The 144,179-nt window shown below is 42.8% G+C and overlaps 1 protein-coding gene across 1 annotated transcript; it reads left to right on the top strand.

Annotated features, from left to right (window-relative positions):
- Positions 1–31,847: 31,847 nt before the first annotated feature.
- Positions 31,848–126,591, top strand: nox5 (NADPH oxidase, EF-hand calcium binding domain 5). Its single transcript, XM_059639193.1, has 19 exons — positions 31,848–32,056; positions 32,722–32,789; positions 45,113–45,180; positions 46,312–46,435; positions 50,759–50,909; positions 55,729–55,939; positions 63,166–63,403; positions 64,394–64,547; positions 64,974–65,149; positions 70,009–70,191; positions 74,735–74,867; positions 78,999–79,141; positions 84,189–84,347; positions 98,198–98,242; positions 103,068–103,192; positions 106,666–106,750; positions 111,578–111,681; positions 118,964–119,126; positions 123,980–126,591. Exons 4-19 carry the CDS (start codon positions 46,316–46,318, stop codon positions 124,112–124,114), a joined length of 2,325 nt encoding a protein of 774 aa, XP_059495176.1. The 5' UTR covers positions 31,848–32,056; positions 32,722–32,789; positions 45,113–45,180; positions 46,312–46,315; the 3' UTR covers positions 124,115–126,591.
- Positions 126,592–144,179: the final 17,588 nt, after the last annotated feature.

Raw genomic sequence — 144,179 nt, 5'->3', positions numbered from 1 at the left:
CACAACCGCCCAAAGAGGATCCCCCTCATTCTCACACACCACCCCACCAACCTCCGGATACAACGCATCATCCTCCGACACTTCCGCCATCTACAATCCGACCCCACCACCCAAGACATTTTTCCATCCCCACCCCTGTCTGCTTTCCAGAGAGACCACTCTCTCCATGACTCCCTTGTTCGCTCCACACTGCCCTCCAACGCCACCACACCCGGCACCTTCCCCTGCAACCGCAGGAAATGCTACACTTGCCCCCACACCTCCTCCCTTACCCCTATCCCAGGCCCCAAGATGACATTCCACATTAAGCAGAGGTTCACCTGCACATCTGCCAATGTGGTATATTGCATCCACTGTACCCGGTGTGGCATCCTCTACATTGGGGAAACCAAGCGGAGGCTTGGAGACCGCTTTGCAGAACACCTCCGCTCAGTTCGCAACAAACAACTGCACCTCCCAGTCGCAAACCATTTCCACTCCCCCTCCCATTCTTTAGATGACATATCCATCATGGGCCTCCTGCAGTGCCACAATGATGCCACCCGAAGGTTGCAGGAACAGCAACTCATATTCCGCCTGGGAACCCTGCAGCCTAATGGTATCAATGTGGACTTCACCAGTTTCAAAATATCCCCTTCCCCAACTGCATCCCTAAACCAGCCCAGTTCGTCCCCTCCCCCCACTGCACCACACAACCAGCCCAGCTCTTCCCCCCCACCCACTACATCCCAAAACCATTCCAACCTGTCTCTGCCTTCCTAACCTGTTCTTCCTCTCACCCATCCCTTCCTCCCACCCCAAGCTGCACCCCCATCTACCTACTAACCTCATCCCACCTCCTTGACCTGTCCGTCTTCCCTGGACTGACCTATCCCCTCCCTACCTCCCCACCTATACTCTCTCCACCTATCTTCTTTACTCTCCATCTTCGGTCTGCCTCCCCCTCTCTCCCTATTTATTCCAGTTCCCTTTCCCCATCCCCCTCTCTGATGAAGGGTCTAGGCCCGAAATGTCAGCTTTTGTGCTCCTGAGATGCTGCTTGGCCTGCTGTGTTCATCCAGCCTCACATTTTATTATCTTGGACTTCTTGTATTGTTGTCACAATTCTGAAGCTTTTTTCCCCACCTCAAGTAATTTCATTACTTAAGGGAAAATACTAACATGCTTTTTCTATGTATGTAGAATAACAAAATGCTGCTTTGTAGCTGAGCTGCTACTGCATACACATGGAATTTAGCATTTGTACAGCTATACAGTTATTGTAGATGCCATTAGCTATCGCCAAGTTTATATCTGGCATTTGAAGGCTGTCATAATATTGACAAACAACTAAAAATATCTTGTCATGTTCCAGAATGTCACTCTGCATGCAGTTCACCCTGTTTTCGAGTCATGGCAATCTGGGTATATGAGTAGGTCATTCAACTTCTCACATTTGTACCACCATTCAGTTAGATCATGGCTTATCTGTAATTTACCTCTTTAGGTTTATATCCTCTTAGTATCCTCTTAATAAACAAAAACCCATCAGTCACACAAGACGAGAGACTGGATCAGTTAGGACTATATTCAAAGGATGTTAGAGTGAAGAGGGGTCTCACACAAACCTATAAAATGAGCCAGACTTTATAAAAGACCTTAAAGTAAGGGAACACTTAGGAGGCAGCGATCATAATATGGTAGAGTTCAGTCTGCAGTTTGAAAGAGATAAGGCAAAATCAGATGTAATAGTGTTACAGTTAAATAAAGGTAATTACAGGGGCATGAGAGAGGAATTGACGAAAATCGACTGGGAGCAGAGCCTAGCGGGGAAGACAGTAGAGCAACAATGGCAGGGGTTTCTGGGTGTAATTGAGGACACAGTACAGAGGTTCATCCCAAAGAAAAGAAGGATTATCCGGGTGGGATTAGACAGCCATGGCTGACAAAGGAAATCAGGAAATATATCAAAGAAAAAGAGGCAGCCTATAAAGTGGCCAAGAGCACTGGGAAATCAGAAGATTGGGAAGGCTACAAAAACAAACAGAGGATAACAAAGAGACCAATAAGGAAGGAGAGGATCAAATATGAAGGTAGGCTAGCTAGTAATATTAGAAATGATAGTAAAAGCTTTTTTCAATACATAAGAAACAAACGAGAAGCAAAAGTAGATATTGGGCCACTCCAAATTGATGCTGGAAGGCTAGTGATGGGAGATAAGGAAATAGCTGAAGAACTTAATAAGTACTTTGCGTCAGTCTTCACAGTAGAAGACATGAGTAATGTGCCAACAATTAGGGAGAGCCAGGGGGCAGAGTTGAGTACAGTAGGCATTACAAAAGAGAAAGTGCTAGAAAAGCTAAAGGGTCTAAAAATTGATAAATCTCCTGGCCCCGATGGGCTATATCCTAGAGTTCTGAGGGAGGTGGCTGAGGAAATAGCAGAGGCTTTGGTCGTGCTCTTTCAAAAGTCACTGGAGTCAGGGCAAGTCCCAGTTTATTGGAAAATTGCTGTTGTAACTCCCTTGTTTAAGAAAGGATCAAGGCAAAAGATGGAAAATTATAGGCCGATTAGCCTAACCTCGGTAGTTGGTAAAATTCTAGAATCCATTGTCAAGGATGAGATTTCTAAATTCCTGGAAGTGCAGGGTCAGATTAGAACAAGTCAGCACGGTTTTAGTAAGGGGAGGTCGTGCCTGACAAACCTGTTAGAATTCTTTGAAGAGGTAACAAGTATGTTAGACCAGGGAAACCCAATAGATGTTATCTATCTAGACTTCCAAAAGGCCTTTGATATAGTGCCTCACGGGAGGCTGCTGAGCAAGGTGAGGGCCCATGGTGTTCGAGGTGAGCTACTGGCTTGGATTGAGGATTGGCTGTCTGACAGAAGGCAGAGAGTTGGGATAAAAGGCTCTTTCTCGGAATGGCAACCGGTGACGAGTGGTGTCCCGCAGGGTTCAGTGTTGAGGCCACAGCTGTTCACCTTATATATTAATGATCTGGATGAAGGGACTGGGGGCATTCTGGCGAAGTTTGCCGATGATACGAAGATAGGTGGACAGGCAGGTAGTACTGAGGAGGTGGGGAAGCTGCAGAAAGATTCAGACAGTTTAGGAGAGTGGTCCAGGAAATGGCTGCTAAAATTCAATGTGAGTAAATGTGAGGTTTTGCACTTTGGAAAAAAGAATACAGGCATGGACTATTTTCTAAACAGTGAGAAAATTTGCAAATCAGAAGTGCAAAGGGATCTGGGAGTGTTGGTCCAGGATTCTCTAAAGGTTAACTTGCAGGTAGAGTCTGTAATTAAGAAAGCGAATGTAATGTTGTCGTTTATCTCAAGAGGGTTGGAATATAAAAGCAGCGATGTGTTTCTGAGGCTTTATAAGGCTCTAGTTAGGCCCCATTTAGAATACTGTGTCCAATTTTGGGCCCCACACCTCAGGAAGGACATACTAGCCCTGGAGCATGTCCAGCGGAGATTCACACAGATGATCCCTGGAATGGTAGGTTTGGCATATGACGAACGGCTAAGGATCCTGGGATTGTACTCATTAGAGTTTAGAAGGTTGAGGGGAGATCTAATAGAAACTTACAAGATAATGTATGGTTTAGAAGGGGTGGACGCTAGGAAGTTGTTTCCGTTAGGCGGGGAGACTAGGACCCATGAGCACAGGCTTGAAATTAGAGGGGGTAAATTTAAAACTGAAATGAGATGACATTCCTTCAGCCAAAGAGTGGTGGGCTTGTGGAATTCATTGCCGCAGAGTGCAGTGGAGGCCGGGACGTTGGATGCCTTCAAGGCAGAGATCGACAAATTCTTGATCTCAAAAGGAATCAAGGGCTACGGGGAGAGTACAGGGAAGTGGTGTTGAAATGCCCATCAGCCATGATTTAAATGGTGGAGTGGACTTGATGGGCCGAATGGCCTTACTTCCACTCCTATGTCTTATGATCTTAAACTTCCAACAGGACTAGACAGGGTAAACACAGGAAGGATGCTTTTGATGAGCAGACAGTCCAGAACCGATGTTCACAGCTGGAGGCTATGAGATAAGCCTTTTATGACTGAGATAAGGAGAAATGCTTTCACCCAGAGAGTGATGAGCCTGTTGAATTCTCTGTCATAGAAAGTGGTTGAGACCAACTGTTTTCAAGAAGGGGTTGTACACAGTTCTTAGGGCCAAAGAGATCAGTGATTATGGGGCGAAAGCAGAAAAGGGATGCTGAGTTGATCATGTTGAATGATGGAACTGGCTCGCAGAATGGTCTACTTCTGCTCCTAATTTCTATGTTTCTATGTTTTTCTGAGAAAGACCATTTGAGGGATCAGAATGTTATTCAGTTTGTGGACTAGGAGCTGAACGTTGATTAATCAAAGTAGAAATCAGAGTTGCACAATTAAAATTATTGCCCGTTCCCTCCGATCTTAACTTTCACCCACACAGACAAGTTTACCTATTCCAGGAGACCATTGGTAGAAGAACGTAGAGGTCTTTTGATGACTTCAGCCAGTGTCATAAAACTAAAATGTTAACGAGATATCCAGCTCAATGTGCAAAATGACTACAGTGTTTGCCTATGTAATATTGCAGTCCAAAAGGCTATTAAATTGTTTGTCATGCATTTTGCCTATGCAACAACAAAAGGCTCACTTCAAAAAATAGTTTACTGGCTATAAAGCATTTTGGAATATTCTGAGATTGTGAACGGTGCTGTATAAATGTGGGTTTGACCAATCAGAGTCCAGTTGCCTGCAAATCAGCAGCCTGTTCACCATGTTGTACAAATTGTTTTTCCCTTTCAAATTTAGTAATCTTGCATCTGTCCTGATGACTGCAAGATGAATAGCTTTATATCTCTGTTATTCAGCAATAAATTACTTAAAATGGGGTCACTAGTTCCATTCTTTAGTTGTATTAATATAAATATTTATCATAATGAAAGTGCTTGGACTAAATACTTGGGACAAACCCAATAGTGGCTACCCCAGATCTATGCTAAATATTTCCTGAAGTGAAATGGATCAAAATTACAGCACGAGTAAACCAAGGGTAATTGGATTTATCCGAGCTAGCAGCACATAGCAATCTCCTCTTTACTCCACCTGATTCTGTTATCTGATAAAGTTTACTGAACAGTAGTTCAAATGCTTTTTGGAAACACATTTTCTAGACTCACTGGGCTGAATTCTTTTGGCCCCTAACGGGAGAATGTATGGAGGTATGAAATTCTCTGAGGGTGGCTGGTGTGCTAGTTCCTCAGCTCCATCCTGTCCCAGTCTGTTTTCCAAGCAGGCACTCAGTTCATTCGGTTACAGGCCTATTGTTAGAAGCTGTCTGGAATTCTGCATGCGTCAGGTGCTGCTTCTGCAGCCACAAATCCAGCCCTGAAGGACTTTCCAGCTTCAACAGCCCTCTTAATGGCACATTTCCCCTTCAGGCACATCATCAGCCAATCAATGGAAAATCAAACGTCCACTGATCATTCCACACATTATTCATTTGAACATGCAAATTAGGAGAGGTAGTCAATTTAGCCCTTCAAATCTGTCATTCAATATGATCTGTTTATGTTCTGAACTCAACGTTCTTAACTAACCCGAACACTTTTGTTTCTCTTGCCTAATAGGAATCTATCTACCGCTGCCTTAATGTATGCAATGGACATCCCAATCCCACTCCATCACCCTCTGAAGCAGAGAAATCCAAAATTTCACAACTCTCTGAGAGCATAGAAAATCTCCTCATCTCTGTCCTGAAAGGGCTACCCCTAATTTTCAAACAGTGTCCCCTAGCTCTCGATTCACTTACAAGAGGAAACATAATTTCAATGTCCACCTTGTCAAGACTTTATAAGCTTAAACTAAATTGCCCCTCACTCTTCTAAATTCCAGTGAAAACAAGCCCAGCCTATTCAATCTTTCCTGCTCATTCAAGGTACCAAAGTGCACTTCCTCTGAAGTACCTCCAATGTGTTTACGTCATTCCTCAATAAGGAGACTAGGGCTGCACACAGTATTCAAAGATGTGGCCTCCCCAATGCCTTGTTTAACTGAAGCATAACATTTTTACTTTTATGTTCAATTCCTCTCGTAATAAAGGTTAACATTCCATTCATCTTTGTAATCACATTTTATATCCTAATGTTAATCTTTAGTAATTCATTAGCTTTAGCTTAGTTCACCTCATAAAAGGCTTACTGTTGGAACTTGAAATTCTGCAGTCATTCTCCATTTAAATAATATTTTGCTGCTTCTCCTTTTTGCCAAGTATGTAACTTCATATTTTCCCAAATTGTACTATTCCCAGCAGATTTTTGCACACTCAGTATATCTATATTGTTTTGTATCCTTGTAACCATTTTATCACAATATACTTTCCTACCTACGTTTGTGTCAATGCAAGTTTAGCCATCTTGCGTTCATTCCCCTCAACTAAGTTATTGATGGAAATTGTACAAAGCTGAGAGCTCAGCATGGCCGGTCTCCACTCATTGCATCCTGCCAATCTGTAAAAAGACCCATTTTGCATTTTCTCTGATCTTTTATCCATACTAGCATGTCACTCCCTACTCTATGAGCTCCTATGTTTTGCAATAACCTTGCATGTGGCATTTTGTCAAATATCTTCTGGAAATCCAAATGTAGTAAGTCAATGGACTCCCCTTCATCAATGTTGTTACTTGTTACTTCTTTAAAGAATTCCAATAAATAGGTTGAACATGATTTCCCTTTTATAAAGCCACGCTGACTATTCCTGATTACCTTGAGTTTTTCCAAATGCCCAGTTATAACATCTTAGTGACTGATTCTGACACCTTCCCCCATGTCAGACATCAAGCTAGCTGGTCTGTAGTTTACTGATTTCTGCTCCTTCTTTTTGAAATAAAGGCATTACGTTTACTCAGAAGTCATTAATTAATCCTGTCACACTACTAAATCAAGCATAGATTGCTCTCTGATTCCAGAATGTATTGCTCAAAGAAATTACCTCAAAAGTATTCAACAAACTCCACATTAAGCCTTCTAATTCCAATATATTTTTGCCCAGTTTCCATACAGATTAAAATAATCCATGATCATTGCTGTCCCTTTATCACAAGCACCAAATATTTCTTCCTCTGTACTTCTTCCTACATTGTGGTCAACATGGAGTGGTTTGTGGATGATGCCCATTAGTGACCTTTTTCTCCTATTATACATCATCGTCACCCAATTAGTTCACCCACTTTGCAGCTCTGACTCTTATTCAAACCAACAAAGACAAACCTCAAACCTGTTGGACATTTGTAAAAACAGAAATTCCTGCCTATCTGCCCTCTGGGTCCTCTAATCTGCCACACATGCAGTCACACTCTCCTGCCCTGACCACTGACCACATTAGAAGACCCTATCTTCAGGGGTTTTCTGCTCCAGGACAAAAATGTCCAAGTAACGTAGCCCCTCCCTGATGTGCCTCAGTGTCTCATCTGAAGACTATATTTTTTTTGGACTATGGACTAAAAATGGGAAAAGAAACAGTGCTTTAAACCAAGATAACGATGGATCAGTGTGCTGCAAAACAAGGAGGCTACTTTGAGTCTGTGTGTGTTTGTGTGTGTGTGTGTGTGTGTGTGTTGTGTAATTGGCTGCAGACACTGGAGCAGAAGCATCTAACCTGGGAAGAAGGAAGCACCTAAATTTCTTTCCCCCTCACCTAAGTTGAGAACTAACGGGAAACCCTGTTCTCACTGACCATTTTCCTGTATGTTCTTTTATGTAAATTCCCTTGCTGAAAGGCAAAGGGGAAAACTACCATTGGTGAACCTCAGTGACTGAGGAAGACTGGGGGTCAGACAGCATCCATGGAGACAGAGCAAGCTGACGTTTTGAGTCCAGATGACACTTCATCAGAGCATTGAAACCTTAGCTTGCTCTCTCTCCATGAATGCTGCTTGACCTGCTGTAACTCCAGCAAATTTATTTTCAGTACTGATTCCATGCATCTGCAGTAATTTGCTCCTACAATGAAAGACTGAGAATTGGTGCATCCATAATGTTGTATCCTCATCAAGGATTTGGAAGGAATACCACTTGTGTCTAAACTTGTCTTCTTCCTTTCTGTGTTTGAGTATGTGTATGGGAATTTTAAGGAAGGGGTGAAGTTTAAGTAATGGAGTTATAAGTTAGCAATTATTTTTATTTTGCCTTTGGTTAAAATCAGTTTGCTCACAATAATAATTTCTTGTTAATGAAAAATCTGAAAGAATAAAGTTAGAGATATGCAGTTCTAGTACTGGTCTAGAAGAACAAATGCCGATGAGATATTTTATTTCAGTTTACCTTATTTATAGCACCTCCTTCCCAGGTGAGCTAAATTTCTTCGCACACCAAATTTCCAAATATATTCACTTGGCCTCGGTTTCACCCACCCTCATTTGGTCATGATAACACAATGCTGAAACCCCTGAGGAAATCCAGCCCTCTGCTGATTTTCTTCAGTTTGCAATTAAAACTTGTGTAAAGGTTTCCCACATATAACAAAATAAAAAATGAGCAGAGTGTTAAATTGATGTCTGATTTGCTGTTAGTCTGTTTTGTGCTTCTGGTTTAAAATGTAGTTTCTCCACCTCCCCCACCCCTACTTTCCTCTTTTGCAAAGAGATATTGATCATGTCACATGGAATATTGTGGTACATTCTGTCGTTTTGTTAAATAGGTTTTCTGTAGATCAAGGTCGTTCGACGAAATTGGATACCCACTCAGAAACTTCAAAAGATAGAAATTTGACAAGACATTATAAAATGCTCAGTAAGAGCAGGTATATCACAGAGAAAAGGCAGGATGAGACTGTCACTGTCATTGTACGTCTTTCATCAGAAGATGCTATAACAATCCAAAACTGCACTCAGTTCTTGTTATCCACTGAATTGCTACCCATGTACTCATGTGTCTGGAAATGGACCCCATTTTCTTTTCCCATTGTATCACCCAGTCTACCTCAGTAAACCAATCATAGTGAGGTTGTCAACTTGCTCACCGAGCTGGCTTGTTTTTGTTCAGACGTTTTGTCACCATGCTAGGTGACATCATCAGTGGAGCCTCTGATAAAGCAATGTTATTCTACTCCGCTTGGAATTTATACTGTCTGTTCTGTTATGGTGAGTACTGTCATTTCTGTTTTGTTCTGTATGATGTATACACTCAGACGATGAAGGCCATCAGATTAACTGGGATGACGTAACCATAGTAGCCCAAGCCAAACATAGACACACACAGGAATTCCTAGAGGCCTGGTTCTCCACCCATCAACAAACATATAGAATTGGACCCCATACATAAACCCGTACAGATCAAAACTGGAAATGACAGTACTCACCATAAGGGACTAGACTGTATAAATTCCAAGCGGAGTAGACTAACATCACTTCATTGGAGGCTCTGCTGATGAAGCCACCTAGCATGGTGATGAAAAGTCTGAACAAAAACAAGCCAGCTCGGTGAGCAAGTCAACAACCTCCCCCACAACCGGAGCTACAAATCTTTACTAAAACCTTAAACCAGTCATAGTCCTTCATACTATATGATAATGGCGTCCACATTTTTTGGTTATCTGTTGGATATCCTTGCCCCCTGTCCTTCACTGGTAATGAGGACGGGGTGGAGTTTGAAAAAGCATGCATGCTCCATATTTGTTGTCTCCTTTTTATGGTCAAGAGTAAAGAAGAAACCACAATGACCAGTTAGCCAGGGGGGTTCAGGAACCTGTTCCTGTGAATGAATATCGGGATGAATATGTCAGTGATGCTGATGTAACTGTGACATTGACAGTTGTATGCTATTGAGGCTCTGCAAACAGCAAAATAGATGAATTGAAATGGAGCGTTGTAATTAATACTGTACATGTTAGAATTTAAATAAGCAGTTATGGGAACTCCTGAGAGTTCATAAGCAGTCAGTCTTAGCTAGGGTGGAGACAGAGGTGCAGCATCCTCAGAATAGGAACAGGCTGGCTAAAGAGAACAGCTTCAAGACACCCAGTAACTGGATTCATGGTAGACAGAGTTAATGAATCTAGAACAGTGCATGCTGGTGTTCTTGGAAGCAGCAGTCCAAGATGATAAAGTATTGCAAATTGCAGGTTTCAGATTTCTTTGACCATTAGATGTAGAAACAGAAGTGGGTGATCCAGCCCATCGAGTCTGCTCCGCCATTCAGTGACATCATGGCTAATTTGATATTCCTCAAATCTACTTTCATATCTTGGATAAGATTTTAAATCAGTAAGGGAATCAATCTCAGCCTTGAATGTTACCCAGCCTTGACAGCCCTCTGTGGTAAAGAATTTCAGACCCACTATCTTGTAAGAGGAGAAATTTGTTTGTACCTTTCTCCTAACTGGGTGACCCCTTACTGGAAGATTATACCTTCTGGCCCTCGACTTTTCCACAAGGGGAAACAACTTTCCACGTTCATGCTATCAAGTCGCTTAATGTTTTAATAAGCTCATCTCTCAACTAAACTCTAAATTCTGCACTAAAACTCTAAACTCAGAGTGCAGCCCCTACCTACTCAATCTTTCCTCCTTGCCTTTAGAAACTCAAGATTTATTAGACAAGGAAGATTTGATGGCTCAGAAATTGGCTTGTGCCTGAATTGTGCCATAAATCATGAATACCCGTGGTGGAGTATTTAATAATATAACAGGCAATGTGGAGAAGACATATCTATGCCAGCTACCATTTTTGTTCATTATATCTGTTGAGCAATGGGACTGTAATTGAATTTCCAGGCCGTAGCCATGGAATGAGTTTTTTCACAAAGCCGTTGAAAATCCAGTGATAAGCAAGTGGAGCAGGGACTCTGGATACATAGCAATCAATATAGAAGGATGTGGAGGGAGAGAATTTGGAAACGGTGCTAAAGAGGTTTACCAGGATGCTGTCTGGATTAAGCGTAGGAACTATAAAGAAAGGCTGGAAAAACTTGGTATCAGAGATAATGGGGACTGCAGATGCTGGAGATTCCAAGATAATAAAATGTGAGGCTGGATGAACACAGCAGGCCAAGCAGCATCTCAGGAGCACAAAAGCTGACGTTTCGGGCCTAGACCCTTCATCAGAGAGTGCCTCTCTGATGAAGGGTCTAGGCCCGAAACGTCAGCTTTTGTGCTCCTGAGATGCTGCTTGGCCTGCTGTGTTCATCCAGCCTCACATTTTATTATCCTGGAAAAACTTGGGTTGTTTTCTCTGGAGTGGGCAGAGGCTGAGGGGAGACTTGATAGAAGTAGATAAAATAGTGAGATGCATAGATAGGGTTGACGGGCAGAATCTTTTTCCCAGAGCTGAAATGTCTATTACTAGAGGACATCCATTTAAGGTGAGAGGGCAAAGTTCAAAGGAGATGTGAGAGTTTTTTTTAGTGTTAGCAGTCTGGAATATGTTACCAGGGGTGGTGGTGGAGGCAGGTACAACTGGGGCATTTTTAGTTAAGGGGATCTTTAGTTAAGCACATGAATATGCAAGAAATGGAGGGAAATGGACCAAAGTCAGGCAGAAGGAATTAGTTTAATTTGTCAGCATGTTCGGTATAACATTGTGGGCTGAATGGCCTGTTCCGGTGCTGTACTGGTGTACTGTTCTGTGTTCAATGGTTCTCTTTGACAAATGAAATTTAAGAATTGGGAAATAAGCACTGAGCAGGTGCGTGAAGTAAAAGCAGTGAGTTTAGCTTTAAACAGGAGAGTGGAATAAAGAGAGAGAAGAAGGATGTGATGAAGAAAAAGAGACAGAAAGGAAAATGAGAAACAAAATAATTGTAAAGCTCAACACTTTCAAAATTCAAAGTCTGCAGGAGGAAGATTCTATATTGACTGCCTCCAAGTGAGGTGGAAGGAGAGGTGCCGAATGATTTCAGAATTGAAATGGCACTTGAAGTGAAACAAAACTTAAAGGGTAAAAGGGGATAAAGCTAGGAATGAAAATAATTGGATTTGTCCTCAGAAAGCCACCACGTGCTCAGTGGGCCAAATGGTCTCCTTCTGTGCTGTATTTACTTTAGCACTTAAACTAGTTAATTTTCCATGCCAGAGATTAATTGGTAAAAGGCAGTGAATTTGACAAGGGCTAACTTTTACTGTTGAGTTTAATGGCTAAATTTGTGTTCCTAAACTAGAAAGGGAATGAAGGATCTAGGCCCGAAACGTCAGCTTTTGTGCTCCTGAGATGCTGCTTGGCCTGCTGTGTTCAGCCAGCTCCACACTTTGCTCTAAGGGCAATATGGCATTTAAATGAATGTAAGAATGAGCCTGACTGCAAATTTTGAATATTCTCATTTAAGTAGCTTGTAATTTCTGTACCATTTATCTATTATTAATAGCAAGTGCTTTTGGCCTTGCCATTGTTTTTACAGCAAATTCTGATTCAATTCTTTTATTCAGGCTTTTTTTTTAACATCTCTATTATTGCTCCACAGTTGGTGGCTATGTCTTCTGCCTAGCTCCTTTAGAATTCTTTCACTAAATCTCTTGTCCATGCTACCCCTTTGTTCTGCTTATAATTGTAGTGATTGGAACCACGGCAAGGTTGATTTAATTGACTATGAGATGGCTCCTCAGTCTAGGGACTGACTTTGAGCTGACTGGTCACAGGCCATGTGCAGTGAAAATGTAAATAAAGGGTGACTTTGTGACAGGATACTGGCCTCTGCAGTTATTTCACAAATGTGCTTTAAGATTGATTTTTATTATTCTACCCACTTGATTTAATGTAACTTGTAGAGCTTATATATTGTTGGATGAGTCAGGAGCAGGATTAGACCATTTAGCTCCTTGAGCCTGCTTTGCATTTTTCTCAGATCACGGCTACAATGACTGTGACCTCAGATCTATTTTTCTACCTGCTCCCAAGTCTCTTTGACAACTTGTAAGTCCAGGCTGTACCTACTGCCTTAAAAATGTTAAATGATCCTGCTCCCATCATTCTCTTAGTTTCAGATTTTGTTTCACAATCATCCTTTGAAGAATTTCTGAACATGAACCTATCCTCAAGGAGACAGATTTGTAAAATTAGTCCATTCGTATTTGGTCTGCTACAAGCTGTCTTCCACCATAGTATTTAAAGGTACATTGAGCCTTGTATTTTATTCCCCCATGGGATGTGGGCATCTCTAGCAAGGTCTATTCATTATTTGTAATTGACCTTGACCTGAATTGTTTATTAAGCCATTTCAGAGGGCAGTTAAGAGACAACCACATTGCTGTGAGTCTGGAGTCACACGTGGTCCAGACCAGGTAAGGATAAATCTGTAAAGGAGAATGATACAATTCAGAAAGAGCATATACAGCCAAGCATGCATATGCTGACAGCATTGCATTAGGACAAAAAGCTGTTTTAATTTACATTAATTAACTGTGCTTTCCTCTGATATTAAATCTCACTATGCGTGTTATTTGCTGTATAATATGATATTCACCAATCTGTCACTGGTGAAGCAACTTGCAATGGGTTTATTATTACATAACACCACGTTCCCGCTCCAGGCTACACCAGCCCACGCCGAGTCACCGCCAGAGTCCCGCTCCAGGCTACACCAGCCCACGCCGTGTCACCGCCAGAGTCCCGCTCCAGGCTACACCAGCCCACGCCGTGTCACCGCCAGAGTCCCGCTCCAGGCTACACCAGCCCACGCCGTGTCACCGCCAGAGTCCCGCTCCAGGCTACACCAGCCCACGCCGTGTCACCGCCAGAGTCCCGCTCCAGGCTACACCAGCCCACGCCGTGTCACCGCCAGAGTCCCGCTCCAGGCTACACCAGCCCACGCCGTGTCACCGCCAGAGTCCCGCTCCAGGCTACACCAGCCCACGCCATGCTGCTGCCAGGGCCCTGCACCACACGGGAGTGAGAGTCCCACTCTGGCCTTCACAAGCCCGGTGACTCTGTAGCCACACTGCCTCTGAAGATGTTGCTGCTTCTCCGGATCCCATTGAAGCTGCCTTCCTAGCTAATAGCTCTCTTTATCAGATAAAATGGAGAGAAAACGAAATAAAACTGAGGAAAAAAAGAGAATAAGGAAAAGAATAAGCGGACGAATAGGACAAGCCTGGGCACAGGAGCCCAAACATTGCCTACTCTGCTGCCACCATCTTGAAAAAAAGTTACAGATAATAGGAATTGCAGATGCTGGAGAATCTGAGATAACAAGGTGTGGAGCTGCATGAACACAGCAGGCCAAGCAGCATCAAAGGAGCAGGAAGGCTGACATTTTGGACCTAGACCCTTCTTCAGAAATGGGCGGGGGGGGAAGGGTGTTCTGAAATAAATAGGGAAAGAGGGGAAGGCGGATCGAAGATGGATAGAGGAGAAGATTGGTGGAGAGGAGACAGACCGGTCAAAGAGGTGGGGATGGAGCCAGTAAAGGCGAGTATAGATGGGGAGGTAGGGAGGAGATAGGTCAGTCCAGGGAGGACGGACGGGTCAAGGGAGCAGGATAAGGTCAGTAGGTAGGAAATGGAGGTAGGGCTTGAGGTGGGAGGAGGGGATAGGTGGGAGGAAGAACAGGTTAGGGAGGCGGGGACAAGCTGGGCTGGTTTTGGGATGTAGTGGGGTGAGGGGAGATTTTGAAGCTTGTGAAGTCCACATTGATGCCACCTCAACTTCATGAGCTTCAAAATCTCCCCTCCCCCTACCACGTCCCAGAACCAGCCCATCTCATCCCCGCCTCCCTAACCTGTCCTTCCTCCCACCTATCCCCTCCTCCCACCTCAAGCCCCACCCCCATCTCCTACCCACTAAGCTCATCCCTCCCCCATGCCCTGCCCGTCCTCCCTGGACTGACCTATCTCCTCCCTAACTCCCCACCTCCATTAACCATTACTGGCTCCATCCCCGGCTCTTTGACCGGTCTGTCTCCTCTCCATCTATCTGCCCCTCTGTCCATCTTCTATCTGCCTCCCCCCCCTCCCTATTTATTTCAGTACCCCCTTCCCTGCCCCCATTTCTGAAGAAGGGTCTAGGCCCGAAACGTGAGCTTTCCTGCTCCTATGATGGTCTGCTGTGTTCATCCAGCTCTATACCTTGTTATCGAGGAAAAAAAATTATTACATTTTTTTCTTGGTTCAAGTATTGTTGGCACCATTCAATCCTGCATTTTCCACTAATTCAGAAATCCATGACCCTTGCCACTTCAAAACAGCTTTCAACATGTCCTTCCTTATTCAGATACCTGTGATTATTCATAGGTCATATTTGTGACTTGCCATTCATAGAATCCCAACAGTGTGGAAACAGGCCGTTTGGCCCAATAAGTCCACACCAACCCTCAGAGTATCCCACCCAGACCCATCCCCCTATAACCCACCTAATCCACACATCCCTGAACATTATGGGTGAATTCAGCATGGCGAGTCCACCTAATCTTTGAGCTGTGAGAGAAAACTGGAGACTTGGAGGAAGCCCACGCAGACACAGGGATAAGGTGCAAACTCCACACAGACAGTTGCCTGACAGTGAACTTGCTGGGTCCCTGGCGCTGTGAGGCAGCAGTGCTAACCACTGAGTCACTGTGCTGCTCCTTCCTTTGTTAAGTTATGATTAACCACAGAATTTTCTGTTCTCTATATTACCACATCTGGGAAGCTAGCTGGAAAGATTGTCTCTCACCACCAAATCAAGCAAATTACAAGCACTGGGCACTGGGGGCATGTAACAATAACCAAAACCCCCAACTAATCTCCTGGAATTTTTTGAGGATATAACTATGAAGATGGACAAGGGAGAGCCAGTGGATGTAATATACCTGGACTTTCAGAAAGCCTTTGATAAAGTCCCACATAGGAGATTAGTGAGCAAAATTAGGGCACATGGTATTGGGGGCAACATACTGAGTTGGATTGAAAATTGGCTGGCTGACAGGAAGCAAAGAGTAGTGATAAACAGGTCCCTTTCAGAATGGCAGGTGGTGACCAGTGGCGTTCCACAAGGTTTGGTGCTGGGATCACAGCTTTTTACAATATACATTAATGATATAGACAAAGGCATTAAAAGTAATACTAGCAAATTTGTTGATGACACAAAGCTGGGTGGCAGGGTGAAATGTGAGGAAGCTGTTATAGCTGAATACAGGGTGACTTGGACAGTCTAGGTGAGTGGACGGATGCATGGCAGATGCAGTTTAATGTGGATAAATGTGTGGTTATATACTTTGGTGGCAAGAACAGGAAGACAGATTACTATCTAAATGGAGTCAAATTAGGTAAAGGGGAAGTACAACGAGATCTGGGTGTTCTTGTACATCAGTCAATGAAAGCAAGCATGCAGGTACAGTAGGCAGTGAAGAAAGCTAATGGCATGCTGGCCTTCATAACGAGCGGAATTGAGTTTAGGAGCCAAGAGGTCCTTCAGCAGCTGTACAGGGCCCTGGTGAGACCGCATCTGGGGTATTGTGCGCAGTTTTGGTCTCTAAATTTGAGGAAGGACATTCTGGCTATCGAGGGGGTGCAACGTAGGTCCACGAGGTCAATTCCCAGAATGGTGGGACTATCATATGTTGAAAGATTGGAACGACTGGGCTTGTATACACTTGAGTTTAGGAGGATGAGAGGGGATCTGATTGAGACGTATAAGATAATTAAAGGATTGGACACTCTGGAGACAGGAAGCATGTTTCTGTTGATGGGGGAGTCCAGAGCCAGAGGACACAGTTTAAAAATAAGGGGTAGGCCATTTAGAACAGAGTTGAGAAACTTCTTCACCCAGAGAGTGGTGGATATATGGAATGCTCTGCCCCAGAAGACAGTGGAGGCCAAGTCTCTGGTTACTTTCAAGAAAAAGCTCTAAAAGATAGTGGAATCAAGGGTTATGGGGATAAGGCAGGAACAGGATACTGATTGTGGATGATCAGCCATGATCATAATGAATGGTGGTGCTGGCTCGAAGGGCTGAATGGTCTACTCCTGCACCTATTGTCTATTGTCTAAAAAAGGTGGAAACAAGGGAGGGGATTAAATCACAATGGAGCTAGAGGGAGAGATAAGGTACTCCACCCCCTGTAAATGAACCCAGCTCCTTGTTAAAACCAGAGACAAGATGATATGGAGCTGGAGGAACACAACAGGCCAGGCAGCATCAGGAGAGCAGGAAAGTTAATGCTTCGGGTTGGGACCCTTTTTTTAAACAGAAGGGTCCTGGTCCGAAACGTCAGTTTTCCTGTTCCTCTGATGTTGCCAGGTCTGCCGTGTTCCTCCAGCTCTACACTGTGTTATCTCCGACTCTAGCATCGGCAGTTCTTACTATCTCCCTGTTAAAATACTTTTTAGTGTAGTTGGGACTTGAACCCAGGCCTCCTTGCTCAGAGGTAGGAGCTAACACTGCACCTCGCTGAACTCAGCTCTTTTTGTTAATATTCAGACACATTGTGGTTACGTGTTCCATTTTCTAACCACCTTCTGGATGACAATATTTCTAGTAGGAAGCAGTCTGCTTAGTGAAGGGGCGGCTTTGAATGGATTTTACAGTGGACTGTTTGGTGTAATGTAAAGTATTCCTGTGAATTGACTGCCACCCAGTGGATAAGGATAGTTACAGTGAACTGGTTTAATGGTCCTGTGACTTCAATTAAAGATTAATCCCAAATCAAATTCTCCTCTTAATACTAAAATAGAAAACAATTATATTTACACAGCACCTTTGAAAGTGCAGTGACTGCAGCAATTCTGCACGGAAAGATCCCATTAACAGCCCCTTCAATGACTGACCGGTTCATCTGTTTTGATGAAATTCAAGATGTAGGAAAAATGTTAGACACTGAAAAGTCTCCTTATTCTTAAATAAAGAATGGAATTCGACTATTAACATCCACATGAAAAGGTAGCTTGAAATTTGGCTTAATTGTATCATCCAGAAAGTGAAATTGCTTCATGTTACACTGCTGTTTCACCTTAGAATTTATGCTGCAAACTGTCTACTGCACAGACTCTAGGACATTTCTAAGCAACTTACAGCCAATTAAATACTTCTGAACTGTACAGCAAGGCAATGTGTCAGCCAGTTTATGTGCAGCAAGCTCTCAGAGACAGCAAGGAAAGGATGACTGGATAGCCTGATTCTAGTGATGGTGAAAGTCCCTACAAGGCCTGGAGGGAATCACCAATTGATCTCCTTATGACGCTCGATGAATATGAGTTTGTTTGGTAACAGGCAAAGTTACTCATCACTGAGCTCCTTATAAAGCAGACTCAGGGATGGTTCCACAGAAACTGCCAGTCCTGGGTATGCAATGGGTCATGGTTCCATTTTGATGTTCCCAATAAATAGTGTTGCTTTCCATTTGGGCTTCCTGAGTTATTACTGTGATTAAGGGATAAACATTGATGAGGACTGTGTTTTACAGTGACAGGACCAGGTCGGACACGCTGAGGGAAGACAGATCCTAGTCCATGCTGATTTTTGTCTGTGATTAAAGATTGGCAGACCAAGCCCTGAGAATATTGATCATCATCGCCAAGAATAGCCGATTTGCAGTATTTGAATTCTGATAGTGCCGTGCTCTGTAACCATTAAATGAATTTGGCTTTCTCAATTTGGGAAGGACCTTCCATCTGTGTTTCCTTCATGAGTTTTAATGATCTATAGATTGTGAGAAAACTGATAAATGTATGGAACTTTATAGTTTGAGGAGATGAGTGGGATTGATTTAGAGTAGCATTTGTTATAATGAAGTTCAATTTCAGTGCAGTAGGGATATGGGAAAGGTAGGGAGTATGTAGTGCAGTGTAAATGGATATTTACATTTATTTAACATTGCTCCTAGATATCCAAAACTTGAGTGTTTTTCTCTTTTTTTTTCATGATTAGAGTGACACTGCGAAGGTTCCACTGCTTGTCCGACCTGGTTTAGTTGGATATACAAGCTAAATGCGAAAGAAAAGATTCCCAAAGACAATAACAATCAGAGGAAAATACATCTTAAATAACTCATGATTTCTCAGACTGCACTTCACTAGAACAGTCAAACCTGTGATCGTGTTGATAACTTGATGCTCCTTGCTGAACCATGATTCTAACTGTCATTCATTCCAGAGTTTATGCTAAAATGGGGAGGTGATGGTATAGGTATTATTATTCCCCATTCCCACCCCAATTGGACTGTTAATCCAGAGATCTAGATAAATGTTTCAGTAGACCCAAGTTCAAATCCACCACGGCAGATGGTGGAATGTGAAGTCAAGAAAAATCGGGAATCAAGAGTCTAATGATGACCAAATCTCCAGTGTCAGAAAAACCCCATTTGGTTCACTAATGTTCTTTAGGCAAGGAAACTGTTATACTTACTCGGTCTGGCCTGTGTATAATTCCGGACCCACTGCCACGTGGTTGATTCTGAGTTGCCCTCTGGGCAATTAGGGATGGGCAATAAATGCTGCCCAGTCAATGACACCCTCGTCCCTTGAATGATTAAAATAAAAGGGAAGTATGAGATGTTGGACTAGCAATCACCTTTATAGCTGAGGGGGCCTTTAGGTCACTTCAGAGGATATGAAAGGGGTGACAAGTTCCCCCCAAAGTTACACCAGTTGTTAAGCTTGATTTTGTTGCCCCAGGTCATCAGCATGCTCCAGGTCTTTTTCCCTTTCAGGCTTTTACACTGGGAACCTTTTTAACAAATCATACTGGCTGCTGTACTCCTCTCTGAACAAAGCCCTGCCAAAAGTCTTACCGTCAGCATCTTCGGGGAACCTTTGTACAAGGTGTCCAACAGGATAGGTTGAGGTGGTAGGGTTATAGATGATTACAGCCTAACAATGTTCCTTATTGGCTGTGGGCTTGTGTCTGCACGAGGTCATCCTTCCATAAACTCCAGGGCAATTAAGCACTGCAACAAGAAAAAAATTAGCCTTTAAGTATCAAGTACTTAATATGGGTCTGAGTGAACCAGTTGATTAATTGTAGAGTTACCAGCTGAGTACTATGTTCTGAGGAAGGGCCACCGGACCTGAAACGTTATCTCTGATTTCTCTTTACAGATGCTGCCAGACCTGCTGAGCTTTTCCAGCAATTTCTGTTTTTGATTCTGAGTTACAGCAACCGCAGTTCTTTTGGGAGTTTTTGTAGCAGTTTGGTGACTTTAATGGGATTTGCTTCCTGATGAAAATCCAATAAATAAAAATGGGATAAGTAACAATTAACCCAGCCAATGGGATAACTTCCCTGTCATCCTACCATACTAAAAGTAAGAAGCTTGTAGCATAAGCCTAAGCATGATACAAATGCACAGCTCAAAGGTCAGAGGAAACAGATCAATTTGCAAAAGAATGAGAAGCTACCATTAATAAACTTCAGGACATCTGTCTTAACACAAACCTGACTCACGGTGGTATATGTTACTGACTAACATGCAGAAAATCAAAAACCTCATCATGGTTGTTGTATGTGGGCACTCTCAGCTAATTGAGCCAGCAAATTAGTGGCATTAAGTAAACTCTAAAAAGATGACAGCAGCAGTGCAGCTATGAAAAGATTTTTCTTCCTGGCAGCCATCCATCATTTTGTCTAAGCTCAGAGCTTCAAATTAACTTTAAATATAAGACCTAAGTCAGTTACAATTATTGACAGTCTAAGAGAGCCAATCTAAAGGTTTACTAGTTACAATTAGTTACAAGACCCATTCCAGCTACTACTATGTACAGATGTTTTACAGAGTTTATTAAGTTTACCGCAAGTACAAGCTATATAATACTTAATAAAACTAATTCTTTTTACATCAGTGGTGGGTAAGTTGTTGGAGGGAATCCTGAGGGACAGGATTTACTTGTATTTGGAAAGGCAAGGACTGATTAGGAATAGTCAACATGTGTGTGGGAAATTATGTCTCACTAACTTGATTGCGTTTATGAAGAAGTAGTGAAGAGAATTGATGAGGACAGACAAATGGATATGATCTATATGGAGATACTAGGAACTGCCGATGCTGGAAGACGTTTAACAAGGTTCCTCATGCTAGACTGGTTAGCAAGGTTAGAGAACACAATACAGGGATAACTAGCCATTTGGACACAGAACTGGCTCGAAAGTTGAAGAGAGAGGGTGATGGTGGAGGGTTGGTTTTCAGACTGAAGGCCTTTGAACAGCAGTGTGTCACAAGGATCGGTGCTGGGTCAACTGCTTTTTGTCATTGATTTAAATGATTTGGATGAGACCTTAAGAGGTATGGTTTGTAAGTTTTCAGATGACACCAAAATTGGAGGTGTATGAAGGTTACCTCAGATACAATGGGATCTTGTTCAGATGGGCAAATTGGCCAAGAAGTGGCAAATGGAGTTTAACTTAGATAAATGTGAGGCGCTGCATTTTGGAAAGGTAAACAGGGCAGGACTTATACACTTAACATTAAGGTCCTGGGAAGTGTTGCTGAACAAAGAGAGCTTGGAGTGCGGGTTCTTATTTCCTTGAAAGTGGAATCTCAGGTAGACAGGATAGTGAAGAAGGCATTTGATACACTTGCCTTTATTGGTCAGTGTTTTGAGTGTAGAAGTTGGGAGGTCATGGTGCAGCTGTACAGGACATTGGTTAGGCGACTTTTGGAATACTGCGTGCAATTCTGGTCTCCCTGCTAAAGGAAGGAAGTGGTGAAACTTGAAAGAGTTCAGAAAAGATTTACGAGGATGTCGCTGGAGTTGGAGGGTTTGAGCCACAGGGAGAGGCTGAACAGGCTGGGGCAATTTTCCCTGGACCATCGGAGACTGAGGGGTGTCCTTATAGAGGTTTATATAATCATGAGGAACATGGATAGGGTGAATAACCAAGGTCTTTTCCCTGGGCTGCGGCAGTCCAAAACCAGAGGAGAAAGGTTTAAGGTGAGAGGAGTAAGATTTAAAAGGGACCTAAGGGGCAAATTTTTCATGGAGAAGGTGGTGTGTGTATGGAATGAGCTGTCAGAGGAAGTGGTGGAGGCTGGTACAATTACAACCTATAAAAGACATCTGGATGGGTATATGAATGGAAAGGGTTTAAAGGGATATGGGCCAAATCCTGGCAAATGGGACTAGAATAATTTAGGATATCCAGTCACATGGATGAGTTTGACTAAAGGTTCTGTTTCCATGCTGTACAACTCTATAATTCTAGTTGTTCTGCTTTGGGATTGCAGTTTGATTGACAGAGCACTGGTTTCTTTCTTATCTTCTGTTGAGTGAAGCTCTCTTTTCACCTTCAGTCTTACTTCTTGTGCATTAAAAATAATCACTTTTAACCCTTGCTAGCCACCACCCTGAGCATAATCAGAGGCACAATGAACTATAATTTGCTTATTGGTGCATGAATAGTCCCTGAATTGGCTATATACTGTCTTCTCTGTTTCTGTCTGGTTACTTTGAAAGAGGTGGTCTTTTGGTGACCACAGCCACTTGTGCATCAACCATTCAGGTGTCAAACAAGATATCCTACCTTTAACTATCACAATCCAAAACTGATGTACAGATTCACTTTGTTGCACTTGAAATTTTACTGGACAGGACTCACTGTAGAATTGGGCACTTGCTATCACAGAGAGTGACTGATAGGAATAGCACGGGTGCATTTACTGAGAAGTTGGAAAAGTCCATGAGAGAGAAAGGAATAGAGGCTACAAGGGTGGAGTGAGACAGAATTGTAGGGCAGAACTTCCATATGGAACGTAAACACGGGGACAGGCATGTTGAACCAAATGGACTCTTTCCAAACTGTAAATTCATTAAATATATAATAATCCACAGGTTAATGCCTCTGTTCCAGTCACTGAAATGTTATAGAACGTTGAGCATATGTCGATGCATAGTATATTTTTGAAGAGATATTAATGCTGTTTTGTAACTTCCTTCTGCTAGTCTATTCTGAATTTTGAATCTGAGCCAGATTTTGGAAAGTATCTTTAATTTTTAAAACTTGTTTCATCTTTACCAGGATATTAATATGTCAGCAACGATGTTTGAGATGGCGTTGATTGATGCTATAAGTGATTTTAGCGAACAAAGAGGCAAGGCTTTTAATTTCTATACTTGTTAGAATGACACAGTATATAAAAAATACAGTACATTGTAATAAGGATGACTGATTGATGATGGTCATTGTAGTGATTGAAAGTAGGTGGAGCTTGTTAACAATGACATCCTTGATTGGGGTTGTTAACCTGGGTCAATCAGGAAGCCCTGGCTGACACAGGGGCTTTTATAGTGCAGAGCTTGAGTCCCTACTGCTGGATCAAGTGGCCCAGGTTCGAGTCCCACCAACTCCAGAGGTGTGTAACAACAGCTATGAACAGGTTGATTTGAAAACTAGATCAAATAAAACAAAAATGCAGGGGATTTAGACGCTCTTCAGTTTAGGGAACTGACTCCAAGCTGGCTGGCCACAGGCAGTGTACTATGCACAAGTAAATAAAGGGTAACTTGGTGCTGGAATACCAGCCTCTGTGCAGTTATTTCATTCATGAATGTTAACTAAATTTTTACAATGCCGCACTCTTGCAATAACCCCACATACCTCACAATTGGCAAGCCTTTCACAATCCTTAAACTTGACCTAATCCAAAACACAGCAACCTTAATCCTAAATCACACCCAGATCTTATCCACGTATCTGCCAGCTGACCCACGCTAGATTTTTAGGCCAACAATACCTGGAATTTATGATCTTTATTCATATATTACTGATCTCCATAGCCTCCATCAGCCCTGGAATCCTCCAGGTGTTCCTCCATTCCTTTCATGCAGTTTTAATTTCATGGACCTCATTGTTGCCAGTTGTGCTTTCAGGCAATCAGCTGCTATGCTTTGAATTCCCTCCCTCAACCTTTTTGTCCCTTCACTCTCTTTATATCTTCTCTTACATGATGTTCCTTTAAAAATTCCTCATTAGCCAAGCTTTTGGCTACTTGTCCTAGCATCTCCTTATAAGTCCAGCACCATATTTTTCCTGATAATACTGTGCACACAGGAACAGGAACCCATCTGAATTTCACATTCCTCCTTGTCATTAGTCTGCATAAACATATTGATTTACATCTGAAATCTCAATGATTCGGCCTCCATAGGACTCGGAGGGGTCAAGAATTCCAAAGATTTACCAGCCTTTGAGTGAAGAAGTTCCTCTTCATCTCAGTCCTAAATGGATTGCACTTTGTCCTGCGATAATGCCTTTACATTCTAGAGTTTTGTGAAAGGACTGCCTTGTGAAGTTTCACTATGTTAAAGTTGCTAATATAAATGCAATTATTTAGTGTTAATATAGTTCATAATGTTGATAGCCAAATAACGGTATTAATGAAAGTCTGCTTGTGATTTTGTTGAAAATATTAATGTAAATCTTTTTCTCAAACAAAATGTGTAATTAATAAAAAATAAATTGTTGCTGTTTCTGCTAGACCAAATGTTGAATGACAAGGATCTGCAGAATCAGAGTGAAATGATAGAACTCTCCCCAAGGATTTTCAAGACTTTGGTCAAATTATTAAGGGACCCTCCTGTGGAGAAGTCAAGCAGTACTGTTGGAAGTGCAGTTGTGGATAAAGATAGACAGGGAATCAAAACAAATTCTGCTGAACTTTCTGAAGTTAACAGTATGTTGGAGAAGATATATCGTGAAGCGGAGTTACTGAAGATAATGAATAATAAAACTTCGGTTCCTCTGCTTCTGGAAGACATTGTGACAGTCTCATCCATCAGAAAGACCCAGCCAACAAGTGGAGTTTCAAACAAGGGAAGCACAAATGCAAATAAGCCTCAGGCCGAGAGTGAAAATCTCACAAAACAAGTTGTGATGGAAAGTGTTTCTGAAAGTAATGCCTCTGTGGGAGAATCTGAAACCAAATTCTTACCTGCTCAGGTAGTGGAGGTGATTAATCACTTTTTGAAAAATGCTTCATTAGCTGAGAGAGTGGAAATGATAAATATGAACTATCTGTATGGACATGGACAGAAGTTTTCCAAACTTTTTGCAAAGCTGAATGAAGTGATAGCTGTAGCACCAAAACTGCTCACAGTGGATAAAAAGGAGGACCTTCTGATGAGTGAGAGAATCTTGTTGAAGATTTTAAACCTCAGCAACAGTGCTCTTCAGGATCTGAAGGGTCGGCTCTCAGGAGATGTGGCTGGCCATACTGAAACAGACAAATCATCTTCAATGAGAAATGAATTAAGTGAGCAAAATTCCAAATGGAAAGAATTTAACCAAATTAATCACTTTGTGCAAATGTTTTATAAGCTGGAGGAAAACCTTTCCAATCTGAAGCTGATTTTACAGTCTCTCAGTAAAACGAAGAAGCATGAATTTGAATTGGCTCATCAACTTTTAGATCAGTCGCTTAAAGTAGTTACTCAGCTGGAGCAAATCCCATGGCTGAAAGGCAAAAATGCTTTCATCGATTTTGAGTTAGAGGCTTTAAGGGACTTTGCAGGGGTATTGTCAGATACAGAATTGATTAAACAGAAGCCATCAATATGATCAAACTTAAAGTATAAACATGAAGATATTACATCAAATTAAACAATTCGGGCTATCTGAAATTAAAATCAGCTGCTGCAATATATACTTCTAAAAGGAGATAATCAGTACTTGAATTTAATGATAATTAAGTATTTTTCAAAATTGATTATATGTGCACAATTATCTGCTCACTCTGTTTGGAGGTCAGTTCAAAATATACCATGTTTAAAGATGTTTTCTGTCTAATCTGAATAACTAAACTAAAATAATCATTTCAGCTTAAGCATTAAAATTCTGATGTGAACATGACATTTGTCTTGCGCATTTATTTTTAAAAGAAATATTGTGATTAAAAAGGAGAGAGGAGGCTGGATAGGCATCTGATAGTAAAGCTTGCTATCCTTTGCAGAGGACTTACAATTATGTCCTTCTCATGGAGACATCATGGAATTGAGTTGACCCACAGTTGAGTTTTTTTGTCTTTACTGTTTGCTTGAAATTAAATGTCATAATTGTACCATCTTCCTCTTCCTCTGGCAGCTATGTTCCATTCGCACACCAGCCTCTGCATGAAAAGGTTGCCCCTTAGGTCCCTTTTAAATCTTTACCCTCTCACCTCACACCATTCTCTCTAGTTTTGGGCTCCCTTATCCTTGACTATTCACCCTCTCCACGCCCCTCATGATTTTATAAACCTCTTTAATATCACCCCTTTGCCTCCGATGCTCCACACAAAATAGCCCCAGCCTATTCAGCCTCTCCCTGTAGCTCAAACCCTCCAGTCCCGGCAACATCCTTGTGTATCTTTCCTGCGCCCTCTCAAGTTTACCAGTATTGTTCGTACAGCAGGCAGATTAACAGGCATCTAGAGAGGTACACGAATAGGAAGAGTTTATGTTTAGGTTCCAAGCATATGGGCTAATTGCTGGCAAATGAGACTAGATCAGCTTAGGATATCTATTCAGCATGGCTGAGTTTGACCAAAGGGTTTGTTTCCATGCTCGATGATACTCTGAGTTTCTGCTGACAGCACAGACTTGTTTACTTTCAGAGGAGCCTCTAAGAATGAAGATAGAACTTTTGAACACTTACTAACAATCAGATTAGGAGCAGGAATGGGCCACTTGATCCTTGGACCTGCTTCACTATTCACTAAGATCATTGTTAGTCTAATTACTATACATTCCTGCTCACTTCCAATAACCTTTCAGACACTTTGCGTATTCATAATCTATCTACCTCTGCCTTCAAATTGTTCAAGGAATCCAATGCCTCACTTCCAATGCCTTTTTGAGAAACAGGGTCCCAAACACTTCTTAAAAAGGGTCTAGGCCCGAAACGTCAGCTTTCCTGCTCCTCTGATGCTGCTTGGCCTGCTTTGTTCATCCAGCTGTACACCTTGTTATTTCAGATTCTCCAGCATCTGCAGTTCCTACTATTTCCAAACACTTTCAATCTTTTTTGAGCAATAATCTCTCCTCATCCCAGTTTTAAATGGATGACCTCTTATTTGTATACAGTCACCTCTAGTTTTTAATTATTCTTGACATATGTACCTAGGTACAGTGAACAGTTTTGTTTTGTGTTTAGTACAGGCAGATCCTACCACACAAAGTGTGTTAGGGCAATAGACTGGAGCGAGGAATACAATGTTACGACTACAGAGAAGGTGCACGAAGAGCAAGGTCAACATTAAATTTGAAATATGAGAGGTCCATTCATCAGTCTAATTGCAGTGGGGAAGAAGTTGTTCTTGAACCTGTTGGTACAAGGCAGGCTGGGAGGCAAGAGTTGATATGAGACACAACTAACCTCTGGAAGCACTTCATGATTGTGGAGGTAGTCATTGAGGCACACTGGATGATTTTTCTTTGGTACCAGGATGGCGGTCTTCTTGAAGCAGATGGGGACTTCACATCATAGTAAGGAGAGTTTAAAGATGCCAGCAAATACTCCCGCCAGCTGGTATGCCCAAGATCTGAGTGCGCAGCTGGGCATTCCATCTGGGCTGGTCTCTTTCTGTGGGTTCACTCTCAAAAAGGCCAATTTGATGTCTACAGTGGTGACTGAGGCTGTGGGAGCAGATGACACTGTTTCACTGACCTTCTGTTCGAACCTGTTCTAGATTCTTCTACAAGCGGAAACATTCCAAGGGCTCCAATGCCCAACTTAAAAAAAGATTTCAAATGCAATGTGTTTCAATTTTCTGAGAAGGAGAATTGTCCATGCTAAATTGCCCATAGTGTTCAGGGATGTGTAGATTAGGTGGGCTACAGTGGGAATGGGTCTAGCTGGTTCGGTGTGGACTAGGGCCAAAGGGCCTGTCTACACACTGTAGGGATTCTATGATCTATGATACTACAAGGCTACTGTATCTCTACGATCCCTAAATTGACGGTATATTGACTTTTGAAAGTCATTTTCTGTCATTTAAAACCATTTTAATCGCAGGTGAGGAATTGACACTGTGATTACAAGTGCTTTATTTTTGTGATAACCCATTTTCTGCTCTACTAACCAAACATTTTCTGCTTATAAACACATCAAATTATATTTTTGAATCAAGTTAAAATAAAAACTAATTATATTTTAAATCATAAAGAGCAACTTCAGCCCTGATGTAAATTTAAACTAATTTCAAAATGATGTTTGTTTGCACTGGGTCATGATAGGCTTCTGTCTAACAATATGAAGTGATTTTGAGTGGAAACTGGAGGAACAAAGTCCTTTCGTGATGGCCCAATTTTGTACTCAATTTGCACCTGAGAGGTGGCCAATTGTGTCTGTAATGAAACCCCTGTTCCTGGGTTTCAGAATCTCTACTTGTGTCATCGTTGACATCAGAGCTGATGCCGCTTCAGAACGCAATGGGCTTATTCTCTCACTGTATTCTATTCCCACTGTAGCCCACCTAATTCTCTGTCATTACACACAATGCTCTGCCACATGCAAGAGACATCAGTTATGATGCATTCTTGGGCAACCTCAGGCAACAAGGCCCAATCAACTATTGTTGTGTGGACAAGGACAAATAACTGCATTTTGATTGAGGTAATGGGGGTCTCCTGCATCTCATTTCAACCATATTTAGTTCCAATCAAGCACTTACTGGTCAGCGTTGGGCCTCCTGTCTGATTGGGCTCCCAGGAGACCCAAAATCATACATCAGAGAGCTCCTGGACAATCAGAAGCTGCCGGCTCTCCAGCTCTGGTGGTGGCACCAGGTGTGATGACCACTGCCAGCGCATTACTTCACCTGGGATGGTCCATGGATCCCAAGATCGACACGACTATGAGTTGGATGAGTTCGTGGGAAGGGAATCAGATGCAAGGGTGCGAAGGTGAATTCCCAATGCTGGGTCCCTTGGTCAGGCATGGAGTGCCATGAAAGAAGGACGTTCTTCTTACGAGCAATGAACAAGAGTAGGCCCCTCAGCATTCTCCACCATTGAACAAGATCATGACTGATCTAATTTTCAACCTCAATTCTGCATTGCTGCTTATCCCAAATAATCTTTTACCCCTTGGTCATCAAGAATCTATCTATTGCTACCTCAAAACAATTTAAAGAATCTGCATCCATTGCCTTTTGAGGAAGGGAGTTCCAAAGGCTCACAACCTTCTGAGATAAAAGTGATTTCCTCACCTCTGCCATTAATGGGCACCTCCTTATTTTTAAACACTGACTGTTTGTTCTAGATTCTCCCACAAGAGAAAACATTCTTTCCACATTCGCCGAGTCAATCCCATAAGAATCTCTGTCCAACCGAGTAGGCACTAGAAAACTTGAGAAAATGTTTGCAGTTTTGGTCCCTTACTTAAGGAAAGGTATCATTTCATCGGAGGCAGTTCAGAGAAAGTTCATGAGGATGATCCCTGGTATGGAGGGTATGCCTTATGAGCAAGAGTGAAACATTTGGGACTTACAGGAGTTTAGAAGAATGAAAGGGTATCTCATTGAGACATATAGGATTCTTGAGGGGCTTGACAGGGTAAGTGCTGAGAAGATATTTCCTCTCATGGGAGAGTTTAGGACCAAAAGACATCATCTCAGAGTAAAGTGGCACCAATTTAAGACTGAGAAGAGGAGGAATTTCTTCTGTCCAGGTGTTGTGAGTCTTCAGAACTCCTTGCCACAGAGAGCTGACAGGCTAGCTTCCTTGTGTAAATGTGAGGCTGAGCTAGATAGATTTTTGATCAGTAGGTGAATTAAGGGTTATGGGGAATGGGCAGAAAATGGAAAGGATGTGAGAAATATCAGAACAACTGTGATCATAACAAATGGCAGATAAGTCTTGAGGGGGTCAAATGAGGTACCCCTGTTCCTATTTTGTGTGGTTTGTTGGATAGTCTCCCCACAGTGCAATGGCTGGACAAGGCTGTCAAGTTGTCACAGGAGCCTCAGTTAGCTATGGACGGGAAGGCCACTGCAAGCTCTCCCTCCTTAGATTTGACCAGAAGGCAATGGAAAGGCAGCAGGATCTCCACCTGCACCTTCCCATTTGACCACCTGGCATCCCCCTGCTCCCAATCCCAACCCCAACCCCAACCCCAACCTGAATCCTTGCCCTCCCCTCCCCTCTCCTTCCCACCTTAGAACTTGCCCGAGGAGGAAGCATAAATTCTGCTGGTTTGTGTGAAGTTCGCATAAGCCTGAGTTTTGTCTGGAAATGCCTCCATTGTTAACAAGACACAGAAGGGTTCATTCATGTTGTGTGATGTACCTTTGCCTCTCTTTAGTTTGATGAATACAGTTACCCATTCAGGGTTGATTCTCTTGTTAAAATAACACATAGGCAATGTCACCGTTATGTGTTGTCACACCAGTCATTAATATAATCCAATTCTGACCTTTTGCCTGTTTCCTAATTTTAATTGTTCCATCACTGATGGCTGTGTCTCAGCTGCCTGAACCGAAAGTTCTGGAATTCCCTCCTTAAACCGTCCAGACGTTTTGGTTGTTTGTCCTGAAACCTCATTGTGTAGCTCAGTTTGTTTAGTAACTCTCCAATGAAGTGCATTTGGATGTTTTACTAATTGAACATGCTGTACAAAGGCAAGTGAGTGGCGAGGCCCTTGTGACATGAATGTTTTGGATCGGAGAGTCTTTGAAAGGTGCAAAGATGAAGCATTTCTGTCTCCTTCCTGGACCTAAACTGTTGGTGATATCAGTCCAGTTAATCCTCTGGCTTGGTGCTGAGGCTTACGATGTTGTCAGCTAAAATAATTTTATTTCACTCTTTTCTGAAACTTGAGATAGCCAGTGAAAGACATTAATATGCTACTTGTCTGTCAAATCTTGGATGTGGTCCAGGCATTGCTGGAGGCAGGCAGGATTGGCTTCAATATCTGTATAAAGAGCTGTAGAAGTGTAAACCAACATTATCTTACGACAGAGAAAATGCAGGAAGAAGCTGAAGATTGTTGGGCTGAGACCCCAGCCGAGAAGAATTCCTGTGGGTAATGCAGTGATTTACAAAATGATGCTCAGGCGTTTGTTACAGAGTTAGTAGGAACTGCAGATACTGGAGAATCCGAGATAACAAGGAGTAGAGCTAGATGAACACAGCAGGCCAAGCAGCATCAGAGGAGCAGGAAAGCTGACGTTTCAGGCGGCCTGAAACGTCAGCTTTCCTGCTCCTGAGAAGCTGCTTGGCCTGCTGTGTTCATCCAGCTCTACACCTTGTTATCTCAGGACTTTGTGTTGGATTTAACACCTCCGGCCTCCAGGCTTTGCTCAATGCTGATGAAATGTCACGGACAAAAACATTAACCCTGTTCCTCTCTCCACAACTGCTGCATGAACTGCTGAGCATTTCTAATAATTTCTGTTCTAGTTACCAATTGGTAGCATCTACAACATTTCACTTTTGCATCACTGAGCGTCCTGTGTGCAACTCAGCTGCTATGCTTCCTGTATCTTCAGCTCTACCAATCTCATAATTAGCAGCAGTTTGTTTTGAGACACCTAAATGTTCTGGAAGGCGTTATATAAATTCAGGTCCTTCAATAACCACTTGAAAGATGCAATTGTGAATAAAATGTCAGCACCATCTGTTCCTGAATGAATTTTTCTTAAGGAGAAAATTCAAGATCTGTCCTAAAGTTGAGGAAATAATTGTGTTTCCTAAATTTGTACCCTGGAAACATTTCATTGGTTATTTGTTGATACTGTTTTCCTTTCAATTAGATGTTGCATTTTGAAAATTAGGCTTTCTGGAACTGATTAATACCATAAACGTTTTCAGGAGCAGACGTATTTGATTAGACGCTTCATTAATATTCAGCCTTATGTATGGAATTAGGTATGCTTCTGAAAACTGTATCTTAGTGTCATCTGAAACTGTAACCACTTCAAGAAGTGTAACTGGGAATAGGTTGTCAACAGCACATGCTCCCTGATGAATCGTTGAAGATGCTTTAATCTACGGATGAACACACATAACCATCACAAATCGGCGTGAAGGCATCGTATGAAAACCTTGTGTTCCACCAGGAAGACACATCAGACAATTCTGTACTCCGATAGATCTATGTACACAAGAGGGAAAATAAGTCAATAGATAGAAATACTTTAAATAGATTTGCTGTAAGATGCTTTGGATGGTGACTGTAGCTCTTTTGACACGGCTGTGAGCAATGACAAGGTAAATCTTTTCTCTACTTTTTAAGGTTTATTTTTAAAGCGTCTAGCTATGTAAAGATCCAATTTAATGCACTGTTGTTTAATTCATGATGTTTGTTTTCTATATTTTTTGTAAAAAAATTGATTGGTGGGGTATTCCCAATATTCTGTCCCTTCCTCATGGAAAATGACTGCTCATCATGTTGGGCTACAGCTCCATAAAACCCTATGGTACCTCACCCAATGAGCTATCCTTCCTCGCAGAAACTGATAAAGTGACAGCCAAGGAGACTGTTGAGTCATTGAAGGGATTAGGGGTTAAACTTAATCCTGTTCTAACTGGACATCTCTGTTCCAGTGGCAGTAACTGGATAGCATTTAGGGGTGGAAAACCAAGCCGACTTCTCCTGAAAGCTAACTGTAGCATTCCGACCCTTGCTGCTTAAGATCATTTAATTAAGATAAATCATGCATTGAATGTCACATCTTTTTGTTTTTAGTATCATGCTATTTAACAAAATTAGTAATATACATTTTTGCACTAAATTTCAGTCAACCAAATCCGTTCTCATTTATTCCCATTACATGGAATTCCAAAAGACCTTTTCGCTTTCCATTCACACCATATTGAATACAAATTCAGTTGATGAACATGAAGACCAATTCCGACTTTATTTTATTACTCAGCTTCATTGGACATGTTCTGGCACACACATTCTGAAGTGGGGTTTGAACACTGACCTTTTGGTCCACAGGTAGGACAAGACCTTTTGCTCAGATACATTCTTTTGTACATAATTCCTTCAAAGGTTTTGAACAGAGATGGTAGTGTTCATTATGTATGAATCAAAATGTCTAATTATATTTAGATATTGGGCATTAATTGTGGGTTTAAGTAGGGATCTTGTAGTAGCGTTCCTAACTCTGAGTCAGGAGGCCTGTGTTCAAGTCCCAACCTGCTCCAGATCTCTGGACAGGTTGATTAAATTATCTTCTGTACTATTGCAGGTTGAAACTTTGGAAGTTGAATTGGAGGCTAATGCTAATGTGTGTCTCTGTAAACAATGCTTGGAAGTGAATAAAGATTTGGCTTCAATTCTATGTTTTACCATCTCATTATCTAAGTCGTGAGAGATGGTGCATTTCTAATCTGTCATTTGGTTGTTCTTTTAAATGTGTGACACAGTGTAGGTACGGAGGTTTTATGTAGGAAGTGTGCTTAATGATCTATTTCTTGTGCCCCCACACCACTATCACACATGTGCACACACATACATTTCCCAAACTCTTCGGTGACTTCTGGAACCAGGGCTAAAAGATAGGCCATTTAGGACTAAGGAGGAATGTCTTCACTCAAATCCATTAGAATTCTCTACCCCAGAAGGGAGATTGGTAGATTTCTAGATATTAGTAAGAGCAAATGACATGTGGGTAGGCAGGAAAATAGTGTTGAGGTAAAAGATCAGCCATGATCAGGCTGAGTGGTGGAGCAGAACTCAAGGGGCTGAATGGCCTCCTCCTACTCCTGTTTCCTATGTTCCTGTGGCATCACATCACTAGTGCTACTCCCAGCTGTTTGCTTGCATGCTGCACGTGATAATCTGATAAGACTCTGTAGTTTTTTTTACGGCCTTTCACCGGTGCTGTATCTAGAAGCTGGTTTCGAGTGACAATTTCTGTATTTTTCTCATGGAAGATTAAGTGAAGGAAACTGAATAAGTGAAACCAGCTAATAGAGTTTGGAATTCTGATTCAGGCCAGATAAATATTCAGACTTTTTTTTTTCTTCTTGCACTGGACTGTCCGAGACAGTTTGTGGCACATGCCAGGCATGTGCCTGTTTTGAACCACACAAACTGAAAGGATTTGGGGACAAGCTCTGAACTGGACTGTTTTTCACTCACTCCATGAACTGAAAATACACTCGCAATGTATAATTTCTACTTCCTTCAACCAACAGCTATGCAGAGCTTAAATCTTTGCTTGCAAGCGTTCTTGGTACGCAAATAGCAAGGAGGGGATATTTGTGGTGCAAAGCTTAAATAACTAGAGCACAGTTCTCATCTGATAATGTTATGGACCAGACCAGACCTCTTCAAAATATTTTAAGAAGAAAGCTTAAACCCTAACAATTTCTTATTTTAAAGGCAAATGTAAAGTGTTTGGCCCAGATTCAATGCAACTGGTCAAACTACTCAATGTTAAGCAAAACACAGTTTATTTAAACATTGTAGTTAAAATACAAGCAAAGAAAGAGGATTTTAGAATAACAAGTCTGTTGGAAAACATAACTGAATAATAGACATAGTGATTATTACAAATTAACTGTTCCAATATAGCAACACTGCATAAACACACCCCTTGGCAAAAAAGGAAAATTCAGAAAAATGCAGATTCTCAAATGCAGTTCTCCAATCCAAGAGGATAAAACATCAAGAGAAATTTTAGAGAGAGTAATAGCCAGGAGATACTTACTGTAGCTTCCAATTCTGTTGAGACCTGAAAAGCCTCTGGTGCTACTGAGAAACCAAAACCTAGAAATCCTAATCTGAGAGAACTGGCCACACCCATTCAGTCTGCATTAAAAATAATGCAAGGCCACCAAAGCTGTTTATTCATGTAGTCTTCAGTAGCCAGCTTATTGCCTGTCATTGAATCTGTCTCTTGAAAGAAACCAGGGCAAGTAACCTCTTACGGCTACAGCATGGTCACAATAGACTGTTCACTTGTCACATTGGTCTAAAATTTCACACATGCTGCCCTTTCACAATAGACTGGTTCATACTAAACTCTGGGTGTGGTTCATGCGTGATTTACAATATTCACACCTGTCTTTATGGGTTGAATTGCCAGAATGGGCTTGCTCTTATCATACATTGACTCTCAAGGTATTCTTGGTTTAGTTCTTAACTTCACATGACATATTGATTAATTTTAAAACAATACCTAAACAAAATGTGGCCTTTGCTGGCTATTCAGAATTCCTAATTAGATCAGCTAAACAAATCTAGTGTAAATATGTGTAAAACACATATGAAGACCACCATTGATTCCCTGTCTCTGAAAACACTGCATACAAAAATGCTGATTTTCACCCATGAGATTTCTACATCCTTGCCACCTTCCCCCACCTCACTCATACTCTGCAATTTGCTTCAGCCCTTCATGAGCTGTGCTTTTCAAACTGTCATTTGTCCCAGCCTCCACATCCCCTCCCATTCCATGTACTGGCCAGTATTCGGAATTTCAATCTCCTGACCTGACTCTCAGGAACTCTAAATGTCTTCCTGCTTCTCTCTTCTTCATTCCCCCTTCAAAATCTGCCTCCTCAACAAACTTCTATTCAGTCATTTCCCAGCATTCCTCCCGCATCTGTCCCTCATCATGTCAATGGGGCGTATCTGCTATATAAATGGTCCAAGTGATATTGGACGTGCATCGCAACATCCCCCACCGCCACCCTGGAGACTAGCTGAGAGGGCAGCCTGAGTTTGATCTCCTGGACCTTTCTGGAATGACACTGTAATCAATTTAGGCCATTAGCTTCCTCACTGATATTGCCCTTAGTGACATTACCCACCTTAGCCCCATACTCGAAACATTCCTAAACCCCTTGAGCTTGCTGCCTATCAACTCTCCTTGGACCCTGACAGCATGCCGGATCGGTAATTGTCAGATTTAGTTAGTGTAGTACCACTTTGCCAAGGCTTTTGGAATGTCTACCAGTTGTTTAAGAGACCGTCAATGAAAATATTCTTCCTTTGATGTGGTCACCTAGAAAATATATTTAATCATTTTATTATCGTGAAGTAACGCTAAAGAGCTGTCGATTAATGGTTTTTGTGTGCTTTATTTTGGTTTCTAAATGACAGCTCAATCCTGACTAACAAGTCATTTGGGAAAGAAAGCTCATTTAACCTGTTTCTTTATTCCAAAACTAAATCAGGGAGGAAACAACTCACTAAGAGCAGCATGTTGCAACTCAGAGTGACACGGATCCAGTGAGAGAACCCAGAAATAAATACAACTGGAACCAGAGAGTTAGGTAATAGCACACACGCTTGTTAAAATACCCGGGAAACACAGGTTTCATTTAAGGAAGCAAATAAATCTAACATCCTTTGTCCAGTTTCTCTCTTCCTGAAAGTATCAAGCATTGTGAGTCTAAAGTGCAACCCAGATATCAGCTTGGAGAAATATTTTAGTGCCACTGAAAGAAAAGCCAATAAAACTGGCAAATGCCATAGTGGGGTTGGATTCATTTCCTTCAATAGGGTAGGACCAGTATCAAGTGTTACTTTAAAAAAAAACTTCTTCTTCTCTCTGAGATATTTATCGATGAAAAGCAGTCAGAAATAAGAAGGCAAACTGAATTTCATCAGAAGTGCTTCAATTATATTACTCCTAATTGTTGCAGCAGTTAAAAACCAAAAATACACAATGTATTGTTGTCAGTGGTGAAGTAATGACCCTCACTGTGGATCTCAAAGAAATCTGCTCAAAAAGCACCAGTGGTCTCAGTAGCATGGGTGTCCTCTCTACCTGGCGGTCAGTTAAGTCTGGCCAAAGGGATCCCCAGGCATCTAGCAGCAGCGATGTCAGACACTGGGATAAGCAGCCAGTCACAGTGAAGCAATAAAGGAAGTTGAAACCATCGATTCCCTTTACTTTTAATTTAAGTTCACAGATAGCGAAATAACAGATTTTAATAGGATAAAGACACAAAAATATTTTTAAAATTTTTTTAAAAATCAAAATAGGTGGCAACTTTCATCACAATAGATACATCTGATATTCTATAATATGAGTTTTTCTGTGTCAGTGAAGGTTTTTTTTCCCACAATTTTGAAATCAGCATGCTGAAAACATTCAATACAGTGTAGCTTTTTCAAGATGTAACAGTATCAAATTTGAAGTTTACATCAATTCACTACATGCTGGAGATTTCATCCCAGGGAATTTCAAGAGGAATACCCACCTGAATAAGTGTAAAATTACTCATGGAAACATCTGGATTTCCCTCTGGTCCAGAACATTTGCAGACTCTCAAATTCGCTGTTAGTTTCAGCTGAGTAAAGATTGACCTGCTGAAATTTTGGCTATTGCAAAATCTGGCCTATGGTGTAGTTAAGGGATTGAGCAAGAGATGTGATTTCTCAAGGAAGCCACATTCTGTCTTAAATTATCACGTGGAGTTCCCTCTAAGTGTCTCCAAAAATTTAAACATCTGTCTCGCTTCATCAATACTGTCAATATTTGCTTCATTTGATCAATGACTAGATTGTAATGACATTCTGTGAGAGGTTAGGACTATTCATCTGTGTGAAAGTCACTAAATCAGTGAAAGCTCTCGTCAATAGATGGGGAGTGAAGGCTGACATCAGTGGCGGTGTGCCTGTGTTTGCCTGACAGTCCTGATGCAGATTCAGGGATTCCCCTGGCAGAACCCCTCCTAAATGGGGAGGCAATGGCCTAGTGGTATTATTTTTAGACTATTCATCCAGAGATCCTGGTAATATTCTGGGGACCTGTATTCGAGTCCTGCCACAGCAAATGTTGGAATTTGAATTCAATAAATATCTGGAATTAGAAGTCTAATGATGACCGTGAAACCATTGTTGATTGTCAGGAAAAGCCCGTCTGGTTCACTAATGTCCTTTAGGGCAGGAAACTGCCATCCTTACCTGGTGGCTGATATACGACTTAATCCAATTATGGGTGGGTAATGAATGCTGGCCTGGCCAGTGACACCTACATCCTGTGAATGAACAAAACAAAAATAGCAATGGTCATGGTGGAAAGGTGATCAGAATGAAGGCGGGGCGGGGGGGAATCAAAGGTTGGATTTCTTATGGATTCTGACACAAAATATCATAAAGTAAAAGTGGGCATATCAACATGGTAGGTCTCAGGCAATGTTAATGTCCCACACAAGTCTTCTCCTAATTCCTCTTTGATTCATTCTCCCTCTTGTGTTTATCTAGCTCTCCTTTAAGTATATGTACGCCATTATCTTAATCATTTACTTCACCTCTTGAGAGTGATTTCCATATTCTCACCATTTTGAGGGTAAAGATGCTTCCCCTGAATTCTTTCACAGATTTATCCATGACTGTCCTATATTTTTGGTTCCTAGCTCTGGTCTTACCCATGGTTGATAACTTCACCACTTGTGTCTACCACGTCAAACTACTTCCTAATCTTGGAGATCTCCATCTAGTCCCCCTCAGTCTAATCTAGAGGAAAGGGACCCGGCCTGTTCATTCTTTCCCAGCGCATGTAACCTCTCTGTTCTTATTGGATTGAATGGCTATTACTCATACGAATTATTTCATGGATTCCTGGAAACTTTCCATGTTTATTAACAACTAGTTTCTATGCACCAGCTGTTGTTTGCCCTCTTCAGCTCTCTATCTGAACCACTTTGCGTTTGAACTGGGTGGGTTAGCGGCTGTTATATGCTCTAAGCCTTTCTCTGCGTAGAGTAAGCTTGAGAACAACACAACTCAGTTTGGTACGGTTATTAAAGAGAGCTGCAGAATCCTGTACGACTTAACTCAGGGCTTAAAGCTTCTGGAATCAGAGGGGATTAATGTCAAATAAACAAACTGAGTCATAAAGAGGCTATAATTATGAAACATCTGCAGCCAAACAAACCAGTCATTAGTGTGAAACAAATCTAAGTTGATGTTATTTGTTTCCATGTCTGAATTTCGATTGTACCTGTCACACACATAACAAAAGGTGTGGCTGGAATATTGAAGCACTGAGAATTGTTTTGACATGGGTTATGCAACCAGGAAATATTCGATTAAATATATGACAAACAGGTACCAAAATAAGAAATAGCAAAGAAGCACACTCAACCACTGCCCTCAGAGATAGTAAGAGCTGCTGTCTGAGTCTGAGATAATACATTGTGGAGCTCGAGGAACACAGCAGGCCAGGCATCATCAGAGGAGCAGGAAAATTGATGTTCCAGGTCGGGACCTTTCTGACATGATCCCAAAATGACCTGAAACGTCAACTTTCCTGCTCCTCTGATGATGCCTGGCCTGCTGTGGCCCTCCAGCTCTACACTGTGTTATCTCAATCACTGCCATGGCCCCTGCGTCAGAGTTAGGATCTCTTTATTACCACCATCTAGAATAGTCTGCATATTTCCTTTGCGTGTTTGCATCCACAGGTATCTTATGTTAATCTGGCGAATGCCAAAGGATTATGAAAGTTAGATCACTGGAAGGATTTAAAGAGGAGGTTGATAGATTTTGATATATCAGGAAATTGAGGGCTATGCTGAACTGATACAGAAGTGGAGTTGAACTCCGTGGCTTATCATCCATGGTTTTGTTGAATGGCAGGGCAGTCTTGAAGGGCTGAATGGCCTACTCCTGCTTCTATTTCTTATGTTCGTAATAATCTGGCAAATTAGCAGGAGTGGGTCTGTCTTCAACATAGGTTTATTCACATTAGCCAGTACAGGATACACAGTGATTCCTTTTCATTTTCATTTCTGCAGATGAACACTCCCAGGTGGAAATTGTTTTTTTTACCTGTTTGGATATGTTAGGTGACACACCCAGGTCTATCCTGAGATGGGACTTGAACCGTCTGACCCAGAGGTATAGATGATATCATTACACCACCAGAGGTCATTAATATAATTTTTTAATCCATCTTTTTGGACATATTGGGCCAGATGTTTCAAGGAGTGGCAATCACATGCACATAGCCACTCAACTCCTTCTTAATATTCAGAAAGACCTTTCTGCCAGGAGGTTCCAGCCAGGGTTCCTTACAAATGCAGAGTGAACATTAATTCTGTCATGGTCAGGGAAAGGCAAATCATTCTCCCTTTTTCACAGAAGTTGGTTGCTGCTTTCTGTGATTTAAAGATCCAGCATTGCAGGCAGGCATTCTGACAGCTCCTGTGAAAGGCTAAATACATATGGTATGGAGGACTTTAGTGTGCCAGGAGGTAGGGTGCTAGGAGGGTGGGGTGTCAGATGGGTAGGGACAGGGTTATCACCTCCAGTGTAAAGGAGATGGTGTAGTCAGGGTGGCATTACTGAGTTACCCTGAGTTAGACACTGTTTTTATTTGTCTAATCTTTTCTGGGTAACAATTTAATTAACTACCCAACTTAAATGGATATTTTAGAGGGTTTCCGACACCAGGGAATTGCCTAGCAGACTCTTCGATTTCCTGCTATTCCTTTGGATTCTGCTACATCAGGGATTCTGCTAGGTTCCCATGTGCAACTCCCAAGGCAATGCAAGTCCCAGGGCAGGTGAGACCCGAACCTGGAGCTTCACAAGACCCTCATTGCTGGTTCTTTGTTTTCTTCTATTCAACCTTTTCAGAGATGTTATGACACACCTCTGGAGCAGGTGGGACTTGAACCCTGCTCTCCAGCCTCAGAAGTGGAGCCATTACCACAGCACCCCTTGCTCATTCTCTTTTTGTGCCCAGAGTCTTCCCCGATTTGTAAAAGCTGCTATTAATCATACGTACATATTGGGCTCAATGGGTACAGTCTCTTCAACATTAACAATATACTTTGCATCATGCTCATTTTTAAAGAAAGAAAAAGCTGCCTTGAAAGAGGGCTTGCCAAATCTCTGGGATTGTTCATGATCTGTAAGTATTTAAATATTGATTCCTGAAATATTGAATATATATTCCTGTGAGAAGTCCCAGAGAAGGAAATCAGGGGGCTAATATTGTTTTTTTTTGTTGCATTTGGACCAATTTGTTTGTGAATATATTGGGGACGGGAGAAATATTGTTTGGCAGAATTTACTTGCTTGTTTTGGACCTGTTTTCATCTCTAGTGCATGCTATTATCACAGCAATATGTAATCAAATAGCCAAGGGTTTGTTTTTCCATTTGGCACAGTAAGGAAGGGGAATGTGACTGCAACACGGTCAGATGACAGGGGCATATGATTGGTGCCAAATGGTGAAACCTTGCTTCACTGGTGACTGAACTCCAGAATTTAGGAGATAAGACTTTTGAGGAAACTGTTGAGCTTTGAAGCTACTAAAATCACTTTCATTATAAACTGTGTTACGATGAGCGAAGTTTGCAAACTGCGTTTTCCTTCTGGAGATGGGAAACAGAGTTTGATATTGTTTCCAGGTGCCAAGCATCTCCACCCCAACCCCATCCCAGAAACTATTGCTCATTAAGATTTTCATAGGGGCACCCACTTAATTGGTCCGGAGTCTGATTCACTATAAAAAACTGCGGTACCAGCTGAGTGCTCTGAACTGAAGGGCTGACAGAGCCAATCGCTGATCATGGAAAGCATCAGGTACTGCCTCTACAGGTCCACCTGACATGGACAAGTCCACACAAGAGAAACAAACAGCTAGAGTGTAACATTTCTGATGACCAGAGCTGCATCCATCCTCAACCTACAAAGGAGTGAAGTAAATAAAGGTATATTACTGCAAAGTTTGATTGATAAATTGACTCTTTTTTCTCCTTTTTGTCTTCAGTCCTCTGGCCATTCCTTTAAGGTAACTGAGTTTTTAACGTATGCTGGATTGCATTTTAAATACTAGGAAATGTATAAAATCACCCACTCATATTTAACGTTTCGTGTAGTTGCTGGTTAATTCAATACTTGTGATGGGCCCTGAACCTGTGCTAAATTTTTCTCAAAGCTCAGTACTTTGTTTTCAGAATGGGTTAACAGTCAGATACAAAAGCTGTTCACAGGGATATAGCATGAGCACGGATTCAGAAAAAGTAAGCACAGGAATAGGCCATTCGAGCTTGCACCACCGTTCAATATGATCATGGCTGATTGTGCGATGTCAGTATCCCATTCCCTCTTTCTCTCCATATGCCTTGACCCCTTTAGTAACAAGGGCCATGGGCAGCTCCCTGTTGAATATATCCAATGAACTGGCCCCAACCGCTTCTTATAGGAGAGAATTCCACAGGTTCACAACTCTCTGAGTGAAGAAATTCTTCCTCGTTTCAGTCCTGAGTGGCTTACCCCTTATTCTTAGACTGTGACCCCTAGTTCTGGACTTCCCCAGCATCAGTGACATTCTTCCCACATCCAGCCTATCCAATTCCATCAGGATCTCATAGGTTTCTATGAGACCCCCCCGCCCCCTCATTCTTCTAAATTCCTCTGACTACAAGCCCAGTTGATCCAGTGTTTTTTCATATGTCAGTCCTGCCACCCTGTGAATCAGTCTGATGAACCTTTGCTGGACTCCCTCAGTAGCAAGAATGTCCTTCTTCAGACTAAGAGACTAAAACTGCACACAATACTCAAGGTGTGACCTCCCTAAAGCCCTGTATACCTTTAGCAACTGCAGATACGTTAAGTATCTTTGTGTAACACTGGTGGAAAATCAAACCTGGTTGATCCAGTAGGTGAAAGGCTCCCAAAAGATTGAACAAAGAATGAATTATTGATTTCAATTAATATGATCTAAAAATTACCACCAGAAGAAAATGGCAATAATTGTTTTTTCCCCTTGTTCATGGAATGTGGGTGTCACTAGATAGGCCAGACATTATTGCCAATCCCCAATTGCCCAGAGGGCAGTTAAGAGTCAACCAGGTTGTTGTAGAGTGTTATGCGTAGGCCAAACCAGGGCAGGTTGGTAGATTCCTTCCCGAAAGGACATTGGTAAACCAAATGGTTTTTTATAACAATTGACAGTGAGTACGAACATAGAGCCATAGAGCTGTACAGCATGAAAACAGTCCCCTTAGTCAAACTCATCCATGCTGACCAGATATCCTAAATTAATTCAGCCCCATTTGGCTCATATCCCTCTAAATCTTTCCTGTTCATATACCCATCCAGATGCCTTTTAAATGTTGTAATTGTACCAGTCTCCACCACTTCCTCTGGCAGCACCTTTCATACATGCACCACCTTCTGCATGTAAACATTTTCCCTTAGGCCCCTTTTAAATCTTTCCCCTCTCACCTTAAATCTCTGGTTTTGTACTTCCTCATCCTGTGGACAAGACCTTGTTTATCCACCCTGTCCATGTCCCTCATAATTTTATAAACTTCCAAAATGTTACCCCTCAGCCTCCAACATTCCAGGGAACATAGTTCCAGTCTGTTCAGCCTCTTTCTACAGCTCAAGCCCTCCAATCCTGGCAACATCCTTGTAAATCTGTTCTGAACCCTCGCAAGTTTCACAACGTCTTTCTTATAGCAGGGAAACCGGAATTGAACACAGTACTCCAAAAGTGGCCCCACCAATGTCCTGTGTAGCTGGAACATGACCTCGCAAATCCTACATTCAAAGCACTGACCAATAAAAGCAAGTGCACCAAATGCTTTCTTCACTATCCTGTCTACCGGCATTCCCACTTTCAAGGAGTTACAAACCTGCACTCCAGGGTTTGTTTGTTCAGCAACACTCTGCAGGACTTTACCATTATGTGTATAAAAGTCTTGCCCTGATTTGCCTTTCCAAAATGTACCACTTCACATTTATCTAAATTGAGCTCCATCTGCCACTTCTTGGCCTACCTAATTAAGGTCCCATTGTACTCTGGGGTAACCTCCTTCACTGTCCACTGCACCTCCAATTTTGGTGTCTTCTGCAATCTTGCTTAACAATACCTCCTATGTTCACATCCAAATCATTTATATAAATGACAAAAAACAGTGGACTCAGCACTGATCTTTGCCGCACATAGAGAAGATTTTTCTCAGGTTTTTATATATTGCATTCAGAGTTCTGTATAAAGATATCAGGGATAAATTGATCACCATCACACCTCTATTAGGGTGTTTAGAGTCTTTTTATGAAGTGCCTGTGGCACGCAAAACAGATAATTGAATCTACAGGAAAAACCTTCAATAAAAACAGGGGTGTTGCGTCAGCAAAGTACAGTAAGTGGAGGATAGTTACACAGCACACGTCAACCCTAGTCACTTATTCCAGGGAGAATTGATGGGGCATTTACTCAGTCGTCTCTGTTTTGGCCAGAAATAATGGTGATGTTTATAAAACCTGTATCTTGAAAGCAGCTTACGGCAAGGTATGGAGATTCAAACCTTTACCATGAGTAAAACTGAGGGCAGTTTGGCTATAAGGAGTCTAAAAATGAGGGGAAGGCGTCACCTCATGGTGTGAGTTGCAGGCGAGATTGAAATCCTGGGGTGCATGGAAACAAGTTTGTGCAGTTTTGATTTAAATAATTACCATGCAAACTCACAAATCTGTTGTACATTAGCCTTGAAGTAGCAACTGGTCTCCAACTGTGGATGATAGCAGCATCATAAATTATGCGCATTAATTGTCAATAAATAAACTTGGACAAAATAATTGAACAAAGTCTGTAGAGGGAAAAGATTGCCTCTTGTAATGCATCAACAGCATCATAAATGCTTTTTATCTTTGTTTCTTTCACCACAATCATATAGCTTACTGATAAAGTGTGCTCATGGTAATGCAAATTATAATGGAGAAATATTCCTTCAGAATCCTTTAACGAGGTACATTCTTCATACAGTAATATATGGTAAACCACATTTTTTTGGAATTCTGCAAGTTTGTTTTGCATTTTGCATGTTAGAGATGAGAGGAGGAAAGACAATGACTGATTGTTTACTTTCAATTAGCATGAAAGGCAGCACCTAAAGAGTGGAAGTGTCAACAGTTGTATATTTTATATCTCTCAGGATAGTGCAGATATGACATTAGTTTCTAATTCTGCAACAAGTTTATTTACAGTGCCTTAAAATATCTGCAGTCACAAAATGTCTGAGCTAATGTTTTACAGCTCAGCTTTCTGGCAGCACAATTTACTCAGCTCTAGATCAACATCCAGTCTTAACCAAACAAGAGCAGTAAGCACAGGTCAGACTCTCATACTCAAACATGGAACAATTGATCATGAAATTGGCTAGCTGATATGGTTGCAGGATAGTTAGCTAGAGGAGTTCATGTAATGGAAATGCAAGGAATCCATCAGAGCTGGCAACCCTTTAACACCCATCAACATACGCCAGAAAAATCCAGCAAAATGTCACACTGATGATCCCTCTTTCAATTCTTACCTTTTACTGATTGTTTTCCAGGGCAGGACATTCAAGTTGCCTCTGAACTGAAGGAATCAGCATTTTTTGGTGCCGTCTGCTTTATTCAGGTTATATGTGTACTTTTGTCTTCCATTTCTAATCAAATATTGATCAATATCCTTTGTAAAAGACTTGATCAATACACTAACTGTTTTGACTACAAGTCTGTGCACATAGAATAAAAAACAGAAAACCCCCTGTTGTGCCTTTATTGTCTAAAGGAAATATTCATCTATTTTGTTTCTGTCGTGTTGTTTTTCTATCCTCGCCTCAGGCCAGCTGCTAAATGGTATCATGGAAATTTGAAAATAGAAGGTTGTAGGGCTAGTGTTCGCTGAATTTAGACCTCTCTATAGGATGAGTTTCATACTGGCAAATAATCTTACTTCCTCCCCAGTTCATCTCTGCCCAATATCCCCTTCTATAAGTAATAACAAGTCTCTTTTTGAGTGTTACATTCAATTTAGCTCAGATCACCAGTTGTGGCCATGCTCTCAAATCACAAGTATTTGTAGTATGTCAGCATTTTCAAAAATTTACATCATCATAACTTACGATGGTGATCCTCTGTCTTCAGTAGTTGAGATATAATATTTCTGCATTTCACCACTTCAGAAACTTGAGTCCCCAGTCTCAATCTTCTCTCATGAAATCAGTTCAGTTTTGTAAATAACCGTTTGAAAATTGGCTGAAGCAGGAAGTGCTGGAGCTTTAGGCAACTGAAGACAGAACATCAGTTAATATTTTGGGTAGGTACTTTGCCTCACATCCAAAGTGGTGAAATTAACTTTCAACTTGGAGTCCTCACAAACACATTGATGTTCTTTAGAAGGTTAAGTGTATAAAGCTGCATACAGTGTAAAAACATTATATGATTTGGTACAGAGTAATGTTTGCAATAAAGTGAATCTTTTGAAATTGTTCACTATGACAAAACATTCAAACTTCAAAGGACACATGTTAAGGGTCTGAAACAAAATGAGTGTCTATGTTTTCACTGTTAGTTGTAAAATAAACTCCCAAAGAAGTGGATGGTATAAATGTATTCAACAAAAGATCTGCTTGTGCTTTTCAAGAACTTTGGTGAGTTGGGCGGTGAGGCTGACCATTCACTGTAGGAACAGGGTTGTTAATGCTTATGAGTTTTCCTTGCTTTAATTATTGATCCATTTCTTTTCAACCACCTCCTTTTGTTGCAGCACAATGAGTGCAGACGATGATGCTAAGTGGTTGGAATGGGTAACGAAGCAGTTTGAAAATATTGCTGGTGAGGATAAGGAGATTAATTTGGAAGAATTCAAGACAGCACTCAAAGTGAAAGAGGCAAGATCACTTTCTTAATGCACAAAGAACATGTTATGATTGTTGTCAGTTCAAAACTCAGCAGTTTTACATTTTTTAGGAATAGAGGGAGAACTTTCATCTCTAATAAAATGGTAGATATGGTTTATAAAGAAATGGTTAATATTTTTAATACAAATTGCAAGCAGAGAAAATCTTGCTGGATACATTTGTTACTAGATAATATTTGCACCAAGAAATTTCATCTTTAACAGTGTATTATATTTATTGTTAGGCATGTCTACAGTAATTTGGGAACTATTTGAAAGAATTGCCTTTTTGCTTGTAATAGTGTAATCAGAATTTTAATATATATGATGTTTGTCCAGTGCCGCACAGTTCTGCTGGAAGCATTAGTCAGCTGGTGGAAAATTCTATATAAATTTTCATTCAGAAATATATTGCTAGTGGACAGTATCCAGAAACAACTTTGGAATCATACTGCTTGTATGGAGGCCATTCTGCCCATTTCTCCCCCACAGGACTGTAACTTTTCTCCCTCACATGTTTACCCAACTCTTTTTGAAAGTTAATTTCAGGCAGTACATTCTAGATGGTAAGTTCTTCTTGTTGTGAATATCCTGCCATGGTTCATGTGTTTTAGTGTTTTGTGTTTAGTTCCGGGAATTAAAGATTAACTGTTGGAATTGGGTATATGCAGTTAAAGCGAGCCTGGATTTCATCAAACCTACAAGGTTAAACTGTTGATTTAAGAGGTTAATAGCGAGTAAAGTAAGATCGTAAAACAGCGATAACAAGGTGTAGAGCTGGACGAACACAGCGGGCCAAGCAGCATCATAGGAGCAGGAAAGCTGATGTTTCGGGCCTAGACCCTTCATCAGAAATGGGGGAGGGAAAGAGGGTTCTGAAATAAATAGGGAGGGGGGGAGGTGGATCAAAGATGGACAGAGGAGAAGATAGGTGGAGAGGAGACAGACAAGTTAAAGAGGCCGGGATGGAGCCATTAAAGATGAGTGTAGGTGGGGAGGTAGGGAGGGGATAGGTCAGTCCAGGGAGTATGGACAGGTCAAATGGGTGGGATGAGGTTAGGGGGTGGGAGATGGGGGTGGGGCTTGAGGTGGGAGGAGGGGATAGGTGAGAGGAAGAACAGGTTAGGGAGGCAGGGATAAGCTGGGCTAGTTTTGGGATGTGGTAGGGGGAGGGGAGATTTTGAAGCTTGTGAAATCCACAAGCACCATTGGGCTGCAGGGTTCTCAAGCAGAATTTGAGTTGCTGTTCCTGCAACCTTCGGGTGGCATCGTGGTGGCACTGCAGGAGGCCCAGGATGAACATGTCATCTAAGGAATGGGAGGGGGAGTTGAAATGGTTCGCGACTGGGCGGTGCAGTTATTTATTGTGAACCAAGCATAGGTGTTCTGCAAAGTGAATCCAAGTCTCCGAACCCTCTTCCCCTCCCCCAATTATAATGAAGGGTCTAGGCCCAAAATGTCAGCTTTCCTGCTCCTAAGATGCTGCTTAGCCTGCTGTGTTCATCCAGATCTCCACCTTGTTATCTCGAATTCTCCAGCATCTGCAGTTCCCATTAGCTCATAAAACAGCGTGTGAATTTACTTAGCTAAGAGCTGGAGACTCATCATCTGCTATGTTTACATGAACTGAATTTACTAAATATGATTTTCTTATGGGAATTAAGTTAGTTTAAAAGCATTCAGTGATGGCCTGACAGGTTAGAACCCCGTCTTACTTCCTCAAATCAAATAAACTATTCTAAATGACAGATGGAAATGCTTGTTTGACTTGGAATCTGGAATAAAAGCCCAGCTAAATTCTGTGGGCAGCATAGTAACTCAGTGGTTAACACTGCTGCCTCACAGCACCAGGAATCCGGGTTCAGTTCCATCCTCAGGTGACTGTCTGTATGGAGTTTGCACATTCTTCCCATGTCTATGTGGATTTCCTCTGGGTGCTCTGGTTTCCCCCCACAGTGCAAAGATGTGCAGGTTAGGTGGATTAGTCATGGAAAATAAAGTGCGACAGGGGTACAGCTGGTGGGTGTGGGGAGCAGTGTGGGTCTGGTTGGAATGCTCTTTGGAAGGTCAGTGTAGATTGGGCTGAATGGCCTTCTTCCATACTGTACGGCTGCTATGATTCTATTCTCCTTGAAGGAAATGAGGAATAATTCACTTATGGGATGGTCTGCAGCAGGCTCCATCATCATGGCTGTAGGTATAGCTTAGGAAGGCTATTTGGTTTTTGTTTATCTGGGTGTTTGCAGAGAAAGGTTTTTAGTTACAGTTGAAAACTTATGTGGTTACTAACTCACAGAGAGAAGGTGGCCGAAATAAATGACAGACAGAGCTGTGCTGTAAGCAGAGGAAAACACTAACTTCGTCATTGACCGTTTGCAGAGAGGATAAGGCTTAATCTCAGTTTGTAACTTGTGAGAAACAACAGCTGGGTTACTGCCTAGTTTGACTCCAGTGGGAGAACCTACAGTGGACCTCCCACGGTTTTATTGCAAAAGAAAGAAGCTAGCAGATTAATTTGGAAGTATTGAAAAAGAAAGTAGACAAAGAGAGTGAGGCATCCACAGTCAAGAGATGGTAAATGAAGATATTACCTACAAGAATATCTACAGACAAAAAAATTTGTGGATTGTGGCACAGTTAAGGATGGTCCCTACAAAGGGAGCTTTATGTGCCTTATGAGAGAATTCTTGAGGGGAGAGGAAGTAAACCTGAGTACATAATGTGTATAATTATGATCCGTGCAATTAAATTAAGACTGCTGATTTTGTTCAAATCTTTTACATTCAATAATGTTTGTTTTGTTTTTGAAAAAAGTGAAACCTTGTGGTGCACTTCATTTGGTAAAAACACGATAATCAGATTCCTTTTTATACTTTAATGGACTCAAATTGGATTGTTCCACTCTCAGAATGTATTTTTCTGACCTCAGTCTGATTCTTCTACCAAGTGAACCTAAACCTTTGCACTGTAGTTATTAACTTTCCTGGCAGTGGAAACATTTTCTCCCCATCTATACTAAAGTTGTTCATGATTTTGAACAACCCTGTTCAATCTAACCTAAACCTTTCATACCTGAAGGCTAACAATCTGATTTCTCTGTCTCTCCATCTACTGAATAAAGAAACTAGAATTTAAGTTGAACCTTAGGACGTACCAAAGTACTTTAAGATGAGTTGATTACTTTCAAATTGCAATAAGCTGACCAGTGGGAGAATTGGCGCACAGCAAGTCCCTGCAAGCCTTATTTAGAAGTGCTGTTTGATAGAGGGATGTTGTTTAGGACTGGGAAATGTTACTCCTCAACATCAAACACTGCTCTAGGATAGTTAGCAGCCAACAGAGGCGACAGGTCGGACATCAGGTTCATGCAACATCCGGGAAATGAATTCTGGTCATTTCAGAAAGCACTTGACTGGCTGCTAGAATTTACATGGCGACCTGTCATTAAGTTTGAACCCACAACTTTTGGATTCAGAAGCAAATGTACTATCTGTTATCCCTCACTGATCTATAATGAGCATTTTAATTTGGAATATCGTAAGCATGGGGCACTCAGAACTCCACAAACAAGGCTGACATTCCCAGTGCAGAATGGATGGAGTTCTGCATGTTGGAGAATTCTTCTTTTGAATGTAACATTAAAGAAAGATTCCACCTGCCCTTGGGACGATGGAGAAAGCAGCCAAAAGGAAAAGAAAGACTTGCATCAGGATCTGCCTTTGTTGAACACTGGACATCCTGAAGCACTTTATAGCCAAGTAAAGACTTCATATTTGGCACGGTGGCTCAGCGGTTAGTACTGCTGCCTCACAGCACCAGGGGCCTGGGTTTGATACCACCCTCAGGCGACTGTGTGTGTGGAGTTTGCACATTCTCCCTGTGTCTGTGTGAATTTCTTCCCACAGTCCAAACATACGTAGATTAGGTAGATAGGCTATGCTAAATTGCCCATAGTCTCCAGTGATGTGCAGGCAAGGTAGATTAGCCATGGGGAATGCAGGGTTACAAGGATAGGGTAGTTAGGTGTCTCTGGGGGATGCCCTTCAGTAGGTTGTTATGGACTGGATGGGCCAAATTGCCTGATTCCCCGCTGTAGGTGTTCTATGAATCTATGATCTGAAATGTATTCACTGCTGTAAAGGAAAGGCAGCAAAGAGGGAGTGAAACTAATTGGTAGCTCTTCCAGAGAGCTAGCACAGCCGTTATGGATCAAATAATCTCTTTTGGTGCTATAAGAATTTTTTTTTGTGTTGAATCACCAGTTTCTTTCTTTTTAGTCAGGTACTAAAATGTTGCCTTTGTATTCTCATCTCAGTCTTTCTTCGCAGAAAGGTTCTTTACTCTGTTTGACTCTGATGGGAGTGGCAGTATAAGTTTGGATGAATTATTGAAAGCTTTGAATCTCCTCACACATGGAAGTGAAACAGACAAACTACGATTCCTTTTCCAGGTCTACGATGTCGATGGTAATTTATAATTGAATCAATTGGCATGCCTTTGACAGGAAAAGCAGATAGGAGTTTTGTAGCATGTACAATGCAGTGAAAATCTCGGTATCATATTACAATCATTAAGTGATTTTCTTGTTTATTTGTACAATACAAAATTCATAGGGCAGGATCCCACTGCTTTTTGTACAATTACTCTCAATTGCAACTTAATGGTAATGCAGGAGAGAGGAAGAGTAGGTTATATTATTGAGCTTCAGAAGTAAGAAGAGGGAGAGAAAAGTTGCCATACAAAACATTAATTATTGAGAAAGATACATTAACATATATGTTTTGATAAAAGTTGGACATTCAGTGAGCTGGATTGACTACTAGATGAAAAGGTTTTCCTTACTCTTCAGCAGGATGCATGAGTAGAATTGGAGTTTATTCAGATACAGGAGCAACACTCAAATATCTGTTGCACTTAAACGATGTGGAAACTTAACATCTTTGAGAGACAGAAAAACAGGATTTGTCAATGGAGAACAAAGTGCATTTGAAATGATAATTTAGCAAGGAAGGAAACAATGAACATTCATCCTGAGATACACATAGATAGTTAGGCAAAGGATAGCGATGTTAAAAATGGAATAGGGTGAAACTGGCAGGACAGACCAGCAGAGAGGGCAGCACAGTGGGATACAGTTGGGAGGGTGTTGGTCTAGGGGTCCTCAACATTGACTTTGGACTCCATGAAGTCTCATGGCTTCGGGTTCAACATGGGCAAGGAAACCTCTTGCTGCTTACTACATACCGTTTTCCCTCAGCTCATGAGTCAGTACTCCTCAATGTTGAACAACAGTTAGAGGAAGCACTGAAGATAGTGAGGGCACAAAATATACTCTGCGTGGGGGATTTCAATGTCCACCGTCAAGAGTGGCTCGGCAGCAGTAATACATTGAACTGGTCGGGTCCGAAAGGACGTAGCTGCTAGACTGGGTCTGCGGCAGGTGGTGAGGGAACCAACAAGAAGGAGAACATACTTTAACTCATCCTTACCAATTTGCTGGCTGCAGATGCATCTGTCCATGACAGTATCAGTAAGAGTGAGCATTGCACAGTCCTTGTGGAGACGAAGTCCCGCCTTCACATTGAGAACAACCTCCATCATGTTGTGTGGCACTATCACCGTGCTAAATGGGACAGACATCACACAGATCTAGCAGCTCAAGACTGGGCATCCATGAAGCGCTGTGGGCCATCAGTAGCAGCAGAATTGTACTCCAGCACAATCTGTACCCTCATGGCCTGGCATATCCCCTACTCAACCATTACCAACAAGCCAGGGGATCAATCCTGGTTCAATGGAGAGCGCAGGAGTGCATGCCAGGAGCAGCACCAGGCATACCTGAAGATGTGGTATCAATCTGGTGAAGCCAACAATCCGGACTAGTTGCATGCCAAACAGCAAAAGAAACAAGTGATAGACAGAGCTAAGCAATCCTGCAACAAACAGATTAGAACTAAGCTCTGCAATCCGGCCACATCCAGTCGTGAATGATTGTGGACAATGAAAAACTCACTGGAGGAGGAGGATCCACAAATATCCCCGTCCTCAATGATGGAAGAGCCCAGAGCATCAGTGCAAAAGATAAGACTGAAGCTTTTGCAGCAATCTTCAGCTGGAATTGCTGAGTGTATGATCCATCTCAGCCACCTCCAGTGGCCCCCAGCATTAGAGATACCAGTCTTCAGCCAATTCGAATCAGTCCATATGATATCAAGAAATGGTTGGAAACACTGGATACTGAAAAGGCTATTGGCCCTGACAATATTCCAGGAATAGTGCTGAAGACTTGTGCTCCAGAACCTGCCACTCTCCTAGCCAAGCTGTTTCCAGTACAGTTACAACACTGGCATCTACCCAACAATTACTGCCCCATCAGTCGACTCTCCATCATCAGTAAAGTGATGGAAGGTGTCAGTAACAGTGCTATCAAGCAGCACCTGCTCAGCAATAACCTGCTCAGTGACGCCCAGTTTGGGTTCAGCCAGGGCCACTCAGCCCCTGACCTCATTACAGCCTTGTTCAAACATGGACACAAGAACAGAGTGTGGCATTAAGGAGCCCTGGCAAAACTGGAATCAATGGGTATCAGGGGGCAAACTCTCTGGCGGTTGGAGTCATACATGATGCATAGGAAGATGGTTGTGGTTGTGGGAGGTCAATCATGCCAGCTCCAGGACATCTCTGCAGGAATTCCTTAGGGTAGTGCCCTAGGCCCAACCATCTACAGCTGCTTCATCAATGACCTTTCCTGCATCAGAAGGTCAGAATTGAGGATGTTTGCCAATGATTACACAATTTTCAGCACCATTCATGACTCCTCAGATACTGAAACAGTCCATGTTCACATGCAACAAGATCTGGACAATATCCAGGCTTGGGCTGAGAAGTGGCAAGTAACATTCGTGCCACACAAATGCCAGGCTCTGACCATCACCAATAAGAGGCAATCTAACAACAGTCCCTTGACATTCAATGATGTTACTGAATCCCCCACTGTCAACATCCTGGGGGTTACCATTGATCAGAAACTTAACTGGACTCACCACATTAACACACTGGCTACAAAAGCAGGCCAGAAGCTGGGAATACTGCGGCAAGTAACATTTCCTGACTCCTCAAATCTTGTCCGCCATCTACAAGGCCCAGGTTAGGAGTGTGATGGAATACTTCCCACTTGCCTGGATGAGTGCAGCCCCAGCAACACCCAAGAAGCTTGACACCATCCAGGACAAAGCAGCCCACTTGATCACCACTACATCCACAAGCATCCACTCCCTCCATCACCAACACTCAGTAGCAGCAGTGATGCTCTGCAGAAATTCACCAAAGATCCTCAGACAGCAGCTTCCACACACATGACCACTTCCGTGTAGAAGGACAAGGGCAGCACACACATGGGAACACCACCACCTGCAAGTTCCCCTCCAAGCCACTCTCCATCCAGACTTGGAAATATATTGCCGTTCCTTCACTGTCGCTAGGTCAAAATCCTGGAATTCCCTCCCTAGTATCATTGTGGGGCAACTCACAGCAGGAGGACTGCAGCTGTTCAAGAAGGCAGCTCACCACCATCTTCTCAAGGGCAACTAGGAGTGGGTAAGCATGCTGGGCCCAGCCAGCAACACCTATGCCCCACAAATGAATAGCAAAATAAACTATCAAAAGGAAGATAAAGTAAGTCTTAGTCGGACTTATTGAAGAAATTAGCAAGATTTTAGTACCCCATCAAGGAACAGGGATGTCAAGATGTAGCAGTTGCATCAATTTCTTCCTGTTCCTCAATTCCTCACTGTGTTGAATCCAAAACTAATTTTATCAACTGTTACAGCTCAGAATCTTAAAAGTTGTGCAACATCATGTTGGTTAAATTCAGTTTTGGCAGATGCAAAATTGTCAGTTATGGAAGTCAATTGTAAGAAAATTCAGGTCGTTGTTTGATGGAGGCCTAATTGGCATCCCTTACAAAGCTAAATTTCATCTGCATTATCTCCCTCAGTTACTTATTCATCTTGTAGCTGATGAACGTTTAAAATCCATGCTTTGCCTTGTCGCCGAACCTCACTCTCTGGTCTGCTTCCTCTTGGCTCCTGTTCTTGGTGACATTAATGATATCCTGCACCAAGAATACTTGCTTAGGTTTTCCACCATAGAAATCTTTCCTCTTGCAGCTTGTAAAGTCATTAGAAGGAGGAATTGTGAGATTACCACCTTTTCACTTATACTATCCAGTTTCAGTCAATGTATGGCCTATTGCAAGCCCACAATGAAGGTACTCCCTATAATCATTCTCAGGTAACCTCTTATGTATAGGTAACCACCTGATTATTCCTGTAAACAACTGTCGTACAGATTGTTTTGAATGAAGTCTTTTGAACTCCTTGGGTACATTATTGCTTTGTGATGATTCTCAGTTATTCATCATTTTCTGTACGAAACAATGATATCTTGCTCTTTCAGTTAATAAATTCAACCCAAATTTAAGTTGTAATTCTTCATGTACTAGCTTGTTTATTAGCACAACAACAATTCTGAGACTGTAACAGATTGTACAATCAGTAAGTTTTGCACAGTACTATTGCTTATCCCCTACATAACAGACTGAATCACCTGTTCCCATATCCTTCTGTAAACCTTTTGCTTTTAGTCATCTTTTTCATCTCTTCTTAAATGTTGACATGATTCCTGTTTCAATCAGAGTCCCCCGTTGTACATACCATAGCCGAACAATCCTACTCTTCAACAATGATAACATGCATTATGTCACACATGTAACACACTAAATTGTTCCCAAGGTATTTGTAAAAGTGTATGAAATAAAGTTTGAGGTTGAGCCACATGAAGAACTATTATGATGGGGGCCAAAAGTAGGTTTTATGAGTTAGCCTAAAGCAGAAGAGAGAGAGGGAGAGAGAGAGAGAAAAAAACACGGAACAAAATGTTTAGGAAACTAATTATGGAGCTTGGAACCTCAGTAGTAGTAGACCTGGCTGCTAAATTTGGAGACACATAAACCAGGAATGAACATTGGAGGAAAGCAGAGATCTTGAAAAGTTGTAGGGCTGAAAAAGTATTTATATAGAGAAGAAGGAACATAGCCATTGAGAGATTTGAACACTGGATGATGTTTAGTTTTATACCAGTGACATTTGTTCTAAATCCTTCAGTAACAGGAAACAGCCTATTTCTCTTTAACTTTTAAAAAATAAACTCTCTTGATTCACCCTGTAATCATCCATAATCCAATAACAGCCCTGATTTACTATTGCTGCAACTATCAACTCACAGGCAGTGGCTCCATAGACCCCGATGAGTTACGCATCGTCCTCAAATCCTGTTTACGGGAAAGTGCGATTTCCTTACCAGAGGAAAAACTTGATGACCTCACAATGGCATTGTTCGAGTCGGCCGACAAAGACAACAGTGGTGCCATTACTTTTGAGGAGCTCAAGGAAGAGCTGGAGAACTTTCCGGAAGTAATGGAGAACCTGACAATAAGGTAATGTTAGAAAAATGAAGTTGGCTTTGATTCAATTTCCGAGCTAGCCAGGAAACAGCAAAAAATTGCTGATATTTTGTGGACTGAATTTTTAACACCTCATAAGATTGCTATGCGCAGCAAATGTAATCGTTATGCTGGTATAGGTCGCAATGTACTTAAATTGATGATAAGTTGGTTATTGGGGCAAAGAAGGCAAAGATTTAACCTGAAGTATAACCCAGTCAATAACTGGCTAAACACTGCCTGGTGCATTAAAGTTACCAGTTGGATATATTCCTAGAGATCCAACATTAGTTCTCATCTCCAAATGCCCCATGCAGTCAACAACCTTTCTCTGCCATCATTGTTTCTTTATAACTCATCAATTGAGGTCTTCAAAGAAAATATATAAAGTACAATATTCTTAATACTCCCCTCTCAGGGGCATTGTGGGTCAACCTACAGCACATGAACTGCAGCGGTTCAAGAAGGCAGCTCACCACCACCTTCTCAAGGGCAACTAGGGATGGGCAATAAATGCTGGGCCCAGCCAGAGATGCCCCACATCCCATGAGTGAATAAAAAAAAGAAAAAAATATTCAATGCCACCGTACTGAATTATTGCCCACCGACTCCCACAGCTACCTAGAATAGACCTCCTCCCACCCACCCTCCTGCAAAAATTCCATCCCCTATTCCCAATTCCTCCACCTCCACTGCATCTGCTCCCAGGATGAGGCATTCCACTCCGCACATCCCAGATGTCTACGTTCTTCCAGGACTGCGACTTTCGTCCCACAGTGGTCGAGAATGCCCTTGACCGCGTCTCCCGCATTTCCCGCAACACATCCCTCACACCCCGCCCCCGCCACAACCGCCCCCAGAGGATCCCCCTCATTCTCACATACCACCCCACCAAGCTCCGGATACAACGCATCATCCTCCGACACTTCCGCCATCTACAATCTGACCCCACCACCCAAGCCATTTTTCCATCCCCACCCTTGTCTGCCTTCCGGAGAGACCACTGTCTCCGCGACTCCCTTGTCCGCTCCACACTCCCCTCCAACCCCACCACACCCGGCACCTTCCCCTGCAACCGCAGGAAGTGCTACACTTGCCCCCACACCTCCTCCTTCACCCCTATCCCAGGCCTCAAGATGACCTTCCATATCAAGCAGATGTTCACCTGCACATCTGCCGATGTGGTATATTGTATCCATTGCAACCGGTGTGGCTTCCTGTACATTGGGGAAACCAAGCAGAGGCTTGGGGACCGCTTTGCAGAACACCTCCGCTTGGTTCGCAACAAACAACTGCACCTTCCAGTCGCGAACCATTTTAACTCCCCATCCCATTCCTCAGATGACATGTCCATCATGGGCCTCCTGCAGTGCCACAATGATGCCACCCAAAGGTTGCAAGAGCAGCAACTCATATTCCACTTGGGAACCCTGCAGCCCAATGTTATCAATGTGGACTTCACCAGCTTCAAAATCTCCCCTCCCCACTGCATCACAAAACCAGCCCAGCTCACCCCTCCCCCCACTGCATCCCAAAACCAGCCCAGCTTGTCTCCGCTTCCCTAACCTGTTCTTCCTCTCACCCATCCCTTCCTCCCACCTCAAGCCCCACCTCCATTTCCTACCTACCACCTCATCCCGCCTCCTTGACCTGTCCATCTTCCCTGGACTGACCTGTCCCCTCCCTACCTCCTCACCTATACTCTCCTCTCTACCTGTCTTCTTTTCTCTCCATCTTTGGTCCGCCTCCCCTTCTCTCCCTATTTATTCCAGCTCCCTCTCCCCATCCCCGTCTCTGATGAAGGGTCTAGGCCCGAAACTTTTGTGTCAGCTTTTGTGCTCCTGAGATGCTGCTTGGCCTGCTGTGTTCATCCAGCTCCACGCTTTGTTATCTAAGACTTTTAGGGCATTTGACAGGGTAGGTGCAGAGAGGTTACTTTGTTTTGCAGGAGAGTATAGGACCAGAGGGACTAATCTTAGAGCAAGGAGTCTCATATTTAAGATAGTGAGGAGGAGAAGCTTCTTCTCTCTGAGGATAGTGAATCTATAGGCATCTATTTATTGGACATCATTGCGCAAGATTTCTGCTTCATAATTGTGCCACCAATGCTCAGTAGTAGCAATGTGTACAATCTACAAGCTACGCTAAGGGTCCTTAGACAGCACCTTCCAAACCCACGACCACTTGCATCTAGAAGGACAAGGGCAGAAAATACATGGGAACACCACTACCTTCAAGATCATCTCCAAGCCATTCTGTAGAAGCAGAGACATTAAGCGTATTAAAAACTGAGGTAGACAGCTTTTTAATCTGTAATGGAATTGAACTAAGTCTACAGAGGCCGGTATTCCATTACCAAATCACCCTTTAAAAAGTCCTTGACTATTGTGGTACCTCATACAGTGGCACCCCTGACACTCAACCTTTTTATATCAGCCAGGGCTCTCTGATTGGATCAGATTAATAGCCACAACCAGGGAACTCATGTTCTATGAGGTCTAGCTGCCTGACCTTGTTTCATTTGCTACAGGAATTAAGGTCTTCAGGGGGAAGAGGCAAGAAAGTAGAAATGAGGATTATCAGACCAGCCATCATCTCAGAATGCTGGAGCAAACTCATTGGGCTGAATGGCCTCCATCTGCTCCTACATCTTGTGGTCCCTTGGGTTTTCCCTATGCTTTTAATCTCTATGGAGATTAATCTTTAGACTGTGGACTGTTAGCAACTCCATGATCTACGATCTGTGCATCAACCTTGGAAACTGACCTTCCCTGAACTAAATATCCCGATTTTAGAAACATAACTTTGTTGAAAAACATGCAGAATTCTGAAACAAATTGTAGCACAGTCCCATTGGAGCAGCCCTGTCTCTGCATAAATGAATGATTGAATCCGAGATCTGCCTGTGTGGCTGTGGGGCACTCAAAGAGAGGATTCATTCAACCTCCCACCACTTCAATTTTACCAGATTGAATCATTGGCTTCATCAAGACTTTTGACCAAGTTGGAGTAAAGGTGTTGTTTCTACAAAGGTTCCATACACTTGTTCGATATTTGCAGCAATTCTCTAATTGCTGTCAGCAACAGGCATGTTTAATTAAGCATAAATAATGAGCTATATTGTATACAAGTTTGTTGGCTGTTGAATCAGTTAGTTATATTTAGACTTTTGTGGCAGAAAGACCATATGATCTAAACCTGTGTGAAGCCCTCTTGGAGGTTAATATGCAGATGGCAAGAAGGGGGACTGTTGCAATAATACATGGCCCTTATTCCAAAACTTTGAGGTTTCTGGATGAAATTACAAAGCTCTAAAAGCTGTTATTAAAAGATTGATGTCCATATCAAACGGTTTGTGTGTACCTTATGTCACACTAATATTTTATCACAGAGTGCACCGAGTTAGCTACATGGATCTCATAGAGTCTGTAACGTCAATGGTATAAATAAAGCAAGGTCCAGGACTGTTGGCTCTCTGAAACATGTCTCTCTGATTCTGTTGCCAATGCCAGGAAACTGGTTCATTTGATATCAGCAGATTGTCAATGTTGACTCTCTTCGGTATAATTCACTTACAGGACATTGGCATCACTGACTGGGCACACATTTGTTATCTATCGGAGGGTGCTTATGCTGAGCCCCTCCTTGAACTGCTGCAGTTAATTTGGTGTAGGTAGACCCACACTGCCATTAGGATGGAGTTCCAGGATTTTGACCCACCAACAGTGAAGGAAGCCCGATGTATTTCCAAATAAGGATGGTGAATGGCTTGGAGATGATCTTGAAGGTAGTGATGTTCCCATGTATTTTCTGCCCTTGTCCTTCTAGATGCAAGTGGTCGTGGGTTTGGAAGGTGCTGTCTAAGGACCCTTGGTGTATCTTGTAGATTGTACACATTGCTACTACTGAGCATTGGTGGCACAATAATGAAGCAGAAATCTTGTGCAATGATGTCCAATAAATAGATGCCTATGTTCCTCTCTGCACTGTGGTCTTGAGCACTGGATACAGACACTGAGAGATTGATCCGTCATTTCAATCATGATTTGTAGAGGTACATTACCTGAGTAGTGCTGTGTTGAAACATTTGCAAAGAGATTAGATGCAAATGAATTAAGCACTTGTGCAGGAATAGTAGCAATTTGAAAATAAATCCTGTCATTTCTAACGAGTTTGAAGTAAAGCTCCTTCAGCATTAACAGGCAATAATTAAACAATTCAAATTAAGTTTCATTTTCCACTACTTTAATGGTGTTATAAGTGTGTGTTTGCATCTCCATTAATATAGCAAAGGAAAAAATCCCAAATAAATATGTTAAATGTTACAAGGCATGAGATAACACGTAATAGAAAATTAGGTGAGGCAAGAGTGAACAAATTGAAGCATTTTTCACATAACAAAGTAATTGTTGCTGCTTGAATGTGGTAGAATGTTGGACCAGTGCCAATTAGGATTTTACGAAAATTATAGTTTTTAATTATGGTATGTAAAGTAGATGGTGAAATTTGAATTCAATGAACATCTGGAATCCAGAGTCTCACAATGAACCATGAATCAATCGTCAGAAACACTTATTGGGTTCACAAATGTCCCCGGGGAAAGAAACTGCTATTTTTACCTGGTCTGGACAACATGTAACTTCAGTCCCAAAGCAATATGGTTGACTCTTAGCTGCCCTCTGGGCAATTCAGGATGAGCCTAGCCAGCAACAACTTCATCATGTGAATGAAGAATTAAAAAAAAACAGGGCATACCATTAAATTGGGCCATTTGGTCCACACCAATGCTTAAGCTCCAGACAAGCTTTCTCCCAACTCTTTTCATCAAATGGTGTCAGCATTAAGTTCAATCCTTTCTCCCTCATGTAATCTAACTCCCCTTTGAATGTCTCTCTATTGTTTGCCTCATCTAATATTCATGGTCATTATTTTAACATGTGCTTTGATGCCACACAATAAGCTTGGATAATTTCCAGACTGATCGAGGAACGAGGAAAGTCACAAACTGTCTTCAAGCTACAACTTCAAAGTAACACTATTTATTATAACTTCATACTAAACACTGCTGTTTTTGGTGGTCATAGATACATCAAGCTCTGGTTTATGGTTAAATCAGTCACAAACTAATCTATCTTCTTTGTGTATTTAGGTCCACACGCTCTTGTAAGTCTTCCGGAGACTCGTCTCTAATGTAATGTGTTATAGTCTAATGTGGTCTATTCTGCCTCCATCATGTTGTTCTATTCGTGCTCAGTGATGTGCAGCTCTGTGAAATTACCACAATTTTGCTCCAGGGTCCTGAAGCTCTTAGACAACAATAGCTGGTTCCATTCTTTACATAAAGAGGTTTTTCCTGAATATCCTAATGGATTTATTAATGGCTATTGTGTATTCATGGCCTTTAGTCTTACCAGTAGAAAAAAATTCTCAATGAATTCCATATCAAATGTTTAATAATCATAAAGATCCCTATCAGGACCTCCACAACCTTCCCTTTTAGACAATAGACAATAGATGCTGGAGTAGGCCATTCGGCCCTTCGAGCCAGCACCACCATTCATTATGATCATGGCCGATCATCCACAATCAGTATCCTGTTCCTGCCTTATCCCCATAACCCATGATTCCACTATCTTTAAGAGCTCTATCTATCTCTTTCTTGAAAGTTTCCAGAGAGTTGGCCTCCACTGAAGTAAAGAATTCCAGCCTGTCCAATTTCACCTGATAAACATAACCTTGTAAATTCTTGTAAATAATTTTTGCACTTTCTCAAATTCCTCTGTACTCTTTGTACTCTGTGAAAACCAGCACCTTCATAGCTCAATGTCATTTGTTGATTTGCACAATTCAGTATCAGCCAAGCTTGTGTTTCAAACCAGACACAGTGTTGCGACGTGCAGGGCAGTGGGATTAATCCTAGCTTTAAGAAATAGGAGCAGGAGTGTATTATTCACCCCTTCAGTCCTGCTCGCCATTTAACAAGGTTGTGGCTGATCTGGTCCAGACTTTACCTCCCCTTTCATGTCAGCTCAGCATAGTCACCAATTCCTCTATATTTAAAAAATCTATCCACCTCCTCTATAAATAGTTTCAGTGATGTAGCCTGGGCAACTCTCTAGGGTGGAGAATTCACTATCCTCTGGGTGAGGAAATTCCTTCACATCTCAGTTTTAAAAACGTTTCCCCTTATTCTGTTACAATACCCCCTAATTTGAGATGCCCCCACTAGTGGGAATATCTCAGCATCTACTCCACCAAGCATCCCACCACCCCCCCGCAAGAATCTTGCATGTAACATCACCCCTCATTCTTCAAAACTCTAATGAATAAAAACCTAACCTGCTTACTCATCAGCCCAGTCATTCCAGGAATCAGCCTGGCCTAAGCAAAGAGCCAGCGGGTACTATGGGCTGAAGAATGGATACAAAAATAGACATAAAAATAGACTGGGAAGACTGGGAGTTTTTCCACTGGAGCCCAGAACATTGAGGGATGACCTTATTGAGGTTCGTAAAATCATGAGGGGCATAGATAAGGTGGATGACAAGGGCCACCTCCGTAGGGTGGGAGAATTCAAAAATGTGGGACATATTTTTAAGGTGAGAGGAGAAAGATTTAAAAAGGACATGAGGGGCAACTTTTTTACACTGACAGTGGCTCGTGTATGGAATGAACTGCCAAAGTGGTGGATGTAGGTACACTTACAACATTTAAAAGAGGTTTGGATAAGTACTTTTATAGGAAAGGTTTGGAGAGATATGGGCCAATCAAGCATGGGCAAGTGGGACTAGTTTAGTTTGGGAACATGATTGGCGTGGACTAGTTGGACTAAAGGCTCTGTTTCCGTGCTGTGTGACACTATAAGAGTGGGATATTTACAAAGTATGCGTAGAAATAAACTGAGAACTGTATTTTTAAGTGAGCCAGATGTTTGGAAGCAATGTGGTGAATTTCAGTACTCAAGTTTATTGTCAATGGTGAGTCTTGAATTCCTATGAAATTCAGCATTTCCACTGAGTGAAATATTACAGACCTCTGAATACCTTGTAGACAGAATGACTCTGAATTCTAATCTCAGAATGGAAAAGTTGAACAGGGAGGTTCACTGTAGTTCACACACGTGCAATACTATTTATTATCAGCCTTGGGAAGTTTACAGATAATATGTCCCAGTCTACTGAAGGAGGACAGCAGTTAATTTGGTAATTCTTTTCCTACAGTGCTGCTAACTGGCTAAAGCCACCAGCTACAGAGAAGAGCACAAGACAGACCCCGCGGTATCTAACACCAGCCTACTGGCACAACAATAGCCGCAAACTGCTCTTCATGTGCTGTTACATTCTCGTCAGCATCTTTCTCTTCACATTTGCTGCAGTAAAACACGTCAGTGCTGGTGGATGGGTTATGTTGGCAAAAGGTTGTGGACAGTGCCTTAACTTTAATTGTACCTTCATCGGGGTGAGTACTGAAATAAGCTCCCATTGGAATTTAATCTTAGCCCAATTTAACCTAACTTTCTCAGCTGAAGGAAGTTGAAGGATATGAATAATAAAATTATTATCTTGGATTCTCCAGCATCTGCAGTTCCCATTATCATTGAAGGATATGAATGCTGGTTTAGCAGGTTAATACATTATCGAGTGAGGTAGTGAGTCACACGCAGGCCAGGGAAGATCCCAGGTTTAACCCCTAACGTGCTGAGTTAATTGCAGCCAGGATAACAGAGCTGTGCTCGTACAACCTACAGAGTGGCAAATCAATTGGGCTGTCTGTTCCTGATTGCTGTCTGTTGATTGCTACTGGAAAGTTGTCAGGGGACGATGCCTAGATTCTCTCTCTTCACACCACAGCTGAATCATCTGCTGTCTGTCAGCAGATCCTCATGCCTTTGATTGATTATGTAAAATGAAAAGGTAAACCTGGAAAATCCGTCATATCAGGGTTGCTCGCCCCATTCAATGTCTCTGTCCCCATACAAAGAGTGACAGTTTGCAGACTGTTGACTTCTGGGTGATTCCCAGCTCCCCTGCCTCAGTCGCTGCTATAAGCAGGCAATGGAAGATTTAATGGAAATGTTCAAAATCAGCAAAATTTTCTTTTTGTTTAGCCATAGAACAGTCAAGCACAAAAAGAGGCCGTTCAACTCATTATGTCCACCACTCGTTCTCTGAAGGAGCAACCTATTTAGTCCCACTCACCCAAACTTCCCCAACATCCCACAAGACTTTTCTCTTCAGATTATGACCCAATTCTACTCCCTGGGTAGTGACGATTCTCCTGAATTCTTTACCAAACTAATTTGTGACCATTTCATATTTGTTCTCCTCGCACCCCATTCTTGGACTCTTCCTTATGGACACATTGAAGAAAAACAAGTTACTTTGAATAGGATATTGGCTAATTACTGATGAATACTGTTGCTCTTGTTATTATTTTTTCATCTTTAAGGTCCTTATGCTACGTCGATGCCTGACTTGGTTAAGAGCAACCTGGGTGGTAAGGGTTCTGCCTTTGGACCAACATGTACTTTTGCACCAGCTGGTTGGATTTGCTATATTTGGACTGAGTGTTGTTCATGCTATTGCGCATCTCATAAACTTTGGTAAGTATTCACACAAAGTGATGGGCGATATTATTTACACACCAAAGCATCTTTTTTGTAACAGTATTTTCAAAGCCTGAAGATCAGGGTTTCATTTGAAGAACACCTCAACTACTTTCAACAATGTGTTTTGAAGAACACCAGGGGTTGGAATTTGTAGAGGTGTTGGTGAGCGTGTCTGTTGAGGAGACATTGGCTGCTAGAATGACACATACCAACGAACCAGTGTTGGGGAGAGAACTAGGTGCGGGGAAGAAATGGTAGGAGTTTCATAAGTAGGGAGTTGTAATCCAAATCCTTATATCAACATATCTTTCAGTTGCTTTATCCTTGTCCTCATTTCTCTTTCCCTTAGATATATCCATTCCAGCTACATGAACAACTCCAACAGGAGGCAAGTATACTGAGATTTATTTCCTTTTGCAGTGAGTTTGACTCTCAGCGATGGAACCTACCAGCTGTGGGAGTATCTCTTTACTACAAGACCTGGGATTGGTTGGATTTATGGAACAGCATCCATTACTGGAGTAATTTTGCTGCTTCTGATCATTTTGATGTTAATCTGTTCAAGTACGTTTGTTCGCAGGAGTGGACATTTTGAGGTATGAGTAACTATAGTCAGTGCTCTTTAGAATTTAAGTTAAAAACCAAGTGTAATGATTTACTCATTGATGTAGAACCAATAAGGCACGTCAGTTCACGATAGGAAGGACAGAGCTGCTTGACCTAATATCCATGGTTGAGCACTACATTGAGTCTATTGTTGCTGTTTGGATGCTGTATCACAGAAACAGAGAAACATAGAAAATAGGTGTAGAAAAGGCCATTCAGCCCCTTTGAGCCTGCATCACCATTCAAAACGATCATGGCTGAACATGCAATCTTGGTATCCTGTTCCCGCTTTCTCACCATAGCCCTTGATCCCTTCAGCCACAAGGGCCATGTCCAACTCCAATATATTTAACCCACTGGCCCTAACAGCTTTCTGTGGGAGGGAATTCCACAGGTTCACAGCTCCATGAGTGAGAAACCTCTTCCTCATTTCAGTCCTGAATGGCTTACCCCTTATTCTTAGACCGTCACCCTTGGTTCTGGACTTGCCCCACATCAGGAACATTTCTTTCGCATTCAACCTGTCTAGTCCCATCAGGATTTTATATGTTTCCATGAGGTAGCCACCCCTCCCGCCATTCTTCAAAATTCCAGCGAGCACAAACCCGGTCAGTCCAGCCTTTCTTCTTATGTCAGCTTCTGACTGGAAACTTTTTATGCTTGTTGGAAAAACTATCAAGACTAGCATTTATGAAGCATCCTGAGATGTCCCGAGAATGTTTTGGCCTTTTTCTAGACTGACTAAGGTGATAATGTTTCCTTAATGTGAATGCTTTGAGAGTTTTAGATATCTAATCAATATAATGAGGCTTACGCAGCCAGTTAAGAATCAACTACATTATTTCATTTGGGAGTAGAATTATACAAAATCCAGAAGAGGCAGAAGTTGGGTTTTTGAAATATTTACCACCTCTAAACTGACATTTACAGACATATGAACAAGGAACAAAAGTAGGCCATTTTGCCCCTTGAGCATTCTCTGCCAGTTAATAAGATCATTGACGATCTATATTTCAAATTCCACATTCCTATTTACATCCAATACCCTTTGATTTTATTGCCTCACACGAATCTATGCGACCTTCCTTAAAACTATTAAATGATCCAATATCACTGTTTTCTGAAGTAGAGAGTTTTAAAGTTGCACAACCCTTTGAGAGAGAAAGAAAAAATTCTTCATATCTTTGCTGAAAGGAAGACCCCTACTCCTGAGGAAATACTGTTCCCATGAAAATCTTGTCAAGACTATTCATGATCCAACATTGTCCATTCAGGTCACCCCTCACTTTTCTAAACTCCAGCAGAAACATTTCCAGTCTATCCAACCTTTCCCTGTGAGACAACCCACTCACTCCAGGTTTCAATCTGATAAACTTTCTCTGAACCACCTCCAATGCATTTAAATTCTTCCATAAATAAGGACACCAAACTATAGAAAAACTAAAAGAACTGCGGATGCTGGAAATCAGAAACTAAAACAAAAATTCCTGCTCAGCAAGTCTTGCAGCATCTGTGGATAGAAATCAGAGTTAATGTTTTGGGTCCAGCGACCCTTCCTCAGAATTAAAACTTCCCCAAAACTATAAACTATACTTTAGGAGTGTTCTTATCAACATCCTGCATAACTGAAGCATAACATCCTTACTTTTATGTTCACTTCTTCTCATAATGAAGGGTAGCATTCCATTAGTCTTCTTAATTACTTGTTGTACAAGGATACTAACTTCTTGTGATTTGTGCGAAAACACCCAGATCTCTCTGCACCTTGGAATTCTGCAGTCATTCTCCATTTAAATAATACCTTTCTTTATCCTTGCTGCTGAAGTGGACAAGCTCACTTTTTCCCATCTTATATTCCAAATGCAAGATTTTCCCCACTCACTCAGCCTATACCTATCTATCAGCAAGCTTCTTTTGTCCTTTTCACAGTATATTTTCCTACATCCCCCCCCCCAACTTTGTGTTATCTGCCAGTTTAGACACTGTACCTGTGATCCTTTTATTAAAGTAATTGTTATGAATTGCCAAAGGCTGAGGACTCAACACAGACTGTTATGGTACTCCACTTATCAGACCCTATCAATCAGAAGAAGACCCACCTGTGCCATCCCCTCTGTTTTCTGCTTGCCAACCAATCTTCTATCCATGCTAATTTGAACTCATGTCCTTTGCATTATTCTTCCAGGTCTCTGATAATCCTGAAACATTGCTATTGCATAATGTTAAGCCAAACTCTGTTTTTAATTTTGCTACGAGAACACAATCTTTATTTTATTCGGAGCTATTGTCTCCCACACGTCTCCCTACACCATAAATTCAGCACCAACTCGGTGGTGCAAGGCAACCTCTGAACTCTGAACCAGCACTGGGAGATGAACAATGAGCTCCTTCCTCTCTAATTTCACCAGTTGCCAACTGCCTGAAGATTCTTAATGATAGAACATAGGAACAGGAGTGGGCCATTCAGTCATCAAGCCTTCTCTACTATTTGAGATCATGGCTGATCATGTCATCAGTGTCATCATCATTTTTCCGTACTGTCTCTATATCCCCGAATGTCATTGGTCTATAGAAACTCATCAATTTCTGTCTCAAACCTGCTCATTGGTGCCGAGGAGATCACGAATTGAGTATTGCAAGAACTTTTGGGTGTGAGCCTTGTTTGCCCTCTTCTTCCATTGATCTATACGAGTGCTAAAGGGCCCTGTGGCACTATGTTCTTCTGTTCAAACAGCCTTTAATTTTCCTGTAATGAAGGGCTTTAACAACATACCTTCCCCCTGGACTAAAACAATAACAGATATTTGCTAATGAGACTGACTAATTGGAGCATTCCCTGTCCAGCACGTATCACTACGGACTGTCAATGAAGCACAAGAGTATAGTTAGGGCTCATTATTTATGGTGGCAGGAAAACACTAACATTGGAGATACAATTACAGTTTCTGTGTATCTCTGTATGTTTCATGTGTTTGATCCTCAGTCTTAACTTTGTACCCATTGTAGTGATTGTAACAAGCTCATAGAATATGAGTTCCCTGATTAGCGCTGTTAACCTGGTCCAATCAGGAAGCCCTGCCTGGCAGATATAAACAGGAGTGTCAGAGGTTCTGTTCGCTCTGAGGGCTGGCCCTGAGCAAGCTGGACCAGTGTCAACGATTCTCCACGTGTAAATAAAGTGTGACTTGGTGACAGGATACCAGCCTCTGTAAAATTATTTCACCCATGATACTGCTTGATTTTTCTGTTCAGACCCTAAGGTTGTATACTGATATTGGTCACTCTGCTTGCTGGGGGCATAGTGACTTTCACTCTCTGCATATCTGGTTGTGAGCTTAGTTAGGGAGCTGCCAGCTACCTCTGACAATGTTTAAGAAATATTGCATAAGTGCAGCAATAACTTGAACTATGTGCAATAAGTAGTAAAGATGATAGCTCTTCCTCATTATTTATTTTCATTTAATTAATGCAAATCCACAAAGGTAATGACAAGCTCCTCATCTGTTGAGTTTAATCATAAAATCCCTATAGTGTGGGAGCAGGCCATTCGGCCCATTGAGCCCACACCAGCACTCTGAAGGATATCCCACCCAGACCCACCTAGCCTGCACATTATGGGCAATTTCCCATGTCCAGCCCACCTAAACTGCCCATCTTTGGACTGTGGAAGGAAGTCAGAGGATCTGGAGGAAACCTATGCAGACACAGGAAGAGCATGCAAACTCCACACAGACAGTTGCTCGAGGGTGGAATCAAATTGTATGGACTCATGAGTTGAATGGCCGGTCTTCCGCACAGTAGGGATTCAATGGATTCTATGAAATAGCAACTATGTAAGTATTGTCAACTATCGTAAAAACCATGCCTTGGGACCCTACAGCCCAATGACCTAAATGTGGATTTTACCAGTTTCAAAATCTCCCCACCCCCTGGCCGCATCCTATGACCAACCCTCCCTCTCATCCCTGCCTCCTTGACCTGACACAACCTGTCTGTTTTCTCTCCCAACCTCACTGACCAATCCCCACCACTCCCTAGCTGACTCACCTACCACCATCCCACCTACCTTCTCCAGCCCCAACCCTCCTCTCTCTGTTTATTTCAGAGCTCCCTTCCCCCTTCCCCCATTTCTGAAAAAGGGTCCCGACCCAAAACATCAACTTTCCTGCTCCCCTGATGCTGCCTGGCCGGCTGTGTTCCTCCAGCTCCACACTGTGTTATCTCTTTAGTCTGCTAATGTCTTTTAGGGAAGGAAATCTGACCTAGTCTGGCCTACAAATGACTCCAGACCTACAGCAATGTAGTTGATTCCTAGCAGCCGTTTGATTAATTAGGAATGGGAAATAAATATGCTGGCCTGATTAGCAACAACAACATCCCATGTATGAATAAAAAGGGAAGTTAATCTGTAGAGGGGACACATCACAGTAACATGCAGCATTGTCTGTGACTCTCTGAGGGCCCAGTGATGAAGGCTGGTAGCACAAGGGCCCTGGCCTGTTCTCAATGTATTTAGCAAGGGCTAGTCTTACCAAGGTATTTCAGAGTTTGCTACTGGGAAGATGGGGTTTGTCACAAGAAACTTATTAGTGACATTCAGCGATTCCCATTCCTTGATCCCATCTGATTGATGTCACCTTGCACATATTCTGTTCTTCCTCACGATAACCCAGTTCACAGCAGCTGATTTAATACAGAAGTGTTGTGCCAAATGAATCTCATTGTCTGAAAGAGATGCAGTTTTTGATCAATATTGACGAGCCAGTGCTCAAAATCCACACGATCACAGAGAGTCATGGAATTGAACGTAGGTTTCTTAATGCTAACCATCCAAAATCCTCTCTTCCAGGTGTTTTATTGGACACACTTGAGTTATATTTGGGTCTGGGGTCTGTTAATTGTTCATGGCTCCAACTTCTGGAAGTGGTTTGTAGTCTCTGGGTTCCTGTTCCTTATGGAAAAAATAGTTGGGATCACAGTTTCACGAATCGGTGGCACTCAGGTTGTGGAGGTCAACTTACTGCCATCTAAGGTGAGTAATATCCAGTGTGTGTTTGCACTCATCATTAAATAAGTGGAGAGACAGATAGATATCTGCATTCATCAACTGGATCCATTGTTACTTAATTTATTTCATCCTTCTTGCAACTTGTAATACAGGATCTCCATTTGATTTCTGCTTAAAGAAGGTTTTCTAATGTTGAAGTCAACATGGGAGAGTTGCTTAAAATCCATCTTTTGACTACTATTTACACTTCTTAAAAATAAATTTAATTGGATGCGGGCATCTCTGGCTTAGCCAGTATTTTGGTCTATCCCTAATTTCCCAGAGGACAGTTGAGAATGAATTACAAATACAAACAAAGCCAGAAATTGCTGGAAAAGCTTGGCATATCTGGCAGCATCTGAGAGAGAAATCTTCAGGACACATTCTGAGGAAGGGCCACTGGACCCGAAATGTTAACTCTGCTTTCTCTCCACAGATGCTGCCAGACTTGCTGAGATTTTCCAGCAATTTCTATATTTGTTTCTGAATTCCAACGTCTGCGGTTCTTTCAGTTTTATTTGAGAGTTAATTGTGTTTGGTGTGTGGGCTGGAGTCACATCTAGACATGTAGACCAGGTACAGGTTTGCAAATGTTAACCTGGTAATGTCCGCAAGGCATATTGATGGACCAGATCGGTTGCAATTTTTTTTGACAGTGAGCAATGATTACATGGTCACCATTAGGTCAGCTCTTTTTTCCAGATTTTCTTGCATTCAGTTTTCATCTGCCATGGTGAGATTCAAATCCATGTTCCTGGAACATTGGCCTGGGCTTCTGAATTGCTCGTACAATGTCAGTAACACTACACCACCACCTCCTCTTAGTGCCCCTTTTTGTTCAGGTGGAACCTTCGAATAAATCCTTCCATGATAGAGTGTTCTCTATTTCATGGAAGAAAAAAAAAGAACCTAAATCTGGAGCACCATGTCTCTTGTAGAAATGCTAGCTAGCTCCTGGCTGAAGATTGATGCTGGAATATAGTAGTAAGGGATCTTAGAGTAAGAAAAGTTCTGATAAATTATCTACCAAAAAGTCATACTTTATTCAGGAACTGCATTGGTAAACTTGCTCAGTTGTTATTTTCTCTCTTTAAGAAGTTTGTAGGTTACATTATAGACTGTTAGTCCAATACAATATTGTTCAATAGTTTACTATGTGAAGTACTTGGAGCACTTCAAAATCTAAGTATCACAATATCTTTTGCTGACTTATTTGCTTTGTATTAATCTTACATTGGATCAGCCAGGAGATGCATTGAAGCAATTCTGATGACCTGTTAGTATCTCAGCTGTTCATTGTTGTACTTCAGTAACAAACTCTGCAGTGACTCACCTGAAGGGCAATAAGGAATGGGCAACTACTAGTGCCTGAGCAAGCAACAGTCCTATCCTGTGAAACAATAAGTTTAAAACAATACAAATAAATTGCAAAATGCTGGTCCACTGTACATAACACAGACCAAATTCATATCTACATAAGTAATAGATTTTATCTTTGTTCCCTGCTTCAAATTCTGTTCTGTAGCCTGGCAACTGCCTGAGGTCAAACCAGACTCTTAAAAATTGGGTCAGAGACAGTAGGAACTGCAGATGCTGGAGAATCTGAGATAACAAGGTGTGGAGCTGGGTGAACACAGCAGGCCAAGCAGCATCAGAGGAGCAGGAAAGCTGATGTTTCGGGCCTAGAAGGGTCTACGCCTGAAATGTCAGCCTTTCTGCTCCTCTGATGCTGCCTGGCCTGCTGTGTTCATCCTGCTGTACACCTTGTTATTTCTTAAAAAATGGGTGCCTTGTTTGACCCTGAGATGAGCTTCAGACCATATCAATGCAAGTTGTTGTCCCTGGGTACATTAGTGATGAAGAATGTTGGAATTGTAACAGGACCTTCAGCAGCAGGTGGCGATGGTGAGAGGGAAAACTGGAGCAGTCAAATGGACCCTTGCTGGAACAATAACGTTTTTGGTGGGATGAGGGCTGATGGGAAGGGGGAGCAGACAGACAAAAGGAATTCGTCAGGCCAGTATAATTCAGCAGCTAATTCCATGTAAATACTGTAAATAGTTCCTTGTTTATCCTCCTTTCCCTCTCCATTTGTTATGACCCAATGCCAGTGGAGTAAGGAATCCCTGCTTTATGATGTTTGGACCTTTGATGTGTTAAAATCACATGTTATACATCTGTAGGGAGACAATGGCGCAGTGGTATTATCACTAGATTATTAATCTAAAGACCCAGGTAATGTTTGAGTCCAACCATGGCAGACCATGGAATTTGGATTCAATAAAGAAAATCTGGAATGAAGAATCTAATAATGACCATGAAGCTATTGTTGATTGTTCGAGGAAAACCCATCTGGTTCATTAATGTCCTTCTCTAGGGACAGTAATTGTCATCCTTATCCAGTCTGGCCTACTTGTGACTCCAGACCCACAACAATGTGGTTGGCTCTTAAGTGCTCTCAGGGTTGTTAGAAATGGGCAATAAATGCGGCCCAGGCAATGATATCCACACCCTGTAAATGAATAAAAAAGATTGTCTGTGTTTTTGTCCAGCTACTGTACATCTCACTATTACTCCTTCTGATTTTCTGCATTCTGCTGAGACACCACCAAGAGGTTGAGGAAATAGAATTCAAATTAAAATGTTCTCTGTTCTCATCATCTTAACACAGTGTGATGGCAATATGGAGAGGGAACCCAGACGTGGGGCTGGATTTTCAGCTCTCCAGGTCTGGGAATAGAGGTAGCATTGGCCTAGAATTTTGCAGCATCTGTCTGGTTCTAAACGCCATCTTGTCTTTGAACCATTTTGGATGTCTTGTTCGATTCCAGGATTGTTGGGAGGGGGGGGAATGGGCTGTCGGGGCAGGGGTGTCGTGGTTGTAGGAGGTGTGGGTTACAGTCTTCAAGCAGCGTAGGCAATTGACTATCAAGGCCAATGGAATCTTCCCAAGAGGCTTTGAGCCCCTGCTTCACCCCTTGGTGCAACAGTAGCTACGAGCTAATAAGCAAATTCCCCCTCTACATTGCTGGCCTGGCTGCAAGGACCACTTTCAATCATCAAGTCTGAAAATGTTGAAGGGTGTGTCATCTCTACTTTGAAGGACTCTCTCCCTCACTTAGCTGCCGCTGTAAGTTGCCACAGGTTGCAGGATGGAAAGCCCAGTTCATCCCTGTAACTGATCACACTGGGGATAGTCACTTCAAGTGATTATATGTGATACTGTGCAAGGTTTCTGACCCAGGTTGAGCCAACAGTTGTACTTGGAGGCCCACAGGGAAGATCCTGCCCCAAAGTGTGATATTTTAAATAGTGCCAAGTAGCACACTAGAAGGTTCCCCATGATAAGGTTCCCCATGGTAGGCTCATTCAGAAGGTCAGGAGGAATGGGATACAGGGGAACTTAGCTGCTTGGATACAGAATTGGCTGGCCAACAGAAGACAGCGAGTGGTAGTAGAAGGAAAATATTCTGCCTGGAAGTCAGTGGTGAGTGGAGTTCCACAGGGCTCTGTCCTTGGGCCTCTACTGTTTGTAATTTTTCTTAATGACTTGGACGAGGGGATTGAAGGATGGGTCAGCAAGTTTGCAGACGACACAAAGGTCGGAGGTGTCGTTGACAGTGTAGAGGGCTGTTGTAGGCTGCAGCGGGACATTGACAGGATGCAGAGATGGGCTGAGAGGTGGCAGATGGAGTTCAACCTGGATAAATGCAAGGTGATGCATTTTGGAAGGTCGAATTTGAAAGCTGAGTACAGGATTAAGGATAGGATTCTTGGCCGCGTGGAGGAACAGAGGGATCTTGGTGTGCAGATACATAGATCCCTTAAAATGGCCACCCAAGTGGACAGGGTTGTTAAGAAAGCATATGGTGTTTTGGCTTTCTTTAACAGGGGGATTGAGTTTAAGAGTCGTGAGATCTTGTTGCAGCTCTATAAAACTTTGGTTAGACCGCACTTGGAATACTGCGTCCAGTTCTGGGCGCCCTATTATAGGAAAGATGTGGATGCTTTGGAGAGGGTTCAGAGGAGGTTTACCAGGATGCTGCCTGGACTGGAGGGCTTATCTTATGAAGAGAGGTTGACTGAGCTCGGTCTCTTTTCATTGGAGAAAAGGAGGAGGAGAGGGGACCTAATTGAGGTATACAAGATAATGAGAGGCATAGATAGAGTTGATAGCCAGAGACTATTTCCCAGGGCAGAAATGGCTTGCACGAGGGGTCATAGTTTTAAGCTGGTTGGTGGAAAGTATAGAGGGGATGTCAGAGGCAGGTTCTTTACGCAGAGAGTTGTGAGAGCATGGAATGCGTTGCCAGCAGCAGTTGTGGAAGCAAGGTCATTGGGGTCATTTAAGAGACAGCTGGACATGTATATGGTCACAGAAATTTGAGGGTGCATACATGAGGATCAATGGTCGGCACAACATTGTGGGCTGAAGGGCCTGTTCTGTGCTGTACTGTTCTATGTTCTATGTTCTAAGCAAGGCTTCTGCATGTGAGATTGTAACGAAAATATCCTTCTTAACATTCAGGTTACCCATCTCGTAATCAAGAGATCGCCATTCTTTCACTATAAACCCGGAGATTATGTCTATTTCAACATTCCAGCAATAGCCAAGTATGAGTGGCATCCATTCACTATCAGCAGTGCTCCAGAACAACAAGGTACGTTACAAGAAGGCTTGGACCTTGCAGTTTAAAAGTGAGTTGAGGATGTTCGGATGGATGTCAGTGGAAAAGAAAAGACACCATGGTGAACTAAATGACGATGCTCCAAGTTATAAAGAGGTCTGCCCATTTATTGATTCTAGTGACCTGATGTGACAAAGTGTTCAGAAACCGGAAGTGCAGAATGTACGAACATAAGGGCATTGATGGATGTCAGGTGGGCAATCCTGCCTGAGGGCAGATTGAGACTGTGAAATAATGTCTCAGGAAAGGATTATAAGGTAGATTTTAGAGGCAATGGGTTCTGTTTTTGAAGGGAAACATTGAAAGGTTTAAAGAGCAGTAGGTGCATTGAATTGACCTGTAGGAAAGGAACAGGCCCATAAGGCCAGATGCTGTTTCCTGTTCGTAAAAAAAAGGCACAATTTCCAAGGTCATCTTATATCAGTTACCTTCCTGTCTTCTTTTCAACTAATTAACAAATAATACTGACACATGTATCTTCAGGAGTTGTTTATTACTCAACTTGTGGTGGGGGGGGGGGGGGGGGCGCACAGTGGCTCAGCAGCTCAGCAGTTAGCACTGCTGCCTCACAGCACCAGGGACCCAGGTTCAATTCCACCCTTAGGTGACTGTGTGGAATTTGCATGTTCTCCCCGTGTCTGCATGGGTTTCCTCCAGGTGCTCTAGAGTCCTCCCACAGTCCAAAGATGTGCGGGCTAGGAGATTAGCCATGCTAAATTGCCCATTGTGTCCAGGGATGTGCAGGCTAGGTGAATTAGCCTTGGGAAATGTGGGGTTACAGGGATAGGGCAGTGGAGTGGGATGGTGTGGAGTTGATGGGCTAAGTAGTCTGCTCCCACACTGTAGGGATTGCATGCTTCTATGATTGTACATTCTTTTGTGTCTTAGCTACCTGTTCTCAACAAATAAAGCTCATCAATAACCAACTTTAAAGTCTAACACAGCGTTTACATTTTTGGTGTCTGCTTTCCATTACCAATGGGAATTTGATGAGTTGCCACATAGAAGATAATGCAAGATAAGAACACAAGGTGTTGAGAAAATGAATTAGTATGCACAGTAGCTAACGACCAGGAAACAGGGTCAGTTTCAGATTGGCAACCTGTAACTAATAGATTAGACGCGTTGAATGAGTAGGAAAAATGGGGTATAATGTGGGGAGATATGAGGTTGACCACCTCATTTGGAAGAATGAAAAAGCAGAGCACTATTGAACTGCAGAGAGGCTGCAGAATGTAGCAGTACAGAAGGATTTGGACATCCTTGAATCACCAAAACATTAGCCCTATAGCACAACAAGTACTTAGGAAGGCAGAGGGATTGATGGCCTTATTTGAAAGGAGATGAAATATTAAGTAGGAAAATCTTGCAGCAGCTGTACAGGACATTGATGAGACATCATCATCATCATTAGTCATCGGTGGATCCTTGTAGATGAAGATGAATTTCTCCCACTCTCAGGCTGAGTTGGTAGGAGATTGTACAGACTGACGCATCTTCTGCAGGCTCTGTTACACTCAGGGCGGGTTGTTGTCGCAAGAATGGGTAGGTTGCAGCAAACTCCAGACGCTGTTTTTGCCTGGCTTCCACTTTTCCCTGATGGCAAGTCCCAATGCCTTTCCGGATGCTTCTCCTCCACTTTGGACAGCCTTGTGCCAGTGATTCCCGGCTGTCGGTGGGAATGCTGCAGCTCATCAGTGAGGCCTTGAGGGTATCTCTGAAGCGTTTCCTATCTCCACCTGTGGCTTGCCCGTTGTTTCAAAGCTGGGAATAGAGCACCTGCTTGGGGGGGGGTCTCTCATGCCCAACATCCCCAACATTGAGTCACTAACCACCCTTAATTAGATCCAATGGATTGGGCATGTCATTTGTATGACTGACATTGGTGATACTACACCTAGAACGCATACCTTTTCAGATTATATATTAAAGGAGGGATACATTTGCTTTGGAGGAAGTTCACACAGTTTACCAGATTGATATCTGGGATGAAAGGGCTGTCCAATGAGGAAAGATTGAACAGGTTGCAACTATATTTATTGGAGTTTATGAGAATGAGAGCTAACCTTACTGAAACATGTTAAGACTCTGAATGAGTAAACGCTGAGGGAATGTTTCACTTTGTGGGGAAGTCTAGATCTTGGGGGCACAGTTTCAAAATAATGGGGTCTCTCATTTAGTATGAGAACAAGGAGGAATTTCTCCTGTCAGACTGTTGTTAATCTTTGGAATTCTCTTCCAATGAGCAGTGCAGGAAGGGCCATTGAATATATTCAAAGCAGGGTTCGACAGGATTTTGTTCTGCCAGGTAGCCGGGCCTGTGGGCAGGAAGGTGGATTTAAGGCCTTGATCACATCAGCCACAATATTACTGATTTGCTGACCATGTCTGATGACCTAAACAGCCTGCTGCTGCCGTCATTTCTTATCTTCTTATGTCCTATGTTTTCTCTAAAAACAAATTCCCTTGTGAATCTTTTTGCCTTTTTTTGCATTTTTTTTTCCTTGTCGTATGAAACCCTCCATATCCTTTCAACGCCACCACCAAATTTATTGGATCATTATTCAACTGAGTCTTGACAATTTGTTGGGATGCTATTCAGTCCCAAGGTACATTAACATTGCCCATTTCCTACCGATGCCATTGGGTGACAGAGGGGATTCAATGCACTTTCCACTGCTTCAGCTTTGGGAAAGTCTACTGTTGAGTTTCTCTGACTATCAAAGCTGAAGCAAATTAATTTAAGCTGAAAATAGCTCAACTCTGAAACTTTCTGGGCCTTTTCAGTTGTTGCCTGTGGAAACACGTGTGCATGATCTCTCTGATCTGCTAAGAACTTACAAAACCCAATGATCATCAAACCAGCCTGATCTTTGCTGATAACAAAGTGTGGAGCTGGATGAACACAGCAGGCCAAGCAGCATCTCAGGAGCACAAAAGCTGACGTTTCGGGCCTAGACCCTTTGCTGAGTTGCAGACGCTTATCTCCTAAAAGTGAGTCCTCTGGGCAGTGAACTTCAGAACTGTATCATTTCACCTTGCCACATGCTGTCAGAGTCATGGCCCTCAAACTATAGATCCAAAACCAATTAACACTGTCTAACGTCAAGAGATGACAATGGTGCTTTGAGAATTATGGCTAATTACCTGATACACCCTTAAAGGGAAATCTAACCAGGAACAGACCTGTTCTCAATCGTTCTTTACCCAGTTTCCAGCAGGGGTCAGCAAATAGCTGAAATCCTACCAGAATGTACTGAGCCCAGTAGTATTACCCAACTTGCCCACTTGGACAAATGCTGTGATTTTAAGTGATAGCAGGAACTGCAGATGCTGGAGAATCTGAGATAACAAGGTGTAGAGCTGGATGAACACAGCAGGCCAAACAGCATCAGAGGAGCAGGAAAGCTGATGTTTCGGGTCTTTGACCTGTCTGTCTCCTCTCCACCTATCTGCTCCTTTATCCATCCGCCTCCCCTCTCTCCCCGTTTATTTGAGAATCCCCTTCCCCTCCCCCATTTCTGAAGAAGGGTCCTGACCCGAAACGCCAGCTTTCCCGTCAGATATCTTATATCTTTCCTGCTTGGCCTGCTGTGTTCATTCAGCTTCACACCTTGTTATATGTGATTTTAAGTGTTTCTTCAGTACTTCTATCAGTTGAAAGCTGGAATGAATTACTTCTCGATGCCATGGTTTTTATATTTTTGAATCCAGCGTCAAAATAAATGTTATAACAATCAAGCGTCGCCAGCCAAATGGATCACTCAGATGCCAAACTGAGAACAGACATGAATATTTGAGGAAAACAGTGAGTTTGTGAGAGGTCACCCACTGGACCCCAAACCATGTACAAACACTGACATCTAGTGGCAGGGCATTGTAATTGTTTATCATGTTGGTCCAGTTGGCAGAAAGAAGGAGCAAATTATGGCCCCCTCAATGCTTCAGGTCAGCTCTGATGAAGAGTCAATTTAAACTCAAAACATTAGCTTGCTCCCTCTTCATGGATGCTGCCTGATCCACTGTGATCTGCAGCATTTGTTGTTTTCAGCCAGAAAGAAGAACATTGGCACTTGTGATGCTTACATTTGTTTTAATCTACAGACACTATTTGGCTTCATGTCAGGTCCCTTGGCCAATGGACCAACCAACTGTATGAATACTTTAGACAACCCGAGCTACTGGGCAATGAACCAAAGCGGCTGACAAGAAATCTGCGGAACAAGAAACACCAGAGATCTGCACAGGTCTGCCCTCCTGTTTCTGCTGCTTTTCTCAGTAAACCTGATTCTCTGACACATTCGAGCTTTACAGCTGAAGCCCTTTGACCGGGGTTCTATGTTTTTGTTTTCCAAAGTTTGCAATTGCATCCCTTTTTATGACTGATGCAGCTATTTCCCATAAAAGCTAAATAGTGCGGATGCTAGAAATCTGGAATAAAAACAGAAAATGCTGGTGAAACTCAGTAGATCTGTCACCATCCACAGAGGCAGATGCTGTTCCTCTCTCCATTGATGCTGCAGACCTCTTGAGTTTCTCCAACCATTAGTTATTTCCCACATTATGTCAATGCAGGTTCAACTTTGCAACTCAGTACAGCATTCAGTGTATCCATTGGTATTCCATTGGACTGAAATTTTCCAGCGTATCCATCACAAGGCCAGTGGATCTCAATGCCTGTACTTGCCAATTATTCCAACTGTTAACTTTTAACTGGTTGTGTTGATACTAAATCTGGAAGAAATGACGCTTTGTATTTATTTTTAATTATGTTTGGACTTGTTATAACACAACTCCATGGCAGGTGGCACTTAAACACCTGACACTCTGGCACAGAGGTAAGAGATACTACCACTGCGCCACAAGCCCAACCTTTCAGTTAATAGCATTGATCAACTGAGCCACAGAGACTCCAAGTAATGGCCTTTTCAATATTTTCAATCAACCTGTTCAGATATCTTATGAAAAATCTGTTGTGATTGATTGATTTATTGTTGTCATGGACACAGAGGTACAGTTAAAAGTGTTGTTTTGTGTGCTAAACAGGCAAATCATACCATACAAAGTACATCAGGGTAGCAGAACAGAGTGACACAATGTTACAGCTACAGAGAAGGTGCCGAGACGTCAGAATTTATGTTTGAGAGGTCTATTCAAAAGTCTGCTTACAGCAGGGAAGAACCTGTTCTGGAATATATTTGTATGTGTATTCAAATTTTTACATCTTCTGCCCAATGGCAGAGGGTGTAACCGGGATATGGATGGTCTTTGATTATTTTGGTCAATTTCCCGAGGCAGCGGGAGGTATAGATGGAGTCAATGGATGGAAGGCTGGTTTGCGTGATGGACTGGGCTGTGTTTGTGACTCTTTGTAGTTTCTTGTGGTGTTGGGAACAGCAATTGCCATACTATGCTGTCATGCATCCAGATAGAATGTTTTCTGTGGTGCATCTATAAAAACTGTTGCGGTCATACCAAATTTCCCTAGCCCCCTGAGGAAGTACAGATGTTGTTGTGCTTTCTTGACCATCGCGTCTATATGGACCGGGACAGATTGATGGTGATCATCACTCCCAGGAACTTGATGCTGTCGACCATCCCCAGCTCAGCAACATTACAAACAGGGGTGTGCCCTACACTCTGCTTCCTCAGCCGATGACCAGCTCCTTCATTTTGCTGACATTGAGGGAGAGAATTTTGTCTCTATGCCAAGCTGCTAAGCATTCAGTCTCTTTCCTGTATTCTGTCTCATCGTTGTTTGAGATCCAACCTACAATGGTGGAGATATCAACAGATTTGTAGATGGAACAGAAACAGAAGTTGCTGGAAAGACTAAGCAGGTTCAGCAGCAGATAGTGTTCTGGGGACCCAGTTCGAATCCTGCCATGGCAGATGGTGGAATTTGAATTCAATAAAATATCTGGAATTAAGAGTCAAATGATGACCACAAAGCCATTGCTGATTGTCTGGAAAAATCCATCTAGTTCACCAATGCCCTGTAGGGAAGAAAGCTATCATCCTTACCTGGTCTGGCCCTACATGTGACTCCAGACCCACAGCAATGTGGTTGACTCTGAACTGCCTCTGGGCAATTAGGGATGGGCAATAAATGCTGTCTGACCAACAACACGCTTATCCTATGAATGAATAAAGAAAAAAAAATGTATGAAAAAAATAATCAGGGTTAACATTTTGGGTCTAGTGACTCTTTCTCAGAGCTCATATCACCAGACCCGAAATGTTAACTCTGATTTTTTTCTTCACAGATGCTGCCGAACCTGCTGAGCTTTTCCAGCAACTTCTGCCTTTGTTCCTGATTTACAGCATCCAGAGTTCTTTTGGATTTGAACTTGTCAATGGAAATGAAGTGGAATGAGCCACACAGTCATTAGTGTACAAGAAGTATAGTAGGGGCTGAGTACGCAGCCTTGAGGGTGAACCAGTGTCGAGGACTATGGTGGAGGAGCTGTTGTCGCCTATTCTTACTGATTGTGGTCTATCAGTCAGGAAGTCAAGGATCCAGTTACAGACGGAGGATCTGAGACCTAGGTCTTGGAGTTTAGAGTTGAGTTTGTTCAGAATTATGGTGTTGAAGACAGATCTGTAGTCGATAAGTAGGAGCCTGACGTAGGTACCTTTGTTATCCAGATGTTCCAGGCATGAATGTAGGGCCAGGGAGATGGCGTCTGCTATGGACTTGTTGTGCCAGTAGGGAAATTGCAAAGGACCATGGCAATATGGTAGGCTGGAACTGAAGTGAGCCGTGACTAACCTCACAATGTACTTCATAATTATGGAGGTCAGAACCAATGGCAGTCATTGAGGCATGCTGCATGATTTTTCTTTGCATTGGGATGATGGTGGTCTCCTTGAAGCAGGTGGGAACTTCACATTATGGTAAGGAGAGGTTAAAGATGTCTGTGAATACTCCTGCCAGCAGGTCAGCACAGGACCCGAGTGTGTGGCCAGTGGCTCCACCCAGACCAGTCATTTTCTGTGGGTTCGCTTGTAAGGGGCCTGAGCTGATGTCTGCAGCTGAATCTGTGGGTAAAAGGTGCATCCGAGGCTGTTGGGATAGGCTACATTGTTTCACTGAGCTTCTGTTCAAAGCAAGCGTAAATGCATTGAGCTCATCGGGTAGGGAAATGCTGTGGACTGTGTTATGAAGGAGTAGTCTACCCCCTCTGATAACGAAAACCGAAACACCCAGTGAAGCTTGCCTCACCTTGAAATGTATTAAGTGAGTGGTTAAATGAAAGAAATCCCTGATACTCACTTTATAATAAACAAGTAACAATTTATTTATTTAACTCTCTAGCAGTTAACAAGTTAACAGAACTACTAACAAACTACTACAAATCCCCCTTTATTACTAAGTATTCCCAAATTAAACAAAATTGTGATGGTATGCTGTTCCAATAGATTTGAGTCCCATTTATATAAACTAAATTAATAAAAAAATTAAAGATTGATCTCTTGAAATTACAGCCAGGATAAATCTTCCAGAATGTTTTTTGCCTTCTCCATTGGCCTCCAGTCAGCAACACCTTCCCCTGTCAAATTCTTGTGTCAGAAATATTAGCTAAGAGTGCTGCAGTACCTTTATTTACATGGTGCTCACTCTGAGATCATACAGATTTCTGTGAAAGCCAGAGCTGATGGCTACTGAGAGCTGTTCTCCTAACAGATGGCAGTTTGGCCTCACACCAATGTTCAAATGCCCTCTTCTTTTATACCCTTGACCTATTAATTTCTTACAATAGGATTGATCCAAAGTTGTCAAAATTTAATTGGACTTTGGTATCTAGGGGTATCTAACCCTGGTTTAAATTAATTGGCTAAATTCAAAAACCTGTTGTCTTAGTAAAAGTGTGACTTTGCCCGCTAACAGTATAGCCTTTTGATACAACACTTAAGTTTCAAGAACTCTCTGTACATCTGCTGTGCCCGCAGACTTTTTTTCTAAAGCTCCAAGTCTAAAAGAACACATTTTTTAAAGTGACCATGCACTCTTTCCCCATATCATTTTACAAACAAATTCTAATGTCCTGCCTTCCATTCCACAAACTAGACCAACTTTACAATACCTGTGATATGTTTGACCTTGATTTGTAGCCTGTTATGTTGTGTAAGCCTCGCCACTAATGATGGGCATCTGTGTGGTTGGTTTGGGTCTCGAACTTAGTTTGGTTTTTCCTCCTGGTGTCTGGATTTCCTGCAAAGGTCAGGGTTGCCCGACTTACCCGACTTACACACTTCATGCCTGGACTTCAGAAGGGAGTGGATCTCCCAGTTCATCTGTGGTTTCTGGTTGGGGAACATTTGGGTTAACTTGTTTGGCCTGCTACACACTTGTAATGGTGCGGGGATGCCTTGAACCTGGGCCTTCTGGCTCAGGGTTTGGGACATGACCACTGTACATCAATTTTAAATTTAACGTCCACGAACTCTCAAAGTGGGATCTGAGCCTATGTCTCCAGAACTTTGGGCTGCCCAATTGCACCTTAGACTTTGATAGAAATGCCTTTATATCCTACTGTAACGTACATTGGCTATGTAATGAGAAAGTCAACATGTCATTCCCCAGGCAATCTTCTCTCTGCCTTTCCAATGCCGTTCCTACCCTAGGATAGTTGAATTGAAGACATTCGGAAATCAATCCCAGGGATAAATTCCTGAACTTACAGGAATGTAAGATGCGAATACCCATGCCATTGCTAAGCAAAGCTATCACAGTTGAAGTTTACATGGTAAATGATGCAAGTCAATTGTTTCATGAGGTCTTGTGTTCAAAATGCTTCCCTTCAGGTTTCAGTATGCGGTTGGTGGGATTTTCCATCCGCAATGTTCAAGGGCTAGCCCAAGACAACTATAAAGAATGTTGAATGATGTTAAATTTGTTCCTATTACTTTCTCCCTAGGCAACGATGTACTGAGGAATTGTGGTGACACTGATAAATTATTTCAGCTTCAGACTTATGGGGATAGATCTTGATTTCATGTGGTAGTGTAAAATAAATGATAATGAATGGGCAGCCAGTTTTGCATTAATTTCAGAGGAAATTTTAAACAAATGACAGAGATACAAAGACCTATTTTACACAAATTACATTGTGTCAAGATCTACCCCATGGTCTATCCTGTAATCTAAGCATCCAAACTGTACCTGGTGGTGTGTAATTAAGACTGTGCGGTAATTTATATTTAGCACCATTTGTCCTTCTGACACATATTGCTTATCCTATCCTGCTTTACTTAAAATATGTTTCTTTTGCTGTTCCTTACTGTCACTAGGAGCACCTTGGTAATTTGATTGCCTCTAATGATTCAGTATTGGCCAACAAGGAAGATATGGTGGAGCTGACATCATATAAACCACGACAGCGCTGTCAGAATGAGCCCTCAGAAGTGAACGTCAAACTGGACTGTACAGAGGTCCCTCAGCCCAGGGAGGTAGGAAGCAGACTGGGATATAGAGGAATTTCTCAGTAAGAGTAGATGACTGTATTGGTGAAAGAAAGCTTGTGATGTGGATCTGTTGGCTAAGTGACCTGTTTCTGTGTTGCAAATGATCTGTAATAAATACAGTAAGACTCACATTATATGGCACCACACACAGCAGAATGCTGTATCAAATGGCATCTCCCAACCCCCATCCTACCAAAGCATACGTCACCAACTGGAAAACTTTCCATCTTGAACCAGGACTCGAGCACCATCAGATAGCACGGTGAGGATATTCTGTCACAGCCATGAAATGGATTTAGGTTAGTGTACTCGTGACCCGGTGGCTCAATGGTTCATGCTGCTACCTCACAGCGCCAGGAACTTGGATTTGATTCCACCCTCGGGTGACTATCTGTGCGGAGTTGCTGCAAGAGTTTCTTCTGGGTGCTCCGGTTTCCTCTCACAGTCCAAAGATACTCAGGTTAGGTGGATTGGCCATGGGAAATTGTCCCATAGTGGCCAGGGATGTGCAGGTTAGATGGATTAGCCATGGCAATGCAGAGTTACAGGAAAAGGGTAGGGATGTGGGTCTGGGAGGGATGCTCTTTGAAGGTTCAGTGTGGATTCAGTGGGCTGAATGGCCTGCTTCTACATTGTAGGGATTCTATGAGAGATGCTGTGATCATTTAGTGGGAGTGACGGTCACTGCTGATTGTGAGAAAGCTGTGTATTGTATATGTTACGTTTGCTGTTCAATCCCCAGCATTCTCCCATTCCCAGCGTCACCCTGTCTGGTGTGTGTGAATGATGCAAACATCGCTGCAACTTCTGAAATTGGAGTTGAGTCAGAGAATTAGTCATGCTCTTCTCTAATAACCCCGCAATGGACCAAGACACACTTAAAGATGAAAGACGAATATGCAAATAAAAGGACAAATGTTTCCTGTGCAGGATCAAGACATATATCTTTTATTCCCACATGATAACAGTGACCACATGTCAAAAGCATTTCCTTGTCTGTAAAGTCCTTTGCAATGACTGATGGTCTTCAGAAGCTTGATGTAAATACAAGTCCTTTGTTTTTGTAACAGCTAATGCACTCCAGAGTTCGTGTTGAAAGAGGTGTGTGTTTCCTGTCTGCCATATCAGAGGCATTCTTACACAAAAAGCAGGCAAGGGCATCGCCTAATGTTGTTAAAATTCACTCACAGGATGTGGGCATCACTGCCTGGGCCATCCCTCATTGCCCTTGGGGAGGTGGTGGTGAGCTGCCTTCTTGAACCGCTGCAGCCTGCTTGCTGTGTGTTGACCCACATTGCCATTGGGGAGGAAATTCTAGGATTTTGACCCAGCAACAGTGAAACAATGGCAATCTATTTCGAAGCCAGGATGATGAGTGACCTGGAGGGTGGTGGTGTTCCCATGCATCTGCTGCCCTTGTCCTTCTCGATGGAAATGGATGTGGGTTTGGAAGGCGCTTTCCGAAGGTAATTTGTGAATTTCTTAAGGATGGTACACACTGCTCCTACTGAGCTTCAGTGGTGGAGCGAATGGATCTTTGACTGCACTGTCCAGGATGGTGTCAATCTTCTTTGAGTGTTGTTGGAGCTGCACTCGTCCAGGCAAGTGGGGAGTATTCTGTCACATGCTTGACTTGTGTCTTGTAGATGGTTAACAGGCTTTCGAGAGTCAGCAGGTGAGTTACTTGCCACAGTATTCCTAGCTTCTGGTCTGTCCTTGTATCTGTTGAATTTATATGGCTGGTCCAGTTGTGTTTCTGGTCAATGATAACCCCCAGGAAGTTGATAATTTGGGTTTCAATGATGGTAACACCATTGAATGTCAAGGGACTGTGGTTAGATTGTCTGTTATTGGTGATGGTCATAGATTGGCATTTGTGAGGCACGAATGTTACTTGCTACTTGTCAGCCCAAGCCTGGATATTGTCCAGATCTTGTTACATGTGAACATGGACTGTTTCAGTATCTGAGGAGTCACAAATGTTGCTGAACATTGTGCAATCATCAGCGAACATCCCCACTTCTGACCTTATGATGGAGAGAAGGTCATTGTTGAAGTAGCCAAAGATGGTTGGGCCTAGGACACTACCCTGAGGAACTCCTGCAGAGATGTTCTGGAGCTGAGCTAACTGATCTCCAGCAACCATGACCATCTTCCTATGTGCCAGTTATGAATCCAACCACCGGAGAGTTTGCTCCTGATTCCCAGTGATTCCAGTTTTGCTATGGCTCCTTGCTGCCGCACTCGGTCGAATGCAGCCTTGATGTAAAGGGCTGTCCCTCTCACCTCACCTCTTGAATTCAGCTCTTTTGTCCTTGTTTGAACTAAGGTTGTAATGAGGACAGTAGCTGAGTGGTCCTGGCAGAACCCGAACAAGGCGTCACTGAGCAGGTGATTGCTGAGCAGGTGCTGACTGATAGCACTGTCACTGACACCTTCCATCACTTTACCGAGGATCACGAGTAGACTGATGGGGCAGTAATTGGCCGGGTTGGATTTGTCCTGCTTTTTGTACAGGATGTACTTGGGTAATTTTCCACATTGTTGGAAAGATAGCAGTATTGTAACTGTATTGGAAGAGGAGCAGCAAATTCTGGAGCATGTCTTCAGTGGTATTGCTGGAATGTTGTCAGGCCCTACAGCTCACTAATGACCTTCTGGGGAGGAAGTCTGCGATCCTCTGGCCTACATATGACTCCAGCGTGTGGTTGACTCTCAGTTGCCCTCTGAAATGCCCTATGAGCTACTCAGTTGTACCAATCGTTACAAAGTCTCAAAGAAATGAAACTGATGGATCATCTGGCATCGACCTTGGCACTGAAAAAGACATCGGCAGAAACAGTGCTGTCAACCCTGAAAAGTCCTCTTCACTAACATCTGGGGGCAGGTGCCAAAATTGGGAGAACTGTCTCACAGACTAGTTAAGCAACAGCCTGACATTGTGGAACCATACCTTACAGACAATGTCGCAGACACCACCATCACCATCCTTGGGTATGTCCTGTCCCACCAGCAGGACAGACCTAGCCGACGGGGTGGCACAGTGGTATACAGTCGGGAGGGAGTTGCCCTAGGATTCCTCAACATTGACTCTGGATACCATGAAGTCTCATGCCTTCAGGTTAAACATGGGCAAGGAAACCTCCTACTGATTACCATGTACCATCCTCCCTCAACTGATGAGTCAGTACTCCTCCATGTTGAACAACACTTAGAAGAAGCACTGAGGATAGTGAAGGCACAAAATGTACTTTTTTTTAGTGATAATGGGAACTGCAGATGCTGGAGAATCCAAGATAACAAAGTGTGAAGCTGGATGAACACAGCAGGCCAAGCAGCATCTCAGGAGCACAAAAGCTGACGTTTTGGGACTAGACCTTTCATCAGAGACCCTTCTGATGAAGAGTCTAGGCCCGAAACGTCAGCTTTTGTGCTCCTGAGATGCTGCTTGGCCTGCTGTGTACTTTTTTTTAAGATTAGATTAGATTCCCAACAGTGTGGAAACAGGCCCTTTGGCCCAACAAGTCCACACCGCCCGTTGCAGCATCCCACCCAGACCCATCCCCCTATAACCCACACACCCGTGAACACTACGGGCAACTTAGCATGGCCAATCTACCTAGCCTGCTGCACATCTTTGGACTGTGGGACGAAACCGGAGCACCCAGAGGAAACCCACACATACACGGGGAGAAGGTGCAAACTCCATGCAGACAGTTACCCGCAGCTGGAATCGAACCCGGGTCCCTGGCGCTGTGAGGCTGCAGTGCTAACCACTGAGCCACCGGGCCGCCCATTTGGGCGACTTCAATCTCCACCATGAAGAGTGGCTCGGCAGCAGGAATACTGATTGAGCTGGTGAGGTCCTAAAGGACATAGCTGCTAGACTGGGTCTGCAGCAGATGGTGAGGGAACCAACAAGAGGAAAAAACGTGCTTGACCTCATCCTTACCAATCTGCCAGGTGCAGATGCATCTGTCCATGACATTGTTGTTTATAATGATCAGTGCAGTCACTGTGGAGACAAAATCTTGCCTTCACATTGAGAATAGCCTCCAATGTGTTGTGTTGTGCTAAATGGGACAGACTTCAAACAGATTTAGCAGCTCAAGACTGGGCATCCATGAGGCGCTGTGGGCCATTATCAGCATCAGAATTGTACTCCAGCACAATCTGTAACCTCATGGCCCGGCATAGCTCTCTTTTCTGGGACAAAATATATATGTAAAATATATATGCAAGAATCTTTTGTTGTAATATTAAATGTGTTCTTACAAAGGAAGATGTTTATCATCTTTGAATCAATATTTTAAAACATTTAAGAATGCAATTGCTGGTGTGGCGAATGGCCCACTTAAGCTCGTGGTATTTATAACTAATGGTTTTTGACATTTTAGCCGATGGCTGCTTTACTTATTCATCAACTTGCAGCGCACTACCCTATTGTTAGAGACTAGATTCCTGAGGCATCACAGTTATTTAAAGGACTGTAAGATGAAAAAGGAAAAAAGAACTCTGAAGTAGGACATCTGGGACTGGATTTGAGCTGCTGCTGGGGCACTGAGAATACTGCTGCAGCCTTACGTGTCCTTTTCCTAGTTGCATTTCTACTTCTGGGCAGATGTGAGAATAAGATGTGATGGCTGACAATGTTCAGATGTTGTGATGTGATACTTTGTGTTAAATCCTGTAACAAATGATTGAGATGTAGGTCACGTAGTATTGAAGAATTCAATGAGCGTTTATCACAGCCCTGGTATCTATATATGTCCCCTGCAATCACAGGCACTTGCATGTCTACGCTCATTCTAAGAAGCTCAGCTGTACTGTCACATATTTCCATCCGGGTGCAATGCTGCAGGAGGCCAGAGGTCAGTAAGATGGATACTAAGACCATTAGGTTACATACCATGATATAGTGATACCATCATGAGCAAGTGTGTTATCCTCACTATCCCCCACCATCAATATCCTGGGGGTTACCATTGACCAGAAACTTAACTGGACTTACTACATTAACAGAGTGGCTGTAAGAGCAGGCCAGAAGCTGGGAATACTGCGGCAAGTAACTCATCTCCTGACGTCTAAACCCTGTCTGCCATCTACAAGGCCCAGGTTAGGAGTGTGATGGAATACTTCCCACTTGCCTAGATGAGTGCAGCCCCAACAATACACAACAAGCTTGACACCATCCAGGACAACGCAGCCCACTACATCCACAAGCATCCACACCCTCTACCACCGATGCCCAGTAGCAGCAGTGTGTACTATCTACAAGGTGCACATACAAGATACAAGACGTGGCGTACATGGATTTCAGTAAAGCCTTTGGTAAGGTTCCACATGGTAGGCTATTGGAGAAAATACAGAGGCACGGGATTGAGGGAGATTTAGCAGTTTGGATTAGAAACTGGCTTTCTGTAAGAAGGCAACGAGTGGTGGTTGATGGAAAATATTCGGCCTGGAGTCCGGTCACTAGTGGTGTGCCTCAAGGATCTGTTTTGGGACAACTGCTGTTTGTCATTTTTATAAATGACTTGGACGCAGGCATTGGTGGATGGGTTAGTAAGTTTGCAGATGACACTAAAGTCGGTGGAGTGGTGGACAGTGTGGAAGAATGTTGCAGGTTGCAGGGAGACTTGGATAAACAGCAGAATTGGGCTGAAAGGTGGCAAGTGGAGTTCAATGCGGATAAAAGTGAGGTGATTCACTTTGGGAAGAATAATAGGAAGGCAGAATACTGGGTTATTGGACAGATTCTTGGTAGTGTGGATGTGCAGAGGGATCTTGGAGTCCATGTACATAGATCCCTGAAAGTTGCCAACCGGGTTGATAGTGCTGTTAAGAAGGCTTACGGTGTGTTAGGTTTTATTGGTAGAGGGATTGAGTTCCGGAGCTGTGAGGTGAGGTTGCAACTGTACAAAACGCTAGTGCAGTCTCACTTGGAATATTGCGTGCAGTTCTGGTCACCCCATTACAGGAAGGATGTGGAAGCAGTGGAAAAGATGCAGAGGAGATTTGCCTGGTCTGGAGTGAAGGCTTTATGAAGAAAGGCTGAGGGACTTGGGTCTGCTCTCATTGCAGAGAAGAAGGCTAAGATGGGATTTAATAGAGACATACAAGATGATCAGAGGATTAGATAGGGTGGACAGTGAGAGTCTTTTTCAAAGGATGATGACGTCAGCTTGTACGAGGGGGTATAGCTACTACCTGCCAATGTAATTAACTCAGCCACATTAGGGGCACTTAAACAGTCCTTGGATAAGCATATGGATGATGATGGGATAGTGTAGGGGGATGGGCTTAGATTAGTTTGCAGGTCAGCGCAACATCGAGGGCTGAAGGGCCTGTTCTGCGCTGTATTGTTCTATGTTCTATGTTTTATGCACTGCAGAAATTCACCAAAGATCCTCAGACAGCACCTTCCAAACCCACTTGCATCTAGAAGGACAAGGACAGTAGATGCAATGTGAACACCCCACCATCTGCAAATTCCCCTCCAAGCCACTCTCCATTCTGACTTGGAAATATATTGCTATTCCTTCACTGTCGCTGGGTCAAAATTCTGGAATTTCCTCCCTAATATCATTGTGGGTCAACCCACAGCAGGAGGACTGCAGCTGTTCGAGAAGGCAGCTCACCACCACCTTCTCAAGGGCAACTAGGGAGGGCAAGAAATGCTAGCCAGTCAGCAACACCCATGTCCCACAAAAAATGAATAGAAAAACAAATGTCCCTTAAAGGTATGTCGCACGTCTACTGTGAGACATAAAACAAATTGGCCATTTAACTAGAAGTGGGATGGGAGGGGGTGGCTCAGTATCTTGCCTGCCCCCAGCTGGTCACTCACTTCACAAGTGAACAGCTGTGTGAAGCCATTTGCCAGATGGTGTCTGGGATTTTCCAGTTGAGGCTCCAGCAAACAGTTGTTGCAGGGTTGGTTTAGTGGATGATTGTGAGCAGGCCTACGGACCAGGTGAGGGTCAGTTTAGTGGTGACTGCCAACAGTGCTCAATAACATGATTGAGGTTTTTCAGAAGGTAACACAGATGATTGATGAGGGAAAAGCAGTTGATGTTATCTACACGGACTTCAGTAAAGCCTTTGAAAAGGCCCCTCATGGCAGATTGGTACAAAAGGTGAAGCCACATGGTATTGTGTAGCTGGCAAGAGGTATATAGAACTGGCTTAGTTATAGGAGGCGAAGGGTGGCGGTGGAGGGATACTTTTCGGAATGGAGGCCTGTGACTAGGGGAGTTCCACACGGATCAGTGGTGGGACCTCTGCTGTTCGTGGTCTACATAAATGATTTGGAGAAAAAACATGTCTGGTCTAATTAATAAGTTTGCAGATGATACAACGATTGGTGGAGTTAGTTAGTGAGGAGGGTTGTCAGAGGTTACAACAGAATGTAGATCAGTGGGAGGCATGGGCAGAAAAAGGGCAGATGGAGTTCAATCCTGACAAATGTCAGGTGATGCATTTTGCAAGGTCAAGTACAGGTGAAAATTACACAGTGAACAGCAGAGCCCTCGCGAGTATTGATATGCAGAGGCTACTGGGTGTGCAGGCCCGTGAATCACTGAAGATGGCAGCACAGGTAGATAAAGTCATAAAGAAGGCTTGTGGCATGCTTGCCTTCATTGGAAGGCAAGGATACACAAGTTATGCTGCAGCTTTATAGATCTTGAGTTGGGTCACAGTTGGAATATTGTGTACAGTTCTAGTGACCACACTACCAGAAGGATGTGGATGATTTGGAGAGGGTACAGAAAAGGTCTACCAGGATGCTGCCTGTATGGGGGGATTTTAGCTATGAAGAAAGGTTGGGTTTGTTTTCACTGGAACGCCGGAGGTTGAGGGGCAACCTAATAGAAATGTATAAGATTGTGAATGGCATAGATAGAGTGAATAGTATAAGGCTTTTTCCCAGGGTGGAGGGGTCAATTACTCAAGGACACAGGTTCAAGTTGCGTGGTGGGGGGGAGGCAGATTTTTCACTCAAAGGGTGGTGAATGCCTACAACACACTGCGAGGGGAAGTGGTGGAAGCACACACAATAGCAACATTCAAGAAGCACCTGGATAAGTATATGAATAGGAAGAGAATAGAGGGAAGACATTTTTAGTATGGAAGCACAAAAAAGTTGGCGTAGGTTTGGAGGGCCAATGGTATTGTTCCTGTGCTGTATTGTTCCTTTTCTTTAGCCTGAACCCCCAGGCAAGCTGAGCCCTCTATTGTGCTGGAGTGGGGAGCAGTAGCCTTGAGTCTCCCTGAAGATGGGGTGCCCCCACCGTGGGGAAAATATTAAAGTTTGAATCCCAGAATAACCAGTAAATATACAAATGGCATTCATTGGTCCAACACGTCCTGTGTACTTCAAAAATGGATTTCCAACCCATTTATCTGTGAGTTTTACATTTATCCCTCTGGAATTCAGAAAAACATTTGGATTTTAAAAATTTGATCCCTCCGTTTTGATGTGTTCGCTCTCCATGAGCTTTATTAATGGATAAGTTGATCAATCTGACCAAAGGCACAGAACCTAAACATTGCCAAAAAGAGATTAAATGTCAAAGCTTTTCAACTTGCACTTGTCTGAACTAAGGCCCTAAGAAACAATCTTTAAAAAAACAGAGATAACAAGGTGTAGAGCTGGATGGACACAGCAGGCCAAGTAGCATGAGAGGAGCAGGAAAGCTGACATTTCAGGCCTAGATGCTTATTCAGATTTTCTGAAGAAGGGTCTAGGCCCAAACCGTCAGCTTTCCTGCTCCTCTGATACTGCTTGGTTGGCCTGCTATGTTCATCCAGCTCTACACCTTGTTATATCAGATTCTCCAGTGTCTGCAGTTCCTACTATCTCTTAAAGAAAAAACTGATATCATTCTACACTGCATGAGAAGAGGATGCTGTTTGGTTGGGCTATCATTGGTATGGAGATGCAGCACAAACAGTTAGCTGTCAATCTCAATTCTCAGATGAGATGGGTAGATTCTTATTGTTTGGGGTGTTGCCATGGGGATACTTCCAGGACCCCTGTTTGATGACAAATGAGCAATGTAGATACAGATTCCACCTGCCTTTATAAAACTGGGCCCTCTGTATTTATAGCTTCAAGAATGTGCAAAGGGAAGTGACATTCCCACACAGTGCGGACCTCTGGACCCCACCTGAGCCTCACAACAAAGATTCAGAAACACAGAAAGAAAACCAGCTCCTGAAGTCAGATAGAAAATGCTGCAAATGCATTAATATGTGAAAGAGGAGGACATGCTGAAATTCGGAAATGGGTCCTTCATCAAACCTGGCAGGGTTAGAATGTAGAGGAACATCTCCCTGGGTCTGACTAACATTCCAAGGGGAGGAATACAAGACTGGCGTAGGAGAAGAGGGGAGTTTCAGGCAAATCTGACATCTCTCGAGAATTGGGACTCTTGCACAAGTTAAGCAGTTGGCTGAGGATATGTTTAGGTTAACTGTGTTAGCCCCACCTTCAAGGCCAGAGTTATTGTTTCATTCTCAGGAAAGGCATCATCATTTATTGCATCCGACTAGTTGGCCTGAGTATCACTTTGAACTTTTTTTTCATTCATGGGACAAGGGGATCATACTTATTGCCCGTCCCTAGTTGCCCCTTGAGAGGGTGGTGGTGAGCTGCCTTCTCGCCCCACTGCAGTCCTTGTGCCGTGGGTTAACACATAATGCCCTTGAGGAGGGAATTTCAGGATTTTGACCGAGTGACAGTGAAGGAATGGCGATATATTTCCAAGTCAGAACGGTGAGTGACTTGGAGGGGAATTTGCAGATGGCAGGATTCTGTTGTATCTGCTGACTGTGATCCTATCACTGCGCTAAATGGGACAGACTTCAAACAGATCTGGCAACTCAAGACTTTCTCTCCGTCATAAGGTCAGAAGTGTGGGATGTTCTCCAATGATTGCACAATGCCCATTTGCGACTCCTCAAGACAGTCCATATTCAAATGTACAAAGGATATGAACAAAATCCAAGTAACAAATGCCAGGTAATGACCATTTCCAATAAAAAATGAGCTAACCATCTCTCCTTAATATTAAGTGGCGTTAACATTACTGAATCCCCCACTACCAATGTCCTGGGTGTTACCATTGACGTGAAACTTAATTGGGCATGCCATATAAATGCAGCAGTCATCTGAGCAGGGCAGAAGCTAGGAATCCTACTACTCACTATTTGACTCTGCAAACCCCCTGATGGTTGGACAATACTCGAGAAGCTTGACACCATCCAGGACAATGCAGCCCACTTGGTTGGCACCACATCCATATTGAGTTTCTCCACCAGTGATGCTCAGTAGCAGCAATGTGTACTATGTACAAGGTGCACTTCAGAAATCTGCCAATGATTCTTCGACAGCACTATCCAAACCCATAACTACTTCATCTAGAAAAAGGACAGCAGGTACTTGGGAACACCTCCACCTTCAAGTTGCCCTCCAAGCCACTCACCATCCTGACTTGGAAATATATTGCCATGCCTTCACTGTCACTGGGTCAAAATCATGAAACTCCTTCCCCAGTGCTATGTTTGGCGTACCTACACCAAACGGAGTGTGGAGTTTCAAAAGGCAACTCGCCACTTTCTTATGGCCAACTAGGGATGGGTGATAAAAGCTGGTCCAGCCAATGGTGCCCACATCCAATGAATAGTGGAGTTGTAGATAATGTAGAACGTTGTCAAAGGATACAGCGGGATATAGATCAGTTGCAGATATGGGTAGAGAAATGGCAGACGGAGTTTAATCCAGGTAAGTCTGAGGGGCCGCACTTTGGGAGGTCAAATGTTAAGCAAAATTATACAATTAACGGCAGGACTCTGAATAGTATTGATGTACAGAAGGACCTTGGGGCTCAAATCCATAGCTCCCTGAAAGTAACCAAGGTGGTAGGGTGGTAAAAAGGCATATGGCATGCTTGCCTTTATTGGTCAGGGAATTGAGTACAAGAGTCAGGATATCATGTTACATTTTAATAAGACTTTGGTTAGGTCGCACTTAGAGTATAGCATTCAGATCTGGTCGCCACATCACAGGAAGGATGTGGAGTTTTTGGAGAGGGTGCAGAAGAGGTTTACCAGGATGCTGCCTGGATCAGAGGGTATGAGCTGTAAGAAGAGGCTAGAAAAACTTGGGTTGTTTTCTGTGGAGCGGCAGGGGCTGAGGGGAGACTTGATTAAAGTCTATAAAATGGAGATGCATAGATAGGGTTGACAGTCAGAATTTTTTTCCCAGAGTTGAAATGTCTAATACTATGAGGCATGCATTTAAGATGAGAGGGGGAACGTTCAAAGGAGATGTGAGGGGCGCGCGTTTTACGCAGAGTGTGGTAGGAGTGTGGAACAAGCTGCCGGGGGTAGTGGTGGAGGCAGATACAATAGAGGGCTTTAAGAACTTTAAGAGACATTCAAGAGATATTTAAGAGACTTTTAGGTAAGCACACGAATAAGAAAGAAATGGAGAAATATGGACCAAGGCCACGTAGAAGAGATTAGTTTCATTTGTCCTTCATGTTCAGGGCAACATCATGAGCCAAAGGGCCTGTTCCTGTGCTGTGCTGTTCTATGTTCAATGCTGCATGAATGAATAAAAAACAAAGGTACACTGTTGAAGATGTTTCCCATTGGTGATTATTTTGGATGAAGTCAGCAGGGTAAGAGTGTACCTTCAACAGTGGAATGACGTTGGGCTGAAGAGAGGAAACAGATCGCACCTTAGCAACCGCAACCGCACAAGCATTGGAACATCAGGCGATGGATTCATCTGCCCAGTAAATTCTTTTTGTTTTGTTGTTGCAGGCCACAAATCATAATCATAATTAGAAGAAAAACATCAATTAAGTTGGAACTGAGAAACTGCAGAGAAGATCTTATTTGAAGATCTCCTGTTAATTTATCAGCCTTGCAGCAGAGAAGTTTTATCTCCACCCAGCCTGCTTGAAGTAACATGAGGATCTGCTTTCAACCCTGAATATTAATTATCAATCTTTATCTCTGCTGCATTTTAATTCTCTTCTCTCCCCATTTTTTGCTGTACTCAAATAGCGAGCAATTCCTTTCAACCCCTGTCATCCTGGAGTTGTCCACAAGGTGATGCACAAAACCAGCCTTGAGGTGACTCAGAAAAAACTGAAGAAGTACTTGCATTTATATAGCATCCTTCACAGCCTCAGCGCATCGCAATGTATTTTACAGCCAATGAAGTATTTCATGAAATGTAGTCAATGTGGCTAAGGTAAACAGCAAAAGATAAGCTCCCATGAAGAGTAACATGATACAGATCAGATAATCTGTGCGTTGTCATAAATATCAACCAGGTCGCTACCCTACTTCCTTCAAATAGTGAGAGATCTGTTACATTCCTTATTTTTATCGTTTCCTTGAATGAATCAGCATCATGAATGAATAACTCATGAATCAGAGTGGTTCAATATTGATTAAACAGAGTGCAGGCATATACTTTTCCAATCAGAGTTTTATTTTAATTCACACATTGCAAAGCTCCATTACCACTGATTACTGGCAATTCATGTTGCTCCTACATAAAACTTTAGTTCAGCTAAATTTTAACCCCTGAAACGGTAACCTTGATATTTTTCTCCACAGATGCTGCCAGATCTGCTGAGCTTTTCCAGCAATTTTTGTTTTTGTTCCCAATCCACAGCTTCCACAATTCTTTTGGTTTTTATTTGGAGTATTGTGTACAGTTCTGGTCACCACATTATAAGAAGGATTTGGCTGCTTTGGAGAGGGTGCAAGAAAGGTTTATCAGAATTTTGCCTCACTTAAAGTATATTAACTTTAAGAAGAGGTTGGACAATATTGGATTGTTTTCGCTAGAGGTTGGAGGTTGAGGGGTGACCTGATAGAAGTATATAAAATTATGAGAGTCATGGATAAGGTCAGAGTGGAAATGTCAAATACTAGAGTCATGGGTTTAAGGTGAGAGGGGAAAGTTTACAGGAAATGTATGAGGCAAGTTTTTTTTTACACATTGCCAGGGGGAGGTGATAGAAGCAGATACTATAGCAATGTGAAAGAGCCATTTAGGCAGATACATTAATAGGTAGGGAATGGAGAAATACATGTGCAGGCAGATTGAATGGCATCATGGTTGGCACAGTCATGGTGGGCCAAAGGGCCTGTTCTAGTGCTGTACTGCTCTATGTTCTGCTTGGTCCCTGTAAACACATATAATACCCAGTCAAAGTCTCACCCAAGTCACAGACATATAACCATGATCTGCCCCCTTGATCCATGTTGTGTCAAGCATTCCTTACCAGACTCTGCTGGATAAAAGTACAGGCAGAGAAGGGAAACTGAAAGAGAAGACACTTTTTGAAAAGAAAATTCTTCTATCTCATGATGTGGGCAGGGCAGGGTAGGCCAGCATTTGTTGGCCAGCCCTCACTGTCTTTGAACTGAGTGGCTGCTAGACTACTTCAGAGGGAAGTTAAGGGAGCTGACCACATTGCTATGCGTCTTAAGTCACATGTAGCTAAGACTGGGTGAGGTTGATGGATTTCTCTCTGTGAGGTGGACCAGACAGTGTCAGAGCCACCACCACTGCGATTTGTTTCACATTCAAGGTTTTATTAATCTAATCCTACCTGCCACGTTGGAATTTGAGTCCAAGATCCTGTGTTTTAAACTGGCTGTCTGGCTTTCTACCAGCGACATGACCAATTCACATCACTACCTCCACAAATGTGAGTGTAAATGAATACGTAACAATGGCATCACCAATTTTGTGTTGTCACCAGCTCCGTAGTCACATTAGTCTTGTTTCCTTTCGCAAGGTCTCAACAAAACTGAGTGATAATCATCGATACTGTAACATTAAGGTAAGACAAAACTTCTAACATGTCAAATTTAATGTGCATTTATGTACTGCATGATCAAAAATTCTGGAACAGAAAAAATTGCACATCTGATAAATTCACATACAGTAAATTCCCACATGTACAATAAATTACTGCATATGCAGTGAATCACTTTCAGGAACTGACATTTGTGTAGCAATGTCATAACTTCTCAGACAGTAAGATCCAACAAACAACCATGAGTGTTTCACCCTGTTTCAGTTTAAAGGTATAACGTTAACCAGGAAAATTCTCCAACCTCTGTTTTGCCGTGGGATCTTTAACATCAATCTGAACCATTAGAAAAGCCGGATTTGAGATTTCATTTAGCATTTCACACCAACAACAGGATGCTTGACAAAGTAGCACTCCCTCAGTACTGCAAAGAGGTGTTCCAATAGGTTATATTGCCAAGGCCTGGAATGACTACTGCATCTGAGACCATTTGACTCATTAGCAAAACATTTTGTGAGTCATGGGGCATCTAGGACCAGATGGCATGAACTCAGAATAAAGGGGCACCAGATTAAGACTGAGTTGAGGAATTATTTCTTCTGTCAGAGAATTGAGAGTCTTTGAAACACCTTGTCTCAGAGAGCTGTGGGCCAAGAGTTGTTGTGTATAGTTAACGCTGAGATAGATAGATTCATGATCAGTCGGGAATCGAGGGTTTTGGGTAAAACATGGAAAAGTGGATATGTGGAATATTGGATCAGCCGTGATCCTATTAAATGGCGCAGTAGGCTGAAGGAGACAAACAGCCTACTCCTGTTCCTATTTCTTACGGACTCATGGTCAATGACACCAGTGACTTGTTGTTACTCATGTATGGGAGATGGTTTGAGAATATTTCCTAATTTAAGGCCTCAGGAGAGATCTTGAGCTTTAAGGCAATAATCCTGCCTTGTTAAAGTTGATTAATTCAGTGTACAATATATGAACTTAAATATTGTCTATTATCAATAACATTTCAATGTGATCAGTGTTCATCACTTCAGAGAAAATCAGACGTGAGAACTTTGAATGAGACAGCACCAAATAGATATTGTTGTGATGGCTCGCGGACCCTGGAGCAGCTTTAAAGAAGGAAGGAGTAAGAAGTCGGAAGGGGTTATGGAGGGAATTCCAGAGTTCAGTGTATTAGTCACTGAAGGTGCAGTCACTGATGATGGATTGAACACAATTGAAGAGGCTAGAGCTAAGGAGTGCAGAGATTTCAGAAGGTTATTGAATACCAAGATAGGGAGTGGTGAGGCCAGAGGAGTATTCAAAAACAAGGATGAGAATTTGACAGTAAAGACATGACTCCTGGTTATTGATGTTGATCAGCAAGCACAATAGGGAACAAGACATCAAAATGTGGAGCTGGATGAACACAGCAGGCCAAGCAGCATCTCAGGAGCACAAAAGCTGACGTTTCGGGCCTAGACCTTTCATCAGAGAGGGGGATGGGGAGACGGTTCTGGAATAAATAGGGAGAGAGGGGGAGGCGGACCGAAGATGGAGAGAAAAGAAGATAGGTAGAGAGGAGAGTATAGGTGAGGAGGTAGGGAGGGGATAGGTCAGTCCAGGGAAGACGGACAGGTCAAGGAGGTGGGATGAGGTGGTAGGTAGGAAACGGAGGTGCAGCTTGAGGTAGGAGGAAGGGATGGGTGAGAGGAAGGACAGGTTAGGGAAGCGGAGACAGGCTGGGCTGGTTTTGGGATGCAGTAGGGGAGGGGGAGATTTTGAAGCTTGTGAAGTCCACACTGATACCATTGGGCTGCAGGGTTCCCAAGCGGAATATGAGTTGCTGTTCTTGCAACCTTCGGGTGGCATCATTGTGGCACTGCAGGAGGCCCATGATGGACATGTTGTCTAAGGAATGGGAGGGAGAGTTGAAATGGTTTGTGACTGGGAGGTGCAGTTGTTTATTGCGAACCGAGCGGAGGTGTTCTGCAAAGCGGTCCCCAAGCCTCTGCTTGGTTTCCCCAATGTAGAGGAAGCCACACCGGGTACAATGGATACAATATACCACATTGGCAGATGTGCAGGTGAACATCTGCTTAATATGGAAAGGAATCTTGGGACCTGGGATAGGGGTGAGGGAGGAGGTGTGGGGGCAAGTGTAGCACTTCTTGCGGTTGCAGGGAAAGGTGCCGGGTGTGGTGGGGTTGGAGGGCAGTGTGGAGCGGACCTGGGAGTCGCGGAGAGAGTGGTCTCTCCAGAAGGCAGACAAGGGAGGGGATGGAAAAATGTCTTGGGTAGTGGGGTCGGATTGTAGATGGCGGAGGTGTCGCAGGATGATACGTGATGGCGGAAGTGTCGGAGCCCTGCCCCCACTGCATCCCAAAACCAGTCCAACCTGCCTCTGCCTCCCTAACCTGTTCTTCCTCTCACCCATCCCTTTTTCCCACCTCAAGCCGCACCCCCATCTACCTACTAACCTCAGCCCACCTCCTTGACCTGGCCGTCTTCCCTGGACTGACCTATCCCCTCCCTACGTCCTCACCTATACTCTCCTCTCTACCTATCTTCTTTTCTCTCCATCTTCGGTCCGCCTCCCCCTCTCTCCCTATTTATTCCAGAACCCTCTCCCCATCCCCCTCTCTGATGAAGGGTGTAGGCCCGAAACGTCAGCTTTTGTGCCCCTGAGATGCTGCTTGGCCTGCTGTGTTTATCCAGCTCCACACTTTGTTATCTTGGATTCTCCATCATCTGCAGTTCCCATTATCACAGGGAACGGGACATGATGTTGGCTCCGTGTCATGAGCAAAGAACCTTTGACCGGTACAACCCCTAAGACAAGTAAACTGTTACAGAGATGAGATGTATATGAGAAATGCTGAGATCTTGATATTTTGCAACTTCACAAAATATCTATGGTACGACTCCTTGAGTGAAGCTATATTGTTAAGTTTTGAGGTGTTCTTGTAATTGGAACTTGGAGACATTAGAGACCTGAAATTTCACACAATTGTTGAAGTTTATCTTGTATCCCTGTGGAAGGAATATCACATGTTCATCACTTCAGAGAAAATCAGACGTGAGAACTTTGAATGAGACAGCACCAAATAGATATTGTTGTGATGGCTCGCGGACCCTGGAGCAGCTTTAAAGAAGGAAGGAGTAGGAAGTCGGAAGGGGTTATGGAGGGAATTCCAGAGTTCAGTGTATTATTCACTGAAGGTGCAGTCACTGATGATGGATTGAACACAATTGAAGAGGCTAGAACTAAGGAGTGCAGAGATTTCAGAAGGTTATTGAATACCAAGATAGGGAGTGGTGAGGCCAGAGGAGTATTCAAAAACAAGGATGAGAATTTGACAGTAAAGACATGACTCCTGGTTATCGATGTTGATCAGCAAGCACAATAGGGAACGAGACATCAAAATGTGGAGCTGGATGAACAGCTTGTAACTGATGTCCATTTCAAGCCCACCGACTCCCACAGCTACCTAGAATACACTTCCTCCCACCCACCCACCTGCAAATATTCCATCCCCTATTCCTAATTCCTCCGCCTCCGCCGCATCTGCTCCCACGATAAGACATTCCACTCCCGCACATCCCAGATGTCCAAGTTCTTTAAGGACCGCAACTTACCCCCACAGTGATTGAGAACGCCCTTGACCGCGTCTCCCGTATTTCCCGCAACACATCCCTCACAACCCGCCCCCGCCACAACCGCCCTAAGAGGATCCCCCTCGTTCTCACACACCACCCTACCAACCTCCGGATACAACGCATCATCCTCCAACACTTCCGCCATTTACAATCCGACCCCACCACCCAAGACATTTTTCCATCCCCACCCCTGTCTGCTTTCCGGAGAGACCACTCTCTCCGTGACTCCCTTGTTCGCTCCACACTGCCCTTCAACCCCACCACACCCGGCACCTTCCCCTGCAACCGCAGGAAATGCTACACTTGCCCCCACACCTCCTCCCTCACCCCTATCCCAGGCCCCAAGATGACATTCCACATTAAGCAGAGGTTCACCTGCACATCTGCCAATGCGGTATACTGCATCCACTGTACCCGGTGCGGCTTCCTCTACATTGGGGAAACCAAGCGGAGGCTTGGGGACCGCTTTGCAGAACACCTCCGCTCAATTCGCAACAAACAACTGCACCTCCCAGTCGCAAACCATTTCCACTCCCCCTCCCATTCTCTAGATGACATGTCCATCATGGGCCTCCTGCACTGCCACAATGATGCCACCCGAAGGTTGCAGAAACAGCAACTCATATTCCGCCTGGGAACCCTGCAGCCATATGGTATCAATGTGGACTTCACCAGTTTCAAAATCTCCCCTTCCCCCACCGCATCCCTAAACCAGCCCAGTTCGTCCCCTCCCCCCACTGCACCACACAACCAGCCCAGCTCTTCCCCCCCACCCACTGCATCACAAAACCAGTCCAACCTCCTCTGCCTCCCTAACCTGTTCTTCCTCTCACCCATCCCTTCCTCCCACCCCAAGCCGCACCCCCATCTACCTACTAACCTCATCCCACCTCCTTGACCTGTCCGTCTTCCCTGGACTGACCTATCCCCTCCCTACCTCCCCACCTATATTCTCCTCTCCACCTATCTTCTTTTCTCTCCATCTTCGGTCCGCCTCCCCCTCTCTCCCTATTTATTCCAGTTCCCTCTCCCCATCCCCCTCTCTGATGAAGGGTCTAGGCCCGAAACGTCAGCTTTTGTGCTCCTGAGATGCTGCTTGGCCTGCTGTGTTCATCCAGCTCCACACTTTAGTATCACAGTTTTTGTATCTTTTTCAGTTTATAGGGTCGTGCATTAATGAATGTTTTGTTCCTCTCACCAGTGTTACATCGATGGACCATATGGAACACCAACCAGGACAATCTTCACCTCTGAGCACGCAGTTCTAATTGGAGCTGGCATCGGTATCACCCCGTTTGCCTCTATTTTGCAAAGCATCATGTACAGGTGAGTTTACATCACTAGAAACAACACAGGGTCAAATGTTACAGTCTAATCCATTTCTGTGTGCATCAAGGTGAAGCCTGACAATAGGCAATAGACAATAGGTGCAGGATTAGGCCATTCGGCCCTTCGAGCCAACACCACCATTCATTATGATCATGGCTGATGATCCACAATCAGTATCCTGTTCCTGCCTTATCCCCATAACCCTTGATTCCACAATCTTTAAGAGCTCTACCTATCGCTCTATCTGACCTAGCTGGGAAAGAGAAACCTTCCATTGAAGTAATCCAGAATCAACATCAATCATCTCCAGATCAGCGAAAGAACATTCTTGCTTTTATATAGCACCTTTCATAGCATCAGGATGTCCCATGGCACTTTAAATCAACAGAAGTACTTCTGAAATATAGTCACTGTTGAAATGTAGGAAATGCAGCAGCAAACTCCCACAGACAGCAATGTGATAATGCCCTGATAATCTGTTTTTAGTGACTTTGGTTGAAGGATAAATATTGGCCAGGACAAGGAACTTCCTTGCTTCTTTCAAACTTACCATTGGACTCTTAAAGGACAGGGGTGTGGGGGCAGCTCAGTTAAGTAGTTAAGCCGAAAGACAGCACTTAAAACTACAGCTCAAGTTGAAGTGGAATGGGTAACAGAACTCTGCTCCAACAATAATCTTCACCTTCAGCCTGCAAAGCGTATCAGTTTATCATTTCTCATATAAACCATCCTTTATTTTGAAAAATGAGAGATCCAGACAAATGTGCAGGAAGGCTGTATTCCCATTTGCAGGATGGGCACTAATCAGGAAAGGTCAGAAGTCACATGGCATCTGGTTGTAGTCCGTTAGGTTTACTTGAAATCAAATTGCTGCTCCTTCTTCAGATGAGGTTAAGTGAATCTGTCAGACTATAACCTGGTGTCGTGTGATTTCTGACCTTGTCCACCCCAGTCCGACACCTGCACATCCACATCATTAATCGGGGAGAAATTTGTTGAGGGAAGAATCATAGAATCATTAGTGTGCAGAAGGAGGGCATTTGGCCCAATGTGCTTGCACTAGCACTTCAGTGACCATCATTGCCTAGTGCCAGCCTCTTGCTTTATTCTGCCGCACCCTTGAGGGGAGTTGAGGAGAAATTCTTTTACCAAGACGATTGAGATCTGGAACTCATTTCCTGAAAGAGGCAGAAATCTTCATTGTATTTAAATAGACATTATAGATATGCAAATTAAGCACTATGATATGGAAGACGATGGTCGATTGATTGATTGTCACATGTACCTAAGTACAGTGAAAAGCTAAAGACCAAGAGCTTGCAGATGGGATCAGGTTGGATTGCTCTTCTTAGGGCCATGATGGGCTAAATGTCCTCTTTCTATGTTGTAAATTCTCTACGTTTCTTTAAGGTGTCATGGAGTGAAAATTTCCAATTGGTGCTAGGTTGGGGCCAATCTATGGTGTCAATCCATGTCCTGGAAGACAGTTCAAGTAAAGAATAATTATCATGGAGCACAATCATTCAATCATTATCTGTTGGAATGATCTTGAAAATCACGCCAATAGAACTTCCAATGTCCCAACTTCTTGTCTGCATTTTAGTCACATGTAACTCTGCATTAATAGAGTTACATGTGACTAACAGGCTATCAAAAAAGAGACATGGAGTACAAAAGCCAGGAGGATATAATTTTCCTTTCATAAAGTACTAGATTGGCCTCAGATAGAGGATTATGTTGAATTATGGGTGTTAGGATCTGAAGGCTTTAGAGAGAGTCCAGAACAATTTAGAAGGGAGGGGTTGGGTGCCAGCGATGAAAGACTTTAGTCACAAGGCTAGATTGGAGAAGGTAGAGCTGTACTTCTCACAGGAGAGACATTTGAGAGGAGATGTAATCAAGGTGCTCAAGATGAAGATAGAGAGAAAAGGGTCAAGAACCAGAGGACGCAAATTTCAGGTGAAAGAAGCATAAGTAATGTAAGGAACAATGCAGCAAGTGGTTAGGATCTGGAATGCAATCCCTTTGAGGATGGTGGAGGCAGATTCAATGCTGGTTTTCAAATGGCATTGGATAAACACTTGAAGAGAAAAGAAATATATCAGGCTATGCCTAAAAGGTGGCAGAGTGGGACTGCTGATTATCTCCTGTTGAGAACCAGCATTGGTGTGATGGGACAAATGGCCTCTTTCTGTGCAACAACAGTATCATAGAGTCACACAACACAGAAACGGATCCTTTGGTCCAACTCGTCCAGGCTGACCAAGTTTCCCAAACTAAACTAGTCCCACTTGCTTGCATTTGGCCCATATCCCTCTAGAATTTTCCTCCTCATGTACCTGTCCAAATGTCTTTTAAATCTTGTAATTAAACCTTCCTCTGGCAGTTCATTCCACATATGAACCTCTCCCTGTGTGAAAAAGTTGCCCCTCAGGACCCTTTTAAATCTTTCATCTCTCACCTTAAACCTATGGCCCCTAGTTTTGAACTCGCCCATCCTGTGGAAAAGACCTTTGCTATTCACCTCATCTATGTCCCTCATGATTTTATAGACCTCTATAAAGTCACCCTCAAACTCCTATGCTCCAGTGAAAAATGCCCCAGCCTATCCAATGCCTCGTTATAACTCATACCCTCCAGTCCTGGCAACATCCTGGTAAAATTTCTTTGAACCCTGTACAATTTAACAATTTCCTTCCTATAGCGGGGCAACCAGAACTGCACACAGTACTCCAAAAGTGGCCTCACCAATGTGCTGTACAACCTGAACATGACGTCCCAACTACTATAGTCAATGGTCTGAGCAGTGAAGGCAAGATGCTAAATGCCTTCGTGACCCCTCGGTCTACGTGTGACGCAACTTTTGAAGAACTATATACCTGAACACTTAGGACTGCCTGTTCGACAAAAATCTACAGCCCTACCATTAACTGTATAATTCCTGCCCTTGTTTGTTTCACCAAAATGCAATAACTTGCATTTATTCAAATTAAACTCCATCTGCCACTCCTCAGCCCCTTGGCCCAATTGATCAAGATTTCTTTGTAATCTTAGATAACCTTCTTTACAGTCCACCAGCATCTGCAAACTTACTATCCATGCCTTTTAAGTTCTCATCCAAATTATTTATTAAATGGAAAACAACAGTGGACCCACTACCGAACACTGTGAAACACCGCTGGTCACAGGCCTCCAGTCCGAAAAACAACCCAACACCACCACCATCTGCCTCCTGCCGCCAAACCAATTTTGTATCCAGTTGACAGGCTTTCCTTGAATCCCATGTGATCTAACTTTACTAATTAGTCAGTTCTGAGATGCATTAGACCGTAAAATTCAACCCATGGAGATTTCCTTCATTCCTTAATTGTCATCTTTTTGCAAGTGTTTAGGTCCTTTTTAAGAGGTTATGGGATTAACCAGCAGTCATATTTTCACTGTGATAATTTTGTGTCTCTTAATTATGATAGGTATCGCATGAGAAAACAGAATTGTCCCAACTGTAGTTACTCCTGGTGTGAAAATGTGAAGGACAATGAAATGAGTTTGAGAAAGGTAAATGGACTCTCAGAGAGCATTGCTTAGTGTTGTCAATCCTCCAGGGTGGTCTGCAGTCTCCAGAAATGAAACATTAATTATTACCATGCTCCAGCTGGGAGCAATCCACGGAAAAATATTCATGGGAGCATTAAAAGATTGTTTTTCATTTGAATGCTTAAGCCAATTGGTTGGAAACTTAATTAGAGCTGAAAGGCCGTGGGATGATACCTCCAGGAATGTATCCAGCCAGAGTTAGTCCCCGGGGCTAAGGTGAGTCATGTTGGTGAGCAGATGGGGTATCAGAAGGCAGGAGATAGGGGAGGTCCAGGTTTTCCATGTGGAATGGGGAGGAGCTCAATTTCTCAGCCTCCCTGACTCTTGATGCAGCTTTATTGTGCACACTAAGCACCCAGTGTGATTGACACACCTCAGGGTTAAAATTGTAATGGAGCCTGTGTTAAATCCCCAAACCCTAACTTTAGACTTTTTTTATGAGGCCTTCAATGATTAGCTCACAGCTTTACAAAGAGTTAAATTAACAGCGAGATAGTAAACATGGAAAGAAATGACCGCTTCCCTAGTTTAACTCCTCTTTGAGGGGGAGTGGAGGGAGATTGTTAAAATTGGCGCGAATACAGTTCTGATTTATGTATTTAGAGCCGAGACTTGTTTTCCGAGCGATGGAGTCAACTTGTTCTGATTTACAGCTACTGACTTAGTTATTTGATGGGTTATAGCACCACACCTCAGGAAGGACATATTGGTGCTGGAGCGTGTCCAGCAGAGATTCTCACGGATGATCCCTGAAATGGTAGGTTTAACGTACAATGAACGGCTGAGGATCCTGGGACTGTATTCATTATCGTTTAGAAGGTTGAGGGGAGATCTAATAGAAACTCACAAGATAATGTTTGGCTTGGAAAGGGTGGACGCTGGGAAGTTGTTTCCGTTAGGCTGTGAGACTAGGACCCGTGGGCACAGCCTTAGAATTAGAGGGGGTAAGTTTAAAACGGAAATGAGGAGACATTTCTTCAGCCAGAGAGTGGTGGAATTCATTGCCATGGAGCACAGTGGAGGCCGGGACGTTAAATGTCTTCAAGGCAGAGATTGATAAATTCTTGATCTCGCAAGGAATCAAGGGCTACGGGGAGAGTGCAGGGAAGTGGAGTTGAAATGCCCATCAGCCACAATTAAATGGCAGAGTGGACTTGATGGGCCGAATGGCCTTACTTCCACCCCTATGTCTTATGGACTCATGATAACCATTGTTAAAACATTTTGGAATGCAAGAGGCAAAGTGACATCAGCCTATTGCTTGCAGTACAGGATTGTTAGAATCACACTGTTACCTGTTCAGGCTGTGCTTGTCTTCGTTCACATGAAGCATGAGTTAGCTACATGAAATCAGTTGACGTCAGTTTCTGGATGACTTGGGTATCTTGGCTTTGGTCCTTGAGGCTTTAAACTGAACATCTGGGAACACCCTTGCGTATCATTATGTTTGATCCCAGCTGATAGTAATATTAGGCAAGTCAATTCCCTGAATGAGAGATAATGGGAACTGCAGATGCTGAAGAATCCAAGACAACAAAGTGTGGAGCTGGATGAACACAGCAGGCCAAGCAGCATCTCAGGAGCACAAAAGCTGACGTTTTGGGTCGAGGCCCGAAACATCAGCTTTTGTGCTCCTGAGATGCTGCTTGGCCTGCTGTGTTCATCCAGCTCCACACTTTGTTACCCTGAATGAGAGCTGTCTTGACATTTCATATGGTTAATTTTTACAATTAACTACCTTGGTAATTAGTCTCTGAAAGGTCTTTGCTGAGGCTACAGATGTTCCTCAACAACAGGGTATAAGTTTATTACAAAAAATAAGAGAAAAGAAGTTCAAACAAAGCTATATATGTAATTTAGAAAGATCTAAATATAAACAACAAAACAAAGTTTTAACCTATTCTCCAACACTGTCCTTTTTTAGATACTCAGTCCCAGGGCAATTTTACTCCTACCCCAATTCAAATTGATTCTTCCAAATTTCATTTCCTTGGATGGCAGAGACAGTTTTATGAGTTTTTTCTAAGGCAGGAACCTTTCATAATATTGATGGACTGAACCTTTCTGGTGGTAACAACTTGAAGACTTTTCTCCAAACTCTCCTGACTTAGAAACTCCACAAATGAGAAAAATGACTGGTTTCCCTGAACTAAAAGCTTGCTTATCCTGCATGTTCTTCCTTCTGAACTGAACTCTTGATTCTTTTGAGTTGAACTCAAAAACAAAATCTACTAGCTTTATGGTCTGTTGTAAACTCAGTTGTATAAACATTCAATCCATTATCACTATAGAGTTCTGCTCGGCAACTGACAGCAGTCACATGCTTTCTTGGAATTGATGCACTTAAAATACTGTAAGAAATGATTTATTTTACCTGTTTAAAACAAACAACCTTTACAGAACTGACCCGTTTCCATCTACTTCTATCTTAAAACCCAAACGCCAAATACACCTTTCATCACTACTGGATCAGTTGTACTTATTATGTAGTTAACCAGTATTATTCAAGGATGTTTAACCTCTACGGCAGCAACTCATTAATTAATTAATGTTGCAGAATATTAACAGACATTGACATTGTATGATAATTAACTGGTTTACATGGATAATAGGAGACAACAGAAAATAATTATGAGATGGTTAATTGTGTGAAGACTTCAAGTTGTATCAAAAACCATGAAATAAATGCTTACGGATCATACTTATTTAAAATTCAAAAGTCAGTTTCTCCCCAACTTCCTTTAACAGAATCCCTTTTTTATTGAGTGGAAGCAAGCCATTTGGCCCATTCAGTCCACACCAGCCCTCTGAAGAGCACCCCAGTCAGACCCACCCCATCCTCTCCCTATAACCCTGCATTCCCCATGGTTAACCCACCTAACCTACGCATTGCTGGACACTATAGCATGACCAATCTGCCTAACTTGCACCTCTTTGGACTCTGGACCACTCAGAGGAGACCCATACAGAGGCAGAAAGAACATACAAACTCCACACAGACAGTCACCTGAGTTTGGATTTGAACCTGAGTCCCCAGTGCTGTTAGGCAGCATTGTTAACCACTGAGCTACTGTGCTGTCCTTGCATCCCTTAATGTTCTAGAGGTTGTCATGTTCTGATATCTCGCCAAAAGGCTTACTCAAGTGTGAGTGCTTGCCATGTTCTTTGTGCCGTAGCAGAGAGTGTGATTTTGTCATAATCTGCTCTATTCTTTTACAGTGTCTGAGCTGCTCCCACATGATTCTTCCAACAAGCAGATGGATGAGCACCCATTACTGTGTGTAGTCATTCATCCAAGCTTTAATGAATCATGCTGAAACAGCTAAACCACTGGAAAGGTACACCCCATGTATTTTAATATAATCAGGTCATTGATAAAATTACAGAAAATCCTGAGAAAACTAAATTTACTCGTAGTGAAGCATTCTGTTTCCCCACTTCTGAACCTCTGGCACTTTTGAAAAGGTGAGATTGGCAGATTGTTCTGCTCATACTAATTGGACGCATTGTTCAATTGGAATTTGAGTACTAAGGAGAAAAGCATTATAGATTAGGAGCAGAAGGAGCAAAAGTAGATGGCTTCAATATAATATAGTCACTCAGAAATCAGATCAGGGATTCAGAAGAAATGTCTTTACCCAGAAAGTGTTGGAATGTGGAATTCGCTACCACAGAGAGGTGTTGAGGCAAATAATGAAGAGACATTTAAAGAGAACTGTAACTGTGTAACTGTGTGAGGGAGAAGGGGATAGAGGGCTAGCCTGAAGGAGTTATAAGTAAGGATGGGTAATAAATACCTGGATGGACCAAATGGGTTTCTGTGCTGTACACTTTGTGCAAATTAAGTGTTCTACTCCACATAAACTAGACGTATGTTTCTCTATGCTGCAGTGTCAGGACCTGAGACAGACTTAATGCTTGCCGGACAGGAAACAAGAATAAAATACTCAGATGCTTTCATTAACAAACTTTCTGCTGGAGTTATTCATTTCTCATGTGTGTAATTATTATTCTTCTTTTTGTCAGTGCTGATCGAACACAATGTGCGTCCAGCTACACAATGTGGGTAATCAAGAACAGTGTGTAATGGCTAAATTTTCAATTATTTTCCCTACTTTGAAATCAATGTGAGAAAATAATTCAGCACAATATTTCTGATTTTTGGCTGTGCGCTGAGGTCAAAATTTCCAAGATCTATCCGAGATTTTGTGTGTATTCCTCACATTCGACAGGACTTTCAGGAAAATTTCTTCACTCGGATAGAAATAAATCTCTTGAATTCTCTACTATAGAGGTATTGAAGGATCGATGATTGAATTCATTCAAGACGCAGATCAGGGAATGAAGGGATTTGGAGAGCAAACAGAAGATTGCAGTTGAGTTGGATCAACCACGGAGGGAGATCTTGCAGTGCAATGGTAGTGTCCCTATCGCTGGGCCAGCAGTTCTGGATTCAAGTTCCCACAAGAATTTGTTGGCCGTGAAAGGGGCATTCATGATGCAGTTCAAAAAGCTCATGAACCTGTGAATTCTTCCAACACTTCCCTCGATTCTCCAAAGGGGATAGAAGTCTTCTTGGAGAAATGTAAAGAAGAAACAACCCTCTTATTGAATGGCACAGCAGGCTCGAGGGACCGAATGGTCTACTCCAGCTCCAGTTTCTTATGTTCCTGTGGGCTTTTGCACAGTCTGTGGAGATCAGGAGGGTTATGGCACGTTTTGGGACAGTGAATGTGGTTTCAAACTAATAAGATCATAAAGAATAATGGTGAGGATTTGTGATTACAGGTTGACTTTATTTGGATCAACAGGGACCAGAAATCGTTTGAGTGGTTTGTTAGCCTTCTGACTAAACTAGAGATGGACCAAGCAGATGAAGAGCCTCAAGGTAGGTCGACAAGCAAAGATGTGAATTAATCTAGCACCCTGTACAATTTCAAGATTACTTAGAGTACTTCACAATTACTGAAGTATTGTGAAGTCTGATTATTGTAGTTGTGTAGAAAATATATTTCCAACAGCACAATGAACTCCCACAAATCACAATGAAAATGGCCAAATAATCTGGTTTAGCGATTTTGAGGGGTGAATATACACTGGGAAGTATTTTCCTCCTCTTCTTCATGGCCTCTTTCACCTGAGTAAGCGGATGCAGCCTCAATTTAACATAAATGTGCAGGTCAGTGGTGTATGGTAGGGCATAGTTGAACTGTAAATGTGGACATGAAAAATGTTCCGAGTATTCTCACTTGAATGGTGAAACACATGGCTGTATAGTTATGGATTTTATCCTTCCAGAGTTGGGCTGTGTTTGGAGAGAGTATTTTTCACTGCACAACTTTCAGTACATTATGATAATTGTATGTATGTCACAAGTAGTTGCGACAGCTATGTTTTCACCAAATTAATTGATTCAAATATGAGGCTGCAGACTAAGCATGAAATGAAACTGGATAACTTTTCCAGGCTGGAAAAGAAAGAGAATTATCTTAAAATGTGAATGCGGTTTTTCTCTATATTGTGTAAGTGCCAAGCATAAGCCTAGGATCATTCCACATAACTATTCACACCCTCGGATTGACACTCTGAATTTCTTTTTCCACTGGGACTAAGTTCCACATTTCTAGCTGGGAGTTCCAATCCTGGCTTCTTCAGAAATATGGAATGAACCTGAAATCAGATAGTTCTGTACGGGTGCAGGAGACGTGAACAAAGTGAAACCATGTCCCATCAATATACCAGCTTCTGGGGCTTCAGTATTAGGCTGCACAAGCAATGACTGCGGCAGCTGCTCTGAGAGGCTAGATAGAACATAGAACATAGAAACATAGAACATAGAACATAGAACATAGAAACATAGAAACATAGAACATAGAACATAGAACATAGAAACATAGAAACATAGAACATAGAAACATAGAAACATAGAACATAGAAACATAGAAACATAGAACATAGAACATAGAAACATAGAACATAGAACATAGAACATAGAAACATAGAACATAGAACATAGAAACATAGAACATAGAACATAGAAACATAGAAACATAGAAACATAGAACATAGAAACATAGAAACATAGAACATAGAAACATAGAAACATAGAAACATAGAACATAGAACATAGAAACATAGAACATAGAACATAGAAACATAGAACATAGAACATAGAAACATAGAAACATAGAAACATAGAACATAGAACATAGAAACATAGAACATAGAACATAGAAACATAGAACATAGAACATAGAAACATAGAAACATAGAAACATAGAACATAGAAACATAGAAACATAGAACATAGAAACATAGAAACATAGAACAGTACAGCACAGAACAGGCCCTTCAGCCCACAATGTTGTGCCGACCATTGATCCTCATGTATGCACCCTCAAATTTCTGTGACCATATGCATGTCCAGCAGTCTCTTAAATGACCTCAATGACCTTGCTTCCACAACTGCTGCTGGCAACGCATTCCATGCTCTCACAACTCTCTGTGTAAAGAACCCGCCTCTGACATCCCCTCTATACTTTCCACCAACCAGCTTAAAACTATGACCCCTCGTGCTAGCCATTTCTGCCCTGGGAAATAGTCTCTGGCTATCAACTCTATCTATGCCTCTCATTATCTTGTATACCTCAATTAGGTCCCCTCTCATCCTCCTTTTCTCCAATAAAAAGAGACCGAGCTCAGTCAACCTCTCTTCATAAGATAAGCCCTCCAGTCCAGGCAGCATCCTGGTAAACCTCCTCTGAACCCTCTCCAAAGCATCCACATCTTTCCTATAATACGGCGACCAGAACTGGACACAATATTCCAAGTGCGGTCTAACCAAAGTTTTATAGAGCTGCAACAAGATCTCATGACTCTTAAACTCAATCCCCCTGTTAATGAAAGCCAAAACACCATATGCTTTCTTAACAATCCTGTCCACTTGGGTGGCCATTTTAAGGGATCTATGTATCTGCACACCAAGATCCCTCTGTTCCTCCACACTGCCAAGAATCCTATCCTTAATCCTGTACTCAGCTTTCAAATTCAACTTTCCAAAGTGCATCACCTTGCATTTATCCAGGTTGAACTCCATCTGCCACCTCTCAGCCCATCTCTGCATCCTGTCAATGTCCCGCTGCAGCCTACAACAGCCGTCTATACTGTCAACGACACCTCCGACCTTTGTGTCATCTGCAAACTTGCTGACCCATCCTTCAATCCCCTCATCCAAGTCATTAATAAAAATTACAAACAGTAGAGGCCCAAGGACAGAGCCCTGTGGAACCCCACTCACCACTGACTTCCAGGCAGAATATTTTCCTTCTACTACCAGTCGCTGTCTTCTGTTGGCCAGCCAATTCTGTATCCAGGCAGCTAAGTTCCCCTGTATCCCATTCCTCCTGACCTTCTGAATGAGCCTACCATGGGGAACCTTATCAAATGCCTTACTGAAGTCCATATACACCACATCCACAGCTCGACCCTCATCAACTTTTCTAGTCACATCCTCAAAGAACTCAATAAGGTTTGTGAGGCATGACCTGCCCCTCACAAAGCCGTGTTGACTGCATTTGATCAAGCCATGCTCTTCCAGATGGTCATAAATCCTATCCCTCAGAATCCTTTCTAACACCTTGCAGACGACAGACGTGAGACTTACCGGTCTGTAATTGCCGGGGATTTCCCTATTTCCTTTCTTGAAGAGAGGAATTACATTTGCCACTCTCCAGTCCTCAGGTATGACTCCAGTGGAGAGTGAGGATGCAAAGATCTTCACAAGTGGTGAAGCAATTGCATTTCTCGCTTTCCAAAGCAGCCGAGGACAAATCTGGTCCGGGCCTGGCGACTTGTCAATCTTAATGTTTGACAAGATTTTCAGCACATCAGCTTCCTCTATCTCTATCAATTCCAGCATGCACACCTGCTCTTCAAAGGTTTCATTCACTACAAAGTTCGTTTCTTTCGTAAAGACAGAAGCAAAAAACTCATTTAGCACTTCCCCTACCTCCTCAGACTCCACACACAAGTTCCCTATGCTATCCCTGATCGGCCCTACTCTTTCTTTGACCATTCTCTTATTCCTCACATAAGTGTAAAATGCCTTTGTGTTTTCCCTGATTCCTTCTGCCAAGCCTTTCTCGTGCCCCCTCCTGGCTCTCCTCAGACCATTTTTGAGCTCCTTCCTTGCCTGTGTGTAATCCTCTCTAGCTGGACTTGACCCTAGCTTCCTCCACCTTATGTAAGCTACCTTCTTCCTTTTCACAAGAAGCTCCACCGCTCTCGTCATCCAAGGTTCCTTTATCTTACCCCTTCTTGCCTGTCTCAGAGGGACACATTTACTCATCACTCGCAACAACTGTTCCTTAAACAGTCTCCACATGTCTATAGTTCCCTTGCCATGGAACAATTGCTCCCAGTCCATGCTTCCTAACTCATGTCTAATCGCGTCATAGTTTCCTCTTCCCCAATTAAATATCCTCCCATTTTGCCTAATCCTCTCCTTCTCCATAGCTATGTAGAATGTGAGGCAGTTATGGTCACTATCACCAAAATGCTCTCCCACCACAAGATCTGATACCTGCCCCGGCTCGTTTCCGAGCACCAAGTCTAGAATGGCCTCTCCCCTCGTCGGCCTGTCAACGTACTGCATTAGGAAACCCTCCTGAACACATCTTACAAAAACAGCTCCATTCAAATCTTCTGCTCAAAGCAGGTTCCAATCAATATTGGGAAAGTTAAAGTCACCCATTACCACAACCCTACTGCGTCCACACTTTTCCAAAATCTGTCGACCTATGCTTTCTTCAATCTCCCTGCTGCTATTGGGGGGCCTGTAGTAAACCCCTAACGAGGTGACTGCTCCCTTGCTGTTCCTAATTTCCACCCGTACTGACTCAGTAGGCAGATCTTCCTCGACAAAGGAAGCTTCTGTAGCTGTGATACCCTCTCTGATTAGTAGTGCTACACCCCCTCCTCTTTTTCCCCCCTCCCTATTCTTTTTAAATGTTCTAAACCCTGGAACATCCAGCAACCATTCCTGCCCATGAGAAACCCATGTCTCTGTTATGGCCACAACATCATAGCACCAGGTACTCATCCATGCTCTAAGTTCATTACTTTTATTCCTGATACTCCTTGCATTAAAGCAAACACGCTTTAACTGATCCCTTGGTTCCTTCCCAGGAAAATCCTTCCCACTAGTTGGTCTATCTCTTGCTACTGCCTCACCTGCATCAACGCTCACCTCCGGTATACAGCTCAGGTTCCCACCCCCCTGCCATACTAGTTTAAACCCTCTTGAACTACTCGAGCAAACCTTCCACCCAGGACATTGGTCCCCTTCCAGTTCAGATGCAACCCCGTCCTTCTTGTACAGGTCCCACCTTCCCCAGAAGGCATCCCAATTATCTACATATCTGAAGCCCTCCCTCCTACACCAGCTGCGTAGCCACGTGTTAAGCTGCGCCCGCTCCCTGTTCCTCGCCTCGCTATCTCGTGGCAACGGTAGTAAACCAGAGAACACTACTCTGTTCGTCCTGCTCTGCAGCTTCCATCCTAACTCCGTGAAATCACTTTTTATATCCTCAATCCTATTTCTGGCTATATCATTAGTGCCAATATGTAACACGATTTCTGGCTGTTCGCCCTCCCTTTTTAGAACCTTATACACCCGATCGGAGACGTCCCGGAACCTGGCACCAGGGAGGCAACATGCCTTCCGGGAATCCCGATCCTGACCACAAAATCTCCTGTCAATTCCCCTAACTATCGAGTCCCCTACCACGAGTACTTTTCTATTCTGCCCCCTTCCCTTCTTTGCCACAGTGTCAGGCTCAGTGCCAGAGAACTGACTACTATGGCTTTCCTCTGGTAGGTCATTTCCCCCAGCAGTATCCAAAACGGTATACTTATTGCTGAGGGGAATGCCCACAGGGGATCTCTGCACTGTCTGTCTGTCCCCTTTCCTCCCCCTAACTGTGACCCATCTATCCTTGTCCTGAGCCTTAGGAGTGACCAACTCCCGGTAACTCCTCTCAATTACCCCCTCTGCCTCCCGAATGATCCGTAGTTCATCAGCTCCAGCTCCATTTCCCTAACACGGTTTTCAAGGAGCTGTAGTTGGGTGCACTTCCCGCAGATGTAGCCAGTGGAGACGTGGAATAAAAGTGATGAACTTAGAGCATGGATGAGTACCTGGTGCTATGATGTTGTGGCCATAACAGAGACATGGGTTTCTCAGGGGCAGGAATGGTTGCTGGATGTTCCAGGGTTTAGAACATTTAAAAAGAATAGGGAGGGGGGAAAAAGAGGAGGGGGTGTAGCACTACTAATCAGAGAGGGTATCACAGCTACAGAAGCTTCCTTTGTCGAGGAGCAAGCAACTGCCCTAGCATCCATACCCCACTTATCTGAACACCCACTCAGTACTAAAGTAGAAAGCTTACTTCAAGTAATAATAACAAATTAATAACAAACTTATATTCAATAGAGAAAGTTTAGAAAGAACCTTACCTTATTAACTAGGTTAGAGGAGGAGGGCGGGTGGGAGACTCCACAGTTGTAGAGTCTCGGGTTTAGCCGCCTTGCTGATATATATACTCACTGCTTTCCTTCCCGGCTGCCCCTCTGGTCCTCGTCACTTCCTCTGCTGCTCCCGCTCCTTCTCTGAAAGGGGAAAAACACCGCTGCCCGCTACCGGTAAGTAATTTTAAAAATAAACTGCTTTACCTTAGCTGCAGCCTTCCGGAACCGTCTTACCTCCGCTGCTGCTCGCACTCAAAATATATCAGTTAAGACCATAAGACCATAAGACGTAGGAGCGGAAATTAGGCCATTCGGCCCATCGAGTTTGCTCCACCATGCAATCATGGCTGATAAGTTCCTCAACCCCATTCTCCCACTTTCTCCTTGTAATCTTTGATCCCCTTGATAATCAAGAACCTATCTATCTATTTAAGAATGAGGTCAGGGTGGCAGTTGGTTCAGGAGATAGGCTACCAGGTAACTAGGGTTCCAGGTAATTAGGGTGGTGTGTGAATAGAATACCAGTGTGCCAGGCAAGAGATGAAACACATTGAGTAGGTCATGCATAGGGTAGGTCACTCTCTGGGGGTGAAGGTTGTGTCATGTTCAGCAACAGGTGAGTGGAGTGTTGAGATGATGAGGGGAGTGAGGGGTTATCATGTCTCGTGGTGTGGGAAGGAGGGTGTCAGGACTAGTGGGACGAGATAGGGATTTCCTGAAATCTGCTGAAATTGGGATTCTGCATGATACCACCATTTAATTCCAGTCAGTGCTGCTCCGAAAACTATATCAGAATCTTCAGGCCAATGATCTATTGAAATAATCATCGAATTGTCTCCTGTGTGCCTTAATTGTTCCTGCTATCAGCACTTTTCTAGACAGTGGATACTAAACCTGGATCAATCTTACTTCTAACTCTTTTATTGCTCGGTTCACATTTGCTTCTTTTGCAAAACACTTTAAGTATGTACCCTCCGGTTATCAAACCTTTTACGAATGGAAACAATTTCTCCCTATCCATTCTGTTCACAGCCTTCATAGGTTTGAATGGCAACAAACTATTGACCTATCAGTCTATATCACATACCTGTCAATATCCTTTGGAGTTCTATGCAGCCCTCTTCAAAGTTTATAATGCTTCTAAGTTTTTTGTCATCTGCAAACGTTTAAATTGTCCCTGTACACCAACATGTAATAATTTCTGTATGTCAGACAGGGGAGTTGATGGCACCATGATAAGTCATTGGACCTTAAAAATCCAAAGCTCCAGGCTAATATTTTGGGACATGAGTTCAAATCCTACCATAGCAGATGGTGAAGTTTGATTTCATTTAAAAAAGAATCTGGAAGGCAGCCGAATGGTGACCATGTAACCACTATTGATGATTGTGAAAAATAATTTGGTTCACTAATGTCCTTCAACGATGGAAATCTGCTATCCTTATCTGGTCTGGCCTACATGTGACTCCAGACTTACAGCAATGTAGTTAACTCAACTTCAATTGGGAATGGGTAATAAATGCTGGCCTAGCGAGTGACACCCATGTCCCATGATCGAACAAAAATAATCTGTCAAACATGATGTGGCTGTGATTGCGTGATCAGAATTGTTAAGTCAGTCATTTCTTCCTTCCAATGTATAGGTAGATTCTTGGAGATGCACATGTACATGACCTCTGCTCTCAGTAAAAATGACATGAAGGCTTTGGGTCTACAGATGGCTCTGGATCTGTTGGCTAAGAAAGAGAATCGTGATTCCATTACGGGCTTGCGAACCAGAACACAGCCAGGTCGGCCAGACTGGGCCAAGGTAATTGGGAAAAAGAAGTAAATGGGATGTTTTCCTTGTGGGCAATCAGATGTATAGCTCAGTGGGGAAATTGTTCAGTGATCCCAGCCTGGGACACACATGAGGTGCTACAACTGGCTTTACTGTCCCTACTCTGGGGAAGTGCCAGGGAAAGGAAAGCTGGAGGTGGGGTGACAGAAAGTGGGAGAGTGGGGTGACACAGAAAGAATGAGTTCACGAAAATAGGAGACTGCAGACAATGTGACTTTTCTGATATCTACTCAAGACGCTACGTACTTTTCCATGTGAAATATAACGCCAGTAACTCAAGAAGATTCTTCCAACAGCACTTCCAAACCTTTGACCACTACCACCCATCGAGACAAGATCAGCAACACATGCTAATTCCCCTCTGAGCCACACATCAGCATAATTTGGAACTATATCACTGTTCCTTCGCTGCTTTGAGGTCAAAGTCCCTTCCAAATAGCACTGTGAGTGTACCTACACTCCAAGGACTGCAGTGGTTCTCAGCACCACCTTCTTCAGGGCAAGAAGGAATGGCAATTACTGTTGGCTGAGCTAACAACAGTCACTCTCCCATGACCGAAAAGAAAGCAACTTTTATTTTTCTAATCTAGTGTTCTGTAATTAAAGCATGTTTTCTTTGTACTGCTGGCAGAAATGCCTTCTGTCTGCCTATGTGACCCTGATCTCCAGGTCACTTGTTACTTTAATTTCTGGGTGTTCCGACATCCCCTTCTATGCCTTTCTAAAAGGGCACATTATAATGTTATCAGTTGAACCTGTTGGCATGCAGAGGATAGATGGCCGGGCTGATTCCTGCAGGTGACCTTTCTTCAGGAGTTGGTACAAATGCAGCAGATTGCAATGTTTGAGATGATGTGCTTTCCTCACCTCCTTACAGCTAGGTAAAGCAACCCATTTAATAGTAGGTTTTGCTAATGAGGTTTCAAACTGCCTTCTGTCTCTTCCCTTTTCCTTCTCACTATATTAGCAATTGTAACATTGTTTCTCTCATTGTTTTCATGCTCTTTCCATTGTCTGATAAAAAGATCATTTTATCTAACAACATCTTGTTTGCTTCTTAAGCCCTTTCTCACCCTCCCCATACTTTCTGCCTCTTGATTAATCCCCCACCCGACCTCTTCATGTTACGGATTCTGTGGTACATTCCTCGGGTGATGTAGCAAAGTGATAATGTTACTGGATCCAGATACCTGAAATTATACTGTGCACGAGAGTTCAGATTCTACCACAGCATCTGGGGAAATTTAAATTACAATAATAAAATTGGAATAAATTGCAGTGTCATCAATAATGATCATGAAACTGTCAGACTGTGGCAAACCCACCTGGTTTACTGATATCTTTTCGGAGATGATATCTGCTATCCTCACCCTGTCTGGCTTCCAGATCCATAGTAATGTGATTGCCTCTAAACTGCCCTCTGGAGTGGAGAAGGAAGCTACTTATAGCTGCTACAGAGAAAAGCACTGGCTACGCCTACGACACATGCACTGCAATGATTCAAATGGCAACTCATCGCAATTTTCTTCAGTGAAATTAGAGATGGAGACTAAATGCTGGCCTTGCCCAAATTACTTATATTCCAAGACAAATTTTTAAAAAGTGCAAGAAGGAGAGAATTTGAGAAGATCTTTGCAAAATATAAATATCAAGTAAGATCAACCAACTTGGTCCCAATTCTTCAATCCTTTGACTTGGTGTTGGTCTAGGCTGATGGTTTTGCCCTGTCTATTCTATACAGTATTGGTAATGCCAGTATGGCCCACAGGGATACAGATTCAAGTCAGTTTGAGATTTCTACTCCTATTTATGTCGTGAAAGCAGTTCTGATGGTCAGTGAGATTACTTAAATTCTGCACAACTATATATTTTTGTTTATAATGCATACAAATCCAGAAATCAGCAATTATACCTATTCAATACTGTATCTGGAACATTTACACATTTTAAAGCTTAGTATTCCTACCATTGAAAGTTTCCAGTGGCCAGGAAGTAGCCCATTTAACAAAAATAACTTGCATTTCCAGCAATTTTTGCTTTGTTTTGGTTTTAACTAGGTTGTCTTTCGCAGAAACACAAGCATGCAATGTCGTAGCTTTTGTTTAAACAATAAAATAGAAGTTTATTAAGCAAAAGAAATGAATATAAAATAGAATAAACGAATCTATTTACTGATAACACAAATTCAAAGAGCTCACAGTAAATGTATAATCCTGTCAATCCCAAAACACTCCTTTACCAATTCTATAAAAAAGTCCTTATACAATACCTAACAGCAACTCTTGCACAGCACTTACACCAGAACTCCTTCTCTAACGTCTTGATAGGTTTAAGGTAGCTACAACTTTAACTCCTAAAATGCAAATAATGATAGCTTCTTCCTGGAGCCATCGTACAAATAACATGTTACATATGCTTAGCTTCAAGTCCTCTTCACAGTTTTATCCCCTAACACTTCTAGTCTGGAACTAAAAATACTCCTTACTCTGAAATAATCTAGTTTCACCATATTCACCCTTTCTCAAGAGCACTGCTGTATACATACATCTCCATGCAAGGACCTCAAGGAATTACCCCTCTCAAAGCAAAAATATCTTTCTCTAAGCTATGGATATTTCCCTTAAGGCCAATAAACCTCCCAATCCAGAAATTTCAAACAGAAACATTGAGGTACAATTGTCTATATTGCCAGCCCATAATATCCTGAAGTAAACTAAAACCCGTTAGAATGCCTAAAAGGCTCTCACAAACTGTAGTAAAAGAAATCACCATGGCTACAGAAATACTTACATGTTAATTGTTAACTTCAGACACACAGAAAACACATATACTGTTAACCAAAATTCAAAATACAAACTTAAAATAAGTTATGTATTTTTAAAAATATCACACCGGTTATATACACCAAGTCACACAAGAACATACTGGGACAGATGAACAAAAGCTTGGATGAAGAAATAGCTAATATAATAGTATATTAAAGGACCAGTGGGAGGTGTGAAGTCCACTTTAGTGGTCCCTCCAACAATCTTTGGTACTTGCTGTGCCTTTAACCCAGGAAAGGTATCAAAATCACCCTTACAGCTATAAATTTCCCAGTTCCTGCAGACTTGTGCTCCATGTTCAGCCTCAGTCAGGATAAACTGGCAGTCTAACTCATCAGAACATGTTCTGGTGTGCTGTCATCACTTGCATTTCAAAGCTACATTTTGCTGATTTGGAGTTTGAGGTGACTGAATAGTTGGGATACAGACAAACATCCATATTATGCCGTACTACATGCCCAGCTTCATTACAGAACAGCAATAACAAGGAGCAGGAAGAAAGGAAGGGACAGGAAGAGAATACTAATTTAAATATATAAACTGGTAATTGTCACTTGTGGAATATAGTGTATGCACTGGCGTTTTTATATTCAAAAAGCAAAATGTTGAATAGACACATTAAAAATAATTTATAGCACAGACACTTTACACAGCATCTTAAATTACATAACAACTGTAAAAAGAGCTTTTAGATTATGACAGAGTGACATGTTGATTGCTCTCTTGTTGGAGCTGTAAATCATTGATTTTTATTCTCCCTATCTCTCCTCTATACTATCGATTTCAGACAGTAATTATGTGGGTGTGAAATGTGTATCAAAGCCGAGACAGCAATTTAATCTAATGATACATGCTTTACAGTAACATTTGCTAATGCATTGTGAGAAAAAGTTGCATTAAGAGGTATTTTAATAATATGTTGTAAAACCTGTAGTCGCTCAACACCAGTAGCAGTAACCTTGCCTTCATTAACCCCCCGCAAGGGAGTTTGTGGCATTTGCTTGAGTGCTTTATTTCTGCTAATTCACATTTCGAGGTTTCCTGCATCGCTAGTGAAACAGTTGATGGCTAAACTCACTTCCGGTGGGACTGCAGATAAACTAGTTGGATTTTCAGTCCATTTGGGTCAAAGAAATAAAAAATTTTAACTTCAAGCAAGAGTTCTAATAAATTGAGCCTTTCCCAATGCACTGCACAGTCAGGCTAGAACTGTGCTCATATTCTGGAATGGGTGCAAAGTAGATCTAGCAATTGTTTCCAACTGAACATTTACTGTATCATTCTCACTTCTTAGCTGAAGTCTTGGATTTATACAGGACAGAGTTTATACCTTAGTAACAGGCCATCACACCCAACTATATGCCAGAACTTTCTTCCACATTGCTTCATCTCAATCTCTACCAACAGATCCTTCTTCCTTCTCCTCTCTCTCCTGCTTCACCTCTACCTCCACAGAACCATTCTCTCCATGCTGTCATTCCCCTCTCCCCACCTCTCCTGCCCCTCCCCAGCGAACTAAAATCTGACCATTACTGTGCCAATAAAATGATCACTTCATTGTGAAAACAATCCATTCTTTTTTAATTTGGGCTCGTGTTACAGAACAGTGTTTACCTGACTATGTTTTTATTTCTATAATATTTGTGTCTTATCTGTTCCTATTTGCGTGTCTTTTGTGTGCGGTAGTTTAAAAGGGGTGATGTTTTAAGGTGCATAATCATAAATTGGTATGATTCAGTTATTCTGCCATTGGTTAAGAAAATTAGTTTGGCTACAATCAATAATTATTTCCTTGTTAATAATCAAAACCCGGTATGTATTTGGTAGTTTAGTTAAATTTTCAAATTTGTGAAAACTCTAGGAGCAGTGGAACTGATATCCATGCATTGCCCCAAGTGAATTGTAACATTTTAGTTGTCGCATAGTTGATATAGTTGTAAGCAGCGTGACAACAAATCTCAGTGCATTATGATAATATTGTCTTTTTCACTTTTGTAGGTTTTCCAAAAAATTGCTGAAGAGAGGAAGGGAAAGGTCCATGTTTTCTTCTGTGGTTCCCCAGTCCTGGCTAAAACAATCAAGGCTCAGTGTGAGCATTTTGGCTTCAAATTCTACAAAGAAAACTTCCAGTGATGTGGTAGTGATTGTGAATCAGCTGCGTTTCTCTCTGGTGCAATGTATAGTTTGCCTTTATGTAATCTTCCTCTGTTCGTGTGATTGATTCAGGTCTGGCCACACTGCATTGCTGGGAGTGACATTCCTCCAGAGAGAGGAAATCATATCTGAGATTTTCCATCAGTTTTTTTTTCTTTTTTTGCCTGGTATTCAGGAAGGCAAACAATTGGATAGTGGAGATTCCACTTGATTTGTTCCCCTGGCATGACTAACCCAGACTGAATCCGAGATCCCAGGCATCATCTCTGAAACATGCTGACTTAGTTGACCTCAGCCAGCAACGGTTGGCCACAGCAGTTAGTCTCTGCACCATTGGACTCTGGGAAATTTGTGTGTGCTGTGTTAAAGTATTATACCCCTCACATTCAACTAGCTTCTTGCATTCGGTATACAGCTCCAAACATGAAGTGTGGGCACTCAGATAAACTATCAGGTAGGTTTCAAACACAGGGAACCATGCTGGCTATTCTAGCTTGAGTCAAAAGAGGAAGCCAAAAGAAAGGGAAGACCCAGGATTTAAAGATAACTCATTGTGTTCAAATATTTACTGAGATCTTTCTTTTGAAAACCGCAGCTTACTGCATTGAGTATGGGATGAATGAGGTCATTGGGCTTCACTGTGTTAAAATGCAGATTTCCAAAGGTACACAATGATCCCCAGTGGTAACCTGGAAGTTCATAACATAATCTGTTCATTTAACTCATCTTGCTGATGTGCCTTAGTGTTTACAGAAATAATATTCATTGCAGTAACAATCTGCTCATTTCACTGGCCTCCTTTTGCAGCCTTAGATGTATTTCAAAATGGTGATGTGGCATATTTCTGTTTGCTCAAGTAGAAGTAACACTTGTTGTGGAGCTTGTAACATGTTATTGGAAATTGATGTGCGCAATGACCCCTTGAGCATTTTAGAAAATCATGTTCTCATTCGCCATTTGCCTTTTCAAGCTATGATTAGATTTTATATGGAATCAATGCTGTGCAACAGTCAATCTCACTCATCTAATTTATAACAATGTTCACTGAATTTGAACTGAAGAGTCTGATTTTGTTACAGTTTGGTAATTAACTTCCTTCCACATGAGACGGTAAAAGTTTGGTTTCCCGAAAACTGCATGAGAACTGCATGGAGAGAAACCATTTCATTCTTCTTCACTCCCCGTACAGGTTGGGTGATCCTCCCACGTTGCAAGGTCAGGAGACTACTGCTAACATGTCCTCCTATCCAGCCGTGGGTTTGGAGAGAGCTGCCACTGCCGGTTTCATTTTACTGGGTCCTCCTTTTCCTCATGTGGCCTGTGGCTAATGAGAAAGCAGTGAAGGCTTGTCACTTGCGAGGCTGAATTCCATCGAGCTTTGCTTCACAAGGGAGTCAAAGTTTAAGGGGATCAGACAGGAAGGTGAAGTTGGGGCCACAATCATATCAGTCCTGGTCTTCTTGATTGGCAGAACAGGGTCAAAGGGTTAAATGGCCTATTCATGCTCGTACATCCTATGTTCATTAGAGGAGAGAAAGTCTGTGATTTAGACATATCATCTCCAATATTGTCCTTGTTGGCTTGAGTCTTACTTACCAAACGATGATAACACGCATTTGTGACCTCCAATCATGAGAGAGGAGATTAAATCTGAACCAGGCTCCATGTTGTATCTTGATATTATTCAGACAATTTGATGAAAATCCCGACTATCAGTGCCTTTGTACTAACGTGAATATTTACCAAATTCCTCCATGTGTAAAGCACATTGAGTTGCAATATTGAAATGGAGCAGAAAACAAATTAGGATGAGCACCTTATCTGTTTGCAAGAGAACAATTGAACAGAACAAATGCAATTTCTACCCAAAGCTGTATGTGCCAGATTCCATGCATCTGCTATTTTGACAGGCGTTGTCCATTTTTTAATAAAAACAACATTGGCATTTAGATCATTGAAAATAATTAATGTCTATTTTAATGAACTATTAATTCAGTGCTTCAGGAGTAATTAAACTCCAGTCTATATCTTGATATCTTTCATTTCTTCAGGCTTGTGATTCAATGTAATTTCTATTTTGCCCAGGTTTTGAAAAATGTAGATTGATTCTCTTGTGGTATTTGTGGCTCTTATGATGTGAACCAGAGATGTCAAGGTTAATATAAAATGAACAAACTAGCACAGAGTATGAATTCCAACTGACCCTACACAAGATGGGTCAGTTGGGCAAGCTGCAAGAATCTCATTTAACTGTCTCAAAAGAATGATTGCAAAAGAGTGCTGTTTAAAATGCTAATTTTTGGCATTAAATGAACATTGCCTGTTGAGGCTGAAATAAAGGCATGACAAAAGCATTGTGTAAGGAATAATCTGCAAGTCAATCTTGAAGTAGTGTAGTTTTCTAGCTTTTCTAAACATGGTTCACTTATCAGTGCTGGTGCTTCTGTCATTTTTTCAATGAGGTTGTTTGCATTTCATGAGAAATAACTATCTGTCTGTAAATGTTATTAAACATAGACTATCATACATGTTCTAATAGTGCAGAGTAATCTTGTTTCTATATTGCTATCTGTTTCCTGACTCGATGGACACCCATCCCATACCTTAAACGTTAACCCTCATCTGCCACACAATCACATTTGTGTCCATACTGTTACAGGATGTGCAATTCTAGCATTTCAGCAAAGCTCCTTTGACAGCTTCTTCCAAATTCGCCACTTCCACGAGCCAAAAAGACACATGCAAACACACTTCCAAGTCACACGCTGTCCTGATTTGGAATTATATCAGTGTTCTTTTACTGTTACAAGGGCAAAATACTGGAGCTTCCCCCAGACAGCTCTGGCAGTCAGCTTTTGCTGTATGATTCAAGAAGGCAGCTCGCCACCACCTTACCAAGGGCAAAACACTGAAATTGCCGTGTTGCTCACATCCCAGCATCAAATTTCTAAACATTAAAGACTTAAACTGGTGTCAGACACATTGCTCACTCTCCTATATCTGGTTCCCCATGGCCACAATTACTCTCCGAATAAATGAAACCATTCATAAAACTGTGCAGCTATTTATGAATATGCCTGTCCTACATTGTGCCTGGAGCTTCTGCAATAAAGAGTTTTGTTTGCCCATCTGCTTGGCAGACACCGAGCTGTTTAACCCAAAGACTAGCTTCTAATCCATATTCTTCAACAGCAACGTGATGAAATATTATCCAAGGCAGGTGAAAGATCACCATGTTGATTCTCATTCCCCTCTGTGCTGTGCTAGCTGTTCCCTCAGGTTGCAGCTGGAAGAGATCAGAGATAACAAGGTGTAGAGTTGGAGCTGGAGGAATGCAGCAGGCCAGGCATCATCAGAGGAGCAGGAAAGCTGATGTTTCCGGTCGGGACCCTTACTATCTCCGGAAGAGAACAGAGTTAGCCAGGATTAACCTAGGGAGTGGTTAGAATGTGGAACCTGCCCCCGCATGTAAGGTAGTCAAGGATAAAAACATAACTGCATTTAAGTGGATACACAATAAGTACATCAGAGTGAATGGCATAGAACAATACATTGAAAAACTGGGGATGAAACAAAGGGGAAGGAGGTTCATGTTGAAAATAAACATCAGCAAGGACCTACTGTATCTCAGCTGGAAATACTATGTCATCCCATGTAACTAGATGGGTAATGTAACCTTGTGCAAAGTATTAAGGTACACCTGAGGTGTAGGGGGGGATTTAGGCCAGAAGAGGGTAGCACTGTCTCAATGATTGCTTATACCCCAGCTTCTCTATGATCATATTTCTGACATGCGCATTCCCCTTCACAAGGCGCTGCCCGTTCAAATAAATTCCATTTAATCTCCAGTTTATTTCCCATCTCTAGTTCAAATCAAAAACTGGGCTGGTACAATTTACAGCAGTTTTGCCACCTGTTTAGTCTCTGTAAAAGACTGTTGACCAAACTTTGCATATTCATGAGTTAATTAATGACAAGGAATATAAATTAGTGCCCAAGGAAAAAAACACCTAACTAAGTCAATTATTAAAACCAGGAGTAAGTTCACCTAAATCGGGTTTTGCTCTGTGCTGTTGTATGCAATATTACATCATCACTTAAAACATGGGAACAAATATACATTAGTTGCAGATTGAAACAGCCGGTTAATATGAAGAAAGACTTGCATTAACATCATGACTGTCATGACTTCTGGATATCTCCAAATGTCTTATAGCCAATGAAGCACTTATGAAATGTAGCACTCATATAGGAAACAAGGCAGCCAATCTGTGCTCAGCAAATTCCCACAAACAGCAATGTGGTGACGACCTGATAATCTGTATTTATGATGTTGATTGAGGGATCGATATTGACCAGGGCTAAGTTGCCTGTTCTTCAAAATAGTGTGATGGGATGTGTTACATCTGGCTGTGCAGATGGACAAGGCCTCATCTTAATGTCTCATCTGAAAGATAACTAGCAAGACAGTGGCAGAGTAGAACATGCCAGCCAGGGCACCTCCTCTCTATCTGTTCTTTATCTTTCTTTTGCCATCTCTCCTCCCTCCTCTTGACCTCGGACACTCGGCCCCGGTCTCTCACTCCCAGCGGAGATGCCAGTGACCAGTGGCTCAGTGTGGAAGCAACGTTAGCGGCCCAGCACAGAGTGTGGTGGCAGCAAGCTGTCAGACCATGTGGAGGCCCCCTGCATTGGTCTGCTGTGGAGAGAGACACTGCGATGTTTGTCTCTTTAACTTTGCTTCTTGTTTTCTCTGACCTGTGGTTATACTGTGTATAGCTGTAATGTAACTTCTTTTTCTTCATTTCTTTATGCTGTAACTAACGATTGTGCCCAGGTACTCTATACCTAAGATGGCACTGTAACTGGTGATTTATACACTCTGCACTGTACTCTTTGAGTACATGTGACAATTAAACTAATTCAGTTCAATTCAATTTGAAAGACAGTGCTTCTGAGACCACAGCACTCCCTCAGCACCTCACTGGAACGCCAGTTTCGATTCTTGTAATCAGCCACATCTCGAGAAGAAAGGTGTTTATGACTTGAGAGCTGCAGAAGAAAGGCATGTAGACATTGCGAGACTGGGTTTTAATTTATTTTCTTATTACTTGGATTTTTGTAAGTGGGACTTGTGTTTATTGGAACAGCATACCAGCATAATATACTTCAGTTAGGGAATAGTTAGTAGCTAAAGGGGAGTTATTCAGTTTGTTGGTAATTCTGTTAATTTGTTCACTGTAAGGGTTAAATAAATAAATTGGTACTTATTAAGTAAATACCAGGGATTTTTTTTCATTTAACCACTCTTTCTAACAGATTACAAAAGGGAGGTGAGCTTCTCTAGGTGTTGCGGGTTTAATTATTAGAAGGGAATCCTGACTCCCTCTACAACAGATTGGGAGCTTTTGTTTCAGTTTAATTATCAGAGGGGTTCAAACTCCTCTCTGTAACACAATCAAGCAGCGGATAGTACCACTGACTGTTCCTCAGTGTGTGAGTTGTGTTGATCCAAGTCACAACCCATTCTGAAGGAATCATATCAAGAGATGTCACGTTGCTTTGGTGAAACAGCTTTGAAATGCATCAAGGTGGTACAGGGGCAGTATTTTGTATCTCTCAGGGCAGTGCAGAGAGGGCATTAGTTTCTAAGTGTGTGACAGGTTGATAGGAGTTTCAAAATATCTCTGCTATCATAAAATGCTTGCATTTATACAGCTCAGCTATTTGCTATATCTGTTTACTTCGCTCTGAGTCCACACCCGTGCGAAACCAAACAAGCACAGTGAGCATGGAGCAGTTATCAGACTCAAAGAATCAAACACAGATGAGATGAGCAGGAATACACTAGGAAGCCAAGTTGGCAAACTAACTTGTGAAAGCATTTTAAAACAAATGAGATGTGATAACAAAGTGTGAAGCTGGATGAACACAGCAGGCCAAGCAGCATCTCAGGAGCACAAAAGCTGACGTTTCAGGCCTGAAACGTCAGCTTTTGTGCTCCTGAGATGCTGCCTGGCCTGCTGTGTTCATCCAGCTTCACACTTTGTTATCTTGGATTCTCTAGCATCTGCAGTTCGCATTATCCCAGATCACAAATGAGATAAGTGGTCTGGTAGGTACTCTGACTTTGTTCAATCTCAACATTTAATTAGTTTGTTTCTGTTCAGTGTGATGCCTTGATAAGAAAATAGCCAGACTGTCCATTGGGCCCACTGGGGACTTTATAAACCTAAGTTTAACAACTATTAGAATACCGATCTATACCTGGAAATATTAGTCATGTATGACCCATCAGGCAGAGCTTTCCACTTAATGAAGGTATAACTGACAGTATAGGCCAGGTCTGCTCGCTATGTATTGTAACATCCTGAGGCTGGTATTTGTCTGCAAATGACACCATGATCTTACATGGTCCAAAGGAATCTACTGTTTTGACACCAATGAATTTCACTTCAGTTTATAGTTTGTTACAGCACAGGGCTGTTAACCCGGGCCAATCGGGGATCTCATACTCAATGAGATCCACCCGGTCAACCTCATTTCAATCACTAAGGTTACCCCTTCCACCAATAGTAGGTTTCTTTCACTTTTTTGACGATATCGGCCAGACGGCCTCCCACACTGATGTGGCAACAGACTGCTCTTTAAAAGAAAAGAAGAGAGTGAGAACAGCCCAAAATACAGGGAGTTGCTCCCCAAATTCATTTGACTTAATGGTAAAAATAGCTCTGGCAGCTGGCCACCACTGTAGAGGAAGCCCGAAACCAGGCCAGTAGAGAGGGCTGTAAATCCTCACTCCCATTCTGCCACCAGGAGGCCACCTAAAGGCAGCTACATTGTTCCACATTGTTCAGAGCTTTTATAGAGCATCCTTCACTGTCACGGTATCACAATAATTGATCCCCTCATTATGCATACCAGCGCACCACAAAATTGAACAATTCCCCTGAAGTTCGTCCTACATTGAAAATATCTTGGAGTATGTTCCAATGTTTTAGATCTTAATAAACCTGGTGAATTCCAGTCAGTCTCTGTCAGGAGATGTTTGCAAACCTTTAATTTCCCGATCTGGCTATGCAGAACTCAAGGGTGTGTATCCATGCTGGCATTCCCATCCTACCACTGGGAAAATGGTCAGAGAAGGGGATGGAGCCTGGGGAAATGAGTCGTGTTATCTTTTGTTCCAGAACGTCTGGCCCTATCTGAGCAATAATATTCTGCCTGAGAAGCCAGCAGCATCAGCAGAAGAGGTTGAGCCAATCTAAACTTAATAAATCTTTGTCTTAGTGGCCAACTATTCAATGATTAGCAAGGCTGATACATTAACCCATTGATATTCTTTTATTTCAAAAATATACTTTATTCCTAAAAATATCTTTATAGACATACAGTCACTAAAGCAGTTCGGTTCCGTACAGTAGCATATGAAGAAACAAATAAATCTTTGAGTTTGACCCTAAACAAGCCAAAGGCACTTCTTCCTTGTCTGAGACTATATTTACATATATCTGAGGCATATATCTGGGATGGTCCAATAACTTGGCAGACTCTCATTTAACATTGGCAGAAAGACCTTACACAGTGATCTTTACCCACTGCAACTTGGCAGCAGCTGCCCTAGGCTTTAATGCGTCCCTCAGCACCTAGTCCTGGATCTGGAATGTGCCAGTCTGCAACACTGGGTCAGTGTCAACTCCTTGCTCTGGAAGACCAGCAGGTTTCTGGCAGACCAAGGAATGTTTTTCACTGAGATTATGGTCCTACGGGCACAGCCGATGTTTGTCTCGGTGTGTGTCCCAGGGAACAGCCTGTAGACACGGAGTGCTGCTTCACAGATCTGCTCAGGATGAAGCTCGACAAGAGCAACTGCGTCCCTCTCCAGACTTACTTTGCAAAGGCACATTCTAGCAGGAGATGTGTGACAGTCTCAAACCCCACCCCCACCCCTGCAGCCACATCGAGGGCAGTCTGCAGTGGTGCAAACTGACCCACCAAGCTACATCTTGGTGCTTCTTACAAAATTCTGGTGATGAAGCATTCTACCAAATGACTTGACAATCTGCTAAGGGAACAACGCAAGGGGATCCATCTTCTACCTTTCCTGCAGGGTTTCGAGAACACTTTATGCTGACCACTTCCTGATGGACTGGTGGTCAAAGGAGGTTTTCTTTGTAAGTTTTTCCGTGAACTAACAGTGAAATGGATTGACCCAACTGCTTGGAGCATTCTGCAGCAACAAGGCCAGATCCATCCTTTGAAATACCAGGGACAGGTAGAACCTAAGTATATAGTGACATTTGGTGTTTGCATACTGAGGGTCTGCACACAGCGTGATGCAGCTGCACACAACAGTGACATTAAGGATCAGGGTAATGTTGGGCATATTCTTTCCCCCCAATATCCAGAGCTTTGTATATGGTGTCCCTGTGGACACAGTCCATCTTAGACCTCCAGGTGCAGGTGAGAGTGAGGCTACATTCTTTGAGAAGTGGTCCGATTGATTCTTTATCAGCTTCACCGTCAGCACAGATTAGCTGAAAGTGCTGAAAATATGGTATGGAGGGACCAGGGTGTGCACAAAATCTTAGGAGGAGCGTGTCGCCAAGGTGAGGCAGAAACTGGACTTTTGAGAGCATTGCTCCCTCTCCATTGTGAGTAAAAACCTGGGCATCAGATGTGAGACATTCTCTCTACTGTTGTACGTGGCTCATTCCCAGAAACTGCACCATTGCCAACGCCCGAGCCAGCTTTCACATGAACCCATTTGGTATCAATCACCCTAATTCCCACCATAATTCTGGTAGTGACAACATAAGTAGTGGGATTACAATAACCACTCAGACACTTCCATCACTGTCCTTGCAGCACCATTTACAACTGTTGTTAACATTGCCACCGCAATGTAAAATATGAGAGAGGAAATCAAACAATATTCAGGCCATTATTTACTCTGAGCTTTTATTTAGTATCCATCACCATGATAGTGTCACAATAATCGATCCTTCATTATACACCACGTAATGAAATAATTCCCCTGAAGTTCATCTTACGTTAAAAATATTTCAGAGCACGTTCCAATGCTTTAGATCTTAATAGAATCGCTGTTCTCTTAAATTAATTGGCACCATTCCTGATACTAATCCTTGGAGTCACATTCTGCTACATTGGAAAGGCAGGGAGGTCAAACTAGCGAAGGATTCAAGCTCTCAGAAGCTTACCTGAGGTGATTGGCAAGCCAGCAAGTTGCTAAGTGGAAAGGAAAACAAATTGATCAGCAGGTCTGGCAGAATCTGTAGAGATAGAACCAAGTCCATATCTCAACTCCATTTTCTCCCCCTTGGTCCAGGAACTCCCCACTTACGTCCGTGACACCTCCCACACCCTCCACCTCCACCAAAACTTCCAATTCCCTGGTCCCCAACTTTACTATGGACATCCACTCCCTATATACTTGCATTCCCCATGCAGGTGGGCTAAAGGCCCTCTGCTTCTTCTTGTCCCACAGGCCCAACCAGTTCCCCTCCACTTGCACTCTTATCCACTTAACTGAACTCGTCCTCATCCCCAACAACTTCTCCTTCAATTCCTCCCACTTCCTATAGACAAAGGGGGTGGCCATGGGTACCCCCATGGGCCCAAGCCATGCTGCCTCTTTGTGGATTACATGGAACAATCCTTCTTCAAAAGCTACACTGGCCCTAAACCCCACCTCTTCCTCCGTTACATTGATGACTGTATCGGTGCCACCTCATGCTCCCACGAGGAGCTTAAACAGTTCATCCACTTCACCAACACCTTCCACCCCAACCTTAAGCTCACCTGGACCATCTTAGATACCTCTCTCTCCTTCCTGGACCTCTCTATTTCCGTCTCTGGCAACCACCTGGAAACTGATATCCATTTCAAGCCCACCGACTCCCACTGCTACGTAGAATATGCCTCCACCCACCCACCTTCCCGCAAAAAAGCCATCACCTATTCCCAATTCCTTTGCCTCCACTGCATCTGCTCCCAAGAAGAGTCATTCCACTCCTGGACATCCCAGATGTCCTCATTTTTCAAGGACCGCAACTCCCACTCCATAGTGGTCAAAAATGCCCTTGACCGTGTCTCTCACGTTTCACACAACTCATCCCTCACACCCCCTCCCTGCAATAACAACCAAAACAGAATCCCCCTTGCCCTCACATACCACCCCACCAACCTCCAGATCCAACATATCATCCTCTGACACTTCCACCATCTGCAAACCGACCCCACCACCAAAGACATTTTTCCCTCCCCACCCTTATCTGCTTTCCGGAGGGACCATTATCTCTGTGACTCCCTTGTCCGCTCCACCCTCCCCTCCAACACCACCACACCCGGCACTTTCCTTGCAAGGTTGCACCTGCCCCAACACCTCCCCCCTCAACCCATCCCAGTCCCCAAGAAGACCTTCCACATCAAACAGATGTTCACCTGCACATCTGCTAATGTGGTATACTGTATCCGCTGTTCCTGAAGTGGCCTCCTCTACATCAGGGAAACCAAATGGAGGCTTGGGGACCGCTTTGTGGAACACCCATGCTCAGTCTGCACCAAAAAACTGCACCTCCCAGTCGTGAACCATTTCAACTCCCCCTCCGACTCCATAGAGGACATGTCCATCCTGGGCAACCTGCAGTGCCCAAGTGGTGCCACCCAAAGGTTGCATGAACAGCAACTCATATTCTGCTTGGGAACCCTGCAGCCCAATGGTATCATTGTGGACTTCACAAACTTCAAAATCTCCCCACTCCCTACTGCATCCCAAAACAAGCCCAGCTCATACTCACCTCCCTAACTTGTCCTCCCATCTATCCACTCCTCCCACCTCAAGCTCCACCCCCATCTCCTACCTACTAGCCTCATCCTGCCCCCTTGACTTGTCCATCCTCCCTGGACTGACCTATCTCCTCCCTAACTCCCCACCTACACTCACCTTTATTGGCTCCAACCTTGCCTCCTTGAGCTGCTTGTCTCCTCTCAACCTACCTCCTCCTTTATCCATCTTTTATCCACCTCCCCCTCTCTCCCTATTTATTCCAGAATCCCCCTTCCCCTCCCCCATTTCTGAAGAAGGGTTTAGGCCCGAAACGTCAGCTTTCCTGCTCCTCTGATGCTGCTTGGCCTGCTGTGTTCATCCAGCTCTACACCTTTTGTCAGAGATGGGAGGAGTTATTTTTTCTTTATTCATTCACAGGATGATGGACATCACTGGCCAGCAGCATTTATTGCCCATCTCTACTTGCCCAGTGGGCAGTTCAGAGTCAACTGCATTGCTGTGAGTCTGGGGTCACATGTAGGCCTTTCCTAAAGGACATCAATGAACCAGATGAGGTTTTTCCTAACAACTGACAATGGATTAACGGTTATCATTAAACTCTTAATTCCACGCATTTATTGAATTCAAGTTCCACTATCTCCCATGGCGCAATTTGAACCTGGCTCCCCAGAATGTTATCTGGGTCCCCGGATTAACAATCCAGCGATAATATCATTAGGCCATCGCCTTCTTCTATGAACAGTGTCTGTTCAATGGTTAATCAGCCTTGAGGCCTTTCAGTATTTCATTCATTTCATCAAGGAAAACAAAGCAAAAACAAGGAAATCCAAAATAGGGAGAACTCTCCCTGCTGACACACTCTATTTATAATCACAGGGTAAATTGCCAGAGACCTGGTGGTGTCCATGGAGCTGTAACCTACCCTGAGTCCACACCTTCAGGGCAGAATCGAAAACATGAGATAATTTGAAAGAGACCATTAATTACCGGGATTTGGACTTTGTTTATGTGATTGTGTATGTCACGTTGTCATATAATCATCCCCAGGCATCCATTACTCTCGTTATTCTGTAATTGTAATCATTGGGACAAAGAACATGTGGATCTCATTGACTATGAGTTCCTTGTTTGGGGCTTTTAACATGGACCAATCAGGGGGCCCTGGCTGACATATAAACAGGAGATTCAAAGCACCTCCTCAATCTCTGGACTGGCTGTGAACTGGCTGGTCAGAGCCATGGACTTGCACAAGCAAATAAAGATTGACTTGGTGAATGGATACTGGCCTCGGTACCAGTATTTATGTAAAAATATTAAATATTTGCAATTGGAAGACAAAAGTCAAAAAAGAAGTTTTTTTGTTTTCTGAGTTGACTTTGTGCTGGCAGCTATTAATGTGAATTACCTCCTTGCACCAGCTGCTATATTTCAGCCTCTGTTTTGAAAGTCAAGCTTTGATTTGAGACTGTGGGGAAGGAGAGGAGAGGCAGGCACGTACTGATAGTCTGTCACAGAGATGGGAGGTGCTGTGGGTGTTGAGGAAATGGTGGAGGGAGGAGGGGTATGGTTATCAAAAGTAGCTTAAACCCAGAAAAAAAAAGGATGGATTCAGATCTGTAAAGACTTCAAACGGGTGCTCTCAGTCCTTTCATATGGTGGGCAGGAGAATCACAATTGGACCATTGTGGTTTAGGAGATTACAGCCGCTAGTTAGATGATTTTAGCCATGCATCAGTTCTAGTATTAGGAGGAGGTTGGGTTGTAGTTGGTAGGGATATTAGGAGGGAAGTGGGTGTAATGTTTGGTTGTTCTGTTTTTGATTACATAGTGGTAATTGATTTATGTTCACTATGCTTGATTGATTACAGCTGAGTGTTGACTCAGAGCAAAATAAGCAGATCCATTATTAGAAACTGGATAAATACGGTACAAACATTTTTTGATTGCAAAGCTATCTTAAAACTTTGGTACACAAACCTGTTGTATGCTTAGAAAGTAATGTCTTCTTTTCTTTTTGTTTCAAACATATAAAACATATAACAGGGCACACAGGAATCTGTGCACAATCTAATGATTACAGCCAGAGAACAGAGTGTATTAAGGAGAGGCTCAGCTGAACGGGCCTTCATGTCTGTATAGCTATTTCACTCAACCAAGCACTGAGTGAACATAGAACCATTGCCCAGAACAGGGCAACACTTTTAGGTGAACAGGGGAGAGTTGGTTTCTCTACCTCCCAGACTTGCTGTATCTAGAACTGGTTAGTTTAGAAACTGAAGTTTGGAAAAATGAGAGTGAATCTCATAGGAACCTATAAAACTTTAACAGTTCTCGGCAGGGTAAATGTATGAAGGATGCTCTGAGGAGCCCAGAACCAGACATCACAATCTAAGAATATGGGTTGGGCCATTTAGGACTGAGATGAGGAGAAATTGCTTCACCCAGAGAGTGGTGAGCCAGTGGAATTCTCTGTCACAGAAAGTGTTTGACGGAACATTGACATTTTCAAGGCGGAGTTAGACATAGTTCTTACGGCTAAAGGGGTCAAAGGTCAGGGAGAAAGTGAGTTGGGTGACCATTGTCTCCCTAAGGGCATTGTGGGTCAACCTACAGCACATCCATTGTGCTGGGCTGCAGCAGTTCAGAAAGGTAGCTCATTACCGCCTTCTCAAGAGCAACTAGGGATGGGTAATGAATTCTGGCCCTGCCGGTGATGCCAACATCCTACAACTGAATAAATAAAAAGCGATGCTCACACGGGTTGGCACAGTAGGCTTGAAGGGCCGAATAGTCTACACTTGCTCCTGTTTAAAAGTTTCCATGCATATAATCCTAATGAATACCTGTCTGAAATTAAAAGACTGAGTTTTAAGTCCAGTGATAGATGAGGGAGAGGGCAAGATGACACCCATATGTAGAGGCCAAAAAGCAGCAGTTGAGTTGGGACACTGCAGGAAAGATGAGGCAATGGTGATTGAGTGACCCAGAGCCTTCGCGTTGGCCCCAGCTGAAGACATCCAGCATGAAGTTAGGTCTAGAAGTGATGGAACAGTGGATATTGTGAGGTGGCCATTGAAATGGTCCTGCATTTGGGCAGTAAGTCAGGGAAGGGGAAACCAGGAGGGCCATTTTGTGGGAGCCACAGGGAACCACTGCTGCTTCTTCCAGCCTGGTGAGGAGGTTAAAATTCTTGGAGGAATTTCTCTGCTTCCTGACTGCCTGATGGGAGATTGAACCCCATTCTGTTTATAAACTTCAACCCCTCAACAATGCCGCTGATTTAAAAATGGACAATTAGTAGAAACAGAAAAATGGGCCCACTTGAACTGTCCCGCCTTCCCTTTTCGCACTGACCAGTAAGAGTTAAAACTCTGCTCAATGATTAAAATCTGAGACTGGCCTGATGGGCTTTGGGTTGAAGAAATTACACAAAGCTTAGCAACATCAGAATTGGTCAGAAGCCACACGCCACTAGGTTAAATTTCTACAGGAAGGGGCCACCTGACAAAGGAGCCGTGCTCCGAAAGCTTGTGACTTCAAATAAACCCGTTGGACTACAACCTGGTGGCATGTGATTTCTGATGTTGTCCATCCCAGTCCGACACCAGCACCTCCACACCACATCAGAGTTGAGCAGAGGTTAAATGAAGTGAATGTAGCAGTTGAGAGGAAACAATTTGACTCACACCTCATTGCAAAGCCAACAACAGTTATTGAAGATTCCTAATGGGAGGCAACTCTGGCATTTACCAGGTAACATGGAAGGAACGGGGCCTTTGCTTCGGAGGTCAAAGTCAAAGATTTTTCAATCAGTTCATAGTAATTTTTGTGTGGAGTGATTTATATAAGTATCAGTGTACAGCGTGTTTGTAGCTATTCTAATTATTCAGTATGTATGAAAGCGACGGCATTGCAATGTGATGCTGTATGACAAATGAATGCAGTTTGGGGTCAGTGCATTGCAGCAGGGGACACTTCATTAGGAGTGCAAGCAGCCCAACGCAGTAAAAAGACAACACCAATATAGTATAGGGGACTCTCGCTGCTAGAAGTGCACTTCCCAGCAGTACAAGGATTCCCGTCTGGTTAGGAGACGCTCCCTGCTGTGTGGGGGCTGAGCCTCCTAATTGTGGTTGAGCCAGAGGTACTTTCAGTAATGATGGGGGCATCGCTCCACACTTCCTGCCACTGGGGTCTTGGTGAGTACAATACTCCATGGTGGCTGATAGAGCAGCAGCAAGCTCAGGGGCTGAGCCTAAAGCTGTCCTAAAACAAAAGCACAATCCTGCGGCTGCTGTAAGTCTGAAATAAAAACAGAAAGTGCGGACAGACATTCAGCCTGTCAGGGAGCATCTGCAGAGAGAGAGAGAGAGACGACAGAGTTAAAGTCTGAGGTCCTTGATCTTTCTGATGATTCGTTCACACATTGGGTTCTGACATACCTAAACTGTGGGGAGTGGGGTGAGAATTGGTAATAGCTCCAATTCTTATACTATACTGCAGACAATCCCTACAATGCAATTGATCCACTGAGTCTGCACCAACCTTCGAAAGACCATCCCACCATTCCCATAGATTACCCACCCAGACTGTACATCCCTGAACACTGAGGCAATTTAGCATGGCCAATCCAGACAACCTACACATCTTTGGACTGTGGGAGGAAACCCACACAGATAGACTGTGAATTGAACCAGGGTCCCTGGTGCTCTGAGACAATAGCACTAATCACTGCACCACGGTGTTTCCTTCATCCCGTGGGACACAAAATGTTGCCTGAGATAAGACGGAAATGACTGGTGACTGATGAAGCAATAGGGTTTAATGAATACACAGATGAGGCTCCACATTATGCTGTGATATAACTGGGGCCTCAGTGATTATCAGGCAGAGGCTGAGCAAAACAGTTGGAACCAGAGATTCTCAGAGGGCTCTGTTACCATAACATCATGTACACATTGTTCATAAATATTATTTAAAGAAACTGAAGCTTATCTGGAGAAACTGAAGGACCTGTGCTAAAACTGCTAACACATTCCTATAACTGAACTTCACAGATACTATAAAACATCGCAGCAAAGAACTGGACACAAAATGTAGTTTGGATTCTTTTCTGATACCAGCCCTGTCTGCAGCATGGTCATTCACTGGAAAGCTTAATGTATTGTTCGCTCCAAACACATGACCACCAAGAAAGCTAAATGGGTGATTGTGAGCCCTGGATGTTGGGAGGGGTGTTTGCCTCACATGGCAATTTGTTCCAGAAGCCCACTGATTCAACCTCCCGAGTCAAAGCAGTTTGTTGAATCTCAGCAGTTGTCAGCACTCTGATGTCAGCAGGCTGAGAAAGACTGAAAAGGTGCCTGGAGTTTTCACCCTGCCTCTCAGACCTGCTGCAAGTATTAAACACATTGCTTTCAAGTGGTACTTCTAAGTTTGGCACCGAGCTCGAATGCCTCACTTTTGTCTCATCCACTGCCTAAACGCTGCTGTAAATTCAGGATCTGGTGCCAAAAGGGCTGAGCCAAGCTACGTTGCAGAGGTCAGGCCACATTGTGTTGTGGGGTGGCATCTGCAATGCCAAGGATGGCAGGCCACTTTGTCCAATTCTCTGTGGCTCACCACACAGCCTCATCCAGCCTTCACTCCTTAAAAGGTTAGTTGGCATGACTTGAGCTTTCCAACAAAGCCTCCTGCCACTTTCATTGTTTTAATCATTAACAGGATACTGCCTGAATGGATTGTGCGTTAAAGACCATGAGACAGAGGCTTGATCTGGTTAATAATTCTATTCGAAAACAGCATGAGCATGTCAGAATCTGTCAGCGTGCTGAAATGGTTGCCCTGAATTGGACAGTCAGGCATTGAACTTAATTCTGCAGAATTTCCAATGAGGAGTTTCTGTTTCTGTGAGAGGTTTTATATCACAAGAAAGTGCAGACAGAATAAAGAGTTTGTTATTTAGACAGTTCCTTTCTTAAAAGCCTCAGAATGCTTTACTGTTAATTAACTACCTCTGGAATGGAGTTGCTGTTGTAATGTAGAAAAGGCAGTAGTCAGATTAGTAGAATGCACAGTTCCCCAAACTGGCTTGCAATGAATGGCTACCTGATCTTCCTTTAATGATAGGTCCAGAACTAGGTGTCACTGTTTAAAAATTGGGTGTTATCCGTTTGAGATGAATTTCGGGAGAACTTATTTTCCCACAGGGGCTGGTGGGTCTTTGGAACTCTCCCTCAAAACATGGTGGAAGCAGAGCCCTTCAATATTTTGAAGGCACCAGTTATAGAGTGATACACTACAGAAGAGACCCTTCAGCCAATTGAGTTTTTACTAACCTATCTACACAAATCTCACTTTCCAGCATTTGGCTTTGAATGTTGTGACACTTCAAGTGCCCATCCAAATACTTTTTATAATGTTTGTGAAGTTTCACACTTCACAAACCTTCTACACAGTGCATTCAAAGCCCCCACCACCCTCCAAGTAAAAGATGTTTCCCTCACACCACTTTTAAATCTTCTGCCATTAACCTTAACATGATGGCCCCTCACTACTGGCCCTTCACCTGAGGGAAACAGGGGCTTTTTATCCACCTATCTATGCCCCATACACCTCAGATGGGATCCCCCCTCAGCCTTCTCTGCTCTAAAGAAAACAACTTGAGACATTCCACATTTCTTCACTGCTAAATTACTCCTAAACAACCCCAGGTAATAATGGTGTGTGATCGACTGTGATCACCTGAGATTCTGGCAGATTGAGCTTTGGTTTCATTGTATTCCCAACAATACAGCATGCCCTCTATTCTGCATTCACGTATCAGCCTGGATTATGTATTTAATTGTCTGAAGTGCCACTCAAATCAATGACCTTCTGATCAGAGCTGAAAAGGAAATCAAACCGAACTTGTGGAACGAGACAACAAGGCAGTGGGCTCAAGTAATTTGAAAATTATCACCAGCTACTCCTTCTGACCATTCAATCTTAGGTGACCATGATTCAACTTAGAACCACAGGACAAGTTTAGATAAGAACTTAACATAGATGTGATATCTTGGCTCGTGCTCCACAGCTCAGTATCAAAGACAGAAGGATAAATCTGTAAGTTTGTCAAAAAGTGATGAATTGTCCTCTGTTATCAGAGGGAGAGGCTAGTTATTTCACATCCAGTGTGTTGTAGTTATGAATCACGTCAGTGATGCAGAGTTAAAGGTGCTGCTCAGTGCACTTCCTATTAGATCTTACTGAGTTATTACTCTAGTAAAAGTCCTAGGTTCAAATAAAAAGAAACATGTGCAGTTCATAGACAGGCCTTCGTTTACACTGAGTACCATTCACAAAAACATGACACACCAAGCACTGTATTAACTGTGTGAGCTTTGTTTACTCAACGCTTTCAGTTGCAACATAAATTTTCTAAGAAATAACTGAAAGTTGCCATAGTCCCAAAGGCTCATAGGCTGCTCTCTCATGAGAACCAATTGGTAAGAAGTTTAACCTGGGGTCACCATACCTCCAGGCAAAGTTCAAAAGGTAGGACTACTATGTTCCTTTATCTCGGACCTCTTGATGATCCCCTGCTTCGCCTCACCATTGGCCCCCAGCTCCCTAGAGCGTAAGCTGTGGAATCCCCTCCCTAAACCCCTCAGATTCTTTCTCCTCATTGTCAACCTCTCTAGCTCAGTGTCACGTCTTGTCCAATGACGTTCCTTGGAGCTATTTACTATATTAAACGATCCTACATAAATACTAGTTGCTTTTGCTAAAAGTAGCTAAAAATATTTGAGTAGCGATTTGTATTGGTTGTTTACATAAAATAAGTGGTATTATATCAATCTCGTTTCATATATCCCACTAATGTATCACTCTATTTCCTTGAGTGGAACTGAATATTACAGCAGCTGAAGCATTATTGCCCAAAACAAATCTCTACCTTAATTTCAAGAGCATTGGTACAGAAATGGTAAAATCTGCTGATTCATCAGCTGTAATACCTTTCTGTGAATTTAGTGCACTCTGAGTTGGTGCAATTTAAGGCTAGGGAATGGAGCGCTTTCTTAATTCAATCGTACATTTATCAGCGCACGTGTTCCCAGCTTGGGTTGATGCAGGGCAAAACATCCTCAACGAAATTCTGCTCTAAACTCCAACCAATGACACCAACAATCCCCCTATTAGCCATCCTGTTGTGCCACATTAGGGGCATTTTTGTGTCTCAGTCCATTCCACCCTCCTCACTGAGGGTCTTTTGAAGGTTTTGGGAACTACAAGAAAAAATGATCTGCATTTATCTTGCACTTTTTTCAACCACCTGACATCTCAAAGCATTTTACAACCAGAGTCATAGAATCATAGAGTTATACAGCATGGAAACCGACCCTTTGGTCCAACTCGTCCATGCCAACTGGATATCCTAAACTGATCTGGCCCCTTTTGCCAACATTTGGCCCATAACCCTCTTAAACCCCTCCTATTCCTGTACGCATCTAAATGCCTTTTAAATTGTACATGCCTGCCTCACTTCCCCTACCTGCTCATTCCATGCATACACCACCCTCTGTGTGAGAAAAGTTACCCTCAGATCCCTTTTAAATCTTTCCTTTCACCTTAAACCTATGCCCTCTAGCTTTGGACTCCCCCACCTTAAGAAAGACCTTGGCTATTCACCTATCCATGCCCCTCATGATTCTATAAACCTCTATAAGTTTCACCCATCAGCCTCCAATGTTCCAATGAACATAGCCCCAGCCTATTCAGCCTCTCCCTACAGTTCAAACCTTCCAACCATGACAACATCCTTGTTAATCTTTTCTGTACCCTTACAAGTTTAACCACATCACTGGGGGAAGCACGGTGGCTCAGTGGTTTGCACTGCAGCCTCACAGTGCCAGGGACCTGGGCTCGATTCCAGCCTCAGGCAACTGTCTGTGCAGAGTTTGCACATTCTCCTCGTGTCTGTGTGGGATTTCTCCGTGTGCTCTGGTTTCCTCCCACAGTCCAAAGATGTGCAGGTTGGGTGGAATAGCCATGCTAAAAATACAAGGTTATAGGCTTAGGATGAGGGACTGAGTCTGTGTGGATGCTCTTTGAAGGGTCAGTGCAGACTGAATGGGCTGAATGGATGTTTTCTGCACTGTAGGAATTATATGATTTAAAGCCTGTGCTGTTGGCACTGGTCTGATCCACTGTTTGTACAGCCAAGTGAACCAACTAGCTCCTGTTGGGTGTCAG

This window comes from Stegostoma tigrinum, chromosome 33 (assembly GCF_030684315.1).
Source record: "Stegostoma tigrinum isolate sSteTig4 chromosome 33, sSteTig4.hap1, whole genome shotgun sequence".
Classification (NCBI taxonomy): domain Eukaryota; kingdom Metazoa; phylum Chordata; class Chondrichthyes; order Orectolobiformes; family Stegostomatidae; genus Stegostoma; species Stegostoma tigrinum.
This window is presented reverse-complemented; position numbering and strand designations above follow the sequence as displayed.

Coding starts and splice junctions, on each gene's coding strand:
- nox5 (XM_059639193.1), top strand. CDS start 46,316: ATGAGTGCAGACGATGATGCTAAGTGGTTGGAATGGGTAACGAAGCAG. Junction 70,192..74,734: donor TCAACTTACTGCCATCTAAG/GTGAGTAATATC, acceptor CTTAACATTCAG/GTTACCCATCTCGTAATCAA. Junction 98,243..103,067: donor ATCGATACTGTAACATTAAG/GTAAGACAAAAC, acceptor TCCTCTCACCAG/TGTTACATCGATGGACCATA.